Source organism: Chlamydotis macqueenii, chromosome 4 (genome assembly GCF_036417535.1).
Source record: "Chlamydotis macqueenii isolate bChlMac1 chromosome 4, bChlMac1.mat, whole genome shotgun sequence".
NCBI lineage: Eukaryota > Metazoa > Chordata > Aves > Otidiformes > Otididae > Chlamydotis > Chlamydotis macqueenii.
The window spans coordinates 17,062,431-17,206,609 of record NC_141559.1 but is presented as its reverse complement, the minus strand read 5'-3'; the positions used below and the strand labels follow the sequence as shown (position 1 = coordinate 17,206,609).

The window sequence follows — 144,179 nt, the reverse complement described above, 5'->3', positions numbered from 1 at the left end:
GCTGCCTGACTGCAGTTGCCCTTTTTATTGAAGGCTTTTACTGAAGTACTTTTACATGTGTGCCATAATCTATTGGTGTTGCTTGCTCTTAGTAACAGACCATCTTCTCATGAAAACTTAACATATTTTTGTGTTCTAGAATGACTTTTACTCCTGATGTCATTTTTAGTTGCATCTCATCTGTCCTTGGCTATTCTGATTTTGTCCCTGCTTGTTCGTACCTTGTCTCTTACACAGGTTCAGAAAAATATCGTTTATTTTGATCTTTCTGCCTGACTTTTCTGTCACGGGAGAACTTTCAGTTGTTCCAGCTGGTATTTTCTTGTCTGTCATATCCTTCTGCTGCATTGGAGCCGTTTTCACTAGTATCTTTACTACATTTCCTTTGGTTTTCTGTAGACTTAGCTTCCCATGAAATCTTACAGAACAATGTTCTATATATATTGAAACCTGTCTTCCCAAAACACTTCCAGATATTATCTTATTGTCTTTGTTCTTTCCCTTATAAAGCATATTGAACACTCTCATATCTTCACCACTTTCATGTAAGTTCCTTCCACCACCATGCTTTTGATCTGTTTTGCTATATTGGTTATAATCATATCTAGAAGGTCATCTCTAGCTGTTGCTTATATATGAAAAATTGTCACCAAATTGCTTGCTACACACATACTTGTTGTATTCTTTTACCAACAAATGGCTTTGTAGTTGGAATATCCCATTTTCTCCAATCCTCCTTCTTAATGATCCCTCACCCATACCTACCAGGTAGAGGCTGATCAGATTGGTGAATGTCAGTCTATGTCTTCAAAGGTTTCTTTTTTTCACTGCAATTATTTTGTTTTGATGTACTTTCTTGGAAGGGAGGTTTACAGTGGTGAATTTAATTGTCTTAATACTGTTTATGCTTATGAAATGGTTTGTGCTTATAAAATGTTAGACATTTCTGTAGTCAAGGTGAAGATAAAGTTCTTTTCTGCTATTCTTGAACTATATTCATACACTATGAAGAGACTGTTCTATTGCTTTCAAAATATCCACAGATTTGTTCATAATTATTTTTATTTTTTTATTTTGAAAAACAAAAATATCTCTAATTTAGAAATTTTATTTGCTTAATGAAATTAAGACTTAACTGATAAAAGTATTCAGTACTAATGAAATGTGGAGTCTGTATATAACTATTACTACTACTAGTACTAATGTGATCTCTTCTGAGTTATTGCGTTGATCTTCCACACATATGTGAATAAAACAAATTATATTACCTCTTTTATGTTAGCTCATAAAACTAGAAAATGTTACTCTGTATGTATTGCGTTTGCATCACAGGTATTATGGAGGTGCTCTCATTGCATAGTTTTTTATTTTTTAGAGAGTACTATATTCAGGTTTTCTGAAGTGTGTTAGAGAAATGAAATGCTTTTAGTAGCGTAGCTGTGTAGCAGGGCACATGTGTGAATGTGAGCACATGATTTTGTACTTAATAACAATTACTGGATTTAACAGAGATTTAATTGAGAGGATTCACTGAACATTTTTACTGTTGCTAACATGTAAAGTATCTTTGTCAGATACAATTTTTTTAAATATGTAATTTTTTCAATTTATAAAATACGAAATCTCCCAAAGGATTCAAAATGTAATCAGTAGTTTCCTGTCTTGCCGAAGAACAGTCTAGCTACCAGCCAAACTGTTTTTAAAATAAACTGTATTTTGTTTTGTTTTGGTTTTTTTATTGGCTACAATTTCTAAATAAGTATTTGTATACCTGAAAGATTTTTTTTCAGTTAACTTTATTATTAAATTAAAGTTATGGTCTTGCGACTAGAGAAATTGTTTGTTTTAATTGTATTAATAAACATGGCAAAAGATAAAATATCTGTGTTTCAACAGCTACACACGTTTTTCAGTTTGAAAATTTAAACTTTTTATAAGTGGGTGCTCAATAATTAAGTGGATTATGCAAATGATTTAAACTTTGAAAATATGACCTAATGAGCATCTTTGTGTTGGTTGATTAAAGAGTAATATCATAGGTAACAATTTCTTTGTACTCAGACACACAAATCCTGTAAACCTGAATTCTATGAAGATTTGCACACATACTTGCCTCTGTACACTGGGAATAGTCACACTGGTTTCAAGAAGGTCATATGTCTGCTGTTAAGTTAGTAGCAAAAAACCCTCTTCACCTTCTTGCCCTGTCCTTACTCTCATCTTGAATTAACTTACATCTTAGTTCCCAAGTTTCTGCGTGATCTGGAATTTTATTTTGAGTTGCAAAACCAATGATATTAGAGAAGATAAGGTTCCACATTTCTAAAAAATGTTTGTAGCATAAATATTTATTTAGAATTTTAATGTTTATTTCCTTAAAAAAAAAAAGAAAAAAAAAGAAAAAATTGGAAGCAGTTTGTGTAACAGCTACTTAAAAAAATTAATTTGAATGTAGCTGTAAAAATCTAATCTGTCAATGTTCCCTTTTGCATGTATCACGCTAAGTAGCAGGGGTATAAAAATGTCCATAAATCAGTTATCATGTTTGTTAGTAATGGAAATTGTGCTATTATTGTTAGTTTTTGTCAAATGGTGATCAACTGTAATAGGTAAAACCTTGCAGAGCCTCCAAATACTAAGATATGTTTGGAATTGCTGCAGCTGTGAAGGCGGTAGATGCCATTCGCTGTAGGCAGTCTGTTAAGAGAAGAGTGCTGCTCTAGGATGGTTTGGCACTGGGAGTTCAAAACCAGCCTGCATGTGCTCCTTTCAGTGTTCAATAGCACATTTATTTTTTTGCTCCTACAGACATTATGTTATTGTGTGAGTCCTCCTTAAAAAAAAAAAAGACACTAAATAATTCAGTATTATTTTAACAGTGTTTAACTGCAGACATAACAAATATTCTTTGTTTCCCGAAAATGGCTGGGCAGAGCAGCACAGGATTGTACGAAAGCAAGGATCATTCAGCACCATCTGCTGGCATTGAGCTGAAAGCTGATCTTGGGGCTGACTCTCCAAAGCACTGCCTAGTAACATATTTTAAAAATATGTATTTTCACATATTTGATGAAAAAAATATTTCATTCATAGTATAATTTTTATCCTCTTTATTAAAATTCTAATGAGAAAATATAATGTGAATTTAAGGTTAACGTACGAACTGAAACAGAAATAGGTAGAGCAGTGTTTTGTTAAGCGTGACTATAAAAAGAAATTGAATACTTTTTTCTTTTTTACTAGATCTTTAGCAAGTGCAATATTACATTTTTCTACTCCTGTTGTAAGTCAAAATCAGTAAAATTTATGTCATAGAGAAGACCCAAAATGTTTAAAAAAGTATCTGTAACGTGTTTCAAAAAGGGTAGCATCCAATAAATATTATTCTACCTAACATTTATTGCATTATTTGATGTTAGTCTTGAAAGCCTCGTGAAAGCTGAATGGACAGAGGCTCCGATGCTGTAATTGGTCATACAATTCCCTGTGTCTTCAGAGGGCACCATTGTAGCCAGAGCAACAAGTATTAGGACTGTCTGTTTGAGTCTAGAACCGAGCCTTAAATTATACAGCTACAAAAGGCCACTCTCGTTTCTCTTTTAAACTGTAACACATTGATTCCTCAAAGAGGTTGAGGCCTTATTCCTATATTATAAACCAAGGTTGTAGCCTCCAAATATTTAAACTGAAAAAAAGACACGATGGGCAGGTGTATGAATTCTGGTATATCTGGAAATCTGCAATGATGCTGCATAATCTATATAATTTTGTTTTTATATAATGCCAAGAAAGTCGTGTCGTAGATAGATATGAGGACAAGGTCTTCAGTGAAAAGAGATTGCAGTAGCATTCACTGATGGTTTGTAAAGTATTTTAAATAGTCATAGTGATTTGGTACCGATGAGCATGTAAGTTTGTGTGCTATAAATATTGTTTTTTGCTAAAGCTATGTCCTACAGCGTTCAGTGCAGCTTCTCTATCATCCTTGTTTTCAGCTGGCTGAGAGAGATTGCATTTCATGATTTGTCAATGTGAGTAAGTAATTGCAAGTAACATTGTAGACCAAGTTTTGAGGCACAATCCCGTCGCAAGTGAAGGCAGTTTGTATTTTGAAACTGGAAACAGGAAAGACTTTGGATGCTGCTTTTTTGGCAGTATCCAGCTTCAGGTGTCACTAAAATTATATGCAGATTCTCCAGAAGGATAAGGGTATTTAGTGCTTCATGATGTAATGCAGACCTTTGAGTTCCAGGAAAAACAATGCTATATTTACAACTTGTAACTAATAGTTGATGTGGTAAAAGGAATTATATTCATATGGTAAACGAATACAACCTTAATGTGCACCATATGCATAGTGGTGGGATGATGTACTAATATATCACATTTATTTACCTTGTTTGGTTGCTGGGAAAAATAACCATTCAGTTCAAAGTCTATAGCATGTAAGACAGAACAGAGTAAAGCAGAAGGTATAATAATTTATAGTCTAGAATAAAATTACCAACTTAAATCTTGTAAAAATTATTTGGTCAATACAATAATCCTGACTTGGATAGGAAATTATTTTCTAAGTGTTTGTAGATCTAAATTCTATTAACACTAGCATCACTGAGATAAGCACTAGGCTGCTGAGTGCAAGAATGCTATATGTAGTTAGAATTATGGCCTGCTTCATTGAAAAAATACCTATTCTAAAACAGTTACTTTTTAAAAGACAGTTAATTTAGGTGTTCCCTTAACTTGGTATTCCCAGTTACACTAATATGTAAATGTGGTAAGCATCTATCTCGTGCACTACACTACTGGTGCATTGGTTTTAAATTAACTTCACAAAAGCAATCAAATAGCTAAAGCACAGGCTTTTTTTACATGATGTTATGGAACAGTATTATTTTGTAGTGATACATTTTTCTTATTTTAAACTAAAATAAATTATTTTAATATAGTATTTTAATAACAAGAAAAAGAAACCTGCCAAATTGAGCTGAATTCTTGTATGAAACCTCTTATCTCAGATTGTTTTCTGCCGAAGGTATGAAATACTATATAAGTTTCAACTAGTGGTCACTTTCAGCATGTTTAAGATGTCTTTCATCTTACAACAATTCCACAGTAGGTGCTATTTTTGACTGAAATAATTGCTTGATGGTTTTTTTCCTTTTCTGTTGAGTTTTGTTTTTTTTTTTTTTTCTTGGTCTCACTAGGTAATGGAATACTTATAACTATAAACCACAAGAGAGAAATAAGAAGAAAATAGATTTTTTTTTTTTTTAGCATAAACAAAAAATCCCCTTCATAGACCTGTTTTAGGACATTCTCAAACAAAAATGACAGTGTTTTAAAACTTCAAAGCTGATATTTAAGTAGCAGTTTATGAAGTCAGGATGGTGTAATACTAAAATATTAGTGTATACTGACCCTGAATATTCACCTGCAGATACTTTCCAGGGGCTTCAAAAAGTCTGTATTCAGTGGGAGGAGTCCTGCTGAATGACTTCCAGGATTTCCAGCAGATGAATCCCCAGTAAGGGCGAACTTGTTCCAGAAAGCTTCACATTGCACATGGTGTGGGAATTAAGAGGCTGGAGGGTTATTGGCTTTTGAAATCTGGATTATGATATCCAATTCGTGAAGGCCTGTTAAATCTTTTTCTTTACTGTGTTTATTTTGGAAACATAGTGAAGCTGTTCTCTTGACATGATGTGTATGAAAAATCTCATATTAGTACTGAATAAATGTTAGTCACTTATTGCACAGTGTGACAAGGAGTACAGTAAGCCTTTCCTGTGTTGTATTTGCTGAAATGAATTTTGCAAGATAAATGCAATATTTTTTTCTTTACTGGACAAACATAACAGCACTATAGCATCTTCTTTCTTTTATGCTTTTAGATTTTGCTTCATGATAGAATGATATCTTGTTCAAAGATATTGTTCCTTTTTCAGAAAATGTAAGACTGAAGTATTTTTTGCAAAAACAGAACTTGCATCTAGGCATAAGGTTTTACTTTTTGTTGTAAAAAAAATCTGAACAGATAGGAAGTAGTTTAAAGGAATCAGAGGAAATGCTAGTGGAGTGTCATATGAAGAACTGAACAACAATGAAGTTCCTACTTAACATGAAAAGATTTCATTGTTACATAAAAATGCATATTTACAAAGGGAAGATTATTCAAACAGAAGTTTTAGGTATCGCTTTAGTAAGATCTCACATCCATCAAAGAGCCAGCCTTTCTGTGCCAGTGAAATGGATTTTTAACCAGTTGGTTAAAAATGTTATTTAAATGTTCGCTCTGTGAGATCTATAAATAATGTTAATATACAGAATTTATATAATATTTGACAGCCATCACTTTGATGTAATTAAACCCTGAAACTTGATATATAATCAACATAGAAGCCTAGCAGCAAATCAGTTTTCTTGATTTACTTACATTTTGCTGAAAGCACTTTTGTCCAAATGTTGTGTATTCTGTAAGTACGTGTGTATTTCTCAAATTGATTTCAAACCTTTTATTGTTTTCCCCATTTTTAACATATGAAGCAACTTCAAAATTGTAAAATCTGTAAAATTATTTTTAGAACACTTTTCTTAAATAAATAATTTGGGTTGATTGATGTATCCTTCTGAGAAAGTACTCAGTCATTTGTTTTTGCAAGAAGTAGGTAAAAAGATAGATTAACTCATGCTTCATTTAATTCTGATTTTATATTGACATAAAATCACATAACTAATTTGCCATTTAAAAGTGCCCTATAGCCTCTGCAATGATAGAATGATAATTTAGAAATGACTGTTTGGCTGTCTGTGACTTACCATCATTAACTGTCTTTTCAGCATAAAACATAAAAAGGAGCATACTCAAATATTTTATATTTTAATATGTTGCATAATATTATCTCAGTCAGAAATAGTAGGAAGAGTATCTCATATTTCATTGTGAGATAATTTTTTCAGTTGATCTCTAGTTTGATTTCTTTTTAGGGAGATATTTTTCTTTAAATGAGTGAAGTGTTTGGCTCCACTCTTACAGCTTAGTGCTGAAAATATAGAAAGTGGTCATTCCAGGAATTTACTGATGGATTTAAAATGTCATGATCCTGTTTTGTTTTGTAACATCACCAAAGCTGAAAAAATAGCAGAGAAAGACCCAGCAATGCAAACCAATTTCTTGTTATCCAGTTAGGCATATCTTCTTCTGGATGTCATTAAACTAGAAGAAAGTTTTGACTTTGCTATAATCCCGCTGTTCCTTTTTAAACGTATTTTCCAAACGCCTAACATTTTTTCACTGAAGTATCGCCATCAGCTGACATGATATGATGTGATCTTCTTTTATCTTCTGAAACTTGAATTTTATGATTTAAAATGTACTTTAGTCACTTAAGGAAGAGTGATATTTTATGCTATTTTCTGTGGGAAAATAGCTTTGCAGAAATTATTTATTGGAATGTAGGAGAGTTCTTTTGAAATAATTTGGATGGTTACTGTAAAGTGTTCTGACCATTACTGGAAAATAACTTTACATATACCTCCTGTGACTTAAAGAAATCATTGATGACATATGTTGCAATGTGAATGTGGCATTAAGATTCTTACAGCATTCAACTTCAAGTAGCAATCTAGCAATGGTATAGACTAAGGATATTACTATATACTGTGCTGAGAAAAGCACATCTGTAAAACTGTTGTGTCTTGGCTATTACTGCTAGGATTTGAACTATCTTTAATCTCATTTGACTTGTTCATCTTCCTTAAGGATCTCCATAAAGATGCAGTGAGTATTCTTTTCAGTCCTTAGTTAGGGTTTGCATCAGTGGTCGTAAACCTGCTTAGCGGACAAAGACTCTTTTCCCTTTGAAGTCACTTCCCCAGCTTTTCAAAAGGTCTGCAAGCCTGTTCCCCTAAAACAGTTTAGAAAAGTTTGAAGTGGTGCCCCTTAAACCAGCAACAAAATAAAATTTTCTCTTTGCATTATTGAAAACCATGACAATCTTCTGAAGCAATAACAGTTTAAAAGCTTTTAAAGAAATCTGTTCTGCTCTACGACCAGCTTTTAAGTTGACCCCATTATTTGGAGAATCAGAGGCTTGGAAACCCCTAAATACTTTACATTTTATCAAAGGAGTCAGCCTGACTTTTCACAGGGCTCCTCTTTTACAGTATTTGTTCAAGTCCTAATTTCTTTAAAGATACTATTCAGATTTCTTCTGTTTCTTTTTTTTTTTTGCCCTAAAGTGTTTCGTTAGAACAAACATGATTTAGTAAACAGTTGATCTGATTTATGAAACACTGATCCTGCCACCTGTAGATTTATACTCTATTATGTTTGACGTCAAATCCAAATTCTAAAAAGACTGCGAGTGTTACTTACGTAATTTTACTTTTCTGTGGGCTGTGATAAATATATATGCTCAGTTTCTACTTTTTGTTTTAAAAATCTTATCTCCTACATTTTATGTATATAGTTACTGACAACCTAATGTAGGTAAAGGCTACGGTAACGTGGCTATAAGCATGAAGTTTACTATAAGGATTTTGTTTATCTGCACCTCCTAATAATGCATTCAGACATTGCTTCTTGTAAGTCCTTCTAACTCCAACATCTTATATTCATTACCTCCACTACAATGTTGTACATTTAAAACTTCTCTGATTTCAAAAGTTTCATTCACATGTGTAGTATATAATTAGATTAATTCCTTGCTGATCTATGCAAGTATATGTTAAATGCAATTTCTGAAAGCAAAAGAAAGCAAAATAAAGCAATAAAACCAGAATTCTTGGATTTTGCTAATGTAGGCAGCTCATTTAAAAGAAAACAAACTAACAAGAGCTTTAAATGCACAAAGCTGCCTTCTGTTGTATGGTTTGGGGACAATAGGGAGAAAGAATTGGGTCCACAAAATTAAATTGTTACTGGATAATAAGACTGTTATGGTTGCTGTTACATTTTCCCCAAAAACTGCCAATTTCTGGCTTGTCTACGCAATGTTCATTTAGGAATCTTCTAAGGTGCCTGCCCCATGTTTAGATGAGGAAAGTTCAATAGAGCAAACTTTCTCTGAAAGGTTTGTGAGCGTTCGTAGGATCAGCCGCCTGAGAAGTACCTGGAGGTCATTGAGTCTACCCTTATGCTTCTAATTTGTTGGGAGTTTTTCCTTTGCTTCTGAACGGTCTGCCATGCTTCCTGGCTTTGAGTCTATTTTGCCAAACATTATACAAAACAAAAAAAAAATAGCTATTAATGATTATTTATTAATAGATTAGGCACGCTTCAGCAAGTTGCTCTGAAGCATTTTCAGATTTAAAATGCTGATACCATACATGCATATGTGCGTGTGTACATATGACACATCTATATTTAGTGTATATGTATTTATCTAAGAAGAAACAGATTTATTTACTTGTCAAGATTTTATATTGTGGATATAAATTATAGATTACAACAGTAACTGCAGAATAAATCAGATTTTGAAAGGTCAGAATTCTTGATTTGATACTTTGTCATAGATTATGACCTTTTCTAAAAAGCCATTTGAACGTGGCAGCTACATGGACACTCTGGGAAGTGCTGCAAACGGTTTGAGTGAAAATGTAAAACACGGGCAGTAAGCTCAGCTTTTATTTATGCGAGCCCAGATCTATACTTCTAATGACATTAGGCTGGTTTTCTGTTTTGAAAAGTTACAACTCTAAATGTAATTTGAATTATACTAGCTTAGTAACCAAAGGAGTCAGTTGGCTGTATTATTGCTCTGTCTCTTTGCAAAACCACCTCCTCTTTTGGAAGTAAAAAAAGTTTTATTTTACCACTGCTTTGCTGCCTTGTTGGCTTCTCACATATCATCATTTATTGTGAAGTGAAATTATTCCCTGCTGCTTAAAAACTCATTTAATCCTTTTTGAAACTACATGATAACACTGCCCAAGATACATTCCTTAGAGTTTAAATGCTTTGTAAAATGCTGTGAATGAACTAATTGTATGGTTTTACGAAAATAATGTTGTAATTTCCACAAAATGCTGTCACTTTTGAAGAGTGATATAACAGTGAAGTTATAAAAGTAGTTAAAGACCTTTATAGCATTTGCTTACCCTTTGTGTATCTTGACCTGGAGAAAAATTTTTTTTATTCCTTTAAATGGCACGTGCAAATTGTACAATTTATTTGTCTTTGTGGTATCCATATATGTTTGATTCAGAGGAGAATCTCAGAAAAATACAGTTTCATTTGTTCTTGTTGCAGGGAGATGTCTAATAGCAGCAGCGGTAATTAATGTTGGGTTTGGGTGTTTTGATTTTGCTGATTATGGTCCAAGCTCCGTATCTTACAAGGAACTAGACGTCAGGCTGAGGTTTCAACACTGTTACTAAGTTAAAATAAAATCAGTCAATGGATGTTTTACTTCATCTTTGGGCACTGTAGGTATCTCCTCTCAGTACTTGTGTTTACTTATGCCTGTTATAGGAAAAGGTAGTAGTAGACTTAGATCTCTTGCTCCACAAAGGAGAAAAAAAAAAAAAAAAAAAAAAAAGGGAGACAGAGGGAGGGGAAAACGTGAATCTGTGTGCTCCAACTTCTGTTTGGTTTTCTGACGCACTGACTTTTATATTAATGTGTGTTAGTAAATACGCAGGCTGTATTCCAGTAGTATACTGCTGCTGTACTATATAGAGATGAGTACAGAACAACCATATGCAACAGTAGCGTAGAAGTGATTTGTAAGGAACATGAACTCAAAGAGCAAGGAAACCGAAGATGCTTCAGTGATTGAAAGCAGTGATTTTAGAAATAGATTGTAACCAAGGATTGCTTTTATTGTTTTTTCATTGAAGGTGATTTTGCAACTCCTCGAGCTATTTTGACAGGACATGACTATGAGATCACCTGTGCTACCATTTGTGCTGAACTTGGCCTGGTAATAAGTGGTTCCAAAGGTAAGGTAGCTGTTGTCATTTCTTTCTGGTCATGAAGCTATAATCCTGATGCAAAAACTAATATAGTCTTGGGTGGCAGAATTTATTAACTTTATGGTGGTTTTATTTCTAGCCTTTTTTTAGTTGCTATGGAATTTGAAAATTCTTTTTAAACCCCTTAAAACTGAGGACTATTTTGACATGTATGAGAAGAGGCAACCGCATCAGTTTCTCTATTATAGCCTACTGATTACTATTTGTTTTTGTTTGTTTATCCAGAGTGTAATTGCATATAGCATATATGTAAATTGCATATAGCTGGATACAGCTCTTGATTGCTAGGATGGTGAAGAATGTTTGTTACAGATAACTTCTCTGAAAGAGAAGCAAAAATTAGTCTCAGGAGAAAGAGAATGTGCTTTTGTGTTTGTTTAATTAAGGGTATATATAATCTACCAACGAAAATTTATCATAATTCTGTTTAGGCTCTTTGAGCTTAGCTACAAGCCTATACTATGCCCCATTTGTGTTCTCAAAGACCTACTTTTGTCAGGCAAATTATAGAGAATGGTGTTGATTCCATTGATATTCTCATTTTCCTATTTGCCAGTCCACAATTGTTTTTAAACTGGAAATTTCTTAGAATTAGGATCTTTCTGCTTTAGCCTTTCCAACTTTTTCAAAGTTGAGTGTACTCACCATATGCATCTGTGTGCATTTCTGTTTTATGCAAGTGAACACTTGTGGCTTACAAGCAAATCAAGTATTTGTCCAAATATATTAAAAAGCAAATATTTAGTGGCTCATGTGTGGGTTAAATTATTAGTATGAGAATATACCCTTTTAGAGTACCTTTGTATGTAAATTCATTACATTTACTTCTGTGTGTCTCTGTATTTTGGAAAACTCATTTTAAGATTCAGTACATTTATTTTTGTGCTCTCAAAATTAACTACTACCAGTTTTAAAGGAATATCCACAAAATAAAATCTGTTAGGTCTCTAACTAGTTTTGACAGGTGCTCTAAAATACCTTAATACAAAGCTTTTAAGGGATAAGCTGTTCATTTTACTCTCTGGCACCCTTAAAATCATAGACTATCCACTTAAACATGGTAAAAATCATTATAATGTATTATAATAGTGATTACCTAAGTAAAAGTCATTATTTATTATTTGATATGTGATGCTTTTAAATGAGCATGTAAATCAGTAGAGATTTTATTATATCTCATTAGAAGGACCATGTCTCATACATTCTATGAATGGAGATCTACTGAGGACATTAGAAGGTCCTGAAACATTAGAAGGTCCCGAAAACTGCCTGAGACCAAAACTTATTCAAGCTTCAAGAGAAGGCCACTGTGTCATATATTATGAAAACGGCCTCTTCTGTGTATTCAGTGTGAATGGGAGACTTCAAGCCACCATGGAAACAGATGACAAGATAAAGGTGAGTGTACTCAGATGTGTGCTAAGGACTGTCAGTTCCAGTATCAGGAATAGTTATCGATGTTGACATTGTGTGGAGACTCTTTCTATAGGCAGGCCATAGAAATATATGGTACTAGACCATAATAGCGGCATTCTGAAAAAAATTGTAGTTAAGGGAACCATGTGCTGCTAATAGTACTGATTTTAATTTTAAAATAACTGTTCATATAGTAAGGAATACCCTACAGGCATTTCCTTGAACTGCAGAATACAAATTTTACTAATTCCTGACCAGGAGAAGCTGGGCTACTTCTTTACTGTTGAGTCTGGAGGCAGGAGGTTGTTGGACATGCTGTTTTGGATGTTGGCTTTCCCTTTTTTGCCATCTGTGACTACATTCCTTCCTCTTAGCTTTAGATAGCATGTGTTGTGCTGAGCTTCAGGAAGTTTAGAGGCATATGTCTATATTTCAACTCTTTAGCCCGTTGGCATTTGCTGAGCAGGCAGCTAAGTTCCACATCTTTCGCTGCAAGAGACATGGAGCAAGTCCAGAACTATGCAGGAGGCATTTTAAGCTTATGGTTTTATGGAAATTATTTTTGTAATACAAAATGCAGGTCTTTTGTCAGTTCCTATGAAATAGTACCTATGAAGCAGAGCAGAACCTGCCAGCTAGACTGCAGTGAAGCAGAAATGTCAAAAGAATACTTTCCTTGAATTAAAAATATTCCCAGTTTTTCCTTGAATGAGAAGGAAAGGAAAGGGAAAAACTGAACAAGAATTACCCACTCTGCTAGAAAGTTACAGAATGCAACAGAGACATGAAGCGAGATCACATTGCTGGGTCAGCATTCAGGCTACCTGAATTATCTGAAGTTATGGTCTCTCTGTCAGTAGTCATGGTCTGAGAGGCACAGAATCACAGAATGGTTGAGGTTGGAAGGGACCTTTGAAGACTGAGTCCAGCCCCCCTGCTCAAGCAGGGCCACCTAGAGCCAGTTGCCCAGAACTATCTCCAGATGGCTTTTGAATATCTCCAAGGATGGAGATTTTGCAGCCACTCTGGACAACTGCTACCAGTGCTCGGTCATCCTAACAGTAAAAAAGCGTTCCCTGTATAAATACTGTGTAACTGTTTAACATCAGCAAGAGGAGACTTTTGTTGTTATAAGCGTATAGCAGTACTACACCTCAAGGCTGACTTTCCTAATGTAATGGAAGAGCCCAGCAACTCAGCTGCTGGGATTTAAGATGTTCTCTTGAGTTGAAAACTCTCCAAAGTTTTTCCTTTATTTGGACTGGATATTTGAGGAAGAAAATACCTCTTCACCCTCGTCTTCATTTCATAGATTATTTTATATTTGCACCTATTCTTCTCTTGACTCTATTCATATTAATTCTTAAGATGGAAGAGTGTGTCAATACATTTGAAAAAAAATCTTCATTATTTCCATTTTATAACTTACATGGAACAGAGAATGCTCCATTACTACTGAAATCTCCAGTGTAGTTCAGTGTATTCCACTTAAAACCTTCAAACCTTCTAAAACTCTATCCTGTACTATACTCTGTTAGTTCAGCATCCCTATGTTTTTGAAATGTCAGATACATTGGTGGTGGAATTTGCAGAAATAACTCTCTGTGTAGGTGTCTCTTCCGTAGCAACAGTGTTGTCTGTAGGGGTGAGAGGGCTCAATCTTTGGATGCTGTGGCAGCCACAAGTATGGATTTGAGGCTGAGGAAATGAAGCAGGAATGTTTATATTCCTGTCCCAAGCCATTTTCCCAAGTGAATGTAGATTCTTGCTTCAATTTTTAATCTTTCTTCAATTCTCTGAAATTGCACCTTTGGCTGTCCTTGTACAAATGCTTTTGAGATTTTTCAGCCTACCCTTCATCCCAGTTCTTTCCATAAAGCAAGTACATATCACGGTGTTTTCTCTTTTTACAATAATAATGTTGATAATCTGTCACTTTCACTTGTGATTATATTGTCAGCTAGGCCAGCAAATCTGTAAAATATCTAGAAATCCCTTGCTGGCTAAAACAATTTCTGTAGTGTTTCAGTCAGTAGCCACAGCTTTAGGAATGTTGCTACAGGCAATGGAAGTTCCGCTCTCTGTGGGCCAGAATTACATCTGTACAGAGGTTTGGGTTTTATTTTGTTTTGTTTTGTTTTCTTTCTCTCCCAGTGGTCCCAGTTGGGCTTTACGCTTAAACAACCTACAGCATCTCGCCCAGTGCTTCTGCACTCTGTCATGTTAGAAGGCAAGTGGCAACGGCGTGATTAAAGTAGGGGCATTTAAAATGAATAGTACCTACCCATGGGCTGTGCTGACAACACTTTGCATTGGTTTCTGGTCGAGGAGGATAAAAAAGGGAAGGAAAAGGTCATAAGTCTTGAATCTGTAATGTAACATTCTGGTTAGTATTTTCCTATGTGATTATGGACCAGTATTTCAGAATTTTATGGACCAGTATTTCAGAATGTTATTGACAAAACTAGCAGTTTTCAATAGCGATGTTTGGAGCAACGTTCTGATTTTTTTCTTGTATTCTTGTGCTAGAAAACTGCTAGAAAAATTTCAGACGCTCTGGGGAAATTCAAAGTCTAACCAATGCTGTCCACCTGTTTTTGTTTTAAATGCTGTATTGCTCAGCGGAGCTTAGGCGTATCGCAGTACATCTAGCATGTAATGTTTAGATATCTTAATGAATAACTTAACTCTAAATAGTCTGCTTGTTCTGAGAAGTAAAGTTATTTTACCCTAAACAAAGACTGTATGCTGTTTCACCCAGAGGAACCAATTTATTTTTCTTTCCTGAGTCTGTTTTGAAATGTGGAAGTACCCACAAGACTCCTGCTGCTGTAAGCCTGGGCTGTCACAGTGTCAGCTCTGCCTTTTTACAAAGCACTGCCTTTCAAAAATCTGAGATGTTAGAAGGGATTTGTGCAAAGTTTTGAGACTTTCCAAGGAAATACAAGTCAGAAATGCAGCTTTTAGAACATTGCTGAAATTGTGCGCTTTGGGGATTATTTGAGAGTCTGAAGCCCATGTTGTGAGAAAGATTAGTTGCAGAGTTGTTTCAGTTTCATACCTAGCAGACTTGTAGATAAACTACACTGGGGAAAAGCAGAACAATAAAATTGATTCATGTCGTCTTCTATACCAGTTGGAGTACTTGGGAGTAAAAGCATCCTTTCGTTTGTTAAATCTTGAAGGGCCTGTCATGAAACTGAAATGTTGACAGGGTGACCTTTTTCTTCCATTCATTCCTTCACTCATATATATATATATACACACATATATAGGCAAGTGGCTGAGAAATTTATTAATAAACGATAAAAATAAATAAATCAACATCTTGTCTTCATGACAAGGCAATTACTTAGTAAAATTGCATAGGTATTAGTAAGGGTTCAAAGCCTATATTTTGTTTAATCAAAAGATCACAAAAACCACTGCATTTTGCAGGTAGTGGAAGAGTTAAAGATTAATGGCTTTAATTTGCCTTTTAATATAGCATTTCTTCAGTAAAAGCCTCAAGTATAAAATTCAAGTGAACCATGACCGTAAGGTTAATGGATTTTCATCAGCTGAATTTTATAAGTGTAGCAAATAATTATTTGTCATGGTCTTCATTGCAATTTGAAAATACCCTTAGGAGACTGCCATTGCTATAGAGAAGAAAACCACCCCATACTGATTTTTGCTTCTAATGAATAATTTTTTCAATAATTATGTGTGGTATGTTAGATCTCATGATCATCTACTCAGTGCATGCAAGTTCTAGATAATTTTCACAGTCTTATCTCAGTTTGTTTCTACCCCTTTCTTACTGAGTTACTATACTCTCCTAAGAGGCCCTCTAAATGAGTTTTCAAGCTCCTTGGGACTGTGCTTTGGGAGGCACTTAGCATGGTTTTGTAGGCTGGTAGAAACGATCACAGTAGCAATTTATGTTTGGAGCATTTGGGTTTTTTGGGGAGAAGCTTCAGCTCTGAATATTCATCTCTAACCTTGGTTAGTATTTGATTTTTCCTACTTAGATATGGTTTGAAAAAACCTCCACATATTCTGCTTTATTGTGTCTAAATTAAGACGACAACATGTATGTGTTGTCATCTTAATTCAGATCACAGCTGGAATAGGTTTGTCATCTATTCTTTACAGTGTTATAGTATTTTGTTTACAGTATATGTTTCTATTTCAGTTACATTCATTTTAAAGTTATTGTGTGAAATAAAGTTTTAGCAATGTGATTAAATCTGTTTACTTGGGAGTTGTTGCAGTGAGCACTCAAAATTTATAATATAGAAACTCTATCTTAATGTCAGTGTCATGTATCATATGATTCTCAAAAGATATATGGCATCTTAGTAACAGAGTACAGCGATACAAAAAATACAGATGTGCAACATGTCTGACTTCAATTATTCCTGTTCACAAAGCAGTATCTTATGTACACTGTATATTTTGGTTTCTAGGCTTGTCAGCAGTCTGTATAAACACTTTAATGTTGCATGAATGTAACATTCTTGTGTTTTAGATTCTCTCATTTTTGTGGTGCATGCACTATAAATTCTGTGTATTAAAAAACCAACTTCCTCTTCCTGAGGAATTGAAAATCACAGTATGTAACAAGTTTTGCGCATTGAAAAACTGCATAAGCAGAGGTTGCAAGTGCCAAAGTACTTGCAGACTTCGGCAGAGAGAGATAAGTTTGCAAGATCCTGTCTTCAGTTCTTTCTACTGTTTCCTAAATTTAAATCTTGGAACTGAAATTTTGCTGTATACTATCATCTTGAGGCAATTTCCTTGCCTTCCAGTGGCGATGTTTTAGTTCAAGTGGATCAATCTATTTGTAGAACGTATGTGTTCGGAATTTAAAAGCCATTGCTCTGAATATCCTGCATTCTTACATTGTTCTGTTGAAAAGTTTTGTGACTCTCTGCCTTGAGTCAGGGAGCTGAAATTTATCACCAATTAGTCCTGGTGTGAAGGATGTGTATTTTGTTGAAAAGCTGCCCAAGTTTAGATTCACAAATCTCAGGTTAAATGCATTCAGCAGGTAATGGTTAGCATCTGCATTCTGTACTGGACATCTGTAGCCCAGGGATGCAGTTTTCCCTGGCAACCAATCATCCCCAACAGTGAGGTGCACAAAGATGCCATGGCAAGAAATGTGATGAGATGATCCCGAACGAGGAAGGGAAAGGACTGATGGGGAAACAGAGGAGAAAGAAGAACAGAATTGAGGGTAGAACCAAGGACAGAATGAAAAATATTTGCAAGAGCAATGGGAACAGAGGAGTAGAGATAAGAATGTAGAAACTTGTCAGAGACTGGGAGAAGACAAGAAGAGGCAGAAAGAAGTGAAGGAAAAATAGGAATTGGAAGTAAGAGAAATGGAGTGAAGGATTAGGTAGAATCTGCAGTTTAATGCTAGGTAATACTGCTTCATAGTAGCAAAGTTTCTTATTTTCCTTTTGATAACAGCAAATCATCCAGCAAAAAACATCGAAGTTGTTTCTCACCCTTCCATGTGCTCAGATGAAGAGGATGATAGGCTGCTGTGCCAAGTATTGAGTAAAAAAAAAAAAGTTGAGAGCAGAGAAGGGAAAAAACCAGAGTCAAGCTGGGGAGCAAAAGTCAGAAAGAGAACTGGAAAGAGGCATCTGGAAACAGGAGGAGAGCATAGGAAAAGGTTTGGGCTTACAGGAGTTATGAGTAATGGTCCAAACTGTAGTTTTAAGGGTCTTGATCTTGCTGGTAGCTTGTGCTGATGTCATTCCACATGACAGAATTCATTCAACTTTTTGGTTGTTTTTATTTTTTTAAACCCTACAAGCTCTTCAGTTTACCCAGATAAGAGGATGAGGCTATAAAATCCGGGCCTGGTATCCCCTACTACTTAAGTTTCTTTTCTGCATGGCAGCAGGACAGGATCTTCCTTTCAGAAGTAGTTTTGTACTCTTCAGAGGTACTGTAGTAGTAATTGCTAAGACCCATTTTGAAAAGATGTGTAAGATCTTAGTATTGCTGTGAGAAAAGTCAGTAATTGAGTCTTCCAGGGGCTGGTGTTGGGAACTAGTTTTATTCAGTGTTTTCTGAGGTGGGGAATGCAGAGTGATGAAGGCACTGGGTGAGATGAATGCAGAACCTAACAATATGAGACCTGTGGGGTACTCATTGAAGCTAGAAGGATGCAAAATCCGGGTATAAGCCATTGAATTTGTCACAGACAGTTTCAGGATAGATGATGAAAGGAAACACAGTCTCTATTAAGAGGAGTGGATCACTATCTTATTAATCCAGAGCAGGAATCTAAAAATGCTGGTATAAACTAATTCTAGTAATTGGAATAACATTTCAGTTCCCTCTATCATTCAGCCTTCTGCCAGAGAGAAACGGAGGATAGCTTCTGCTAGGCTCATACTAAAGACCCTTAGGGGAATGTCAGGTACTTATTTTAATGTCAGTGCTGTTGGATCTTGTAAATCTAGCTAATGAGAAGAGTACATTTCTTTAGCTGACCTCATATTAGATCTAGATCCATTAGATCTAGATGGAGTAAATGACAGGTGAGGTAAAACTTAACTCATGGCATCTAATGTGTTGAAGAGATTTGTGCATAATAACATTAATTCTATTGCTGAGCAGAAAAACATAACAATAATATTGCTTCCCAAAAGCTTGTATTGATTTTAAGTCTCCCTAGACATTCAACTGTCAATATGAAACTTTTTAATGAAAGTAACAGAGGGTGAGTAAGAGCAACACATATTTATCTGACAAATATCCATGTGATTTCCCCTTAGGCAATTCAGCTGAGCCGAGATGGACAGTATCTGCTCACAGGTGGAGACAATGGAGTTGTCATGGTATGGCAGATGTGGGACCTCAAGCAGCTTTTTGCTTACCCAGGGTGTGATGCTGGAATCCGATCCATGGCCCTGTCGTATGACCAAAGGTTAGAGCAAAGTCTGGTCTTCACAAGAATTTCAGAGAATATATACTTACAATTAAATTGCATTTTTGTTTTTCTTCTGATTTTGATTTTCTGTGTATCATAGGTCCTGGTGATTATACTGAGAATTCTGTGCTTGCATAAGTTTCCTTCTAACATGTCGTATTTAGGGCAGATAATCTTTTTCAGGATTTCAGCTCTTGGGGGAATGAAGAGACATTCAAGAAATCTTACTTTGGCAGACTTTCAAGATAGGTTGAGTTATTGGCCTGTGCCAATGTGCAGGGTGGGTCACATGAAGGTAGAAGGTTACATATGTGCTCCTCATCTTTTTTTCATTCACTTATGATACAAATCACATTCCTAATTCCAGATATTTATGTTAAAAATAGAACAGTTAGAATAGTTGTGCAATAAGATTGCCTCTACACATCCATATTTTGCTAAAGCAAATACTAATTTTCATTTCTAGAAAAGTTATTTTTTCCACATAAAGCATGACTTTCCTTGAAGAGTCTTTCTACTGGAGGCAATCAGTTAATATTTTTGCTGCATTTTTACATTACACTTTCCAATGCAGCTGTACTTAAAAGTCCATCTGAGTTTTTATTATGTTTGTTTATATGATGCATGTTTACCATTTCATTTGTACACTTTTAGCTTGCCATTAGTGTATTTGCTTCATGGAGTTCCTGCGTACTTTTCAAGCAAGTTGCCTCCTAGATCCCTTAGGAATGTCTGCCTTGTGCAGTAAAGCATATTGCACAGACTCTTAATCTTCCACTTACTGAAGTCCATACTGAATGTTTTAACATTTTTACCTGGACTACATTTCTAAAACTTATAGAAAATGAATGTGAAAAATCCAAACCAGCAAAAACTGTGGACTTCAATCAAAGATTCAACAACAACTTCTAAGCATAATTAGAAATTATAGGCATTTTGGACAAAACAGTTTTCCATTAAAAAGCCCCTGCTCTTAAAAATATTTCAAAAGCTGGAGTTACAGCTGTTCAATTTTATACCTCTGAAAAGTATAAAATATTGCATTTAGAGAATCTTTAAACTTTGATTAATGGCAAGTCAACATAATCTTTGCATGCCAACAAACTGAAATTTAATATGGACATCTATAAATTACCCATGTGCTCAAGTTAGGAACCTGTTCACTTTGGGTTTGAAGACACAGAAACTCAGAAGAGATTTACGCAGAGTATTTTACTGAGTAATCACTCAGAAATTACAGATAATTACTCAGAGTAATTTATTTGGTATGCATGAATATATCTGTTTGAGTGACAGTGTGTAAAAAGACATTTTAACCTAATACAAAACCAATCAAGATGGTGGTCCTGAAATGAAATAGTGTGATACTGTCAAAATGCAATGTTTTGATGATTTCATATTTAGTCTTTGTTATGAAGGAAAAAATATAACTTTTTACTCTGAGTATTTTTTTTTTAATTGGCAGGCTTTTTTTTCCTGAAATGCCAGAATTTTGTATGTGCTCATACTTCTGATTTTCAAAAAAACTTTTATATAAGACAGTAGAATAGATGATATAGAAGCTCTTGCAGTTGTGCACTATGTCAGGGTCACGGCTTTTCAAACAGCTCCAAGTGATCTCTAGTAGTAGGCCAAGGGTAAGGAGTTTAGAAAGGAGGAGTGCCGCAGTGGGGAAGCGCAGTGATTGCTTTCAGGAACTTCCAAAACAATCAAAGCCTTCAGATTGCTTCCAAACCCAAACACTAGCATTTTCATCTGGCATCCTCTGCCCACATCCAATTCCTTCGTGTAGATCATGTGCTTAAACGGGGGAGGTGAAACTGAAATGAACACTCCTCCTTGCCTTCCTGCACTTTGCTGCTTCACCAGGGCTTTATCCCACTCCAATATCCCCAAAACCAAGCAAGCCAAGAAATAATCCCAGGAAATCTGAAGTGGCCTTGCAGGACAGTGATGCTGGTAAACAGTTCTGTTGTCGAACTCTCAATATTGGTTTCAGGCTGACCATGCAAACTGTTGCAAGGTGTTTTGTATGTTTTGTGATCCATAAATGTGTCAAAGGTAGTGCAGATGGCAGTTTTATTCAAATCCAGCTTGCTGGAGTCCTTGAAAGGCCAAGACTGGAGCCCCTGAAGCCTGACTTTTCTGATATGTGGAGCACTTTCAGCTCCAGCTGTTTTCGGTAGAAGGTGGTTGTGGCTTCGGGTTCTCATGCCTGTATTGATGTAAGTCTTCGGCGTGTTGACTCATCTATCTGAACGTGCGGTGATTCACTAACGGTCTTGTGCTTTCCTCAGGTGTATAATGACTGGCATGGCATCTGGGAGCATAGTGGTTTTCTACAATGATTTCAATCGTTGGCACCACGAGTATCAAACCAGATACTGACCTTCACAGAGACCAAGATTAGCACTGATGTGGGCAGCTGTTCTCAGAAGGAAACGAAACACAGCGCGCCTCCTTTGGTGTCTTACCACAACATTGGTCCTGATAAATAGCTATATTACGTCTGAATGTAACTTTTGCTGGAAGAAGCAACCTATTTTTTAAAGTTAATTGCTATTTTTGTAGACCTTGCTTGACTTTTTTGGGGAAGGGCAAAGAAGCAGAAAAATGGCTGCTGGGTTCTGTAGTTAAAAATCTATATTTTTAGTCATAACAAGAAGTATATTTTGATCCCTGTATGTAAAAGAAACCTAAAGTAAAGATGGTTAAAACTCCCATTCTAGCTATATTATGAAGAAACAGAAGCTTTATCTATAACCTTGAGGAATATATGATTTAACATAATGGAAATGAGTTACAATGTTTGGGGAATTTTAATCTGTGCTCTCTGTACCACCCTTTGTCTCGTACTTTTCCAAATGATTGTACTACATCAGCACTGACGTTTCTGGGAATCAATGGTAATATTTAAATTATGGTTAATGTAATTTTAAAATCGTTTCCATCAATGTTACTATTCAAGCATGTTTCTAGGCCTAGACAATTAGTTCTTTTTAGTTGTATGTTTTGTCCAGTTAAGAGAGAGAAATCGGGAGTGGAGTCTGTGTTACATCAAGTGTGAATCCTTCTAGTTTCTACCTGGCATCTCCTTCAAAGCACACCAAAATGTGGATTGTTCCTCAGAATCAGAGAGGCTATTTTGAAGACTTTAAGCTCAAATTAGAAACCCACAGAGGCAGGTATTTTTTAACAGATGCAAGTACCAAAGCACACTTCTGCTGCTTGACTGTGAAGGCACTAAAAAGGCAGGTGTTTGCTGCTGCACACACAGCCTCTGTACGGCAGCAGAAGCTCTAGACTTGCAGGTGATTTTCTTTTTTTTCTTTCCCAGAACTGGCCCCTGCAATACTGTAGCACATGCCGTATTCCTTTTCTGCCTAGAGCAACGATATCTTTTATATTTTGCTATCACCAAATCCAGTCAGATCCTGCCCAACCATCCTAAATTACCTCTTTCTTTTAGGAAATGAAAAATAATTTATACTAAGGAACAATAAGTTATTTTGGTGTTGCACCAATCTACTTTTCTACAAGATTGCTGTGCAGAACTCTGTGAAAATATTTGTGAAAAGAACTGTTATTGTTTTGTAAGTCTGTATTGCATAAAAATCTTCTTCGTATGTTGTGATCTATATGAGTTGAAATTTACATTCCATATCTGTATTGATACATACATTTCTCTAGCTGCCTCCTAGAGCAGTTCTTGTTTTTTCTAAGCATTTAACTGCTGTCTCTTTCAGTAAAGATTTGGAATGAGAAAATTCAGTTTGAGTGAAGAAATTGAATAAAATTACATTTGTAATGAGAGCTTTGGTGGAAAACTGGGTTCTTGTGATTGAATGTGCATTCGCAATAGAGGGAATAAGTGCTATGGCTGGTGCATTTAAAGTACTCTGCGTGTTTGTGCAGTGGTGACTAAATTTTCTGTGCTTTCTCCATTTTTATACTGATATGGTTGTGGTGGTATCAGGAGAGTTACATGGTTATGTTTTGTGTAGCTGAAGCACGATCTGATGAAGCGAAGGCTATATTTGTCATGTCCATGGTAAGTGCCCGGTGTACTGAGCAGTAACATTTATTATGCAAAACTCATACTTCTCACTTCTTTAAGTTCAGCAATATTCATAGCCTTGTATCAGAAGATTTTGGGGGGAAACTGGTATGCTCTTGAAGTGCAATTTGCATTTGTCTCAAGCCGGGGGTGGGTTTCCTAGACTAGGTGGAGGGAAAAAACCCCAAACAAACAAAGGTGTATTTTGCCAATTGGAAATCCTGCAAGTCTTCACTTTATGATCTCCTGCTGACTTAGGAAACACTTCATTGTTGGTAGAAGTAATAGTTTCTGATCGTAGAGCCAAAATATTTCAGGGAGAGTCGATTTGGTAGATAGCTTGTTTCAGAAAGTGCTCTGTTGATCGTGAGATGCTTTCCCAAACCGAAAGCACAACTGGATCTGTGCATGCCATCCTGAGTTGCATCCAGCCAGTGCCTGGGGGAGCAGCAGCAGCGGTGCAGCATGGTGGTTTGCACATTACAAGTGCTGCAGCCCTTCTGTGGAAAAGGACATCTTCACCTTCTGCTCCATGAGGAAGCTTGTGAAGACATCTCCCTTTCTGGATGGCTTTGCTGGTGGCTTTGGTGAGTAGGATGTACCCCTCCTTCCGCAGATAAGCAGACGTACCTTGGGCACTGCCCGGGGGGGGCCAGACTTGTACTTGGGATCTCTGCTTTGGCAGAACTAGTCCATGTCATGCTGTTTGTGATGAGGTGGCAAAAAAAAGGTTAAATTTCCAACTCTTCAGGTATTTGTTAGTCTATTCAGCACCTGTGTCAAGTGGATTGCCTGAAACCTGTTTAGTCAGCAGGTGCCAGGCATTAACCTGCAGCTGGGCCTCAGCTACCTGTTATTTGCAGAGTGTTCCTGAAGAGAGGGAGCCGAGTCCTCCATTTCCTCAAAATTCAGAGGGAGCATTTATGAACAGCATTTTTTTTTATGAGACAATTCAGACTTTTTTTCTGTTCTGGTAAGTTCAAATGGACGTGTGTTAGCTGTAGGTTATGGCAGGTGCCGTGGAAAGTAGAGTTTGTCGCTGCTGAGAGCAAGGCTGGGCAGCAGCAGTGCTGCAAGTTTGGTTTGTGGGAGAATAGCACAAGGAGCTTGAAATGCCTTCCATTTTGTGAAAACTGCTGATATAAATGCTGTAGAATCTGGCAAGAGATGATGGTGTGATCAGAGTGGTGGTTTCTCTGAAGGAAGTTTGTGGTGTTACTGCAAGCAAAGGTAAATGAATGCCATAATACTTCTGAGACTGTTTCTTCAGTTCTTGGCCGTGTTGTGCTGTGTGTTACCAAAAAAGCCTCTACACCTGGAAAGCATGCCTCGTGCAAAGTATATATATATTTATTATGTTTCTGGTCCTGATATACTCTTGGTAGTCCTCCACCGTAAGTGCCTGAAAGAGCTAGTCTGGTACCAAGGTAATACAGAGAGTTATCTGTGGATGTTCTGCTGATGGAGGTTGTTACTTCCTAGGAAAGAGAGTTTAGAATCATAGAATCATTTAGGTTGGAAAAGACCCTTAAGATTGTCAGGTTCAGCTGTAAACCTAATGCTGCCAAGTCTACCACTAAACCATGTCCCCAAGTGCCACATCTACACATGCTTTAAATACGTCCAGGGATGATGGCTCAACTACTTCCCTGGGCATCCTGTTCAGTGCAGAAATTTTTCCTTTATCCCATTTAAACCTCCCCTGGTGCAACCTGAGGCTGTTTACTCTCGTCCTATCACTTTTTACTTGGGAGAAGAGACTGACACCTCACTGCAGCTTTCTTTCAGGTAGTTGTAGGAAGCAGTGAGGTCTCCCTTCAGCCTCCTCTTCTCTAGACTAAACAAATCCAGTTCCCTCAGCTGCTCCTCATAGGAGTTGTGCTCCAGACCCTTCGCCAGCTTTGTTGCCCTTCTCTGGACACGCTCCAGCACCTCAATGTCTGTCTTATACTGAGAGGCCCAAAACTGCACACAGTATTTGAAGTGTGGCCTCACCAGTGCCGAGTACAGGGGGACAATCACATCCCCACTCCTGCTGGCCACACAATTTCTGATACAAGCCAGGATGCTGCTGGCCGCCTTGGCCACCTGGGCACACTGCTGGCTCATATGCAGTCAGCTGTTGACCAGCACCCCCAGATCCTTTTCCACCAGGCAGCTTTCCAGCCACTCTTCCCCAAGCCTGGAGCATTGCATGGGCTTGTTGTGACCCAAGTGTAGGACCTGGCACTCAGCCTTATGAACCTCCTACAACTGGCCTTAGCCCATTGATCCAGCCTGTCCAGATCCCTCTGCAGAGCCTTCCTACCCTCGAGCAGATCAACACTCCCACCCAGCTTGGTGTCATCTGCAAACTTACTGAGAGAGCACTCAATCCCCTTGTCCAGATCACTGATAAAGACATTAAACAGAATTGGCCCCAATACTGAGCCCTGGGGAACACCACTTGTGACCGGCTGCCAACTGGATTTAACTCCATCCACCACCACTCTTTGGGCCCGGCCATCCAGACGGTTTTTTACCCAGTGAGGATAACACCTGTCCAGTCCATGAGCAGCCAGTTTTGCCAGGAGAATGCTGTGGGAAAGGGTGTCAGAGGCTTTACTGAAGTCCAGGTAAACAACATCCACAGCCTTTTCCTCATCCCAAGCAGGTCACCTTGTCACAGAAGGATATCAGGTTGGTCAAGCAGGACCTGTGTTTCGTAAACCCCTGCTGACTGGGCCTGCTCACCTGGTTGTCCTGTACATGCCACGTGAAGGCACTCAAGGTGGTCTGCACCATAACCTTCCCTGGCACCAAGGTCAGACTGACAGGCTGAAGTTCCCACATCTGTAGTTCCCCAGATCCTCCTTGTAGATGGTTGTAGATGTTAATACTACTGTGGTACAGTGGTAGATGTTTTCTACAACTGCTGTCAGAAATTGGCATGATTTTGAGGTTCTCATTGTAGTCCTAAAAATATGCAAATTGCATTTCTGTTTAGAGACATTATTGAGAACCTTTTCTCCTGTCATGCTTTTAATGTGTGGAATCTGGCTGGAGATTTTTAAGGAACAGTGGCATTTCTTCAGTTATTCCACATACCTGAACAGCAGCAACAAAAACCCAACACATATTTTTCATACAGAGCTGGTGTACTGAAACAAAAAATCATTTTCATTCCCTTTAGTAGCAAGAGGAAATTAAAAACTGGAAGTTCTGTGGGAAATATGTTTTACTGGAACTTTAGTCAGGATATAATTGCTGTTAGATATATTGAATAAGAATGGCCTAGATACGGTCACTATCTAGCAAGTTTCATATTCACAGAGATTTAAGTGTGCTTGTGTTACAACATCTCTGTTTTGCTTTCTCTTTCTCTTATACTTGGAAGTAATTCAAAAGCAATAAAGATGACTATATTGTTTTTGAGAAACTGTCTGCATCCTAGTTAAGTAAAGCTCCGTTCTGTGCGTGCTCCTCTAAACCAGTGAGACCTTTCCCATGTAGGGTTAGTGGATTTGTGTAAAGCTTGAGATGAGTCACTCGCACGGATTTCACTCATGATAAAGCATTACATGAAATCCAAAATAGTTTACTTTTATGGAGAACCAACCTAAGATCTTCAGTAAACTAACACAGTCAATGCTGCGTGTCTGTGCTTATGGGTCATAATTTAAAGCTGCTCTTTAAAAGCTCTGGATCAAAAACTGTAGGAAATGGTTTCTGATTTTGTTTAGATTTACTGAAATTCAACTACATTTAACCTAAAGCCCCGCAATTCAAATACAGCCAGTCTCATGAGGGGGAAAAATGGGTTAAAACATATGAAACAAAGTTTGAAAGAATCAATTCTAACTTGTATCTGTAAGTAGTTTTCGTTGAGACTATTTATTGTAAAGAAGCATATTATTATAAAGAACATGTAAAATATTTCATAGCTTTTTATAAAATATGGGAAATACAACTACTTTCTTGTAAATGAATTGAGTTAATATCAGAAAGCAGTCTTGAAACCAAAGAGATTTGTGTATTTACTAAAATCTGAAATTACGTACAACTTGGGACTGCATCATACAGTCAACGAATTAAAGACATGTAGATGTGTGCTTTGGAAATTATGTTGTATTGCTTGGGAATAGACAGAAACAGATTTTCAAAGTGTAGTACTTGCTATTTGCTAAATGGATGAAGTTTGAGATAAGATAATTTACTATTTTCTTCAAGTTCTAATTTTTTTTCTTCTCACTGTTACTGTTCACTGTATGTTGTAAAGCCATGAGCTGCAAAATGCTGTAGCACAACTGAGTCTACTTGTCTGTTTAGAATTTGGATGTATCTATCGCTGAATACACCAATAACAGACAGATGACTTCTCAGATTGCGCTCAGATTTTGCTTTTTGTCTTGTTTATTCTGTGTGCTAGGGATCCTTTTTCAAGCAAGCCCCAGTAGCTGCAAAACCAAAATCTGACCATTCTAAACAACAGAGCTAGTGTCTTTTTAAGCAAAGTGTTTAAACTTTAAGGGTTCAGCATTTAAACACTCTTAAACTTCAGTATTTCATATTAATTGGCAAATATTAATTTGGGGAGAAGGTAATAGTTGCTGGTGGTACTTAGTGAAGCTGTGCTTCTCTGAAACCTGCATCTTAACACAACTCTCACTCTGGGCTTTCTGCTTCCAAATGTGACAAAGGCACTTGAAATTCAAATGCTGTTTGAAACAAAATCAGGAACAGAAGCAACAGCCAATGAAAAACTTCTTGGTAGATAGTTGCATAGCAGCTTGCTTCTTCACTCTTTGCCTTGGTATTTTTTTTTTTTTTACAATGCTAAGTTAGGTTAGAAATAAAACAATATCCCTCCCTAGAAAGGATTCTCCTGATGGAAAAGCTCAACAAGATACCTATTTGTATGCATCAGACATTGAAACTGGTTGCAGTAGGAGTGTTTGGTTTGCTTGCCTTTTTTTAATCTTAAAAAACGTCAATGTTACTTAACCAGTATTTTGGTGGTGCATTTCTGTTGCTTTCCAATTGCTGTTTGAATGTAGCTTGGGAGAACGAGTAAATGTGAAATATCATTTCCCATTTTAAAACAGTTAAAAACAATGATAATTGATAAATATGCATATTTATATAAAAGTGAATACGTCAGTAAATTTACTCTATCAGAAAGAAAACCAGGCTTAAATGAAACTTTTAAAATAAAATTTTTCTGCTTACTGCATAAATTTACTGGTTTAGCTGGAGACTATAAAAATAATTTCTGTGAATAAGAATTTGAACCCCTTTTTGGTGAGCGTACAAACAGTCATATAACAAGTTACTGCCTCCTAGCTAACATTTTTTTAAATTTTAAGTAGATCAGGAAAATGAGAGTCTTCTCATACAGGCCAAAGCTGTGATCCCTGTTGGAAATCACATACAGGATCTTGCTTCTGATCTCCTCAACGTACGCCAGGGTTCTGGAGAGTCTTCTGTATCACCAGGGCCCTCCAAGAGGTAACGTGATGTGTCTGGCACCCACTGAAGGATGCCTGCTCACTTGTGTCATGTATTTTGACACCTCTCTTATATGCATTCAGTGTGATCGCTAAGGATCGAGCAAGAAAAATGGCATTGGATGTTACTTGTGGAAGTTACTGTTGTTGCTGTAGTCTTCTCAGCACATACCTAAATTGTAGAACCTCTTTTTTGAGAGAAATACGTACATGTATGTAATTTAGAAAAAAAATACCTTGTAATCTGTTAGTTATTACTTTCTCCTAACTTTTCTTCCTCAAGCATTCAGTTTAGATGGGGGGGGGAACTATGTCTGCATCTAAAACCAAGAGATCTTTGCTTACTAAAGCAGTCCAAAGTAAGATTTACTAACCTACATAAATATTCTTACTGAGTAGCTGTAAGCATGAACCGTTACTTGATAGAAGTAACATGAACATAAAACACCATCTACCTTAATGTATTTTGACAATTATTGTAATTCATTTTATAAGTTCAGGAATGGGAGTGATTGTCTGTAAGGGTAAATTTTGATGGGAATCTCAGTGAATTTAGTGTTATGCTGATTTACAGCAGGGGAGGATTCAGTTCTGGGATTTCATATCTAGAACTGCAGGAACTGGCTCTATTGGGACAGGTGAACAACTACTCATGTTCAAAGGAGATAAAAAGAGGGGGGGCTTTTAAAAAGATTTTTTTTTTTTAATTAATTTTTTTAAGTGTAGGCATGGTAGCACTTGTGCTGTCATTGTTGAGTGTTTAAAAAAAACCCTGGCATTTAATCAGTATCTATCAAAATGGTACATGAATTTCAGCTACTTTTATGAAACAAAAAGGTGAGAGTCCTCTTTGAAAAACGTGTAACTTGAGTTTACAGTTTCTATAGTTGTTTCTTTTCCTTTATAGCAGATAGCACAGTTCTGTTTTACAATTTATTCTCTATTTATTTTTGCCTTCTTCCAACAAGGAAGGAGAGAAGGATTAAATGAAAGTGCAGTAGGTAACAAAGCAAATATAATACTTATGAGCTTTCATTAAGCAGTTTAGTGTTAACCAAAACATCTTTATTGTTATGTTAAACTGTGAGACCCTGAGCAGCGCACACACACCACCTATGTGCTGTGGAAGTAAATTAAGGCATGAAGTAGTGATATAACTTCCCTAAGGTCAGACACAGAGTTAAGAACTTGCCCGGCTATCTCATGTTTTTGTCCAAATATGTTGGCCACATGATCATCTTTTCCAGCTGTCATCACTATTTTTAAATACATATTTTGACACAGTTTATCAACTGCCTCTGCTCTGTGAATCAAAATACTTGTCTAAGAACTCTTAGCTGTTGATCAGTCATGAACTTAGGAACATGAATCCAGGGTACGTATGTCTTTACTTTCTTCTTCCATGAGACAAAGTAATGGTTTGGAACTGGAAGCTCTTGACCAGGCAAGTTATCATCCTTTCTTTTATATATACATGAGGTTTTGTGGAACACAACTTGATAGATATCTCTGCTAATCCATGACAGTTTTTTTTTTTTTTCCTTTGCAAAATAAATATCTAGGCTGTGCACAACTGAATATTCATCCTCTTGGAAAAAACAGAACTCAACCCGGCGTTCATCACGTTGCTGTTGCTCCCCCTCTACTGATCTCCCAATACAGTCACCTGTCACTGTCTTCTCTGGCAGGGGCTCCCTTTCCTTGCTGTAGGTGGCTCGTTAGCCTGATCCAACTGAAATTACACATCCTTTCTTAGCTTAGTCTAAGACTTGTTACAGAATTTATCAACTGTGCACATGGCTAGCTAATGGACCCTCACAGATTTCTGTTCTGAGTGAGGCTGGAGTCTTACCTTCATATTTTTTGCACTGTGTCAAAATATAAGTGTACGTAATTTTACACAAAGGCCATTCCCATACTCTCCAAATATCTTGAACTTACTCCAGTGAACCTGTAATATTAATTCACAATGACTGCTTGTAGCCCAACTTTATCATCATTTAAGACATGTAGTATGTTTTCAAACCTTTACTACCCCTTTTTTTTTGCCAAGATGCTGTACATCTTTCAGCTGTGCCATGACCTTAAATTATCAGTTGTCATTTTTTGATCTTTAATTGCTTTTTCAAAAGGTAAAACACTCATGCTTAGTCATGTATTATGTGTCTTCCATAGGAATCAATGAACATTAAAAGGTTATGGGAATACCTCAGATTAATTTTATGAAATCTTTTTGGTAGGCACCTAACTGTTCAATCTCTCCAGAGAGAATTAAGACGACATTTTCACGGACAAAAATAACTGAGTTCTCAAAGAAATGAATGAGGTTTGGTTTTTTTTTAATGAAGAAAGTTTATTGCAGGTCTGTCTTTTACAATTCTAGTAGAAAGTATCGCTAAGAAAGAAAATGGAACTATGACCGATTCGTAAGAACGAGCAAAGGAAAAGAATAAGCTGAATACGTGCTATACTGAACTAAGCATTATGGTCAAGATAAAACCTCACCTATCTTGTGACTGCAGATTAAGGATAGCTGCTCCCCAATCCTTGTTTCCAGTGCCTGCACCAGGTGAATGGGGGGATAGCACTGACAAATCTCTGATAGCTATTGACGGCAGCTATTGATAGTAGCTCCTCTATCAGCTCACCCTAGAACTAGGAACTGCTCCATTCATCCTAGCTTGGATAACATGCAGCAGGCTTTCTGTTCACAGGTCTAAAGTGATTTTATTTTATCTAATAGGTAGTCTGACCCTGGAGAAAGGCGTGGATGGGACACCTGTGATTAGGATAGAAAATGGCTAGAACAAAAAGGCTTCCTTGACTCCAGTCTTTGTTACAAATAAATGTCCAGTGCTCATGTTTACATCCCAAGTCACTTCATTTAAATTCATATTATCTAAACACTACCCTGCAGCCTGCAAGTCAGGTAACAAACTTGATGCAAAAACAACCATCCTTCCCTCTATCTCCAGTGTTTGTCTCATGATACTTTACAGTTAGTCCACTAAAAAATTTTCTGTGAAAATTTGCCTCTTCAAGTTTCTACTAAACTTGGCCAAAAATAGAGGCATCAGAATAGAAGGTGAATATAAGTTTTCTTCCCTTGTCTTCCTCTCCCACTTTTTTGAGAATCTTCATCAGAAGAACAGAACAAGGCCTGCTTGTAGAGGTGAGGCCAGGTAACTGTTCATTGTCTCACTGCTCATATAAAAATATGGTTAGCTACACCATAAGTTAGTCCATTTAGAGCCCAAGGCCGTGTGAAATGAAGTTAATTAAACTAATGCAGATATAACTTAAAAATCATCTAACATTGCCAGAATCTTTCCCCTACTGCTGTTCTCAAGACATGGGCAAAGAGCACTCAAAACGCACGTTCACTCACTCACTATTAGAAGATCAGTCTCCCATAACAGAGCCTGCCTTGGGCTCACCACGAGAGGGTGCAGGCAAACTGAAAACAAACTGTCATGTGAAATGAAGAGAAATTGTGGTGAGAGTGCAGGGAGCTTCAGTTGGATTTGGTTTCATCAGTCCTACGCACCAGGCTCATCCCCAGCAAACTCGGGAGATACTGAGGCAGGGAGCGTGGGGGATCTGAGTGGCTCAGAAGCAGCAGGGAAGAGGGTCTTGGACCCAGCCACATGAGGATCATCAGCTGCAGCAGCAATTGCAGAAATTTTCTCCATTCCAGCTCTACTAGAGTCCTGACAGCGCTTGCTGCAGAAAATCTGACTCTCTTTATCTAGAGCTGTGTTCTAAAAACAAACAAACAAACAGGAAAAAAAAAAAAGGCAAAATATGAAAAGAGCAGTTAAATCAACGCCTGTCTTAAGGATTAAAACAATCTACAAGACATTAAGTAAGTGCATGCATTAGGGCCAGAAAAAAAAAGGAGAAATAACATTAGAAATCTTAAATATAATTAATTGGAGTGTTTTGTCGTGCTGTCTTTGGAAAACATAAGGAAAACTTATATTCCAAACGTATGTTTTGCCATGATGGTATGTGGGGGTTTTTTTTTTTTTAATTTTTGTCTTGCAAGTCTGATGTGGAAAAAAAGAAAATGCCATTAGTGGTTATGATACGGCAGGAACTCCATACTAACTGTTAGCAAAATTTATGTACCTGTGTTTTTTGCAGACACAAGGAATCACATGATGGTTAGTGAAAACTTCTTACTTAATAAAACATTTTCTGTAACAAACCACATGGTACAAAAGTGTAGCTGTTTGTGAAAAATGACAGAATTATTTTTTCTGTCAGGAAAAGGTTACTTTTCTGCTTATTGTTGCAAGTAGGCAAATGATCTCTCATGAAGCTGACATGGTGGTAAAAATGCATCATTTCCAAATACTCTACTTAAAAATTAGTTTACAGGAGAAGAGAGTAGGAGGTTAGAATGAAAACTGAGCCCTCTGCAGTAGGGGAATTAGCTGAAGTATGTGGTGTGGCTGCTGAAGCTGACAACTTTCATACTCTTTTGAAGGATACTGCAATTTATATTAAACTGCAATGTAATGTTTAATTGCTACTGGAATGTCTAAAAAGTGACCTAGAGGGAAATCTAGTAGTTTCTGTGTCAAACATACATCAAAATTGCTCTCTAAGACTTAAAGGGACAGTGTAATTGGTCTTGTTTCACAATTTGAAAGCTGATACTGATCATTATAAATCCATATACTTATTGGCTTAACTATTTACTTTGTGGAAGATCTTCACGTACCAGTGGTAACACATATTTAAGTTAATACATGTTAAGTCAGCCCTTGTAGTTTATTCAGTTATGTAGAATGGTGCAAGCTACACTTACTGTGGTACCTGCAGCTTGTGCTTTCTACAGTAATCCCCAAATGTGTGACACTTGAACTGAGGAGCAGAGTGAGTACAAATGCATGTTTCACCTTTGTGACACTCCCTGCATGTGAATATGCAAGCATTATATGACACTGTTTTGTGGAATTTCCTATTTTGAGCTGGGATGTGCTAATTGTAAATTAAGGTCAGGTGCTCTGCCTTTTCTTAAGTAATTTCTTTTTTTGATTGACAGCTCAGGAGGACTTTCTTTGCTAATGAGAAAATCACTAACATCACTAAGATATGTAGTTTTAGATACTGAAATATTTTTCTGATACCAGTTAAATTTAGGTTTGTTTTGTTTGTTTGTTTGGTTTTTTTTTTTGCAGATGTGGTTTATTGCATCAAATTCATCAAGGACTGCAGAAGTAAGTACTTAGCCTCTGTTTTTCAGATTGCTCATATATAGCTTGGTAGTGAAAACTTATTTCATTATGGGATACCTGAATTTGCATTTCTCTTTGCCAAGTCATGCAAAAGAGAGCTGGACTACTATCTCTGATTTCTCAAATAGAGGACTTCTATGGATGGTGTGTCATTCCGGAATCAGTCTCACTCAGACTCTCCTGCTGAAAGTATTCCATTTTGTATAATCATGTGGCTGTGTGCTGCGGCAGGGGCAGGAGAGTTAGCAAGCAGCCTCATGATACCCCACCTCCACCCAAGGCCTTCCTGCCAGGCTTTTTCAGACCAAAGCACTGAGTAAAAAAGCTCCTAAAAGAAAAGGTTAAGTATTTTGAATTTGGGGTGTGGTGGGTTTTGTTTTGTTTTGTTTTTTTTTAAATTGAGTTACAACATTCATCTGCATGCATGCAGGTATAAGGAGAAAATTCAACAGTAACTACTGAATTCTCTGCTACTAACAGTCAAATTCATGAATGGAGCATCCAAGGAAATGACTAGCTGCACTGTGTCTAGGCTTTGGAGATTAGCTATCATGTGCAGTAGTTTTTATCATTATCAAAGTAGCTGCTAGGCCAGCAGGATTGCAGTTCTCTCACTTGTTGGAAAAAGTTGTGAATAAAGACAGTTTCTGCTATTTCAGTGGCAGGGTAAGTTATTTACAAGGAAAGAAAATGCTTTCAGTTCATCCTGATGGTGATTTTTCTCCTGTGCTGTCCTCACAGCAGCTTCTGATAGTTGTTGCACCTTGCACATAGCAATACACACCTACGTAATGCAAGTTAGGATTTTTTTTTTTTTTTTAATTTAGGACTCTATACTTTCTGACTAGATCTTTGATACCATAAAGGCTGAAGTGACAATTCAAATTTTTATCATAAGTGGAAACGACGCTTACTTCAGTGGTTTTGGGTTTTTGGTCTTCATAGGATTCCCATCTTTTTCTAATTGCTTTCGGATACTGTAAGATGCACAAAATTATGCCCAGGGGAATAGACCAAGATAAGTCTGAGGAAGTAAAAAAAAAAATAGCTAGTTCTATCAGTATTTGCTTAGACTATTTCAAATATGCACCATTTAATACAGACAACTTTTTTTGTCAGTGTTTAAAACATTTTCCTTTATTGTTTTTGTGTCCCAGTAAAGCTCTTTCCACTTCAGACTGGCTGAGTTATTTCTCCTTTCTTCTTGTTAAAAATGGAGAACGTGTATTTTTTTGTGCAGCAGAACAAAGCATCGCAGTTAGTACGTACCATTGCCTTGGACCTACTCAGAGGAAAGCAATGCAGGCATTGGGAAAGGCAGAAAAAGGAAGGAAGCAAGGGACAGAAACTGGACTTACTTAAGCAGAACTAACACAATTGCAACAAATTTAAATTTACAGAACATTTTTAAATTGACCAAAAAAATCAGTAATGAATTAACAGCAACATGCTTTTAGAGGCAGAAAGAGCCTCCTGTGCAAGAACACTGAGGTAGGGATGTGCAGTTTTACTTATCTGCCACATGATGGTATTATCTGCACTGGCCAGATGACAATATTTGAATGAAGTAATGCTAAAAGGGATTCCGTTAAATATGCAGGTGGACTGATATAGCAATGCACTGCAATACATGAGAATTACGACACTGTGCTTGTCTGAATCTGAATGTTTTTAAGCAATGAGTGCTAGTACAAGTGAAGAACTTCTTAAGATGAAGATAACAAAATTTCAATGCTCTAAATAAACCAGGGCAAGAATAACAAATTGTGAGCTTAACCATCATTGGGTTACGGTGTTCTGAACAAGAAGTTACTTTTCCCTTCAGCAATAACTGGGAGCTGCATTCAGAAATAAATAATTATGCATTTATATCCTTCCATACCTGTTAGAAGGAAATAAGGTGGGAAAAGAGGAAAATGAAAAGTTTTAACAAGGTGTACTCTCCTGGCTGAAGGAATGTCAGTAACTAACAGAATCAGAAAAAAACCCACACCAATAAGAAGCCAGAAGCTACGCTGTGTCAAGAGATCTGAGACAGGTTTAAGTGGCATGCAAGTTGGAGAGGGGCTGAGAGTTAGAATTAAGATTGCTCTTATTACATATAGTGCATTTTATACCAGTTTTCAGCTTCAGGCTTATCCATAGTCTCAACAGTATAAAGAATGAAGCTCTGAAGTCCCTCTCAAACTGTCAAGTCAAACTGTCAAATGAAATGTAGACAACAGCATGAACTTGAAATCAATTTTCTGACTTCTCTGTTTTTTATTTGTATGTTAGCGCTTTTCCTGCATTTAAACTTTGTCCTATTTAATTCACATAAATGTATTTGCATAACCATATATGTATGCAGAAACAGTATTTAAATTTACCTACTTTCAGATGATTAGAACATAAGTGGGCTGGACTTTGAGAGTAATTAATACTAATGGGGAGCGGTGGGGTAACGTAACATAACATAACACTGTGATGTTGCTACCATAGATGGTTTAGTTTTTCTTTTGGTAACTGAAGATACGCTTTGTGCACAGTGTCTGCCTTTGCGTTAGACAAGAATGGACCACAATAAGGATGGAATGGCAGTTCAATCTCTATAGTAGTTGCATATTCTCTGCAAAAGTGACTGGTCAGTTACAAATGCAGTTCTGAGTACTGATAACTCCATTTCTTCTACCATGATTAACACATTGGCTTTCTGGAATTACTGTTGATGTAAGTTCAACTATAGGTCATCAGGGCTCCTTTGTATGTGTTGAAGAAAGCTCCCCATTAGGGAACAGAATAAACATAGAAGGGCTTAAATTGAGACAAAATTTGTGTGGTAAACATTCAATATTACGAACAAAATTTCTGAAATGGAGTCTGGTTTCCCAGCAAGCGTACTGTTGAACAACAGTATGCTCAAGATCAAGCAATACTTGGTTGGGCAGAGGGAAAGAGCCTGCTTAACTGACTGGGTGGTCAGTATGATAAATTACAGTTTTTATATTGAAAGATTTCAAATTGTTAATAAGCTTCATTTCAACATACAACTACTTAGTGTTTACATGTTTGTGTTTGAAAGCTTGTTTTTATAGCTTAGCTAGCACACTGTGATAGACTTGGTTGCTCTCAAGCAACGAGACAACCCACACTCTATATAAAGACTAGAATTAGAGACTATTCTAGCTTTGCTTTTGCTATTCTTGCACCACACATGCTCATAAAGCACTGTTAGGAAAATATGCCAAGTATAATGTCAATATATAAAAATGTTCATTTCTCTTACCATGATAACAGAAACCCCAGCAGATGTGTTATTTTGCTTGGGTAGGGTGTTATTAAAGTGCTGCTTCAGTTTACCTGTTACTTCAGCTTGCATATTATTCTCCTGGGAAGTATCATCCTGTATAAGAATAAACAATATTCAAGTCAGGAAAAAAAGCCAAAAGTATGTTTGAATGTAGCTAAGTAAAAAAGAAGTTTTCTATTAATTATCCCCAGGTACTTTCTGATTTTTAATGTGAAGTAAGCATTCAGACAGGCCGTCCAAAAGTGAACGTACTCTGCTGCATGAGGGTTCAGATGGGTTAAGACAAATTGCAGAGTAAAGGAACGTAGCAACCACTGTTTTATGTATGAACTTCTGTTTCTTAAAATGCCATGATGTGATGCTCTCAGTCCACTGATTTGTCCCCCATGTTAAAAATAACATGCTTGAAATAATGTTAAAAAGAAAAAAAAAACATGTTTGCCATTTGGCTTTCTTTTAAATCAGAATTTTAAATGGTCCATCATGTCCTAAGTGTGGAAACATTATACAGTACATAGATAGTTTGAGAGGAGCTGTTATGCATAGACATACTCGCTATAGTTGTCTTCTCTTGATTGAGGGAACTCCATAGATCTTATTCAGTCCCTCTTTTAAAATGTGTGTGGAAAGAAACATTGACTATGTACATGTAAACTTAGTATTTCTTCATAATGAACAGATTTTTAAATCAATAAGCAATGCACTTCAGCGTTCCCCATTCGTGGTGCACAAAAAAGATGAAGGACCCGGTAGCCATCAGTGTAGTGCTGATTTGCTAATTTTATTTCTCTCATGAAACTTGAAGTGCTTCAAGAAACAGGAGATCATACTTTAAGTAGCACTGCAGCAATTAAGATGCCAACATGCAAAACAGTGCTTCCACATACACACTTTCTGAGATGACCGTTTTCTAGGTTGAATGTGAAATAACAAAAAAAAGATGCCCAAGTCACACATCTGCCTGTCGTGTTAGGTTTAAGCAGGGTTATAGCAACCCCTAGCAGCTTGTAATCGCAGCCAGTGATACCCTCCCTCTATTCTTTCAGAGCACAGAAGCTAACAGTGCTGTCAGACCTGAAGCTAACTTCAATCTCTTGCTGTTCTCTTTCATGCAGAAATTGGACTTATTGAATAAACAGAAATGGGCATAGTAGAAGTGTATTGCTGCTTTTGAAAACTACACTTTAATGTTTAGATTTACAGATTTAATATCAAATTAGAAACAAATAAAATGTAATTTACTCACTGACACCCAGGGATGGCTTAGGATCTGTGCTGCTGTATATCGAGCTTCAGCATTCACATGTAACATCAAGCTAATTAACTCCTTTTAAGAAGAAAAAAAAAAAAAAAGAAAAGAGTTTGAGGAGGGTGGAAAAGGCTATTACAATGGAACATATTGTTGCACCAAGTTCTCAGTGCAATTTTCTTGCTACTTAGGTAAAAAAAAAACAGCTTACACTGCCCTTTAGGTTTAAAAGTATGCTGGACAGCATATTTTGTATCAACTTCCTTATTGTATTCATGTTTCACAGAGTCTTTTGAAACCAGATGAAAAGGAAATGTTAAAAAAATAAGCTGTAATGGTCCAGTTAGTTGTCTATGTATTCATGCACATGACCAGAACAAAACCAAACCTGGGACAGATGAAAGAGATCCTCTATGGGCAGTGCACATGCACATAGTAACAGTACATAAAGAGCACAAATCAGAGGCAATTAACTGCATCTGAAATTCAAGGAACTGCTGAAATTATCTGAAAACTATGTTCTCTTCTGTGCTGCTCCAGAAGAATAAATGACATTTAACTTATATCATCAGCTAAAGATCACCTGTTATAGGCAAAAGCAGATAGATGGAGAAAAAAAAGCTTAATTCTACAAACTCTCTGGTTAATCTCAAAACATTTGATGTTGTGGCGTTCATCATATTTTAGAGGCACAGAGCAGATGTCTTTAGCTTTATCAAACATTTCCATGGCCCTTCCATTAATGATGCCTACAGATACAATAAACCTTAAGAGGTCAGAGATACAAAGCAGTCAGTAAAATAAATTTAAAAAACCTCAACAACTAAAACCCAAACCAACTTTCTTCAGTTGTTTATTCATTCAAGTTTCTTCTTATGCAACTAACAACTAGTTTACTGGTGTAATTCCTGGTTCTACAAGCATATTAAGACAAATATGTCCCCCTCCCAAATGAACAACTTACTTATTGTACTTGGAGCTAAATCCCCCCTTAAAAAATCTTTAGCCTCCAAATTGTCAGTCTTCATAGTCTTATCAAGATGATTTCAAGGAGATTGTTCATAATTTCAGTTTTGGGAAATGGCTTCTTCAAGCAGATAGCATACCTAACTGAGAGGTTTCCCAACCAGCCAAGTTATTTAGTCTATGTAAGTCTGAAGTGCAAGATCACCTTTGGTACCAAGACTGAGGGCCCCGCTTGTTCAGAATGCATGTCTGGAAGAGTGTGAGAAGACTGGTGCCTGGGAAATGCTGGCAAATGGATAAACAGGTATTGGGAAATGCAGAAAAAAATGAAATTTCTCATTGACTGGATAACGAATAATCTCCACTTGCTAATTAGAATCCTTAGGTATCATTCAGAGCATGTTAGTGAATAAGCTTGAGAAGTGGGGCTTAAAAGTTGGAACCTTTATCCTACAGACACAATAATTTTAAACACAAATGGCAATGGTAACTCAAGAACTACTAGCAATGGCAAATCAAGCTGGCTGCATGTCTTGAAAAGTTCTAGTAACTGGCTCAGGTAAAATAGGAACAAATTATGTCAATTGCATTCAGTCCACATAGCAATATTTTTTCTTTTTTAAAAGAGCGATAGGAGGGAAAAATTCAGAGAGACACTTATTTTACAGCTGAAGCACTGAACCTGCTATAATAGCCCATCATTAAGTAAATTGAATAGCATGTGATGTTCACTGAATGCAACTGATTCTGCTACACTGACTCAGACAATAACATGATGGCCTGCAAAACCTCAGCTTTCATCAAGCACTGTGAAGCTAACCGACTAAAAAGGCGCAGCAGCTGGAAGAGTGGGTAAGAGTCTTTCTGAATCCTCTATTCTGCCTTTCCAACACAGCACAGTCTTTTCAGTATCTTGTCAGAAGCACTACTTCAGGTTGGAAAACATGAGTACCTTTGCTGAATCAGTGATGTTATCCCAGTAGGGAGAAGGAAATTCCAGCTTCCCAACAAGTATCTGATCAAAGAGGTCTTCCTGAAGGTTGTTTTCACTGTAGAACAGCAGTAATGAAAAAAATCATGAGAGAAGTCCATTTGTCATGCAAAATTTTTAATATGATTTGGGGATGGAACAGAAATGATGTTATATCAAATACTATAAATGCATAATTTGCAAGTTTATATAGTGGCAGCACTTCTCAGGTGTTTGCCATAGTTATGCTGTCAGGAGTGATAAGAACAGAAAAACTGATTTATTGAGGTGAAAAATATATAATGAGGTGAAAGGCTTTTCACTGGAATAGAGACTGTGTACCTAACATACAGGAACAGGAAAGATGATTAAAAAATAAGGCACTTGCCAGCCTAGTTCTAAAGCACCTGCTACAACTTCACTACAGAAGTGTAGTGAAATGAGCCTCTTCTGTTAAACTATCACAACAGGAGAATTTTCAAAATCCAAAGAGGAGATGTGGAAAACACATGATACATTTAGTATTGGTAGGCTACTGCTATTGAAAGGATAAGTACTTCTGTATCAAAACCATGGTATCATGAATATTAGGGATCAATGGCAGCGAGTTTTCTGGTTTTTAACCCGTGTTGGCCCTAGCCACTGTGAACATCCACCCAACCTATTTCTTTAATCAACAATTTATGTCTTGGGTTGGTTTTGCAATACATATTTATTAAGCTTGGTTAAGACCTGATTCTAATAGCACAGTATGGGCATTCTCCATGCCCAACCCCCAAGCTCTATTCAAAGCAATTGCTATTTGTTTGTATATCTTTCAAAACCTGTTTTCAGTTTTAAACATGAACTAACCACATGGAAAAAAAACAAATATGTAAATGAAATTATAATTTTTCCATTGATAGTTGTTTATATTGTATTCTTTGCAAAATATCCTTATTCAGTCTGGTGATTTTTAGTTAAAAACTAAGTACTTTGCTGTAAAAAAAAAAAATGGACAGACTCTGCACAAAAAACTTACAAGTTAAGAGAAGAAATCCCTATTAAAATGTGCCAATTCCTTCTCATTCCCTGGCAAAAAAATTGCTGAGGCACAAAGCATATCCATTTGGTTTTTAGTAGCACTCATACATATTGTGCCATTGAGTAGCAAAAATCACGTTTGCAAACTCCATCACTCATATGACATTTATCAAAAAGATTGACAAGGTTAAGAATGCAACATAAGCAAATTCTTCCCCCTTCTCAGTTTACCATTAACCTTCACCCTCAACACACACTACAAACCAGTACGCTGCTGTGTCCAAACAGAAACACTAGAGGGCAAAGCATACACGTTCATGGAACTCGGCTACACAGCAGACAAAAGGAAGACACTGTGCCTTCACACCACCGTATTCCTGCACACAGCAATAAACCAGTTGCTCCCTTGGAAAAACAAGTAAATAAAATTGATCCCAAAGCCTGACAAGAGTGACAAGTGAAAACAATTTTTTTAAAAAAAAAAAAAAAAGAACAAAAAGGCAAAGAAAATGTGTCAATCTAATACATTTTTATTTCCCCAGGATGCCTTCTTCAGGGAGATAGGTAGGACTTGCTCACGATGGTTCTTTACTATTTTTTTCCCTTTGAAAGACAGGGACACTCACCTGCGAAAAGGTGGAAATCCACATAGCAGTATGTATGTGATCACACCTGCAGCCCAAATATCCACCTTTAAGCCATATCTGAGAAAACAAGATTGTGTTACTTGTGCTGGCTTTAAAAAAAAAAAAAAAAAAAAAAAAAGGCATTCCAATCAAACAATTGATTAAATTTACATGACTACATATTGAGAATCTGTTCTGTTACTTGCTGATGATGTGGAAATGTAGTTTGTACCTAAGCATCATTTTACTTAGCATCCTTCACTGTATTTAGGAAACCATGATAACATCATTTTTCATTGAATTTTTTTTTTTTCTTCTCATTTTTCATAAGCCTCAAGGGTCTCCAGGGTCTTGTAAATATACTCCAATTCAATTCAGTATCAAGGTTCCCCAATCCAGAATCACTAATGACAAAAGACAAGGATGTGCTTTCTCAGTCCCATATTGGAGTAACTATCTCTAAGGTTATCTGTGTTGCTAAGCAACAAGAAAGACACCAATTCTCCATTCTCTTGAATGAGTAACACGGGAAAAAAAAAAAAGAATTGCACTTTTCTTTTAAAGCACAGAAATGAATACGCTAGAGGCCAAAAAGAGGTCTTTTCTCATGTTCTTTTCTACCTGGTAGATTCAGTCTGTCAAAATCTAAAACGGGCAGATGAAGTGCCCTTTGCCATTTAAGCTCACTGCAGCTGTGAAATGTTTCTCGATATGACAAATGCACTGAACAATGCTTGAAACAATACAACAAACCTCCCTCCATTAGGAAGACCAAATTCAGAATGGTCACAGTTACAGCAAGCATGGAATGGAGGTCTAAAAGGAAAAACGACTTATGAAATTCTACCGTTTTACAAAATTACTCTGTATTTATGCAAATACCTGTTAAATACAGAAAAATTTGCTTAATTAAACCAACAGTTATCAAATAGCAAGCGTCACTCAAAGAAAGTCACTTCAATCAACATGATCTAAAATTAGACATGCTCTGAAAACAGGTTTAGACTAGGTGACCTCTGGAGTTTCTTCCAATATAAATTACTCCGTCTCCCAGCATGAACACTGTGCTTTGCTTGCCTGTTTTTCTCCAAGCAGCTGGTATAACCAGCTCTGAACGGTGAGGTGAGGCAGGGAACACAAACCTATAAACGCTACTGCACCAGAGCTGACCCTAGGGAGATGGTAAGGTGACAAAGGTGAATTCTGGGAGCACAGCAAGCGAGGAAACTGGCCTCTTCAAGGAACTGAATGATGCCTAACCACCCATTTTCTCACAGGTGGTTTGGTTAGAAAAATATTAGAGCATTCTAGTTCTTACAACAGTTGGGAGCCACCTGCCAAAAATAACTGGTTACAAGTCATCCTCACCCCGTCTCTGCAATGATTTCTGGAGCCACATAGGTAGGTGTACCACAGACAGTATATAAAGGTCCTTCAACCACAGTCGCCAGTCCAAAGTCTCCTAGCTTTAAAGACTTGGTTCCATCTGAATATTCACATACCTAGAACCAGCAAAATAAAAACAGAATGAGGAGAACATCTGCATTTTTTAAATCCTTTAATTTTTTTTTTTTTTTAATAGTAATCATCACATGGAGAAGACAGGAAAAAAGAGGTAACTTCCACAGCCCTCTAGGGAAAGAAGAGAAAAACGGTATGACCGCTGATTGCCACAGTGCAGCTGCAGCTAGTGTTCAATGCCAGCTCTGTATGTCAGACCATGAAATAGCCTCAAGCAACTAAAAGGGGGAAAAAAAAAAAACCCAATCCTAGAACGTGTAGAAGTTTTAAATATGTTAAGAAAACTAGAATACTATACTTCCATTTGATTGCAACCTAGAGTTTAAAATGGGATTGGCAGCTACAATCAGACTTGTTTAACATCTCTCACTAACTTAGCATAAATCTAGTCAGTTAGCATACTGGATGTTTCATAGGCAGGTGTCTTCCTTAAACTTAGTCTAGGCAAGTCTAGCCTGGGGAGACCTTACAGCGACCTTCCAGTAACTAAAGGGGGCTTATAAGAAAGACAGGGAGAAACTTTTTATAACTCAATATAACACCTTCATATGTGCTATTACTCTTAGAGTTTGTATTTTTAAGTGTATGACTAATAAAGAGAATGTAATTCAGGCAGCTGGATGACCCAGTGCAAAAGAACTAACTACTTGCAATTATAGGTAGCAATTGATGAGAATTATTTGCATTTACATTCAATACTGGTACATTATCTTAACATTCTGCCACTGTCAATCACAGTGAATAAGATTTGCATCTGTTGAGTAATCTCTTTAGGCTTTCTAGACAGAAAGGACATTTGTGCCTATTTATAACTGATTCAATCACTAATGAGAGCTTAAAATTTCTTTGTACTGGCTGGGTGTGAAGATGCACTGGTAATAAGTGAGACTTCCACCTTCATTTTCTTTCTGTTAAGTGCCATGGTGCTGTGACTACATGTTCCAGAAGTGCCCCCCGCTTCCTTTTGCTAAACAATGTAATTTATTTGAGGGCTTATTTAAATTTCTAGCACTGTCAGTGGAATTAGGAAAGAATTAACTATTAATTGGAAAATATTGTCAGCTTATACCCCTATCCTTGTAATAGTTCAAAACCTGGTCTGGGATAAGCCACTACACCTATTCTAGATGCAACCTCATTAGACAGGACTGACAAACGCCACAGAAGGCTTTAGGAAATGCCTACCAAGTGTTGATGAAAGCTACTAGCATTCCTGATACCAGTGGCTCAAGCACGGGAGATTATAGCCCTATTTGTTCAGTGCATGACACGTAATATCTAATACCCAGTACGTAATAAGCAAGTATAACTTCTGTATATAAGCCAGATAGCACGCTGTTTCCATTCTGTGAACTGTAGTCTAAGCAGTTCCCAAAGCAGACTTCACAGTAATTCTTGTCAACACAGTTATTTTATGTCTATCAAAAACAAAAGTAGTCAGTCCCATAGGACAAAATAAATGTACGTAACAGAGTTAATTCATGGCTAGAATACTGGTAAATCATCAGAAAGATGTTCCTACTATGATGATAAAAGAAAAAAAAATAAAATTGCTTGACGTAACCATGATTGTTCAAAGAAATGGCACTCAGCCCATCTTTTCTCTCACTTGCAAACTATAATAAATAATTCATCAACATGGCTTTAAAATTCATTATTTGGTGAGACAATATTCCTGCTTTTCCAGATGACAGCCAATCAAAATGTAAATAAAGATAGGTCTAAGGACAGGTTTCAGCACAGCTCACTTGGGTTATCGTGATTGCTATCTCATGGCAGAAGATTTATTTAATACATACTTATTCTAAATTAATATTCCTGCTGTTCTCTGCTCAGCTGCTTGACATTTATTACAAGCATTTGCATTAATGAGTAAAGTAAGAGAAAATATTAGAAAATAAGTGGGACATACCAGGAGATTTTCCGGCTTGATGTCTCTGTGCACAATGTTGAGACTATGAAGGTATTTGAGTGCACTGGCTAGGTTGTAGACCATTGCACTCCCATCTCGCTCTGTGTATTTTGTAGAAGAAGTGATAGCATCGAATAGATCTCCTCCCTGAAGTAACAGAAAGATAATAAATCACCAAAAGAAAAATAGTTAAGAAGATGATATTTCTTTAAAAAGTCGCATAAAATCTTCCTTTACAAAAGGCATGCTCAAATGTTAAATGGTAAATTAAAAAAAAAAAAACAAACAAAAAAACTGTTTTGTGGAAAGATGATCTTGTTACCAAGATACTAGACTGAGACTTGGGTCATCTACATTAGATCCTCAACTGTACTCCAGGCTTCTGGTATCTGAGTTTGGACAAATCACTGCTCTTCTCTGCCTTGATTTCATTCTATTGATCTTCCTACCTTTGATCATTCACTTATATTACCTACAGGTACAGGCATACAGTTTCCCTTTTCTTCATCTTCTCAATGTAACACCTTTACATAGCCAAAAATAGCTATCATTTTGAGTAAAGCCTGAAGTAATATAAATTAGCCCAACAATAAAAAGCCTAACCTAATAAATAGTCAGCAATCATAATGAACTTCAAGTTGGAATATCTGTAGGTATTGCAGAAATATAAAATAAATATAGCTGAAGAGGACAAACAACGTAAGAGTGATCTTTTCCAACCTGAATTATTATTTGATTCTATGACACACCAAAGTACAGAACCTACAGGTGATTTCTAAATGGGCTGTCTCTGATTATGGATGCCCTATTCCTCTTGGAATACATGACAACATGTAAGCGATTTACTGATGCAGCATTTCCAGTCATTGCAACAAATTTTACGTGGGTGTCTCTATGATGGTTACCCTGGATACATCTGTAGGAGTGATCTGTCTGAGCTGTGGGTGGCATTCCAAGCATTTCAATAGACATGGAAGAGAAGTAGCAATTCACGAAATACAGGCCAAGATGGTGGTGTATTCAAATATTAAGAAAAAAAAAATACTGTCTTAAAACCAAAAAGCTTCTACTATATAAAAATAACTTCTAGAAAGGAAAAGAAATGAGTAGGCCACAGAAATTATGAATTCAACAACTACAGACTTCCTTTAGTGGTTTCGCAGGCTGGCAACCATTCTAGAGCGGACTCTTGAATGTAACACTGTTTCCAACATAAATAAAAAGTGATGCTGATGATTTGTATTATTTGTATCTGACATGCTGATCAAGCTGATGTGCAGTGTTGCTATGTATGTACAGAACACAGGCAAGAAAGTGCATGACTAAAACTTGTGTATTTGGTTCACAAGGTGAAAGATTTTTATTTTCTCTGTACATGTATGAAAGCAGCATCTATTTTCTGATGAATTAGAAATAAGGTGAGTGACTGTTTGATATAAGCAAAACAGGTGAGATTTTTTTAATTTTGGACCATAATCACTTGAGTTTAAACTATTAGTTGTACCTACTGTCTACTAAGACAAATTCATTTAAAAGTTTGTTTCTTTAAAGCAAACTACTAAATAAAGATATTAGTGAAATATACAGGCGTTTTGTCAGTAAATGCATGTCGCTATTACCCCTGCATATTGTAAACACCACTATCCATTTCCCTCTAGACTGCGCACATTGCAAAATTACCTCAAATTGTGTAAACAGTCTAATTACAACTGAAGAGACAAATGCCATTAACATAACTGATTGACAAGAGTATTTGCATAATTAAAAATGCAGGTTGTCACTGAAATCTTATCTGATTATGTCTCCCATGGTCTTCATGTTTCTAGATACTTCTCAGATTTCACACCAACACAGAGAATTTAAATTTAAAAAAGTCTCTTTAATCTTACCTTGACCAGCTCCATCACTAGGTAGAGTTCTGTTGGGGTGTCCATTTCTTCTATAAGCATAATAATATTTGGATGCTTCACTCGACGCAGAATAGAAACTTCATTTTCAATCAGGTGTTCCTGTTCAGAAAAGAGGAAGGAAGTTCATCTGACTAGACATTAAATTGCCAATTCACTTTTCCTTTGATCAGATGGCCACTGATCACTTGGTCAGCGAGAACTCTTTGCTGTTTAATTTATATAGTAGAGGGTTATTGTCAGATGCTGGATTTTAACTTGTACGTTAGCCCAACTGTACTTCATAATTGATCAAATTTAATTTAAAATACCATATTTCACACACATAACCAATGGGATATCTCTGAAAAGAGACCCCAGAACATGACAACAATTCAGGAAATGCAGATTATATTCTTATGTGGGTATTATGCGGTGAAATTAAGTTCAGAACCTCCCCTGCCCCCAAGCTGGATCACTGTAACCTGCCACCCCTCATCAATAGTTAACATGTTCTTGATCCTCTCTAGCCTTCACCTCTCATTTAGCACAGGTTACTCAAGGACAGATTACCTAGGATTTATTTTCAAGGACTTTATATACAGGAAAAATATTGTAACTGCTTTGGTTATGGATTTCAGTTCATTTTATATGTATGTTCAGATTTACAATCTGCAAAATACGTAATAACTCAGTTAAGTCGTTGTGACTCCAACAGTTTAACAGCACAGAGATTAACTTCCCCTTCCCTATGCTTCTTAGGAAGTAATGGGTTTCAAGAACAAATTAGTTTCAGAATGTTTTGTTTTCTAGAACATCTTAGCACTTAGTTAACACTGGAGAGTGAAGAAAATTACATGCCCCTTCACGTGAAGAATTATTTGCATTTTCCTTTATAAATACCGAGAAATAGATACTGTATTTAGGTTCACTGCAAAATAAGTAACAATGCTTGCATAAAACACTAATTTCCTTACACCCTGGCAGATAAAAAAAATCACGTCACCGGACCTGGAACTTATTCATGTTTAATGCACTGATTAGTAGCATGCACTTCATGCATTTGTGAGCAGAGCACTAGAAGTAGATGTGATCCACTGTGCATAGGCAGTGATTTAAGACCTTATGCTACTTCAACTTCTATTTCCAGGGGTATTTATGGATGCACTGTGTTTTTGCCAAAGCTTTATGAGGCTATGTAACTTAGAAACCACATGCCATGTGTGCATCTCATTTTGTGAGAGTATGGTGCGGCATACACGGGTTAAACAGTCACACCTTTGAAATTCAGTTTGAAAGAGCATCAATTGTCATTCTGAACAAACATATGTCTGCTCCAAGCAAAGTGCTCTGGAGAAAAAACACAAACAAACATGAAGCAATTTTGTTAAACACAATGCTGAATCTCATCAACAGACAAAAGTGAACAGCCACAATATACTAAGCCTGTAAATACGGAAGCCTGTAAATTCAAAACTAGCACTAAGAGTAAAAAAAAAAATCCTATAATCTTATCATAGCTTTTTCTACCTAAAGAACAGATAACATTAAATATATCACATCCATTAATTACGACTAAGGCACAATAGCGTTACCTGTGCTTTCTTTGTTTTATTTGACTAAATTGTTAATTTAAGTAAGTAATGTTTATTTAAAATAAACAATAATATTTTTTAAAAGGCTCCAAAATGTTGTTGAGCTACTGTTTTAATACCTGCCCTGAAAATTTTGACTAATATGTACTCTGTTATTTTCAACCACCCCACTTTTTTTTTATTTTCTCATGTACAAAAATAATCCTTAAACTTATTATAATATTCTCCTGTCTATTTACAGATAGATTATTGAATAATTAACATTTAAGCTGATTGTGGAAAATACATTAGTCAACTGAATTCAAGTTTTAGGACATCCAAAATAAAGTGCTAGAGAGCAGTGAGAAACATACAAGTCATGCCTGCCTTAAAACACCTTGCCAGAGGGCTGTTTTTAAGGCAGGGCTTATGTTGGCATGTGAAAAGTAGTGAGGAAGGAATAAGCTGTAGCAAAATTTAATTTTAATTTTAATTTTTCTTTGCTGTAATTCTTCCTGCACAGTTCCGCCACTGCCCTAACAGATATAAACATCTTCCTAACAACAGCCCTCTGCTTGTACATATACATACATCTGTACGTAGCTATAGACAGAGGTCCTTTCAAAATAGACAAGTATGCATCCATGGTGTTTATTTTTTTAATTTGTTTTAAAGTAGTGACAAAGTTATATAGAAAATACATCTCAACTCTGCTGTATAAAATGGATTATGTCTCTCTAGACCATTCCAGTTTATGGTACCTAAACAGCTGACTCAGACAAGTAATAAAAAAAACCCTCTAAAGTTGCAAGCTGTATACATCACCCGAAAGTTTTCTTTTGCAGTAAAACACACTGGGTCACGCTTCCCACAGCCAAAGAAATGGCAACATTTTAATCTCAAAAAGACAATTCTACCACTTTTTCTTGTAGTTACACATTTGTAAAATTCCTTTCTAAATTTTCCCCTAAATAAACCTAGAGAATACAAGATAAAGTGATGGAGAGGCGGAAACACTCATCTCCTAGCACTTAATATACAATTTAAAATCTGCATAGATAAAACACTTCTATTTGAGGACCTCTACTTAAAGCAAGTCATCACAGCAGGTAATGCATTAGTGTATAATAATATACAGCTGCTTACCATACAAAGAATGTCATACAGTCTTGCTACATCTTTCTACAAGGCCACATTCAGCATTTGGAGCTCTGAATTACACTTCAGAGCAGTTACTCCATGTAATTGACAAAAAGGCTACCTTTGAATTAAAACTCTGACTTGATTGCAAGGCTACCTCCAGATCATTTCAGTGCCATCATTTACATAAAAAAAATGAGGTGTTTGCATCAAAAAGTCCATCTCTTCATTCCTGAGAGAATGGCGTATTTCCTACTCTCAAAGAGATTTTAATCCAGAATTTGATTGCTAATCAATACCGTGCCCTCAGTGTTTTAGCTAACACTAAACTATAATCCATTTGATTCATAAGCTCCTCAAAAGCACTTTGGTTTTAAGGTACTGCAAAGCATTGAAAACAGAAGTATTTTGTTATCTATTCCAACACTACATTCTTGGCTGTAGGGTTTGTTTTTTTTTTTCCTTCCTTGTTTAAAATCTCTGTATTTGGGAGGAAGGTGAAGAAGAGGTCTGACACTCCCAGATATTTGCTTCAATTATGTAACATGCTGTTCTGCTGGAGAAACAATTTTGGGTGCTTTTTTCGAGCTTGAATTAAAAAGAAAGTTTAAGGAACTCTTTCGTTAAGAGATCTTTGTTATACAGGATGGCAAAATTAGATAAACAGAAACAAAGTGTTGTGAAAAACTTCTTTCCAAATCCATGTTCTGCATATAAAAGGATCACGTAGAGTCACAAAAAGATAAAAAGAGGCAGACATGGATGGGAATGATATAAATACACATATAGCTGCAAGTTTTCTCCCTCATATTTCACAGATCAAAATCTTTCTAATATATTTTGGACACCTATTAGCATTTTCTTTGTTAGTCCAATAAAATAGATTACAATTATTTTGTTGTTTTTTTTTTTAATCTAGCAGACTAACACTCACTACTTTTATTATTTGCTTCTTGGATACATTATCATCCTGCCAAACAGATATTCTGAAAAAAGTCAGGAAACCGAAACACACCCAACCCTTTATGACTAATGACCGGCTGCTAGTGCTCTTTCTGCTATATTTGCCTTACTGTGGCGTTTCAGCACTTAAAGAGGGCCTATGAGAAAGACGGGGACAAACATTTTAGCAGCGCCTGTTCTGATAGGACAAACGGCAATGGTTTTAAACAGAAAGAGGGCAGATTCAGACTAGATATAAGGAATACAGTTTTTACAATGAGGGTGGTCAAACACTGGAACAGGTTGCCCAGAGGTGGTAGATGGTAGATGGTGGTAGATGTCCCATCCCTGGAAACATTCAAGGCCAGGTTGGATGAGGCTCTGAGCAACCTGATCTGCTTGGAGTCATCCCAGCTTATTGCAGGGTGGTTGGACTAGATGACCTTTAAAGGTCCCTTCCAACCCAATTCTATGATCCCTTACACATGCAAATTGTTGTACGCTACCTTTCCACAGCATTTAGCTTTGTCTATGATCTTCAGTGCAAACTCCTTTCCTGTGGATCTAGAAAGAAAAATATGAGAACCATTAATTAGAAACTAATCAACAAACTGTGGCATTATCTGAAAGAATATACATCATTGTAACAGAATGCCTTGACCCATGGAGGTTGCTGACAGAAAATTCACAGAAGAGACTTGATTTTGTTTTTTGTTTTCTCAGTAGCATTTGCGCCTGCTGTTTCCGTGACTACCACAACCCTGCTCACTGTGTATTAATCCCAGGCTCCAGCTGCAATTCATTTTTCTGTGACCTGGTACAACTCTCTGTCACTTCTTTAATGTAACACACAAAATTTGTCTTGAGCCTTCCACTTAGTTTTTGTTTCACCTGGTAGGCTTCAAAGATAAAATCATACACATTTATGTGTATGTGAGTAGAAGAAAGATTGACACCCCATTGAAAAAAATCAACAGGATTCAGCAGAGCTAAAAACTCATAGCTCATTACAGACTAGCCTCAACTCTCACAGAATTTATTAGGCACTAATTTTGACCTGTTGTATTAATTCTTTCTTTGTTTTTTAAACAAAATAAAGAATTATGGAATTCTATAGCAGTGATCTAAAGTTCTATGATATTTAAGAGGGTGGTTATATACAAAGTAAAAAGTATTACTGTTTTCAGTAAATACTCTCACAGAAAGGAGCTCTTGTTTCCCTTTTCTCCCTTTAAGCAATAAAAATCATCTCAATTTCTCCAGAAGGGAAGAAAATGAAAGAAAAACGTAACACAAATGAATTACCTCTTTTTTTTTTAAACAAAGAAGACATTACTATAAAGATGAATTAAAAAAATCACAATAAAATGCTGTAATACCCTATTGCTACTATTTTGTGTTGTGTCAGTACTTACAGACTCCAGTGTGCATCAGAACATCACTAGCACGTACGGTAAAAAACACTGGAGGCAATTACAAAAATGAGTCAGGCATGTTTTTAAACTAGCAGCTTAATTTTCATTATACTTTTGGTATTAGATACAACTAGTCACAATTAGTACCTTACAAAAAAAGGAACTGAATTAATGGCTCACATTCAATTTATCCATTATTGAAAAAATGCAGTAGAGGATCTCTGCTCTGAAAGTGCAGCTGTATCTGCGAGGTTGTCATAGTTACAACCCAATCTGCTCTTTAGATAGAAGTGTTATCTAAATGGTATCTGTGAAATGCCATCCTCTTATAAACCTGATGTAAAATCTACTGTGAATACAGTGTGTAATTCAGAATCACAATTTATGCATTATACTAAATTAAGTGCATTATCTGAAAGCCTGCAAACAACTGATCAGCAAAACCCACTTTATGTCATGTTTTATACAACACTTATGCTGTGTAGAAAGAGTTAACATTCACAAAGCCAATTCATCAACCAACTTGAAATCCCTCTTGCAAATGTCCTTTACTATAGCACCTAAGAAAAAAACCCTGGATATCATCCACATATTGTGTGCTGATACCACTGCCTATCATACACCAGCACTGTCTGACAGGTTTCTGCTATTCTTCTGTGTAGCTGTCAGTGTCCATCTGTTGACTCATGTTTTTATATACAGACATATAGGCACCCTTTACAAAAGAGACTATGTTATTCTTTTTGTTAGAACAACTGATATAATAGGATTCTGGCTCCACAGCTACGACTTCTAAGCACAATGCTATTAGAAATCAAGTAAAATAATTAATAGAAATTAGAAGACAAGCATTTATAGTTGGAATTTCCTTTCTCATTGTTATCAACTACTGCTATTTATTTTATATAAAATTAATAATACTTCACTAAATATAAAGATTGGATCACATAGGAAATTAGATTTTTAATTTTAATTTTTTCTTTAAGAAAATAAATAAATAAATAGAAGGTTGTTTGTCTAGTCTATTCCCCTCATTCCAAAAACCACACATGACCTTTTGACACCCAAGTGACTTAGCAGCCCTTGTCCCATTTTCAATGAAACTTAAGTGATTTTCAAAATGCACAGTTGATATTCCTGAAAATAATAAATTATGTTATCTCATGCTTTTAACATATTATCTTTCATGAATGTTGTTCACACTACAGATAACAAAGGATGTGTGGCCAGTTTCAGGGTGCATGGGAAAACACTGTGAAGTATCATTCATTTAGTTGCACTGAAGCTTCTCGCAAAATGAAATGGACAGAAATTCAGTTGCAACAGAGCTGGCTATATTGCCTTCTCACAGTTTTTACAGCAGACCTGCAGTGTTTAAAGCAGTAGGGACATGATCACACACTGATGTGGTAATGCTTGTCAGGAGCCACAGTTTGTTGGTAGAAACCTTTCAAAAAGAAAAAAAAAATCAAGACCTTGGTCTCTAGATATTAACAGTGATCAGAAGCATTACCTTAAACCTGCACATGCAACAGGAATTTTTTTTGGAGCGGTAACTGTAGCATATTCAAATCACACTTAGCCATTTTTTTCTTGATCAGCACTGTACTCAGCTAGCATCTCTAGGAGCTGCCACCTCAGTCTTTATTCCTTACTCCATAAACCTTGCATGCTTGTACATCACCTTCTCAAAGTATTAAAAGCAATACTTGTGATTTCTGCTATAAGCCAGAAAGGTGTATTAGACATTGTGTTACATACCACCTGTCAATATTATTCTCAGTAATGGAGAGAAATAATCCAGATACAGTATCAGGAAACAATTCTCTTAAGAAAAAACAATAATGGCTGCAGAAAGTTATGGATTGTAAGATCCATTCACCTACATTTCAGTAGAGAAGGCCCCAGGTTCAGCCTCAGTACCCAACCTTTCTGGCCTGTTTGGATGGCTCAGCAAAAGTATCAGTCTGTGCATCTATGATCTGCTAAGACTGAAATGAAATGTTTCCATTCATAATTATCTTTAAAGAAAACCAGCAGATGAAGATCAAATAATAGAAACTGTTTCTGTAACTTTCATGGTTTTTACAGACATTTGCTGAATTTGTCCAGTATTTGCATACAAATTGGAGATCCCTCATAATATTTAAGAGGCTGACATGACTCTCAGATTGCTGAAGATAGCAGAAGGTGGTTCTAAAAAATACACTGAGAAAGTAACAGTCAAATCATCTGTTATGTTTGCACTAGCAGCAAAGTGTGACACAAAGCTTGCAGAGGAAGAGCAGTAACACGGCACAGGTCTGTAAAGGTATCCTGTCTACCCCATGGGAAATTAGGCATGAGAATATTTCAGTCTGGAATACTGAAGGGCTGATTTGAAAAGTCTCTGGCTACTCACAGCACTATCTCACAGAAGAAGCAAGCACAAGGGAGACAGTAGTACAGGCTAATTGCCACCAACTGCATGCCTTTAAGAACACTTTCCCCACAGCACACTGAAAGCTGTGAAAAATTATTTAAGCAGCAGGCAGTAGGGATACTGCAGCAGCAGAACTGCTGAGGCAGAAGGGGGATCTCTGAAAGACTCTTTAGATGCCACATACAATTTCTAGCCATCCACAACAGTGTGTTGTGTAAGGGGATCTCTTCAAGATTTGTGGGTTTTTCTAATGGACACCTCCATTAGAAGGTGACACCTCCTTTTGTTTTTATGAGAAAAATCCATGTTCCTCTGCTGTTTTCACATCCCTTTGGTGGAATAATACGTAGGAAGTTCTGTGTGTTTTGCTATGCCTAGTCCTCCCGAAGTGTAGGCATATCTTGGCAACTGCTCTTTGCTTTCATCTCATGACATTTTCTATCAAATTATGCTAATGCACAGGGCTTTATCCAGTAAAATAAACAGCAGTACTGCTTGCTCACCGTTCTACGCACTCCTTTACAACAGCAAAATTGCCATCACCAATCACCTTCCCCACTTTATACTTTTCAAGAATGGTAGACGACCCTGAGCACTTGTTTCCATTCACACCTGCAAAAAAAGCAAGGTCAATAACACAAGCTGCAAAGAAATGTCAGCAGGATGTAATATATTCCCAGTGGGTTCCACAGATACAGAACAGCCACAAATGCAAAATAAAACTTAAAAGTAAGCTGTTTCCTTCACAGTTTATTCCCTTGTTTTTATCTCAAACATTAGAAAGAACAAGATAAGACTAAATCAGAGTTGTCTGACCTTTTAAAACAAAAATCAAGTATTACTAATTTTTTTTTGTGTGTGTGGACATACTCTAAAAGTAATGAATGTAGTTACAAGTCCTTAGTCTAAAAATGTTCTGAAGTCAAAATACTTTTGTTGAAGTATCCGCTCGCATACTCAAAGCAAAAATGCAAATAAGATTCATCTACAATGCATGTAAAAGAACTAAATGTTTTAGCTGATTAATTCCTTCAAGTTCCCTTAGCTACTGCTGAAACATCCAAATAAGTTTGTTAGCTGCTTATTTCAGTATTTTTAAATATAAAAATTGGCTCTAAATGGAATTTAAAATAATAATTAAAAATAACATTGCTTTAAAGAGATAAGGAATGAAAGGTTAAGTTTAGCTAAAGGTCAGTTGATGAGCCTAGGGGTTCTCCCTGAACCAGTATGTGCTGTTTTGAGGAGGGCTCCAGCCACAAACACATTTCTGGTGATACTCTCTCTGCAGATCATGTTCAAAATCACTCTAATTCCTAATAGTGAGTACGGAAGAGCAGGGTCCAATAGTATGTTTCCACTTGACAAAAAAAAAAAAAAGAAAAAAAAAAGGAAAAAAAAGTATTTCCTAGTTTTACTGCCTTGATGTAGAAAATGTAGTAACAATTTTTCCAAGATAAGGTTGTTGATAAAGTATCAAACATCTCAGAATAAATTATATGGAGTCATCAGAAACCTCCTAAAACTGCTAACCCAACAGACACTTACAACAAAATTTTTGCAAGGATTGTTAGCAATTACTGGCATCCTACCTTCGGGACTCTGGCAACAGAGTGATTCAGGTACACCATTCACATTGGAAGAAGATCCACCATGTGGAGGAATCTGTGGAAGCACATAAGAACTTGTTATTTCTGATGGTAAAGTAGTCACAAGAAGGAGCCAGACAAAAAAAAAAAAAAACAGCAAAGTTAAAAAAAACCACAAAAACATGTTAAAAACACCTATACATTTACTTTTCTACTCCCATCTTATTTTTATTCTTGCCTTCTCACAGTTCATTGTCATTATAATAGATCATTCTCACTTGCACCAATTTAAGATCCAGCCCTGATATTCCTATTTAGATAAGCAGTTGAACAGAATTCAGTAAACCACAAAGAAAATTTCCTCTAGCTGTACCAAGTCCTATCTAAACAGTATAGAGCCAGTGTGTGTGCAGGCAACGCTCCCTCCTCATTCCATGCAACAAGATCATTACAATACATTCTGCATACATTTTCACATAAGCCAGAGATACTTATCTCCAGAAAACTATTCCAGTGGCCTGTGCAACAAGCACGTCTTCTCGTGCTGTAGTCTAACACATCTCTTCATAGCTAGCACTGTCTGAGGTTTCTCTACCTGAACTCTGTCAAGATGTGCTCTCTTTAGATTAGCACAGAAGCATGCTAGGAAGGTAATGTATAAATTCTCCCATGGCCTTACTAGTTTTCATTTTCAAAACAGAATTTTGGCATAGGTGGCCTGGCACATCTATGACAGTCAAATTTGCTTGGTAATCTAGTGGTCTATATTATAGGTTATTACAGATGTGAAGATTTATGACATCTACAAGCATTTCAGGTTAGATATCTGATATGTATCCATACACAGACCCAGTTTCAGTAACTATGACACTGTGTAAAAACCAAATATCTAAATGATTCTGAAGGATAAAGGCTGAAGAAAATTACTTTTGCTGCACTAACAACTTAATTGGTACTTGATCGGAATCTTCAAAATTCTACTTAAAATCATCCTGGCATACTGCCCAGGGACATACACAACACTTAATTTTTATTTTAAAAAGGGGTGGAGGCATAGGAACGAATGCCATAAATAGTAAAATGTACAGGATGTGTTCTGTGCACCACTGTTTTATAAGCTATCCCATTACAGTCAAGTATAGGGATGTTCTATGAAATTAAAATATATTTTAGATCATTCCTTCTCCTCTAAGTAACATTTCTTGCTGTTCTGTGAAGTTCCATATCTTGTTTTCTTCATGGGCTATTATAGTAGTTCTCACCACATAAAGGATTAAAAGGCTTCTCTGCCTTAAGCTCAGTGTCTATTGAAATGGCTTTGCATGACACCAGGAATGCAAATACAGCATTTTCCATTTTAGCTGACATTGTCTGGTTACACTGCTGAATATTTTAAATCATTAACACTATTGTCAATGAAAGAACTGAACTGACAGATAGGGATATTGTCTAAAGGCTCATGAAATGCTAATGAATGTTTAAGTTTCTATTTGCAGCTCAGCTGCCAAATCAGCTAAAGGTACAGTAACTAGAAGCTGTACAACTTAGTTTTGCAGAGCCTTTAAAACAATTATGTTTACTAACATTTGGCATAGAAGTGGCATCAAGCAGCAACTAGTCAGCTACTGCTCAGCTCCTCGGTAATGACTTAAAACCAGGCTATGTTAATGCTGCTGTCTGAGTTATAGATTTATTTAGCAAGGATGAGGAACAAGGACATTTGGGTTAAATTAAATTTGTGCAAAATTATGAGTCAGTCTCTTCACCAGTCAGTCACATTTTCTTCAAGCATGAAGCAGAGATAACAGAACAGATCACTGCAAAGTATTAGTCATCTAAGTATTGCAAAGTATTAGCAATCTATTTTGGGTTTTCAGTGACTGACAATACATGGGAATATCTAGCCCACACTTCCAGCTTCCCTCATCCTTGTAATCAGGTCAAAGCATGACTGGGCACATTCCTTCTTACCACAGTATTTACAAGAAGGAAGCAAAACAGCAACAGGAAAAAAAGCTAAAAGGAATACAAAGGGGAAAAAAAAATCTAATGCTGCAGTTGTGGCTGAGGTGCTAAATCAGAATCTGAAATGGCAGGTTTAACCTTAGCTCTGCCACTGATTTCCCTCATGGCTGTAGACATGTGGTCGAACTCACTCTACAACAGAGATTGTGTGTCATTTGTTTGCTGTAGGTCTGAGTCTCAGTTCCTGAGCAGCAAAATCAGTCTAGTTTTTCCCTACTGTGTCAGAGGACACTAGAAATGAACTCTTAAGATGTTTGCAAGGTGCCTGACTAGTCAGAAAAGTTGGGGGAGATAGGAATTGACAATAAGTGACAGACAATGAAGTGATTTTTATTATTAAAGTAATTTTCTAATCATTTAACTACCCAGTGACACGTACTATTTAGATGATTTTGTATTGTTGGCATCCCAACAGCTGCAGGTATTTTGAAGGTGAAGTAAAGATTTTGGATGTGCAAGCAGACTTGTTCACTAGCCATTCCTGAAGTAGCGAGAAGAGAAACAGATGCATGTTACTCTGATACCACACTAGTGAATAGGGATGATATCTACAATCACACTACAGATTAGGTTTCGCAAAAATTCCTCCTCCTGTATTCTACTCCACACAGCACTACTGCTCACTTCCAGTACTGTTGCCCTTAGATATGATAAATTCAGAGTGGCCAGGTCTTGTGTATGTATGTGAGAGGATGCATTCAAGTCTTAGAAAACTCAGACCTGAGGCAGAATTTGATTCTTTGTTTTTAAAAGCTCACAGACCTTAAATACTATCCAATACAGAATATAACACTTACTGCTTTTACTTCCCTCAAGTTATCTCCCCATAAGTAATTTGTGTTTCAACAGCACATCCAGAACCAAATGCACAATGCAACATAGTTGTTAGAGATATCGAGAATGAACTCACAGTTCTCAAAGCTCATTGCATATAATTTTATAGACTGTTATAAATGAGTTAAGTCCCAAAACAGGATTCCAATTATAGTTTCCAATTTATTGAATAGAAACAAGCAAACAGCGCTGGGTGCGCCAGGAGTCTTCGCTCCACCAAGACGCACACCCCTTTGTTTACAATTACAGTATTTATAACCTCTCCCGGTCCCCCCATCGTGCCTGTCTCCTTTTTGGGAGCTCACAATCTACACTCCATTGGTTACTCACACCGTTCGTGGCAGGTACTGATTGGCCAAGAGCTTATCACTAGCCGCTATACAGGTGTTAATAGGCTAAAAGAACAGAGGCGGCTGGTCCCATCTTTGGGGTTTACGTGCCCGTGGTCATCAGTGCCCAGCCCGCTTTTCCCGCCTTTCGTTCACTCCATTGTCAAGTAAGTGTCCTTCTTATGCAAACAGCGCTGTTAAGCAGGTAAAATCCTTAATTATGTCAAACTGCTAAGGCAGGAGTGAATCCTGCCAAACACATTTTTAATAACTGAAATAAACCTCCCAAATACGTTTATAACTTTAAACAAAACTTATAGAACTATGTACACATCTTCCTGTTTCCCCTAAGCCTGTGGCTATATAAGAACAAACAGGATAATTAAAGATTCCATATACAAAGAGGGTCACATTTCACCACGCAACCCTAGTATTGCTTCACATTAACACAAATCAGGTGAACATATCTCACACAGACTAATTAAAGATGCTGTAAAAAGTAACAAAAGTTACTGAGTTGAAAAAAAACCTGCCCAGTTTTTTTCACATGCAGAACTACCTTCTGTGATATAATAATTTTTCCAGGTTCATAAAAATATCTAAACACATTTCTCTACATTTTATGTTATTTTATACAGACTAACTGTAACTTAAGTCACCAGGTTTATCAACATGACACACGGTTTTGTGAGAAAAACTCACAGTAGATTTGTCACATCCATAAGCTTAACACACCTACTTTAGTACCCAACGTGCTTATTATACTTAGACATAATAACTAAGGAACGGGTATTTGGCATTCTTCCTCTCACCACTAATAATATCCAACCCATTAAAAACTCTATTTTATACTTTGCGCTGTAGGATTTTATTTTATTTTTTATTATCTGAAATACCCAGTGTATAATGTGCCAAGCAGGTGCATCCTGCCAGATAAAAGTAGAAAACCTGATAAGTAAGTTAATGATAAGAAATTGAAAGCACAAAAAAAAAAAAATCCAACAAACGTAACATAAACAAAAAACATAAAAAACTTTAAACCATCACAGGGTCCAAGAGCACGAACTGAAATGGGTACTCAAAGATAAGGTGATGTATGAGTAGCAGGCAGGGACTAGCCCAAGATTCCCTTAAAATCTGGATCAGAGTGTAAGTCAGTGATTTGGGAATGAAAAAGCAGCAGCTTGACAGTCATTGTAATCAAGTTACATCTACTGGTCCATTAACAAAGATTTTTAATAAATCTATTGAGTCAAAATGCTACCATATACCTGAAAAAATGTAAACATAGTGCTTATATTTAAAACCGAAATGTAGAGAAACATAAGAAAGTAATCTCAAATAACTACACATCTGGTGGGATTTTATTTTTTGTCTCATGAGTATGTGAGGAAGGATCCACAGATATAAATCCATATTCTCTTGAAATGGACTGATACCTTAATTGACAAACCTTTGCACTCAGGATTAGATTAGTTGCCCATGACACAAATTTTTGTGGAAACATTTTGGGCTGTTTTTCGTACTGAAGGAAATACCTAACTTCTTGACAGCTACAGGGGATGATGCCTTCTAGAGCACCCTCCTAAAGGTTTCCTGTCCCTGTCCTTCTTGCCTGTCTGGATAGAAATGAAGGATTTTTGCCATCAGGTTGCTGGGCATACAAAGATCCTGTGTACATTGTCCTGAATGCATATGTGCAAGTGCTTCTTTGATGCCCGTCAGATCTCCTATCGTTGCTCAACACCTTCACAGTATGTCCAAGATGCATGAAATGTGCTGCCCTTGTCCTGCAGCACATTCATAATGTGCTGAAGAGACTCTGAACTGAATGGTACACACGTACATGTATGGACACACCCCCACATCCTTGTACCTGGAAAATTCCAACAGAAATATGGGACCCCTACACAAATATTAATGTTACTATTTTGATCCTGTAATATCATCAAAGCACATAAATACACAAGTATGCCTAATATTGTTAACTTTTCCTTGAGTTCTGATCTGGCGTTGCTGTGGCAACCTGTCATCCGAAGGCTAGGAAGAGAATGTGAGCTCTCCTATCTTCAGGAAAACTTCTTGATATCCTCAAAGAAGCTTTCTGTTTCTTTATGAAAACATTCAAATTACTGACAAATCAGCTATAAACTGAATATTTAAGTGAAATTGTGAATTAACTGTTTGCAGAAGTAGTCTCTGAAATCTGGGGGCACTTTTGCAGTGTCACTGTAATTCATCCTGAAAGGCTACAGTAAGAAAGGGCTAAAAGATATTTGAAATATAAATGTAATGTTATTTATATAATCAGTCTTTCCAGTGAGATATTGCTGGTATTTATTATTGTAATACTTAATACTAGCATAATCTGTAAGATAGAAACTTTGTATTTTTTAAGCGATACTTAAACAGTTAGTTACTCAACTATACTGAGGAGCTACTTGTAATGACAGCCAGTTAGAATGTAGTGATTTTGCTAGCACTAATTTGAGCATACGTGCTACGGCATACGTATAATGTTACGCATTTTGTTGCACTGCTTTGGAAACACTGAAGAACCACATAAAGATTTACCCTTTTTCTAAGGAGATTTTGAGTTCCATCACATTATGTAAACCTTTTAGCAAACTGAAGACAATGCTGAATGGCCTTAACACTAAGTGTAATACCTCAGTATCCCTACCAGCATATATTAGTTAACTCTTTTATCTACAGTATGAGCAAGAAAGATACTGAATTTTAAATTCAACAAAGGCAGCTGTTAAAGAATTCCTCTAAGAACTGCTACTGCACTTGTGTCACTAGGTTGGATAATTGCATGCAAATATTCTTAACATGTAACTGCTAACAGAAGCACATGTGTACAGAACTGAAGAGATTAAAACCTTGATGAAGATAGGCACTAATCCTTCAAATCACTTAAGCACATGTTTAACTTTAAGTACATTAACTTCCTCATTGGAGTAAAAGGGACTACTTAATAGCTTAAAGTTAAGCAAGTGCTTAAGTTATTTGTTGGATCAGGTTTTAATGCCCTTTCACTTTGGTCATTTGGTCAATCAATTGAAAAAGTAATACTTAGACAAATTCAAACACAATGCTATTTAGCATAATTGGGACTCTAACAAAAGCCTCAACAGTAAAGCTTCTTTATTTGTGCCATTTAATTTTCTTTTCAAAAAGATGACAAGACTTTGTAGTACTTAATTTCCAGAAGGGACAATAAACCACATGTAAGTAAGCATAGGGAAGTTACGACAACACTTTTCAAAATCTTGTATTTATTCTAGTCTCTGGATGATTTCTATGGTACACAGTGTGCTTAGTAAAAGATGTACTGGAAGAGCTAAGAGTCAAAGCATCCCTAACAGCATTGCCTATCTGGTTATCTATAAGTGCTCACTTAGAACCAAAGAAAAAGGTTAAACCTTTCAATTGCCACCTGCCTACAAAACAGCAAAAAGACTTCTCTCAGTCAGTTGTCCTGTGCCACCTAATGCACTATTACCGTTACTTCTTAATCCATGCACTAGTTTTAATCTCTATGGAAAAGTTAATAGAAAAATAAGAAACTCTGCATATTTGCTCAAAAAAGAATATCATACAAAGTGTTTTACTTTGTGCCCATATGTCATAACTTTTATATGTAAATCTTTACCTTGAAACAAACTCTCTGCAAAGTGAAATACTTAGTAACGAGCTAAAATTGTGATGTTAAAAATAAAAACAACTTTAAAAAAATACATAGTTGCATGCAATTGTGTGTATGGTATACATATTTGTCACTTACTGGAATAAAGGCATTTATGTGTGGCTGTGGCAAAATTCTGTCATGTTTACTATTCTTGAGCCACAGCATAAATTCCTTACTTCAATATAATCTCAGACTCCAGTACAATTTATTTTTTTTTTTTAAACACTTCTGCAAGACTGGCATGTTGGGACAGCACAGTGGCTTACTGTATGTACTGAACAGTTAATAGCATAAGGGCATTCAGCCTGGAAGACCTAAAAAGGAAGGAGGAAAGCCCTTCTCTTTAAAGATAAGCTGGAGTGTTTCCTGCAAGGAGTTTTCTGTGTCTGAGCATACCACTTCTGCCTATAAAGTGTTGCGAAGCAGAAGGAATCCTTGGGAACTGAAGAGAGCTCACTTTAAAGGAAAACTGGCATTCAGAGAACATGATGTAAGACTCAATGTGTGAGACGGAGAAAAAAATTGCTGTTGCAATCAGTATATTTTGCAAGTTTACTGCCTTGATGACTAGCATTATCACTTAAGCTCTGTGTTGATTGTTAAACTTCAAAAAGCTTAGCCAGGTTCTAATCTATAGTCAAATATTTTATTTTGCTCTGGTTTTCCAAACAACACAGTTTTTAAAGCATAGTTCATGCACAGCTGCTCCCATGGTCTGCTCTTTACAGGAGACAGAAACATCAACCCTGATTTGTTCCCTTCTTCTGCTGCCCCAAGCTCATATACGAACATTACTAAGTGTTGCTGTTTCAATACTCTACAAAAATAAACATGTATAATTTCTACACAACAAATCAGCCAAAGCCAAAAACTCAGAAATATACTTTATTCTTTCACTGTCTGACATAGTATTTATATCTACAATTTCATTCAGCTGTATTCATGGCACCTTCTTTATACAGGTGCAGGAAGCCAGACTACTTGTCTGCAGAGTGATGCAGTTTTAGCAACAAGGAATTATTTAACAGTAGGGAAAAGTAGTAATCTCAAAATAATAAAATTGGTGCCTGCTTTCCCTCTGTTTTCCTCACCAGACTGGCCAAGATCGATCCTACAAAAATAATGGATTTCTTAAAAGAATCTGGTTTTGCATAAAACCATGCCTCTCTGTTACTTGTCTTATGCTGATACTTCACCAGAACAGTCCCTACTACTAGAACATAATCAAGAAACAAGAGTCACTGCACAGTGCACTTGATCCTTTTGGAATTTATCCTGAAATTCACCAGATAACTTTCCCTATTGCTAGTCTCAGTAGCACACCTGGGGGATCCTCCTACTGAACAGATGCATCCTAATGGGATAAAACAAGAGGTACTCACTACTTCAGTAACACGTCAGCTCTGAGATAATTAATTTGTTTTTGCTGTTTTCTTTGGTCATGTTGGAATGAATTATTTGACATAAAAGCCCATTAGTATCCAGCATCAATTAAATTCCAAAATGAAAAAGTACAACAGTTGACTTCAGTGAAATTGACAGTGAAGGGGAAAGAGGACACATCCACTTTACTGAAAATTGCTTGTTACTATCAGAATTATCTCCATGTTAATGGAGATAATTCGGCTAAAAAGACAAGACAGCGTGGGAAAAAAAATGAACCAAATGATCTAGTTTCTAAACTTGTAATTTCATTAAAGAAAGACAAAAGAGCATTTCTTAAATATAACGCAGACCAGCTGAGAGCCTCAAGCCTAGTGATTTTGGTGTCCTCTACTGTAAGTTCCATGGTAGATCTGTCCAGAAAAAATGTTAAGATACATAGTTCTAATTTTCAATGTCAGAGCTATTACTGCCCTTGAAAATGCTTTATAGGGCAAAGGTCAATCTATGTTGCTTTGGACAAAGAGAAGCCATGAGATGGTACAGCTCAACAACATAAAGGCAGAGATCAACACTAAATTGCCTCAATGAACCAAACAACTAAAAATATATTAAACAAATAAATAAAAATCTTTCTTCAGAATTATCACAGAAGTGTGGCAGAAATCAATGCCATACTCCTTGCAAAACAGACGAAGACTTGGTAACAATTAACATGTCAAAACCCAAATCTAAATAATATGCAAATCATGTCCTTTAGCCAGTCTCTTGAGAAAACAGTTTTCCACAGAATCATGCAGCCTCTTCACAACTGCTGTGTTTACTGATGGGAGCTATTACTTGATCAGAATAATCAGTGCAGCACACCCAGTGTGCTTTCAGAAAGGCTACAACTGATGATTTCATAAGAAAATTCTCCTTGAAAGGACAGCTGCATAAACGCAGCAGTAAGATGCTCAACTGTGCTCCAGACTGTTCCTTTTATTTTACCAAGTGAAATGCACAGAGCAGCCCCTAAGAACGGTAAATGCTACCAATTTTTAAGTGGGAAAGGAAGAGAATTCTCTTGGTTTAACACAAAGAAAAATCTGCCAGACATCAGGCTGATCTCAAAGGAACCTCTCATATGCTTTCAGGTAGGAAACTGCATTAAGGGTTGAAACTGTGTGCCACAGATGGAGAATGGTTCTTCATGTGAAATTTTGGGCAATGCTACAAGACTATAAGGTATCCAAAAGAGGATACTACATTTGTATAGGTTGAGGGAATATAAATGACCTGCAGTCCAGGAAATAATGGAAAAATTGGAGGGCAAATTGGTATATTGAAGTAACCTTCACCTTGCCTAAGCTGAGAGTTCCATCCTGCCTCCCAAGGACAAAGTACAAAAATCTTACTTCAGACCTCTTCTCCAATTCAACTAAAAATAAAATCGTACTAGAAACACTACCTTATAGAATTATAACCCCTTTTATTTTTTTCCCCTCTTTTCTTCTTCAGCATCACTGTAATGCATCATTCAATGCATAATGGAATTTAGGTTTTCTTATGGTTCTTGCACTTACCTTGAGTCCACGAAAGCTGCCTGGGCTTGTTGGTGAAGAACTGGAGGACTTTGTAGATTTTGGGGTGGATAACTGACTGCTTGGGGTTCCATTAACTGGCCAAAGCAATAAAAACAAACACATGAAAGAAAAGAAGAATAAAAGTCAAAAACCCTAACTTGCTTTTACACACAACATACCTTTGACAAGTTATCACTCAAGTCTGCACACAAAGACCAAACCAGCCCCCTCAGCATTTAGGAATAAATCATATGCTTGAATGGCACACAACTGCACTCCCAGAACTCATGTGGCTGGATATGGGACCAAGATGACACAAAAATATTGCATTGTCTTTCTAGAGATTAAAAAGGCCTAATCTGTCCTTTGCTAGTGCAAGAGCTGTGCACAAATAATAGTCATAGCCTTTTAAAATTATATTGTTTATTGTGATATCACACAATAAAATATGGGAGAGAAAGTGTTCATAAAGATATTTGACCCTCCATCTCTCCTTTTTCCATCAATGCCATACTTTCTAGGTAGAATGTTTCACAGAACACAAATTGTTTTGTGTGGTTTTTTTTCCAAGAAAAACAAACAAACAAACAAACAAGAAGTATGAGCTGTTTGGATGATCAAGAACTTGAGCAGTAGTTCAGAAAAATATGGATTTAGGGGAAAAAAATCCCAACAAGGTAAAAGCTAGTAGGTTATTTCTGAACTCCCAAGAAGTTCAAGTGTCTGTGACAACATACAATATCGTCCCTCTTGATTGCAAGGGTTCATTCATTTTAAGTCCATTTTTTCCAAAGTAGCCTGATAAAACATCCATTATGTCTGACTTATGTCAGAGCTTGTATTTTTCTGAAAAAAAAAAAAACAACCAACCAACCAACAAACAAAAAAACCCAAACTGATGAATAGCAAAGTATTCATCATACATAAACATGATGCAACATTGTAAGATGCAATGTTATTTCCTCTCTAGCTGAATCACATTTTTCCTGGGAGAGGAACACACTAGGCAGAAATTTAAGAGCTAAAAAGGTTTCATAGTTGATTCCTGCTGAAGAATTTTTTTTTTTTTCAGAAAGAAAAAGCAACCCTGGGAAAAAGAAACTTCGCTTCAAAGTAAATATAGTTACACCTGCACATATCCTTTCGACGTTCAGAGTTCTGTCATGGGTTAAGCGTCACTTCTTAACCAGTGCTATTGGATTTATTTTAGAAGTGTCTATTAACCTAGTACCCGAACATTCTCTGAGTGCTGAAGATGCCTTCCAAGTACTATATTTACAACGTGAGCAGTCCATTTGCCAGTAGGTCAGGCTGACTGCACTGCAACTTCCACAAATGCCTGTTTTTCACAAAAATCTCTCCCTGACGTGTGATGTTAAGATACTACAACTAATTAGCATTTAGCTACAGAATAAGTCTGTCTTGAAGTCTGATAACTTGGATTTACATTTCCAGATCTGTTACAGGACAAAGAGCTTAGTCTTTTCTACAAAAAGTATTCAGTATGTTTAGGATATTTTTATCTCGAGGGTTGCCTGTAAGAAGAGTAGAAAATTATTTAAGTGCTTTTTAAGACAAAAATAAGATAAGATAAAAGCATTTAGGAGTATACGTCCCTCCTGCAGAGACTTCTTTTCATCACTTTGTTTTAGATAACCTTGTTGAAACCTGACATATCAATGCATCCTTGTTTTATAAAGAATTTGCAATATGATGATGAAAAGGGCTAGTGAATGCTATCTTACAGTTTTCTGCTTCTGGTGTACACAATTTGGTCTAGCCATTAGAAAAAAATACTACGCTGTAAAGTTCGTGACCAAAAATGAGATATTTCAGTAGAAGAATTTGCTTCCAAATGAACAACTATTACTACAGAAGGAAAAAAAAAATGTTTATTCACAAATTTTTTTCATTCAGCTCACAGAAAGGTCACTATTTCCTGAAAATTGCTATCGAGGCCTACACTATAAGACATACTTATCTATCTCTAAGTCATTACCATCCTTTCAAGCATCCACAGAACCACTAAGCTGTACCTGTGAAATTGGCTGGTTAACATAATCTTCTTCCCTCTCAGAACTGTCTGAGGAAGAACAGCCCAGCCCTACACTGACAGTACTCTAGCTCTTTGCTAACATCTTAGATATGCTTGGTGGCCAAGGGTGGTGTTCTGAGTCATAGGAGTGACCAGACAACGTCCAGAGGTCCTTTCCAACTTTTGTCCTTTTATGATTCTACAACGCATGATACATTCTGCTGAGGATCCTATTTAAAAGAGCTGCCTATAGATACAGCTTGCCCAGTGTCTTCTGAGATCCCCTGCATGTGAGTTGGTACACAACTGCAACAACAGTAAAAGTCGGAATTGGCCACGTGTAGATGTAAAAATTTTGCATCTATAAGGAGTCAGCACTGTTTGTGCTAGTTTTGGCTGGGATAGGTTTGTGCTGAAAACAGTGCTGATAATACAGAGATGCTTTTGTTATTGCTGAGCAGTGCTTACACAGAGTCAAGGCCTTTTCTGTCCCTCACATGGCCCCACCAGCAAGTAGGCTGAGGGTGCACACAAAGCTGGGAGGAGACACAGCCAGGACAGTTGACCCCAACTGACTAAAGGGATATTCCATACCATATGACATCATGCTCAGCAATAAAACCGGGGGAAAGTTGGAGGGGGAGCTGCTACTCGGGGACTGGCTGGCCATCGGTTGGTTGGTGGTGAGCAATTGTGTTCATTTGCATCACTTGTCTTTCTCGGATTTTATTTCTCTCTCTGTTCTTTTCCTCTCCATTGTAACTTATTAATCATTACCATTATTATTTTATTTCCATTATTAAACTGTTCTTATCTCAACCCATGAGTTTTCTCATTTTTTCCCCTTCCAAGTATCTTCCCCCATTCCACTGGGGTGTGCAGAGTGAGCAAGCGGCTGTGTGGTACTTAGTTGTCAGCTGGGGTTAAACCACAAGACTTCTATTTCAGATATTAGTACTTTTTTTTTTTTTTTAACCAAAAAACATACAAGCAATCTGTATTCATTTTTGGCACAAGCTTGTCCGCTGCTATTGATTTTCTGATTATTTCATGTTTATGCAAAACTTATCTTTCTTATCTGTTTTCTAACTATAAGTTCTTTTGAGGTTTCTTACATGTATAGCAGTCCGAATATATAGAAAAAAAAATCCTCACTGTCATTCTTTAAGTAGTAAGTATTAGGCTAAAATTCTTTAGCATATTGGCATGTTGAAAACTGAAACACCTATGAATATATTTTAAATTGTTCTCTTGGTCCAAAGTCTTAACTTATTTGTTTAACTGCAAATAAAATGAAGAACTATGACACGTGGTTTTGCACTGCTTTTTTTCAGCAACTCTTAGCACTGTCTTTTTGCACTGGCTGAAATTTTCTATAATAATCTGCTTTAGAATATATATGCACCTCTACTTGTAGTCAAATTATACCTTTACAAAATTAACTTTGACACCATTAGCAGATGTCCAACAACTATAAAGCATCATTCATATTATTTCACGCAAAGAAGCTACTTCAAAAAAGATCCTACACTCATTATGCCTCTGGTTCACCGAATGCAAAATGTGTGTTTCAAGCTTGAAAATATCCACAAATACAGATAAAAGAATACAGGTAAATGGAGAGGGAGGAGACACACTAGTGAAACATGGCCATAATAGTAATGGCTCACCTGGGGATTTTGCGGAAGAATAAGCACTGGAGTAGTGGCCACCCCTCTTTACTGTACTCATATATTTGACACAAAGGAAAAAGACATTAAGGAAAGAAGTTATTAAACAGCTCTGAACATGCATGAAAGGAAGAAGGGTAAATAAAGAGAAGTAAAGACTACATGAGAAAAAAAAGGCAAGTAAATAGAAGGAAAAATACCAGATATTTTGCATAATTTTTTCAAAAATTAACCTAACCAAAGGAATGTCCAAGTAGAAATACGTAAGGAAATGACAGCACTGATTTCTAAATACTTTGCATAAAATTCACTGATGATAGATATTCCATGTGATCTCACTGGAGTTTAAAGGACTGCATGAAATGTAGATCAGTTGTGAAACTTGCCCTTCATGCTACATTTTTCTTTGTTGTTACTATGATGCTTCTTTGAAGCTTTTCAGTTAAATATTCAACCTTTATAAACAGATGATAAATATTCCACTTTGAAAGAAACCAAAGACATAAAATTACTCTAATCTGCATCGATTAAGAAAAACAAATATTAATATGGAAATGATAATATGGAACATGTTGCAGTTTTGAATATACACACAGGAGCTTACATGTACAGTTACACTCAGAACATTGTATATTTACATATTCAATTTATTTCAGGCTTACTTCTGCAGGTCTGAGGGAAAAAACTAATTAAGTTTTATTGTATTGAGAAATTAAATGCAGAGATAAAAAAAAGGAAAAGACCAAGTTTCTTCCTTCTATTTAGTTGCATAAAAGACTAAATGGTTGGAACACATGGTGTTCAGCCAAACTGCTGGCAAAAACACAATGTGAACCTTTCTTTGAAATTACAGGAAGCACAAGAAGAAAAAATTCTCTGTTAATGGGCAATAACATTGCAGAATATGTCCTAAAATTACTTGAAACAGAAAAATCCTGTATTTCTGACATTATTTGGCTTATACAGGAAAAATCTTTCAATTTCAAAACACTTAAGGGTGTACTGTAGTTCAATGAAAACAAATTTAACCACATAACCCTGTAGTCAACAGTCTTTAAGAAAATCAAATGCCATGCTGAAAACATATCCCAAGCGTACAATTAGCACAAATTATTCCAATATTCATAAACTGAAAGTTTTTGTGCCTCTTGATTAAAAAACAGAAACCACATTTCTTCTCAGGATGAAAAAATAAATGCAAAGTTTATTACGAATTAGTATTAAATCTATGAGACAAACTGAAAAAACATTTCTTTCCCCTCAGGAAATGAAGCATAGTGCTCATATTTCAGATAGAGCCAACAGTTTTTTCTCCCCATTAAACAAATTCTAACTTTCCTATATTTCATGTGTTCAGCTCTTTCCTAGAAGTAGTACCTGAGGCAGGTGATTTGCTTCGACGTGAAGGTCCTGGACTTTTGGACCCAGTATGTCTCATGCCAGATGATCGGGAATAAGAGGACTTCATAACACGGCATTCTACAAAGCAAGTAGATAGAATTTTAACAGGCTTCCTCCAAACACTACTGTTGCTGTTTATTATCCAGGAAATTAACATCAGCATTTTACAAACATGCTTGCCCAATTGAATTAAACAAATTTATAAGAGCATCTCAGAACTTTAACCTGCACACCATACAAACATATCTGAGCTACTTAAACGATGTATGTAACATTCTGTATGTAAAATTTCTTCCTGTCTCGAAGCTGGATTATTACTGTAATTGAAGTTTGTACCTATACACAGCTGAAAGAGTAAAGAAATCAGCTGATGCCAAAGTTCTTCCGACAATTCAGTAAATCCTGCATGCTGTAACAGCAGCTTCATATAGGGCAACTGCACAGGAAACACCATTTACCTTCTTTTGCAAGAAACTGATGTTGTGACCAATTTTTAAAGAGGTGAAAAATGTCGACTGTTTACAAAAGGCTGAGACAATAGATTACTGTCATTTACCATCAGCTATGTATCACTGTAAAAAGAACAACCTAAATGGGAAGGAATCAATAGGCATACATGCATTGACATTTGGGAAGTATTTTAATACCTACAGTTAGCACCCATTGCAAATCACTCCCAATGGGATCATATAGATTTCCCTCCTAATTTTGTCCGTTATTCACCACCACGATGTCGATGCCATCATTATGATACCACATCACCATCAAAAATAGCCAAGTAATGTTCCACTCTGTACCTAACCTGCTTTTCTCCATTAAGACCTCCAGAGTTATTAGAGGAACCAGGGACCACCAAAACTGAAGAGATACAAGGGAGGGGAAAAACCCCTCCATTACTGGGTTCTCAGAAAGGAAATGAGCCAAATTAGTCTGTGCATGGTGTAATGGGAAAAGAAACTTAAAATCTGCAAGGGAAATTATGATTTTGACCAGACTGGGATTTGCAGTGTGATTTAATAAAACTATGCTTTTCTATTCCTGCAAAAGAATAAAAATCATATCTTAGCTAGTCTAAAATGATGTTAAAAAAATACCCTTCTTGTCACCTCCACACTAGCTGAATCAACATAAGGCAGTTCTGGAAAAGTCGCATGTTCGCAATAACAATAGAATGGGAGCCAGCTGAATCCTCCATCCATCCAAATGTATGGATCAGTGGTTAGACATATACCTATACTTCTTGATGTAACTGAAGATTTTGTAATGAAATTAGGGAGTTTGTGAAAATCAGATAAACAGGAGGTGCTTTTGCTTTAGAGGAAAGCAAAAAAAGAACCTCTCACTGACAACCTGAAGCTCTCCTCAAATAATCTGGTGATTCTTGCCACGGTAAGATTTCTTTACCATAGATTAATTTTTTCATAAAAGAAAATCAGAGTGATTCTACAGCTGAATCAATATTGACATAAAAAGCATGTCTAGTAGGGCCTGTAATGACAGGACAAGGGGTAATGGTTTTAAACTAAAAAAGGGTAGATTCAGACTAGATATAAGGAAGAAATTTTTTATGATGAGGGTGGTCAAACACTGGAACAGGTTGCCCAGAGAGGTGGTAGGTGTCCCGTCCCTGGAAACATTCAAGGCCAGGTTGGATGAGGCTCTGAGCAACCTGATCTGGTTGGAGATGTCCCTGCTCCTTGCAGGGGGGCTGGACTAGATGGCTTTTAAAGGTCCCTTCCCACCCAAACCATTCTATGATTCTATGAATGTGTTTTTTCATGATTCTATGAAAAAAACAACATATATATGATTTGATATTCCAAGTCAATTCCAAAACTCCTCAGTAGAGAAGAGAGGTTTTTCCTTGAGCTTACATTATAATTTTCTCTTTACAGAAAAATAACTTTTGTAAACAAGTTAAATTCATGATCTGTCAATGGCAGACAGCACAGGCACAAAGTCCTTGTTGGTCTCACCTCCTTCCCTACCCACACTCCCTGTAACCTCACAATATAAACAGGCTCAAGACTTTGCCTCCAGGAGACAAGACTGGAATTGTGTGAATTTGTAGCATGACAATTTAAGATTTGAAATGAGCATGGACACATATATGATTTTTCAAAAATCTCATGAAGACAGCAATATGGAAATCATCTTATAGTCACAGATTGTAAAAGTGAACACTTTAAACAGATTTTAGATCCATTAGATCCATGACCAAATCTTTTAAAATTCAGTTTTGTTTCCCATGCAACTTTAGGGACAGTATTTTTTTTCCAAGAAAACATCAGATTTGTTAGTGCATTTTAACAGACTTACAGGATCCAGATGAAGACTTGGAAAAACTTTCTAATCCATAGGAAAATAAATTCCCATGTATATTTTTCTAAATCATTCACCTCTTGAGTACATAACAGGATAGTGGGGGGTGGAGAGGAGGGAGGAAGAATTCTCAATGAAGTTGACTACTGCAGTGGGTTTAGGATGTACAGTCTTACCACTGTGATCCAATACAAAGTCATCCTGAGCATATCGGTATTTCTCAGGTCCACATGCAATGAAGACGTCATCATCACCAAAGAAGTCCTGCAAGCATGTCACCTTGACAGCAAAACAAAGCAAAATAAACAAATGTAGACTTTCAAATACTAAATCTTCAGTTAGTCAGCAACAATTAATAAGTTTGTGCTTTTGTGTTCACAGTGACACATCATGTTCTATTATGATGACAGAAACACCCCAGTTCTCAAGTCCTTCAGCTCTCCCAGTAGTGCAGGAAGCCCCAAAGTAAAGAATGTAAAATATGACTGCCCCTCACCTCCAAAAGCACCCGCTCTTACATTTAACAACTGTATTTTTGCCTATAACTATACATTCAGGCTGATGACTTTGACAAGACCAGCTATAAACACTACTCAAATATCAAACCTTCTTGTATTCTTACATTAATTGCTTCTTGGAAAATCTGTGGAGTTAAAATGATTGCATCTAGAAATTTATTTTTTATTCTCTGAGGCATTTAATTTCCCTGTTTTAATATCCTGTTGAAAAAAATCAATTTTCTCTTTATTAAAAGGTATTTCATACAAAAAAAAAATATATATACATAGAGTCCCTTCCATGTCCTTTGCAGTCCTGTCTGTTCTTAATTGTCCCAGTAATTATGTTACAATGTATTTCAAGATGGATGGGAAGATCAGAAAGAAAAATGTTTTAGACATTCCTTAAAAACATAAAACGCAAGACCTTGAAAAAAACTTCACTTTTCAAAAATCAATAAAAGCCAGCTTGTGAAGGAGCAAGTGTCTGCTTTAAAAACAATTAAAACCAAAAACACCACAAGAAATCCCATCAAACTCATTCTAACTCCACTGTAAGAAAAAAAAAAAAAAAAAAAAAAAAAAAAAAGGTGTTTGCAGGTAGTAAGCTATTTTTTAAATGTAAATGGAAAAAAATTTTACTGTATAATTGTTTCCCTGTTCTTTTTAACATTGCACACCCAAATGAGATCTGGGAATAAAAGCTATGTAGATGCTAAGAAAGTTAGAACCATTTGGTAAATCCACGTAATTAAAGATGTAAAACAAAAAAACTGCTTTTAGGGAAACTAGCTTTTTTGCTTCCCAGATACCCGTCACCATTTGCGTATTTTACCTACTGTGATAATAGTAAACATTGGCAGAACTACAGGAAGGAGTCTCCATGCCTGCAGTATTCTGAGAAACATTCAGAATATCAATGACCCTCAGCTCTCTGCAAGAACACCCACCCAGGGCATTCACCAGCAGCGCAGCTGTCACAGCAGCTAACCCAGGAATAACAGCCGGTGCTCTTACAGCAAAATCCTCACTACAGTGACACATGCAGTACCCAGCATCTGTGCCACTGTGTTATGCAGCCAAAGGACTCCAGCCATCACCAAAATCCTTTTATTGCCTTCTTACCATTGCGATGACAATCTGCTCTCATTAATGAGAGACGCTTTCAGCTGTACTTGAAACTATTTCTAGTTAACTGAAGCGGCAGTAATAATTGGATTCAAAAGGCCATACAAATTTAAGAGACGTTTTGCTAACATGAGATTTATTCCTCTCTACTAGTAAGAGGACTCATCATCATTTTCCACTGATTTCAGGAATCCAACAACCAACCCAAATCCACCACTACAGGAAAAGCTGTGAGATTTTCAGAACCCTTAACCCGATAGCACTGCTGGACATGGGCAGAGATGGGCAGAGGTACAAGTTCACACCCAAAGCCCCCTAAATGAGTGCGATTTCCACAAGTTCTGCCTACCCAGCACTGCTCTACTCATGCCCCCAATGCCCTTGCAGTGCTGTTTCGAGCAGGTTAGAGTTAAATTCTGTGGTTTAGCAGAGCCTAAAATTAATCTTTCTGTTCTGATTCAAAGCCTCCTCCTCACCTCTTAACCCATTCAGTCTAACATCTGAGCTGAGAGAATGACAGGTCTTACATCAGACTCTGGGAAACACACAGGGATATAACTGCATGCAGCATCATATTCTGTCATCTGCAGAGCAATTCTACAAAGGAAGGGTCAGATCTGTGTACAAAAGATGACAGGATGTCGTAGTTTAGCCCCACTCAGGACCAGACTATGCAGTCTGTCTCTCACTCCCTCCGCCCTCCAAGAGAAGAGGGAGAGATAATATAAGAAAAAAGGCTCGAAGTTTGAGATCAGGACAAGGAGAGATCCTTAAAGTTACTATTATGGGTAAAACAGACTCGACGTGGGGAAAACTATTTGTTTATTATTAAAATCAAAGCAGGATAATGAGAACAAGATAACTTCCCCCCACTCCTCCTTCTTCCCGGACTTAACTTTATATTCGATTATCCCCCTCCTTCCCCACCCCGAAGCAGCACGGGGCGGGGGATAGGGAATGGGGATTATGGTCAGTTCATCACATGTCACTTTACACCACTTCTCCTCCTCAGGAGAAGAACTCCTCACGTTCCTCCCCTGCTTCATCATGGGGTCCCTCCCATGGGCTACAGTCCTTTGTGAACTCCTCCAGCATGGGTCCTTTTTCCACGGGGTGCAGTCCCTCCAGAACAGCTGCCCCAGCGGGCCCTCCATGGGCCACAGCCTCCTTCAGGCATCCGCCTGCCCCGGCGTGGGGTCCTCCACGGGCTGCAGGGGCACAGCCTGCCTCACCATAGTCTTCACCACAGGCTGCAGGGGAGTCTTGGCCAGGAGCAGCATTACTCCTTCCCCTCCTTGTTCACTGACCTTGGTATCTGCAGCTGTTCCTCTCACAAGAAATTCTTCACAATCAGCTCAGGCAGACACCTCTCAGGATCTCTTCTCATCTCCTCTCCACTTCTTGCAGCTGGGCTGGGCTGAGTCCAGCCCAGTCGGCCACCTGGTGGGAGGCCAGAGGGTGAGGCCTACAAGGCCCACAAGGCTCGTGCCTCCCCCTCTCTGCCCCCGCTTCAGCTTCTTCACATCATCTTCCTTTTCTTTTTTTTTTTTTTTTCTTTTTTTTTTTTTTTTTTAATTTTCCCCCTTCTTAAATACATTATCGCAGAGGCATTATCAGGGAACATTCTGCTACCAATTGGCTCAGTCCTGGCCAGCAGCAGGTCCGCCCTAGGCCCAGCCGAGTCCACTGGATAAAGGGGAAACTTCTAAGCAGCGTCTTACAGAAGGTGCCACCGTAGCCCCCCTTGCTAGATAAAACCAACATACAGGAGTACCCTTAGAAACGCACCTTTATGTCTTTTGTAAATGGCTACTAGGGAGGGGAATAAAGAAATTTAAGAAAGGTATTAATTTCCATAGGTGCTTTCCCACATGTTCACATATATACAGTTTCCCCAGGCAAGGATACACGGTCATGAGTACCAGCGATCGGATAAACTATTGGAGGTGGAGCAATGGCACCTCCATCTTGGAGCTCAGGCTAATGCCAGCGCCTCTGCCTGCTCCCACACTGCGTACCTGACCTGTGTGACTTCCACCTGTCAGGCACAGACCAAGACAGACTTTAGCTTACTATAAAAGATACTAAATTACACAGATAGAACTGGAAGCCAGCTAAATGCAAGTACGAGAAAGATTTACACAGATGCTTGCTATATTCCAGCAGCGAATACTGGAAGTCCTCCTTCTTCCTACAAATAGTCTGGATTGGCTACACAGAATACATACATGAAGAAAAAAATATTGAAAAACTGTATTCAATATGGAATAAAGATCCGTTAGAACTTACCAATCCCAAGTAACTACACATTATGAAGTGAGGGAAGTATTTCCAAAACCAAGTTCATGGAAATCTCCTGTTTTCCTAAAAGTATAATCTAACGGTTATTTTTCCAGGCCTTTATTGCAATAAAGTCAAAGGAGCAACTCCCAAGGTGCAAATAGATGCTAAAATAAGCAGTCTTCATTTCCTATGGAATTAAAGTTACTGTATATTTTGCAATTAACAATAACAGTTTTTTGCTCAGGTAGCGTGCAAAAAAACATTATGGGAAAGCTGAAATGAATAAATCATTTGCATGGGGTTTTGAATGCTGCAGGTCCACTGTGGTCTAACTTGCAAATTACACAATTCCACTCCAAATAATATCCATACATAGAGCAAATTTTTATACCTCTGAGCAGGATTCAATCCGTTTAGAAATTTACAAATTAAAAAAAAAATTCAAACCTTAATGTTGTTTTTTTTTTTAGAGTATCATTAGCAGTAGAACTTGTACATATGAAGAGCATGTCAGTCATTGCAGCAAGTTAGGAATCAAAACTTGGTTTGTCAAGTATACGACAAATGCTGCTCCTCTTTCCACTAAATGTCTATACTCTGTCTTACCCATTTTTTGTTTTGCTGCACTTGGTGCTAAAAGAACTGTTCAGTCCTTAAAAATATTTCCTAAAATACCTTTCAAAGGAAGATGGTATTAGTAAAGCTGCATGTAAGTGTATCATAGCAAAAACAGTCAAATACGTAGTAATTAATTCAAGTAACAACTCTCTTGCTAGTCCTGATGCTGTGAGCTTCTATGTATGAAGCTGAAAACGTGTAAAACTTCAGACACCTTGAAGAGGTTAAGCACCAAAATGAGATCTGATTTTCAACAGTGTTGAGAGCTTTTTTAAAATTACAGTCATTAGGTCATTTCTGAAATTCACATCTGGCCTAGTTTACATCCACTATACAAGTACTTTGAATGCATGCTTTCCATCTGTGGCCTTGCAATAAAGCTCAATCAGAACGTCTCTCCTGTTTGTGGCTTTAATTACCACAAATAATGCTATTTTAAAAGAACAAGATGAACGTGATTTGTTTGTTCACAGGGAAAAAAAAAAATCTATTTTTTAATGGAAGGCACAAGGAAGTTTTTTAGGATTTATCATTATAGCCAACACTACAAAGGCTTACACCAAAGGAGTTTCACACTTCCTCAAATTATTTTTTTTTTCCCCACATAGAAAAGTGACATTTATTTTGAAAAACTGTTTTAGGAACACTTTAGAAAAATGTTACCTTGTTAACTCCAGATTCTTCAATTATCATGTTTAAAATGTGTTAGATCCTATTTATTTCTAAACACAATACCCTTTCCGAGCCAAACATTGCCTATATTCTGCTGGTAATTCCACTGCCTTCCCTTCACTTAGAACAAAAAGTGACTTACTGGTGCTCCTCTGACAACTCAGAGTGCTATCAGGTTGTCTTGTTGCACTACTTTTGTTCAAAATATGTCACTATATACAGCAGAGTAGTGCATATTTGGACAGGATTGGACTTGTCCTCAGTCCTTTAAAAGTACTTCTAATGGCCTAGAATTACAAGCGGGAATACAAGAGAATAGGGAAAAGCAAAAATGTTGTGTGAGAAGTCTCAGAATAAATATAACTAGAAGTCAACACTACATTTTCTTTTTTTAGTAGGGTCAACCTCAGCATTATTTTGTGTCTGTTTCAACAGAATTCCTTCACTTGCATGCTCACCATAGCTTTCTGAGATGATGTGCAAATGACTCTGGGCATCACTGCTTCCTGATCGGCTCAAAAAGGCTATGCTCACCCTTACACTAAAGATCAGAGGACAACATAATTCAAGCAGAAGAATCAGGAGAATTAAACTGTAATTGACGTCAACTGCAAGAAACCCAAACAAGTATGCAAGAGGCTCAATAATTCAATGAGTCAAAACTTGAATTTCTTGTTACCAAAAAAGCAATCTTTTCTCATAAATCTCCCCCTTCCCTCAGTTGAGGAAATCTTGGGGACATTGAATGGATTAAGTTTTTTGAAAAGAACAAAGACCTTTCTAACCAGAGGTACATATTACTAGATATGCATTACATTACAGAAGTGGCATGACTAACAGTAGTTTGCAAGACCATTAATGGTAAAAGCACTTCCAAATCACACAGCTGAAAGCATAAAAATGTGGTTTACAAGAAGAAAAACATGAAACAAACTCACAGGAATAGCTAAAGATGCAAGCCAGAATGTGAAAACAGGGTGTTGAAAGAGAAGAGAGAGAAACACATTTCTTTGAAAAAATCAGTTCCTGATCCTCTGCTGTCTATTAGCACAGTGTTTTGATGTCACATACACCCATAATATTTACCTTTTAAAATAGGTCTATATTTCAGACAAATGCTTACAACCAAAGAAGTTTGCTCTTTCCAAAGAAATACTTCAGTCAGATCAAGCTAGTGGACTAGACTATACAAATTGTGATCCATACAGAAATCCCTTTCCCATTACCATTGCACAGGCCTAGAAATGTAATTTACACCAATCCCTGCTCCCACCTCTGAGATACATATTCCCACCAGAAGAAACATGAATAATGATCGATCTTCTATAGACAGAATTCAACATTTAATTTGAATTAAATGGTATTTAATAACTGTCCTTTATGGTGAAGTTACAATTTTAAAAATTGAATTATATAAATGAACCTTTATCCACAAGATATTTGTCTTCCAACCTCCAGAGGGAAAAAAAATACTAAAAAGTATTTAAGAGACTGACACCATGGAGTTTTACAAACATTTGAAAAATTACTAAAGAATTAATTTCCTCTCAAATCTTTAGCACTAAAGAAAGTTCTGCAACCATATATCAACACTCTCCAGCCAGAAGCTCACTGGATAAATTGTATTTATTCCAGCACTACAAATATGCTTCATTCTAAATGTAGAAGAAAGAGCTGTAAAGAGAAATAGTTTGGCTGAATTTAGTACAGCTGATCCAGTTTAAGTAAGCAGCAACAGGACTGTACAGTTTGAGTCTGAAAAGCCACACCCTGTGTCTGGGGAAAGCTGCTCTGGATGACAAATTCTCTACATTACCTGAAAATTGAACTAAAACATCCAAACTGGAAAAGTTATGCAAGATTATTTCTATTTGTCTTAACAGTGGAAGAAATATTTATATCTACTGACTTAAAGAAAACAGGATATGGTATAAATATTTTAAAAAGGAAGCACATAACATATGAGGCAAAAGGAAATGTAGGAAAACTGGCATGCACAGTAACAGCTGGATTTGTGTATGTGTTTTCAGCTCAGCAGTAATGACAGGCATTTAAGGCTGAAACTCTTAAAAGAAATGCAGTGGAATGTTTTCCATGAATTGCTGAAAAAAAATGTGAATAATTTGTTAAATGTCAGCATGACAAATCTAGATACAACCTCCCCTGCCTTCAGTGTGAGGGGTCTCCACGTTTCTGCTGGAAAATGCTACTCCTCCTTCACTGGGACAGATTACAGCTATGCTGTCTTCTCAGTTTTGCCCTTTGCCCCTTGCACCAACCTTTATTTCTGAGTAAGCAAAAGTCAAGTATTTGTCTGTTTTGCCATTCAGGCAATATTTGTAATCATCATTTTTGTTTCCCCTTTTTGAATAAAGTTAGTGCTGCCACTTCCTCTTCACTGCCACACGAGCAGTCTCATTAAAGTTCTTGCAGTATTTTTGAAGCTGTCAGGCTTACAGTTCAAGGGTTTATGCATGTCCTAAAGTACACAATGCAAGAAACCTGTTTCCTGCAGAAACAGGTCAGTTGTCTGTTTTCTATTTCAGTTCCATCCCCAATAGGAGCAGATTTAACTTTCAAAAGGAAGAGTTTCCTCTGGGCAGCCTCAGGAACTCAAAAAGGAAGGGGAAAAGGGCATTCCCACCCTTTCCCACTGGGTACTGTGATTTTAACATAGATTTTCTTACCTTGGAACTTCCTCTTGGTCTCTGCATTTTCACAGAAAAACTTGACCAAGGGAAAGAGGGTGTATGTGTTTCACCAACATTCTTAAGTATTTACTAAGCTATCAATATCCTTCACGACCAAAACGAAGATCGGCACAAAAAAGGTTCAGTATTTAAGGCAGCTATTTGCCTGGTTATACTGAGTCACATTTCCTGACATGTCTTCAGTAAACAGCAAGAGAATAGCCAGATGAGTAGCAGGAATATACCCAGGAAGTAAAAATACAAAGAAAACTCAAACCAACGAGCCCCTGGCACACCCTTTAAAAAAATACTGTAATTGCCAGCATTCTTTTTTATTAACAACCTAGTCATTTGGTAGAAATGACAAAGTGTCAAAGGCAACTATGCTAAGTGATTTGCAAGCAGGCAAAAAAGAAACTGCTTAAGAGCCAGCTAAGTATGGAAATCCACATTGTACACAAGAACAGCAACAAAAAACACTGCTATATCAGAACGTAGTAAATCTGGAAAATCAGGTCAAGTGATAAGATTCCTGCTAGTATAGAGAAGAAGCACTTGACACTTGAAAAAACTTCTGTTCCTCACCAGCTTATGTTCTGTGACAGCTTTACTACAGAATCTCTCTGGGAATTCCCAAATTAAACAAAATTATGCAACACCGAAAGAAGGGTAAGCAAGCTACTAACCTCTGATGCAAAGCCTGGAAGAGCTCAAATGCTACTAAGACTGGGCACATCTGCCTGAAACAGCTACAGGGCAGGCTGAGGAGTCCTAAAGCTTGAGGAGATATAACTATGAGCTTGATAGACTCTAGACACCTTTCCTACTGGCTGTAGCTATGCGGACTATGCAATTCATCGTAGTAACTTCCCCACGTAAGGTCATTAGCAGACCAGGACAAAAAAACCATCTCCTTTGTTCTCTAAAAATAATTGGAATTAGGTCAAATACCTCTTAATTTCTGAGGCTCAAATGCACAATTATTTTGTCTGCAACTAAAACATGAAATACAGTAACGGAGATCAGATCATGCAGAAAGAATGCAAAAGTATCAACTGTGTAACAACATCAAAACGTTCATTACCTGATCTTCTATGACCCTGAATCTTGACCAGCAAATTTACTTCAGATTGTAAAGACTGTGATTTTCCTTTATATTAATCTCCTATATTTCTTAACAAAATAAACTTTTTAGAAGTGGGTTTTTGCTTGTAATTTACTCAGAAGTTCCAAGACCTTTCTAACAGTACCAAATGAATCTGTTTGTGAAAACATGCTTATGGTCCTTTATAGCTAATTCAAGTAGTTCACCTTTTTTTTTTTTTGTCTCACTCTATAAACTCCCTTTCTGACCCATGCATTTGGTTAGCTTTAGGCTTGAGAGCAGTTCTGCTGCAGCCAAAAGAATTATTCACATTCATGAAGCTATGCACAATCACAGCCTGTGAAAGATCTGAGGGCCTCTCCAGCTCTGCTGGACACTGCAGTAAAACTATATAATAAATCTGATTTCTAGGTCAGAACTTCCACAAGACATTGTCTGATTTACCACTTGAGGTTTGGCATCTGGCACCCTTTTGTCTTTTTTACTTTTAAATTCAATAAACAGTGAGATCAGAAAACTAAGTTTTCTGATTTTAAAATTTTGTAAATGTTGAATTTGCCTGCCTTGGATAAAGGAAGCTTGTTAATCTAGTTAGGAAAAAAGAAAAAAAAAAAGAATATTGAAACAAAGACCATAATGAGAATAATTCTTCTGGCCAGCTTCCTAAATGACTGTTTAATCAATGGCTGTGTCACATTATTGCAGTTATCATTAGAAAATGAACCTCCTTTCACTGAAACTCCGTGATGAGGAACAGCAGTGAAAAAGGAGGAGACAAACCCTTCTGTCCCACAGGGAATCTAAAGAGTAAGAAAGAAAACAGAAATGTTAAATCTTTGCCTGGTCCCTTGCAAACAGAAGAAGTCTGGCACTAAGCCCAGGAAATGCCTAATACAGTATGACAATGCAGAAAGACTGCATAAACAGACTGGTGAGGTCACCACAGCTCTTACTGCCATACAGCTATTGGGAACAGATGACAGAATAGAGCACATACCACATTTTAGTGTTATTTCAATTTTAAACAGATTTTTGCATACATTTTTTTAACATCTCCAAGTTTAATTCAGAAAATGAACACGTGGAAATGGAAGACCGCATTTGGGTGCGATTCAAATAGATCATCCTCACTGCAATGGAAATGGCAGTAAGAAAAATAAGCTGTAAGAAGTAGACACAAGTTAAAGTGAGTTCCTACACGTATCTACTTCTTAAAGCCTTCCAATACTGTAGGATGTTCTGGCAAGATTAATCCACCAGTTTTTGCAAAGTGCAAAACTGATCTCTTTGTGCAAAATCATATTTCAAGTATTGCACTGATTACATGCAGCTATCTAGATATCAGAGAATTACAGCTGAAAAGGGCTAAAATTCTGGAAATTTTGAATCATTTTGAATCATACTTGTACAACTCATCCATGTCTGTAACACAAAACACCCCAGAGCAACCCTTCCCGCAGTATTATCCACTATTTCAACAAGTCAATCATTTCAGTATATTAAACAGTGAAATTTAATGTCATGCTTCTCAATTTCAAGAGCTACACAAAGAAACAATAGCCTTACTAAACATGCAGCAAGTGGAAATTGGAAACAGATAATTAATAAAAGCGACCCACGATATGACCATAGTACAGTTTGTCTGAAGATAAAACAAAACAACAGTATTTTCAGTTACAAGACAAGGATTATATCTTATATTAATGCATATAGATGCATTAATCAGGCAGCTTAAAAGTCAACATAACAGGTTCTTTCCTTAAGTGGCATAACTGGAAAGCCTAATACAGAACCAAAAATAGCACCTGACTTCACACAGCTAACCTTCCATCTTACCACCGAGTAGCTAGTCTAAAAATAAAAGCTACTTGTATTATGAAAGAACATTAAAAGAAAGTGTACATATAAGGGCAGACAGCTGGCTCATCCAATTCAGTAAAATCTTATGTATTAAAAGACAATACAAATGCAGTGAAAATATAAGTTATACTTTTTTTCCCCATAAAATTATGCCTCTTGCACTATTATAGAAACCAGTGTCCGTAGGTAACCACCCTACTTGAAAAACATGGCATTTGCATACTACAGAGAACTTGAAAAAATGAAATTATAAAGCCAAACTTTCAATGTACTTTAATTTCTCTGGTTCTTTAGATCAGAAGAGTTGCTGTGGCACACAGCAGTAATCTGCTGCAATCCAAGGTTTCCACTGCTCATGGGCAGACATTGTTTCCTGGAGAGGTTACAGAAGTAGCAGTTCTTTAAATGAAAATTATTTTTCCACAGACAAACACGAAATTCAAACTCAGTGTTTGTGGCCAGTGCAGAAAGAATAAAAGAAAAGGTACAAATCTGGAAAGGTCCTTTGATTAAGGGTACAAACAGATTTTCATGACTCTCTAAGCAATTCAAAATTGAAGTTTTAGTTGGAGCAGGTTGCCCAGAGAACTGGTAGATACCCCATCCCTGGAAACATTCAAGGTCAGGTTGGACGGGGCTCTGAGCAACTTGATCTGGTTGGAGATGTCCCTGGTCCTTGCAGGGGGCTTGGACTAGATGACCTTTAAAGGTCGCTTCCAACCCAAATCATTCCATGATTCTTTGGTTTTCCTTGAATTGTTCATGTAGTAGCTGCTATAGTCAGGTTTCTGTTCAAATTCCACTAAAAAAAATAAAATTAAGTAACTCTAAGATTCAAAATATTAGTTGAAATATATTACTCATTGCAATTAATGTTGTTATGCAGAGATATAAAAATCTATTGTTTTCTGAGTTCCTGTGTTAGGGTTTCAATCTTGTACTCATTCAAAGCTTTTTCTCACAGCACTGCAATAGGAGGGGAGAAAGTTTAGGTACCTTGTAAATTCAGGTCTCTCTCTCAGTTTTGTCCTCTTCATATATACCACTTCACCTAACAAGAAGCCTTGCTAAAATTCATTGAACTCCTTACAGACTAGAAGGATGCTTTTCACATGTATTTTAAGTTTTGGCCAATTAACATTTTTAACTCTTAAGCTGGTTCATTTAATCAGCATTCTATCTGTTTCAGTACAACAACAACTGCACTTCCAAGTAACCATGCAGTTCTATTTTTGCAATATTAGCTTATGGGTTTTGCAATGCTAATTGCTTGCCATGCATTCAAACAGCATGCAGACCTTTCAAAGGCATTTGATTCTTGAAGTATTCTCCCCACTTAATTGCAAACTGGAAATACAGAAAAAAAATGAAGCTTATGTATGTTCTCTATTCATCATTTCAAACAAGACATTTCACAGATGAAATAATAGAAATTGAGTGTAAAAAATACTATCATATATATTGTGAAGATATTTGGGGCTCAGCAAATTAGCTTATGTGCTTACCCTGCTTCACCTGTCATGAGCTATTGAGGTCTGTTGAACTTGCATGCAACATCCGGGGCAGTTATGCTGGGCTAGGGGCACCACGTAAAAACAATGAGGATATAACTGATTAATTGAAAGACTGAATGTGAGAAAAATTACAGTAATACAGGAAACAGAAACTGTACTTTGTACTGGCTGTCAGAGATCCAATTACAATTCCATTAGCTCCCAACTTCGACCAACTTTATTTCTAGGTCTGTTGCTGCTGCTGCTTCTGAATTGCTTTACTAAGCAGATAAACAGATGTTAAACACATTTGAAGATGTAGAAACATCTTTGATTTCATGTTCAGATAACAAATGGATTAGAAAGACAGTGGAGAAGCAACATTTTTAGGCACTGACAAAAGAACAGATGCATCAGTACTGTTGCATCAGAAAGCCCAGCCAGAAAAAAAAAGGTGTCTCCATCAGTTTCTCCTTAAAAACAAAACCTAAAAAAATCTCGCAAGTGTTTTTTTTCCTTCATGTCTGAAGATCTCAGTTTGTCCTTTGAACAAACATCCACAAGTTTCAGAAAAAAAACCAAAATGGACACCTAGCCAGAAGCACAGAATAAAACCAACCCAGCCCTCCAAAATTCTCCAGACCATGTAACAGTAGAGAAAAGAAGTCACTTGGCTTTTGTGGCATCTGCTGTAAGGCTTGGGTGAAGTGTTTTAGATATCCTGTTTTAAAATTACACTGTATTACACATTTATTGCTATACTGCTATTAGCAGCTTGGAACTCTATCCTTTGGCGAGTTAGGCAGCGGATTTAGGTGACTCAATATATATATATTTTTTTTAATTAAAGGCTGACTCAGTCTGTTGGATTCTTTTTAGGTAAATTTGAGTAAATTGTAAGGCAAAAAAGATGCATACAGGGTCATAATTCAGGAATAAAAAAAACTACTAAATATTTAAAAATCATAAAATAGTCTGGATGACTGTTTCTACTGAGGCAGAACATCAGAGACACTGCTGAACGCTGGAAGCATCTAGTAACATCTTGTTTTGTGGAGCTCTATATCAATTATAGTATCAATTATAGTGCTTTTGAAATGCATGAGAAAGATCATCCTGTTCTGAATTAATTAGTTCAGAATTCATTACTGGTATCTGGAAACAAATTTTCAGAGAGCAGAAACAATAGATTGTTACTGAGGATCCATTTCCAAACCACTGAATATTTTTTTTTTAAGTAACTTTAAAAATACATTCCAGGTCTCCTGTGTAAGATGTTGAACTATGAAGTCTAAAAAGGAGCAAACAATCTTCAAACCATAACACCAACCACAGTGAAACTCAACACTGAAGGCCAACCACTGAAGGCTCTGCTATCCTCAGAAAATAATGCTGGCACTTTAAAAGAATTTTTCACTTTCTTTCACTTACATTTCGCAATACTTGAATCAGTACTTTCTTCCAAACTCCTACCACTCATTAAAGAGCAAATAAAACCCACATTTATTCCTGTAATACAAACCTCTTCTGACTTTAGAATTACATAAATCTAATTTACATAATAGAAGGCCCAGTGTGAAATTTATATTTGTACAATCTTCAGATTTTGGCTGACCAAATATCTTCAGTGGTTTGGCTTAGTCTATTTTTCCAAGTTGTTGGTACTACATTTTTTTTTTTAAATCACCAGTTTATCAAGCATTTCATCGTACTTCACGATGCTGAAGAATTCATGCATCATACCTCATTATGTTCACTGCATTGATCACTTTTTTCATATACAGAAGAACAGTAAATGCAGCTGTAGAATCCCTTCACGTTCTGTCATACTGTGTACAAAGCTAGCCAGTCTGGAAACCACTAATCCCCTATTTCTGGTTAAACAAACACACAAACAACAAGCAAAACTCCATCTGCTTCAAGCTAAAACCAAGACCAGGCTCAGGAACTGGAAGCAAGAGTTATATATGGCGAGATCATCATTTTCTTCTCATCAATCACACATCAACAAGATCAATTATGAGATAGTTTGTGCCTGCTAGTGCCACTGTGTGATACAAATCACAAACTGCTTCACCATTCTCTGGGTTTGTTTTTTTTTTTCCATTTTTTAAAACAGCAAATATAGACAAAAATGTAAACTATGTTACCATTTACAACAAAACTGGGAACAGATGAGGGTTCCCAGCTGTAATACATGCACAGCTAGTGACATGGAGATCACCCCCAACGATACAGAGGATGCTCCCTCTGTTCCTGACCCTAAGCTAGTCTGAGGCAGCTAAGAATAGCAAATGCAGCCCCAACAGGTGAATTGCCACATTATTCTGCACAGAACTGGAAGCTACTGTAGCTGCAACACCTCTCTGGTATCTTTTATGATGTTCCCAAGGTCCAGCTCAGTCTGACCGAATCTAAGCTGCAGCACTGATGCCTTTGCTCTGTTTTCCAGTTTATTCCAGTTTAAAGAGAATGGTATTAGGAAGTTGAACATGTCTCAAAATGTACCTATTGTTGCAGGTCATGGAAATGTATATGCAAATAATTCACGAATCCTTGGATTACAGATTTTTTCATTACCATTATCAGAACTAATTTGCAAAAGAGAAAAAACTTCCAAATTCCCTCCTCCTCTTCTTCCTAAAAAACAAACCAATGTCCTCAACAAAACTAAGCAGATTTAATATCATGGCACAAAGAGATGAAAGTGTATTTACAATAGGTTTTTAATGTATCTGTAATAAGACAAAAATAACGTTGAGGTTGGAGATTATAGTATCTGCATACAAGTTCTAAACTAGATTCTGCAAATATGAACTCCATCTTGTACAGACAAATCCAGGGTAGCTTCAATCTAGCCGTGTTCAATACTAACAGTAGCACTGCTCCTTTGCAAAAGGCTGTCTGGTATCCCGGGTACCAATACCAGAGCTGAGGCCTGGGCTGCTGCCAGTTCACTGCTGTTTGTATCCGAGCCAACTTAAAGCCACATTGCAATTGCACCTATGCACTGTCAAGTGATCCTTCTGGAACTGAAACCTACTGTGAACTCACCCCTGCTCCATGTAGAAGGGAGGTCTGCAGTACAGACAGCTTCACAGCCTGCATCTGGGTACGCAACTGCACAGAAAGGCACACTGTACACTACAGTCTGCTTGCAACACAATAGAATAAAAGGAGTATGGACAAAGATCACAAACACACCTTGCAACCAGCAGCAGCACGAGGGAGTGCTGTTTAGTAGCACATCAGGAGGAGATGCTGGATCTGCTCAGAATTACATAGGGTTCGAAGCAAACACTGCAGCAGGTTGTCATTGTCACACACTTCTGATTACACATACAACATGGCAGCAACTCTATTGCTCCAGTTTACTGCAGTCAGGTCAAGACTGTATTTGTTCCATCTCTAAAACGTATACAATATCTGGAGAAGCATCCTACTTTAAGCAGCACATAGTGGGGATTTGTCTTTTTCCTCCCTACTAACTTCCATTACACGTATGGCTTAAAATATACTGTTAGAAGTCTGATCCTGAACAAGTAGATAAAAAAATACATATTTCTCATTTGACTAATATTTTGTAGGTACCTTGTGTCAGACACAGAAACACCTGAATTTTTGTCATTCCTTTCCTCCTTAGACCACATGAATCTTATTCTCTCCAAGAGCAGAAAATGCATCCTCAGGCATGATTTCTGACATTCTCTTCTAATGCTGAAATATCACCACAGTCTTGAGATATAGACCATAAAAGGGTAAAGCAGGCACTTAAACAAAAATGTGTCAGGATATCATCACTGAATCTCACATATCAGTTATACTAACAGATTCACTTTACACCTCCCGCTCTAGCAATTCCTCCCATTGAGAGAATTTTTGTTCATACTGGAAGTCCTGGTCAGAATTTCAATTGCTCCTATACTTGTTTACAGCAGTACTAGCCTTAATCCATTTAGTCACTACTGTTAAAGCAGGAGTATAGTTCTGGTGATTACTCCTTCATTATAACTACATACATTATGAAGTTATTGGTGTCCTTATTTCTATTCTCAAGGTCTAAGGCTTTTGCAGTATTCCCCAGTGCTTAAAGAGCTTCCTAAGCAGCTTCTGGGAACATATGTTGTTTTTACTAGCTCTGGGTAGAGTTTCATTATGTGTGCCAAGCAGACCTCCATGGGGCCCTGTCAGTGATCAACTGATTTAGTGTTCAAAATTAGAACCCAAGCCCAGCTACTTTTGGCAGATTCACTGCAAGAGTCTTAATTCTTATCTGCTTTCAGCATATCCAGTCATAGTTACTTGATTTTACTTACCCTGACATTTTCTCTACTGGTACATTAAAATGGACTGGCAGTACAGTACACTCTGTACAGTGCATAAGAACTGGCTGGCAGATACCTGTCTGATTCGCAAAGCCTTCCCCAAACAAGAAGCTCTCTTAGAAGCTGCCTTAAAGAAAATGCCTAGAGATATGATTTGTATTGATACAGACAGTTTATTCAATATTAACAATACTCTTTTTTAATTCAGTTGCAAGTGGAAAGTCTGAGAGATAATAGGAAACATGGCTCATTTATTCCCAAAATAAAGGCAAAATGCTAAAAGATTTTCTAGAAAGCATATACTGGATCAGTGGAAAAAAATTTTTTTTTCCTTCTTCTGAACCTCCCCAGAAATATTTCTAGTGGAGATGCAGATCCCGGAGAAGGGAATTTAAAATTATCAGCTATTACTTTACTATTCCTAATTAGCTTTTACAAACCATCTGTTTTCTATGAACACCATGTTGAAACTGTGGCTTAAGATATCATATGGAAAAGTTAACTGCAACTCCAGGAATCCATGGTTCACGCTAAGTATTCCATAGATGTTTCCCCGAGAGTCTTTTCTTTTGTGGAAAGGGGACTATAGCAATATTTTTTGTTATAAAACTCTTTGCTCACTAGTTTAAAAAAAAATCCTTTGAAATTGTTATACAAATATTTACATTCAATACAGAGCAGTTACATAATGGTGCCTTTAAAGGAGTGAGAACTTTTAATAAACACAGAGGAACTCAGACATCCTGAAATCTGTTTACATGCAAGGACTGAACACAGCTTTCTGGAGCTGTATTAAAGTCTAAAACTCATTTTTATGAAGTATGAAGTGCCTGTAGTACAAAAACCAAGTTCAGTGAAACTTCTTAGTCCTCCTGGTAAGATTCCGTTCTCCAATTTGGTTGACTTATTTGTAGTACTTAGGATAAGTCTAAGAATAGCAGGGTTAAAAAAAAAAAACAAACCGTAAAAATTTTACAGCAGAAATGCAAGCTCCTCACACACAGTTTCTCTTAATATGGTTCATGTTTAATTAAATACTGTCAACCCAAATAGAAGTTTACATACAGGCCCTAAAAATGTTCAAGCATTGCCCTCCGCATCAGCAAGTTACTACTGCGAGAAGTATATGCAGGGAAGTAAAAAGCAGTGAGACTCAGCAAGAATCGAAAAGCAGCAAAATTTAAGAATTTAAGTTATGAAAATAACACTCTAGAACACGTACATGTTTCATCTCCCTTCAAGCTTATATCAGAGACAGGAAGGCAAAAGTTTAAAACATTTTTATAAGAAGATGAGATATTTTATGGCTTTTTAGCAAGTACAGAAGTTAGAAAAGTAAATCATATTAATTTTAATGGTGCATAGGCTATATGCAACTCTATCTACTCTCAGTCTCTAACTGTGCCACCCTCTTGACCATGCACTTCACAAGTTATTCCAGTCATTTGCCAATTCAGAGATTTCACAGTAAATATTGACTTTTTTTTTGTAAAAATTTGCAAATTTCATAGACATTTTTGCTTTTAAAATAAAGACTTTCGCTTCAGCTTACCTCAGTCAAGTAGACTGAAGTAAAAGCCACGCTTATTGTGTGTCATTGTAAACTCTTTATATCCATGGCAAATGAATGCAGAAATCCTCTACGTGGATCTATTTTCTGACTATATGAAGTGGCAGATGCTGCATCAGCTTTTTCTAAATCAGTCAGGTGACATTCTTTTAAAGAAACATTGCAAAAGTGCATTTCATTTAGTTCATGATAGCCCCTCCAATCTCCACAATTCCTGGGAAACACTATTACTCATTCTTTAAAAAGATTAAGCTTGTGACAAAGTCAGCCAAAGGAAAGCAAAACTTAAAGCCCCTGAATTGAGTTTGATTAAAAAAAAACCAGTCTTCATATGACAGAATTCCTAAAAAAAAAAGACTCTTCATTTGACAGAATTCCCTTTGGGTGTAGTGAGATCATATTTACCTAATTTGAGTGTTTTCAAGCTTCAGTATTTCATCAATTAAAAACTAAGAAATATTTTTCATCAAGTTGCAAGATTACTTGTTCTTTCCATACAGTGTTTCAAGTAACTTTTATTACATCCACAGCCAAAATTTCATAGTGGTTTTCTGACACATTTGCCATCAAAAGACTTTATAATTACTCAATTCTTTTTTATAAAAACAACAATAGAAAAACCAGGCAAACAAAACACTCCTATTGATATCACTAGGTTACAATGTCAATTTTACTAAAATCTATTCCATATCTGAGGAAAGATTGCAAGAGAGGGAGGAGAAAAAGCAAGTGAAAATTCACAATCAAGTAATTTTGTTGTTAATTACTAAAAGCCCATATTATCACTCTGAATAAGGTCATGACACTGTTATAATAGAGCGTCAGCATTTATGGCTACATTGATGCAATTTCAGAATTACTGAAATGTTACACCAGTCCATCAGTAGAAACTGTATATTATCACTAGGAGCTAAACAAAGAATATTCCTTAAGTAAAGCATTTACACCAAATATACAAAAAAAAAAAGTAAAAGCCATGGAGACTCTCAATCCTTTTAAGTTAGCAAGATGGCAAAGAGAGAGAGTGTGTAAGTAGGTAAGTTTATCCTTCAACTTGTATATACGATTTTGTAAAACTAACACCTTGCCCAAAGATGCATTCATTTACCTGCTTTCCCTAGCATATGCCAACATTACTGATGGTGTGGTGGGTGGTGGGGGGAAGAGGGAGCAAAAAACGCGTGCCATATTTATACCGAAATCACTTGAGAGATTTCCAAGGCTATCTTAATACAACACAATAGTAGAAGCAAGACAAGTGTAAATCAAATCCCATCAGAGAACTGATGGAGAAGGGTCACAGGAAATCAGAGGAAGACACACATCAAGTTTCTGCTAAAGAAATAATGCAGAACAAGTAATGTGCAAACAGCAATTTTATAATCACAGTTTTAGAAATTAATAGCTTGTCAAGTGCTACAAACTTCAAGCCTACCTATGCACTAGTGAAAACAGGCAGGTATTTTTGAAAATCAATTTCTCAATACTCAGATCATCAAAGAATCCAGCTTAGCAGAATATTAAAAGTGAACAACCTGTTTAAATTCTACTTTCTATTAAAAAAAAAAAAAGATTAGATTTGCTATTGTTTTGAGGATACAAATTTGGAAAACAATTTATGTATTTTACAAAATAGACAAACTCAAGCATTTATATGGTAAAGAATGCTACTGATAAGTCACTTTTCTCACTGAAACCTGGTAATATGCTATTAGAATAAGAGTTCCCTTGTTAATACTCCATTTCACAGAAAACCTGCACTATAGCAAATGACAAATAAAAAAGAACTTTATAGACTATGACAAAATTATAATTTGTTCCCTGCCAACTGAGGACACTTTACAGAGAAGGTCCTCTCACAAACATTCAGGTGTCATACACACAGTATCTAGCCCTTAGCTAAAAATAAATTTTTTGGGTACGCTAGTCAGACTAAAACTGACTCACAGTATGAGGGAGGATGAATAATCTAAAACACTTTGAGATTAATTATATATGGATATATAAAACACCGACAAAAAAAAAAATAAGGTCACCAAGACTTCAGTCTCATCCCTAACAAAGTCAATTTAAACAAGAGGTATTAGTATTTATTTCTCACATCAAAAGTGACAAAGCTTTTTTAGTTCAGTCCCAAGTCACTTTTGACCTTCACATAACCCCTTTTTTTTTCCCCACCATACAAAAGAGGAAGTGTTGGAATTCTTTCTTAGTGCACCAGTGTACTAACAAGGATTCATAGATGGGTCTGCATGTGATAATATTGGATCCTAGCTTTCCTCATCTGTCCTTCCCCAATATTGACAATAACAAAGCATTTTTGTTAAGAGCAATGAGAATTTCAGCAATATATCCTGTTGCCAGGATCTGTACCAATTCCCACTAGCTTTGGAGAGAAGGAGGAAACACAGAGTTTATAATTTTATAAAAATTTTGGAAAAAGGAAAATATTCAATTTAAAAGACAGATCAACTTCTAACAGGCAAACAAGCCAGATGACAGGCATATTTTTCCTCTAATACACATGTGATTTCAAGAGCATTTCACCAATAAACTGCCACAGATGAAAGTGAAAAAAAGGAAACACAAACCACACTAAAAGATTTGGAAGTAATTTCAAATATATAGAATCATAGAATAGTTTGGGTTGGATGGAACCTTTAAAGGTCACCTAGTCCAACCCCCCGACATGCTGCAAACTTGACAGCAGTGAAACGCTGGATAGTGATATACAGCAAAAATATCCAAAGCCCCATTCTCACAGTTTTTCCATTGTCCAAAAAATATACCTCAATGTATATTGAGCATTTATGTCCAAACACTTGAGAATAGCTAGAGCAGGTACACATCTAATTTTCCTTAGCTTACAAGTTGACTTTTTTTTATTATAACTTATCTTTTGTAACCAGAAGAGTAAGCAGAAAACAGTTTGTACATGTCAGCAACATTCTCAATAGGACATTACCATGGACTATCCTGTTTCCACTCTTAAGGGTGGCTTTTGACAAACAGACAATGCCCTCCACTCCCAACCCTCAAGTGAAGATCCTCATGACAGGGCTAGCACAATTAAAGCTGCTTTTATTACTTAACAATCCTTATTCAAGCAAGATGGATAAACTGAAGTTTTCAGTTTCAGATAAGCATTTAGGCACCACCAGGCTTGCATCTACCTCCCAAGAGATGAACAAAGAAGGTCTAGGATGCAACACAAAGATTGTCCCCACTACGGGAGCATGGAGGCCTGCCTCTTAATAGGTTTGGAGTGCCTCTCCATTCTGGAAGCCCACTAGGTTGTGAGTTGATAAAAATCCCTGCAGAATTCTTTGCCACTAATATGTGAGGAGTGGAGTAGGTCAGCATACCTTGAACTTAGCAATACTTATACAAGGAATGCATTAGGCTAAGGAGGATTAAGGAGAACTAGTGTAAACAAAGAAGTGTAGCTGGATGGCACTGTGCTCTGGCTTCTCTCTCTCTCTCCAATCGGAGGTAGCTCAGTAAAAGTCCAAATAGCTGTGAGGCTATCCTTTATTTCTGTAATGACTATACGAGTAAAGAATGAAAAAACCCTCACCCTACAAGTTCAGATGTTCAACACAATTTCAAAATGCCTTTATCCCCTCACACAGAGATACAACTGAGCAATGAGTTCATAAAGTAGATCCCTGTTCTACTTGTTCTTACTGGAAAACTGCATTCATGAAATTAGGTCATCAGCAACTGATGGTTTTAAGTGTTGTGATCTCACCTTATAGACTCTATTTGGCTAATAATATTTTAATAGCTTTAAAACTAGAGGCGTTTTTCTTAAACAGCAATCAGGCTGAGTTTTCAGACAGACCTTTCCCCCATACTTGATAACTTATACTAGTGCTTACCTCCAAAAACTCCATATAAATCTTATTTCTTTCTAAGGACTTGGCAGAGATTTCTTGAGATCCTCAGATAAGACTGAGAAAGGTCCTAAACTCCTAATCATTTTTAGAGGTACATGTCTCAGTGCTTCTGATAATTTTCTGTTCATGTCTTTTGATTTGTATTGGAACAAACAAAATGATACATGGTAAGTCTTTTTTATTTCCATTAATATATGTGTAGTGTCAATCATACATAGCTCTTAAATAAAGATTAAAAACTTCCCTAAAAAAGAAGATAAAAATGTTCATCCATCTGCACTTCTCTACGTGCAGTTTTTGGGAAGAAAATTGTTACACACTGTTACACAGTGAACACTGCTAATATTAGCATTTATTTTATATCTCCTATATATTAAGACACATATATATTGAAGATGCGAGTTACCATGATGGTAAATAAAGTTACAAAGTAGAAATTCAAGGAATATAAACTTTTACCTCACACTGATTATTGCCAAAATACGGGAGTAAGTCGTGATAGTTATGTTGGAAATTCCAGTCAAGTGTCTGCAATTCATAAGTAGTAGTATCAAACACCTTCATTCACCCACTTACTTTAATACTGTTCCAAATTTTGTATATTTAGTGACATATATATGGGGGAAAAAAAGAAGTTGTTCAAATATAAGTATCATAAATACATTTTTTTGAAGTCATGTATTTGAAAAGTAGAAGACAGGAAAAAAATTATGTACAAAAGATGAAGTGCACTGAAAGAAATAAAAAGGTATTCATGTGTCAAAACCAAGCAAATCTATACAAGAGTATTTGAAGCCCTCTCAGATCCTAAAAACTCCTCAACAAACACCTTTGAATCTTGGACTGCACCTTCTCTCATGGGTTTCTCAATAATGTGTGACAGAAAACAATGATGAGGTTATCACACGTCCAATTAGGTACATCAGTTCAAAAGCAAGAACAAATCCCTTTCAGTAAAGGAGGATTAGCGTGTGAACTAGAAGTGTGTTCTTAAGCAGGCATCAGACTTCAAGGTCTGCAGGTAACAACAAATCCATTGTCTATACAAACAGCCACTCTGATACTGCAGGAAATCGTATTGTTTGTGTATGAAAAAGGAGGACAAAATACAGAATTTTGTGAATAAGATGCCAGCATTTGTTCATCTTCTTCCTCTTAGAATTCACAAGCTTACAATACTGATTTTACTGTACTTATGATTTAAGTAAAAATATATAAAATATTCTATAATATAAAATTTACAAGTATGTATTAAAATAAATATTACAAATATGCTCTAATACATAAGTTTTTACACACTAATCTGTATCAGAGCTTGCACGGGTACCTGCAGAAGACAGATAGATTTCCCTGCTTAACCTCTCAGCTCCAGGAAATCCGGATAGTATTTCTCCCTTTGAGGCAAAAAAAAAATAAATCAGCTGCAATGAGAACTGGTCAGAACACTTAAGTCTAACCAGGAACCTTCACTGTGCCATGTTTCCTCTGATGCTCATACAAAGCCAGTGGTGCTATATGGATTTTGTGTGCAGAGATGTTTTCCTGAGTCAGATGTCAGGTACACCAGTGTGTTCTCTTTGCTCGGAAAGCCAGAACACTGTTTGCAATAGCCCATCTAAAATTACTTGGCAGTGTATGGGCTGAGGGTATAAAGAACATTTTTCATTTCTCCCACTCTTTCTCTGTAATACACAAATATCAAAGTCCTGAAGTTTCATGGATTAGCAATCTTCGGTTTGTTACAGGTCCTGGGATTTGTCTAGCAGTGTACAGGAGAAGGACACATTGGACATTCTTGTGAACTATTCTGAACACAAAGTATATGAGATTGCCAATGCCAGTATAGGCGATTGGATATTCTCAACCATGCTGTCCCTTGCAGTCCTATATCTCAAAGGGCTGTTTACTTCTGCTATTCCTAAAGTGATTATATGAAGGACGCTAGTTAATATATACCTTTAAATACACCTTAGCTGGATTACTATCCCCAGTTGTAACATGACTGCAGGAAAGAAGAATTTGGATCTAAATGCATCTAAGAACTGCCCCAGGTTCTAGGAAAATCCAGTAACCCAGCACTAAGAATACTTTTGTTTGTAGCACAGTATATGCTAGAAACATAATACATATTAGAAATATACAGAAAGAGAATGTTAGAAATATGTTAGTACAGCTAATCAAGTGAAGCCATGATGTCTCAGTGTCAAAATGAGTAGTACCCCAACTGCTCAATCAAACGTCCTTCAAAGTCACTCTTCATTTCTGCAGGAAAAGAAGAAACAAAAATCTGAAACCTGGTAATAAAACAAATATGCCAGAGGGAAAAATAGTAATTTTACAAGAGTGTAGTTTTCTTGGGGTTTTTTTGTTTGTTTGGTTGGGGGTTTTTTTGGTTTTTTTTTTTTTTACTGTCTGACACATGGGAAGGAGTGCCTGTAAGAAGAGAAAGAATAGGAAAATCAATTGCCTCTCTACTACTCTCATAGAAGTCTGGTAAGAAAACTATCACTAAGTGCAGACATACTCTGATTCTCTTCATCATAGAAACACTACTTCCTACCTTAAAAACCATTATATACTTGACTAGGTGAGAATATATCTACCCACTTGATAGCAACTAGATACAATATCACTCAGTCTGCAGCCTGACCAGACATAGTCCACTTCCAGGGCCATAGATTATACAGATCAAAGTTAACTGGTGTCAGATGTCTGCCTGTACAATCATCTACATATATTTTAAGTGTCTGTATTATCAAGTCCCTTGCAAAATATAGGGAGAATATGGCAAATACTCTTTAAGTAGGATCAAACTCCACATTTATTTCTGCTTGAATCATTCTTGTTCAATTGTATTCAGATTTAAATGAACCAGAACCTTAATTTCTTTAAAAGAGAAGCTGCAAGTTTTCCACATGCAAGAAAATGGCACCTTCAGAAAGCTCTTAAATGGGATTCTGGCTGTCTAGTACTCAACCATCTTTATTTTTCTTAACTAACTGGCCTATTTTCCAATAATTTTATCCAGATTGGAACTCCCTAACTAAACACTAGTTGAGTTAGAGCTTAGAAACAAGAAGGGCAACGCTAAGAAATTGCAAACCTACTAGCCCAAAATTCTAACTTGCCATTTTGTTTACAAGTCTTTTTGTTTTCTTCTGAAATATTTTAGTTTCTTCAAAAAGCCTTCTACAACTGCAAAGATATGGTGTCACCTATCAATAAATAAAACGCCAAATAAATATGAAAAAAATAAATATTTAAGAACATAGTAGAGATTGCATATTTACACAACAGAAGAAAATTATTGTTGACTGTTTACACAAGAAAAGTGCTACACTGAATTTCACTGCCTACAGTGAAAACACTGAGTATTACTCCTTCCTATGCAAGGCTTACTAACTTCAAGCCACAAACAGGATCATTGTTCCATTTAAGTGCTGGGAAGCTCTTTGCTTTTAAAAGTTGGCTTGTGTTGCTGTTACTTCAACATTACTTACCCTTCAGAGTCTTCAGAGTACTGTGTTTAAAGGTTCATTGCAAATTAATCTGCTAGCAATACTTTAAATATTAAAGATGAATATTCCCTTTCCTTCTCTCTGGCAAACTGTTTTCATATTTCCTGTCATTAATTTATCATGGAAGAGAATGCCATGCTTCTTAATAACTGGAATAAATTTAGAAGAAAAGTTAATATTTTAAGATTTCAGTATTTTTGCTTCAATAAACTTAAGAAGCACTGACAATCTGATTACAGCCAACAAGTAGCTACATCAGATCCATCAATTTGACAACCTGAAAGACAAATATTAAAACTAGAAAGTCTGCTTATAGACTGTGTTATGAGTAGGAATGGAGAAAATTCAACCTTGAAACCCTTTCATATGTGGTTTGTAAACAGCTTTACACTGTAAGGTGTAGCAAGCTTCTTAAAGAAAAATTTGCATGCTTAAATATAATAATGCAAGTAACACAGGGTAATTTAATTACAGGAAAAAAAAATTTCCAAGATCTCAAAGTAATGAGGAACCTGTGACACAAATCCTAATCTGGCATATGACAGCTGCAGAAAGAATTCAAAAGATTTTTACCAGACTAATTATCTGTTAATGGCCAGGCTCAGCGGGACACAACAAATTCCCAAGGTTTAGTTTCCAAGTCATGTGATTCGATCTTTAGCATGGCAGATGGCAGACAATGACTGCATACCGCTCTTTTATTCCAAGAGCTACATACACCCCATTTCTGTAACCCAGCACTGAAATTACTGTAATCATACATCAACAAAGATACGACGTTACCACTGGTGACACCACTGGTTTCGCAGTGATTGTTTCCCACACTGTGCAGCATGTCATTTTTATTAAGTGCTGTCAGCTCTTGGTGTGCACAGACAAAAACTGAAAACCCAGTAGGATTTATCCTCTCTATAGATCCACAAAGACTCCAGCAAGTTGGATGTCACTTTTAACAGGACACACATGCTTGCTTTTAGCTAAAATATCAGCAATTTTTTTTTCAGTTGCCTTGCTCTAATTTAAAAGCGCTTCCTCCGAATCAGGGTCTGATCTTGTGTTCATTTTGATAAATACTCGGTTATTTTAACATCCCACTTCACCAACCTGTTAGTTTGATGGTAGTGGGTATTATTAACTACATATCTAAACCAGCCTCACTGAACAAGATTCAGTTTACCCCCAGTGGACCCCAGCCTCACTCTCAGTAACATTACACCACATCCCCAAAGCTGGAATTATGTATCTTCATGGAGAAGAGAGAGATATATGTTCTCTGTTTTTTTTCTGTACTATATTTTGGATTATTGATCTCCAGAAAGTAAGAAAAACATACAGGGGGTCCCTTGTCCCCACCTCATCCTCAACAAATTCTAAAAGACCTCTATTCCAGTCAGCCAAGTTTTCCAATGCTAGACTATGGCCATTTCACATGACGTGACCTTTATTTTTTGCATATGCCACAAAGCTGAAGAGCTTCCTCAGCATTATCGTTCACTGCCAGTTTAAGACACTCTTCTGAGATTATTCACTAGATGTTCAAAGTTCCGCTTCTTTTTAAAATATTTTTTTCTGTAGCACCTTAAGCATAATAATTTTGTTACTTTTAAACAAAATTCTTACCATTATGCTTTTTCTTTTTTCCTCAAAATGGTAATTGGACTGTTAATATGATCCTCTGACAACTGTGATAAGAACTGTAAATACTTCCTACATATTATCTGCCTGTGGCCTTTGTACCAATGCATGCAATGAAAATGCTTTAGAAAGAGTTCCATGACAAGATTTGTGGCTGGAAAAAGATCTCTGTATTTTCATATTTAGGCTATTTTTCAGATCCCTGTATCTATGACAGGGCACAATTAATTTCAGGTTAGTTTCAGATAACACTTCCTTTCAGAAATAACTACAGATGGGAACATTTCTGTGTCCATGGACAAAGGCCAAAATTATCTCCTCTGCTTGAGTACACTATTTCCTCCTTGCCTCTAGCAATAAATAACCACAGCTTCCAGTTCTGAGCATACCGATTAAAAGTCTGAACAAAAATATCATGTAGTGGTGTCCATGGATGAATTAATTTCCTGTCATGCAGACTTTCTCAAGATTAGGGCCACTTTAATTCTTTTGTTTTCCTCAGACTTGCAAGATTTGTATCCCACACTGACTAGACAGACAGCTCTCCACAATTGTTCTCTGAAACAATTCTAGCCTCCAGTACAAGCCCAACTTCCCCTAAATCATGTTTCACGTCCAATATTAGAAGAAGTTTGCTAGCACTGGGATAAAACTTACTCTGTACACCATGCTGTATGAAGTCCCTGTGGGATGCAGGTGTGCATACATGCACTTTTCATGCACTGGCATTCAGATTATTGTTATTTTATGTCTAGCTCAACAGCTCTTCCAAAGTTGCTGATGGCCTTTAGTTACAGAAAACACTCAAAAACAAACAAACAAAAAAGTTTTCAGAAACCTCAGAGACTGTTATACCTCATTTATCTGCTCCAACAAAAATAACTTCTTCATTAATCTTAATTTTACAGTGACTAGGTACAACTGAGTTCTACTAGATTTGATTAACTCTAAGCCTATTATTTCTTTTCCTATACACAGTGGAGACACAGAAGCCATTTCCTTTTTCTTTGCTGATAGCTTTTTTTTGTTCATCCCCTGCAAACTTGATGATCTTTCTCTAGTCTACGCAATCCAATTTCCTTCAATCTTTCTTCACAGAACATGTTTTCTTAATTCTTTTTACTCTTCTCTGGGTTTTCCATAACAAAGATGTCTCTTATTGCTATCCTTGCATTGAGTGACACAGAGCAGAATGGCCACTTGACATATAGATCAGAAACAAGATGACTGACCATACCTTCTGTAGGGATGTTGGCTTTCCTCTCCTACACACAGCCATTGACACCATTAATTCATCTTCAGCTGTGATCTTTTACCACTTCAACCAGAACTACTTGCCATTTCCTACCTTCATTGTTAATAACCAGTGAGTCTAAGATTATTCAACCTGCCTTATCCTAAACTGTTACAGTTTGTCAAGATTATTCTAGTTCTCTGTTGTCCAGGTTTCCTATAGCTCATCTGTTTGGTGTGTTCTCTGTATTTATTAGGCATATCCTCTATTTCATCTTCAAGGTCATTTACAGTGACTAGTACAGACACACATTCATTGACTGCTACTCAATACAAATTCCAGTTTGGCAGTGAATCATCAATAATCATTCAGAACAACAGTATTCCAACTGTGCAGCCAGTAAGCACTGCCCTTTGTTCTAGACCAGGCTTCCCTAGCTGACTGATGTGAAAAGGCTGTGTCAAAAAGCTTACTTCAGATACAAGGAAGTAGTCCACTGTTTTCTTCCCCTTATCTCTCTCCCCAGTCAAGTAACTGTTACATAATTCTTGTTAAAAAAATCAACAACAAAAAAAACCCAACACCTCCCTGCCCCACAAACCCCACATCATACACTCTGTTGAAGCATTTTGTGTCCTGAGCTCATCCCAAAACAGCAGGCTCCCTGAACAGACTGGTGCTATGACAGAGCCCTTCTAGCCTATAACACACAAAGTTGACTGTACTAAATAATGTGGAACTTTTCAACTTTCAGGTGATAGAGGTGTTCCAGAGCTATATATTTACTTGTAAAAGGGGAAGAGGATCCAGCCAATCATCAGGAAGTGAGTCACAGTATTGCTTCCTCAATTCCCGCGCCCTCCCCCCCCCCAACAAGTCTCAGATTAAAGATTTAGCTTAACCTTAGAGACACTCATCTTACTCAATGAACATCAGCTTTAGGACAATTAGACTCTTCCAGGACTCCTCTATACTCTTTTTCAGGGTTTTCCTATGCCTTGGAAAACAATCTTCAGCTCTTCCACATTGGTTTTGTCTCATGTCCACACACTGAATGAGAAACATCACTCTTCACAATATCTAGTATGAGCTTTTATTTTTCTCTGTACTGTGAAAAGTGTGTATATTTTCCAATTTAATTTCCTAGGCAACTTAGTTCCTATTCTCTTGGAAAGTTTCTCTGGGAAGTTCTATTCTCTCTCTTTTAAAGGCAATCTAAATACTACTTCTGGTTGCATCTCCATCAATATGTTTTACTGCTGCTTATACAATAATACTTTGTGGACTCATGTTAGCTAAAAAAACAAACAAACAAAAACAAAACAAAAACCCCAACATAACAAATCAACAACAAATATGTCTCTTGCACATTGGTATTCCACTCTTATGTTGCAGTGCTATCCACTGCTGCATCAAAAGGTCTCAGAGATAATGGTCCTGCTCCCATTCTCTCATACAATGATGCACATACTCTGCTGATATTTAGAGTCCTATAAACCAAAGACTGCAGTGATTTTTTTTCACCACCACAGAGTAGACATAACCCTAATTTGTGTAATTTACCACATAACAAGCAGATTAATATGCTTTTTCTTGTTGACATCAGCAACAAATTCTGAAAAGCCTTTCTATCCAATATATCTACTCTTTTAGTTATATTGTCAATCATATCCATATTGTCAAATCACCAAATAGTCTGCTGCAGTTTGGCAAATTTCAAATTGCTTTCTAAAAGTTGACTCTACCTCTTCTGATCCTCAGCCTTTAAGAAGCATGCAGGTACTATCATTACCGTTCAAACTTTTGAAGCTAGGTGAGGAAAGACTCCTTTCCCACAAATGCCAAGCTTCTGAGGCATCTGCAATGCAGAGAATCACTCCCTTTGCAGCTGCCACTGACATTCCTCTATAACAACATATAAACCCTTTTAAGAGTTGCAAGGAATGAAAGAGCTTAAGGGTTTTGTCCCCTCATACTTGCAGGTTAATGCAACATTTCAGCTTAAAGCGCTGTTTTAAATTTCAGCAGAACTAATACTGCACAAGAGTCAGAGCTTTCTAGGTTCTTGCAAAATTACCTGTAGCAGAAATTGAAGTCTCTGCTATTTCCAACACATTTGTGAAAGTGCCTAAATGAGGTTAGAGCCTGAGACCTAAGATAAAGACATCTTTCGGTTTCAATAGCTTTTTACTACACATAATGCCTGGTAACATGGAAGCAAGTTTTTTTAGAGTTGTTTCTTAGCCTGCAATGAGATATCAGACAGCGATGTAACAATACAATTAAAATTACACTTAAAAAAAAAAAGAGTGCACCTAACTCCTAGTGCCTCGACCCTTAAAAAAAAAAAAAGTCTATTGCTGATGAATGAGATGAAAACCAAGTAACCTGTCCACTGTCATTACATAGGAGAGAACTGAACTAAACAAATATTTGCTAAAGCTATTCAGTTAACTACAATAAAACTATTTTAAAAAAAAACTAATCCAAGTATGATTTCACACTCAAAACTATAAAACTGAGAAAAACAAAATTCGTATATTCCAAAACTTGTCTCAGTACTAAATAGTCAGCTCTCACAGAGATCAAGATGCTAGTAAAAACAGTACATTAATGGAGATTTTCAAATCTGAATGACAGAAGCCCATGTGTCAAAAGAACTAAAACAAGAATATGGCAAATATTGGTTGTACTAATAAATGAGATCTCTCCTGCTCATCCCTTGTTTTGGTTTCCGCCCTCTCTAATGGCTGTGTTAATAGCTCCAGTTGGTCTCCTTACTATTTCTACTACAAAGCAAATACAAAATTCAGTTTACAGAAGCTATCATCTCTACTAAGAATTTTCAAATCTGTCACTGGAAAGTAGAAAATTATTGAGGATATCATGACGAGTCTGATTAATATTTCCAAACATAATATCTGTTTTCTTCAGTTGCCCATTTACCTTTAATGGATACCTCATGAAAAACTTCATTAACAGAAAATCAGGGAGCTTTTGGTTTCAGAGATAGTCACCAACATACATGTGGCCTATCAAAAAAAAAGACCAAGTGAATTAGGTCCTCCACAGATAGACAGGAGCAGCCTCAGAGTCACAAGCCCTGGTCCTCAAGGGAGACTTCAACCACCCTGATATCTGTTGGAGTGACAACACAGCAGGGCATAAGCAATTCAGGAGGTTCTTGGAATGTGTTCAAGATAACTTCCTTTTCCCAGTAACAGAGAAGCCAATGAGGAGATGGGCTATGCTGGACCTTGTTCTCGTTGGGAATGAGAGGCCACTGGGGAATGTGAAGCTCAAGAGCAGCTCTGGCTGCAGTGACCGTGAAATGGTGGAGTTCAACCTCCTTAGGGCAGTGAGGAGGATGCACAGCAAGCTCACTACTGTGGACTTCAAGAGAGCAGACTGTGGCCTCCTCAGGGATCTGATTAGCACAGTACCATGGGATAAAGCCCTGAAGGGAAGAGGGGCCCAAGAAAGCTGGTTAATATTCAAGGATCTCCTCCAAGCTCAGGAATGATGCATCTCAACAAAGAGGAAGTGTGGCAAAAATGCCAGGAAGCCTGCATGGATGAACGGGCCAGGAGGCCTGCTCCTGGACAAATTCAGAAACAAAAAGGAAGCCTACAGAGGGTGGAAACAAGGACAGGTAGCCTGAGAGGAACACAGAGAAATTCTCCGAGCAGCCAGGGACCAGGTACGGAAAGCTTAAGCCCTGATAGAATTAAATCCGTCCAGGAATATCAAGGGCAACAAGAAAACCACCTATAGGTACACTGAGGATAAAAGGAAGACTAGAGGAAATGTGGGAAGTTTATCGACGACACTAAGCCGTGTGGTGCCATCGACACGCTGGAGGGAACGGATGCCATCTAGAGGGACCTTGACAGGCTGGAGAGGTGGGCCTGTGCAAACCTCAAAGTTCAACAAGGCCAAGTGTGAGGCCCTGCATATGGGTCGGGGCAATCCCAAGTACAAATACAGGCTGAGCAGAGACTGGAACGAGAGCAGCCCTGAGAAGGACTTGGGAATGCTGGTGGACAAGAAGCTCAACATGACCCAGCAATGTGCGCTTGCAACTCAGAAAGTCAGCTGTATCCTGGCTGCATCAAAAGAAGCATGGCCAGCAGGTTGAGGGAGGCAATTCTGTCGCTCTACTCAGCTCTTTTGAGACCCCGCCTGGAGTACTGCGTCCAGCTGTGGAGCCCCTAACATAAGGAGGACATGGATCTGCTGGAGCAAGTCCAGAGGAGGGCCACGAAGATGATCAGAGGGCTGAAGCCCTCTGTGAAGAGAGGTTGAGAGAGTTGGGGTTGTTCAGTGTGGCAAAGAAAAGGCTCCAGGGAGACCTTATAGCAGCCTTCCAGTACCTAAAGAGGGCCTACAAGAAAAATTGGGAGAGACTTTTGACAAGGGCATGCAGTGACAGGACAAGGGGTAATGGCTTTAAACTGAAAAAGGGTAGATTTATATTAGACAAGTAGATTTAGATTAGGGAAGAAATTCTTCACTGTGACAGTGGTGAGGCACTAGAACAGGTTGCCAAGAGAAGCTGTGGATGCCCCATTCCTGGCTGGATGGGGCTTTGAGCAACCTCGTCTAGTGGAAGGTGTCCCTGCCCATGGCAGAGAGGTTGGAACTAGATCTTTAAGGTCCCTTCCCACCCAAACTATTCTATGATTCTATGAAAAAAGACCTTTAAAATACAGCTTATCTGTAGTATGTCCTCACTATTTTGGGAATGGAGTATAGAAGAGGTGGCTCACCTACCTTCTCAGTCTTGTTATGGATATTAATCCATGAAGCTGCAACAAAACACAAGCTTTAAAAGTTACTGTGTTCCTGCAGTGAAGATTTAATTTTGTGTGTCAAATAATGTATGCTTCAAGAGTTCTATATGGCTTTTTCTGAGTTTCTCACAGGAAATTCCCCACACATCCCACTCATACTTTATATTCTTTCAAACAACTAGTGTACATAATTTACTGTTAAGTTGCTACCCTACACTTCACAATGACTGAAGCTTTAGCAACATAGAAACACTCCATTCTCTTCTGAGACAACAAAGGGTTAACTTCCCAACCGGAGAAGTTTCAGTCTGACTGTCCTTGCTTCACAGTAGGATAGTGACAAATTCCAACAAAGAATAGAAAGGAAAAATGCAGCCAAGTAAGGAAAACACTTTGGTCAAGCAAATATATTAGGCAAAACCCAATGTCGGAAGCGCAAACACTGGAATAGCAGGAGTCTGCACTGCAGAGTTAAAGCCTAGTTACTTTTACAGGAATATCTTTCCTCACATAGAAACCATCACAAAAGTCTTGGGAGGTAAAAAAAGTTGGTTGCTCAAGAGTTTAAAAGAACAGCTTAAAAGTGAAAAATCAGCCTTGAATCAATGTAGTTTAAAAAAAAATCTGTACTTGAGGCTACAAACCACTGATATTCTAAGTTACTGCATTCATATTGAAACTGAAGATTAAAAAAAAATCTTGTAAATGTTATAAAGTCTTACAATTAATAGATAGATAATTGACTGTCTTCATACACAACAATCAGGGAAAATATCCAACATGGATGTTATTCTCTGTGTTACTATTATCATCAAGATGTTGCTACAGTCAAGATTAATGAAGTCAGAAGAGTAAATAACTATTCTGAGGACATCCTTTCTGTCATACTGCTCAAAATAAAAAGATTTCTTCATAGATCACTGGTTTCATGATCATTTCTTACTACACATGTTAAATAGTTCCACAGGAAAACAAAATCGCCCAGTAAATAGAACAACACATTCCCTAATAAAAGGATACAAATTTTATATATGCATGTTTTAAACACTTGATTTTGAGTTTCAATTCCATATTAGAGAATACAACCTAAACCTATTTGCTCTCAAAAACTGCAGAAATTATGTATTTCCTCAGAGATAAAAATATGAAGGAGTAGGCAAAAGAAAAAAAAAAAAAACAACCCTGAGAAACACAAGAGCTACATTTATAGGAATACAGCCATTTACAAGATGCCACTTTTTTTTTTTGTAATGCTTGCCTTTCAAGCTGTGCCAACACTACAACGAGCATAAAAGATCTGCCTCCCTAGCAGATTTAGAAGAATAAGCAATTACTACATTAGAGAAAATAGGCTCAGAAATTTCCACCAATTGGTAATTGGCAGCAAAGCAACTCTTTTTGCCAAACCCCACACAAAGCCCTTGGGCACCAACCTCTGCATACACCAGCAATGAACAAACAAAGAAATCCCTATTGCCTAAAACTGGGATCAGCCCTTCACTTTGGAGAAAAAGAAACAAACAAAAAAACCCCAGAAGTTTCTATCCTCCTAGATAAGCAGAAGGAGGCTTTTATTATCAGAGGGTTTAAAGCCATAGGTCTTCTATCTGGGACACTGTATCCCATGACCACTTAAATCATGATTACAATATGGTTATGGAAGCAAAGGTTCATAAAAAAAAAAAAAAAAAAAAAAAAAGAAAAAAGCGCCCAGCTTTCAAATGAAAGGGAAGTCTCCACAGTTATGTACTACTGCTGCTGAAACAGTGTACACAAAGAGGCAGTTGTAAGGAGCAGCTATTTGCAGGCTGTTAGCAGCGAGAACTAGGGATTTCCCAATCCTGCTTGAGATCATCTCTATCTGCAGTTCAAGTTTGATTATTGCCTTTATCACAGAGGAGCAGGAGAAGCTACCGCAGCAATTAGAAATCTTACACTTATTTTGTAGCATTACCAAAGATTGGTCACTCCCACTGTGGATTGAAGACAGCCATCATCCACCATGGATGACTGTAATGTGCAAGGAACATATGTGAGCTTTAATGTTAATTAATTTTATTGATCCCTGATGCAGTACTGCATCTTCCACATCAATGCAGACCAGTGAGTTTCTACTGTAGTAACAAGGCGATAGAAGAGGTGAATCTGAAATGAGAATTCTAGTTTTTGAAGTTTCCTTCCCTGACTCTATTTACTTGTTTGAGAAGATTAAAATCATCTTATCTGAGAAAGCAAGAGAAGACTTAATGGGCAGAAGAGACTAATTACTGTATAATAAATATCCTCAAAGCTATTTTATTATGAATTAACTTAAACATGACTAAATCACATTTCAGATGTTCCTAGAAAGGATTCTCTCAAAAAATCTCATTAACAAATCTCATTAAAAATCAAACCTATTAGAAGAACTAAAGAGCAATTATAGTGCCACCAAACACTGAAAACGGAGTCTTAGTGATGCATTTGCCTCGCTATATTTAATACCAAAGAACAGAAGTTATTTTCAAGTACTTACAGTGTATCCACAGCACACAGAACATAACCTCATATCGAGCCAATCTGAGTAAGTGCACTTGCTCTGCAATACACTTGTTAGCAACTTTCAACACAGAAAGGTCCTTTTTAAGTACCCTATGAGATTACAACCATCATAAATAATCTTGACAATTGTCGTAGTTCAGCCCCGATCGGGACCAGACTACGCAGTCTCTCTCTCGCTCCCCCCACCCTCCGAGAGAATAGGAGGAGATGATATAGGAAAAACGGCTTAAGGTTTGAGATCAGGAACTGAACTACGCTCAACTACGACAACAATAAAAATTTCCCACTTCTGTTTGAACATAGTTGAAACTTTTACAAGCAGTTCATGCAAATATATAGGTGTGCCAGTGTGCAAAAATACCTGTTGAATGAGCAAGACCCTAATATTTAGTCAACAATACAACAGTCCAGGTACCTGATACCGAATGTGATCGACTTTGCAGTCCGTGTTGCTCTGTATCACTAAAGTCAAAATACTATCAAAGTTTCACATAAGCATTAAACAAAAGTATCAAGTACCAAAGTTCTGTTCCATGAAAGGCTGTATTCGGTTTATATGGCCAAGTTTTGGTAGCAAGGAAGCCACAGGGGTGGCTTCTGTGAGAAGCTGCTAAAAGCTTCCCCAACATCTGATGAAGTCAATGTCAGTGTCTCCAAGACGGACTCACCGCTGGCCAAGGCCAAGCCCATTAGTGATGCTGGTAGTGCCTCTGGGATAACACAGTTAAGGGAGGAAAAAAACTGGGCAACCACAACTGCAGCCTCAGAAAAGAGGGGAAATATAGAGAGGATCATCCCTGCAAAGACCAAAGTCAGCAAAGAAGGAAGGGGAGGAGGTGCTCCAGGCATCGGAGTTTCCCCTGTAGCCTGTTGTGCAGACTATGGTGAAGCACGCTGTCCCTCTGCAGCCCATGGAGGTGCAGATCCACCTGCAGCCCGTGGAGGACTCCACCTCGAAGGAGGCTGCAACCACGTGGGAAGCTGCACTTGAGCAGGCTCCTGGCAGGACCTGTGACCTCATGGAGAGAGGAGACTACGCTAGAGTAGGTTTGCTGGCAGGACTTGTGACCCCATGAGGGACCCACACTGGAGCAGTCTGAAAGAGCACACCCCATGGAAGGGACCCACACTGGAGCAGTTCATGAAAAACTGTAAACCGTGGGAGGAACTCAGGCTGCGAGTTCATGGAGGACTGACTCGCATGCGAGAGATCTCACATTGGAGCAAGGGAAGAGTGCGAGGAATCCTCCCTCTGAGGAAGAAGGAGCAGCAGAGACAATGTGTGATGAACTCACCACAACTCCCATTCCCCACCCCCCTGCACTGTTCAGCAGGAGGAGGTAGAGAAACCAGGAGTAAAGTTGAGCCCGGGAAAAAGGGAGGGGTGGAGGGAACGTGTTTTTGTTTAACGTATTTATTTTTTCATTATTCTACTCTATTTTGATGGGTAAACAATTAAATTAATTTTACCCAAGTCGAGCCTGTTTTGCCTATGATGGTAATGGGTGAGTGATCTCTCCCTGTCCTTATCTCGACCCATGAGTATTCTGTTATATTTTCTCTCCCTGGTCCAGCTGAGGAGGGGGAGTGAGAGAGCAGCTTTGGTGGGCACCTGGCATCCAGCCAGGGTCAAATCACCACAAGGGCTCAGTCATTAACCTGACTGATAACAGTAAATGTATTCCTGACACTTTTACCTGGTGCAGCAGAACATCCTGTGGGCCACTCCTTTGTATTTCTGAGCACAAATAAAAGACCTACCACATCATTAATCCTGGCAGTATGTTTTTGCAGTGGTAAAACTAAAAGCAGAAGTAAGTTGTAGAGATGTGACCAACCCCCCGTCCAGAATTATTCATTCAAGATAGAATTCTTGACCTTAAATCATGTCGGTTACTACCTACAAAAAGACATTTCAGTACTTTTGCTACTTAAATAGCAATCTGTGGAAGTGAAATGAATGAATACCACTCAGCATTATGTAGTAATCTGAAAATACAACTCTGCTTCTGAAAACACACATGTATTTTAGCAAGTTTGCTTTCAAATATTTCAAGTAAATTTTATTACTTAATTAACAGGCACTTTTTTTAGTAATGCAACAGTTAGTACACAAAAAAGTGTTTGTTTGGTTTTTTTTTTACTATTTAGAATGTAAACTGGTCAACTTCTTTTGCATTATATACAATTTGATTCTGTTTTTTAGATATTAATATTTTAATACAAATTTTTTAAGTTGCCATTTATTAAATTGTCCTTATTCGAAGCAGGTTAAAGCATATACAGTAACAAGAATTCTAGTTATGAAAACAAAAAAGACTGGATTAACTCATAATTATTAGGTAGTCACAGCAATTTATTCTCCTACCTGTTTTCCATCCAGCGTACAAAGTCTCTTGACTACACCCGAATCTAACTTAATGGCTTCTGTGATGTCAGTCAAGACCTGTTCGAAGGAGTGAGCGGTCTTCTTATTCAGCAGAATTCTCACAGCTTTCCGTGGTTTTACTCCACTCCTAATAACAGTCACTAATTTGGGTTTAATGAAATCTTTACTCTCCTTCACTTCACTCTTTGTGGATGTCAAAGATGTCAAGGATCGAGTAGACCCAGTCCTTATGTTCACACACCAGTTTGGATTGACATTCTTGGTGTAATCAACTTTGCGATATGGTTCATTGGATGCACATACATAACTTTCACCTGAAAAGAAGATGACATTTTCATAATTTAAGCAGGGGTGCAGCTATTTTTTGTCAATTTAAAAAAAACAAAAACAAAACCAACAAAACAAAGAAAAAAAAAAAAACCCCATGATAACTTTTTCAGGAGTGACTTTCCTGCACTTCAACTGCCGGCCATTTTAAATGGAGGACTGTAAATTATTAGAGTTTTCCACCCAAACAATACTCTCATAAAGTAGTTTCAATAGGTTTCAAAAGACCTCTGGTTAAGAAACTAAAAATAATAAAAAAAAAAATACAGTAAAGGGTAATAAGGAGATTGAAGATATTTCCCGTTTCTTTTGGATCAAAAGTTCTGACTGCAGTCACTTTGCAAGTGCTTAAATTACTTGAGCTCACAATACATTACATTAATAGCACTTTCCTACAGCAAACATCCATGTTCTTCCCTATATATTCCTCAAATATATACTTCAAGATGTACATACCTATATTTAATAATGAATTATTTTAAAAGAAGTAAGTTTTAATAGAATAAAATTCAAGCATCTCAAGATCCTTGCCCTGAAGGGCACATTCATTTGCCAGGAGTTATTGCCTTTCTACCAAGGATAGACTGTTGAAATGTATTCACTTCAACAATTTTTAGACCAACAAACATCTGTTGAGGCCACAAATAAGACTTTAAGACTACAGGAATATGCAAGGACATCTACACTTCCCCATTTTCATTTCTTTCCTAATTCAAAGCATACACTGCTGATAGGTCCTGAAGTCATGAAAGGGAGGTCAGAGGACAAAAACTGTTATTACAGGCTAGTAATACACACCGTTACATCAAATTATTTAAAGTAGCACCAGCCATGATGCAGACCTAAGGAATTTGTTACTTTTCTCCATTCCTTGACTTAATGCAAGGCTGGAGAATAACTCTTTTTTTTTTAGAAGAGGACGGTTTTCTCTTCAAACTACTGTTTGTTGTTTGTCACAACTCTTTTAATGTCTGACAGCAATATTCAAGATGTAGACCATGACAAAGGACATCTTTACCTCTGGGTTATTTCTGTAACCCACATCCTTGGGGTCTCACAAAATGAAATCCAAAGTCTTTCTTGAAGAGGTAGAGTATTGCCAGAAGGATGAAAGAATGAATGTGATTCCCACAGCTGCATGCACACTAGCACTAATCTACAGGTAGGGGAAAAAAAAAAAAAAAAAAAAAGCAAAAAAAAAAAAAAAAGCAGCTCAGGAAGAACTGTGGTGGCCTGGAAGCTTATGCTGCCAGAAAACTACATGCTAAGTTCAACATATCTCCAAGCAATCCAATTTAATCAGACCTGCTTTGAGCAAAACATCAGACAAGGTGACCTCAGAAGGTCTCTTCCAAACTACATTATCCTATGATTCTAAATAGGTAGACAGTTTTCTTTCAACAGCTGTTTTAAGAAACCTCTTCCTCATCTATCCTGTTATTGTGAAGTAGCATGAGAGATTCAAGTTTTATTACAGCAGCTCAGCTGCAACAGAAAGCAAAGGCTTCCCCTCTAATACTAAATTCAAAGGACTACGCTCATTTTTCGAACAACTTCTAACAAGCCATGAAGCTGTCTATCTCTAAACACAGTGCTGCCAAATAAGAAGCATCTCAAAGCAGCTGGTAGCTCTAATTTATACCAACAGACTTACTAACTTTATAACTGCTCATGATTTTGTTATTCTCCCCTCTATAGCTAGTTTACCGTGTGACATAGAACATAGAACCCTGGTGTGATGTAAGCAACCACCAACCAAGCACCACACAGCCACTCGTTCACTCCCCCTCAGTGGGATGGGGGAAAGAGAAAATCAGAAGGGTAAAAGTGAGAAAACGCGTGGATTGAAACGAAAAGTTTAATAGGTAAAGCAAAAATCATGCACGTCAACAAAGCAAAACAAGGAATTCATTCACACCTCCCATCCGCAAGCAGGTGTTCAGCCATCTCCAGGAAAGCAGGGATCCATCATGTGTAACAGCTACTTGGGAAGACAAAAGTCACCACTCTGAATATTCCCCACTTCCTCCTCCTTCCCCCAGCTTTATATTGCTAAGCATGATGTCACATGGTATGCAATATCCCTTTGGTCAGCTGGGATCAGGTGTCCCAATTCTGTCCCCTCCCAGTTTCTTGTGCAGTCCCAGCCTATTCGCTGATGGGGTGGTGTGAGGAGCAGAAAAGGCCTTGACTCTGTGTAAACACTGCTCAGCTATAATTAAAACATCCTTGTATTATCAACATTGTTTTCAGCACAAATCCAAAATGTACCCCAGTACTAGCTACTATGAAGAAAATTAACTCCATCCCAGCCAAAACCAGTACAAACACTTAGGACAATTTTTTCCACAATTACATGCTAAACTCTTTATGGATGTACCTAACAAGTGACTTTGTTGTTTGTGTGTAAATGTTAGTTAAGAGAGCTAACTATTATTTCTTACTACAAAAAAAAAAAAAATGAACAGAAGATAATGCAGTCATTATTCTGAGTGCATAATGTTCGACATTCAATTTTGGAAAGTCCCTGACCACTTGCTTTCACGTTTCTTGATCTGCATAAGACTGGTAATATTTAATCATCCTCTGATAATAATTTATATACAAATAAAACTGACAGCATTCTATGCATGAGAATAGCTTCCTAAACATACTGAGTCCCCCTAGCATCCTAAAGATTTTACATAAGCTTCAGTACATGAATTCACCTATCACTTCAGAGTAAGCTCTTCAGTATAGTCTGTCCAGTTGTTTGAGGAAGAGTTGTTCAGAATTGTCTTTTCAAACTCAAAAAGAATGGACTTCCTAGACCATTAAAAAAAAAATCCAACAAATGCACACAAGACAATTCAAAGTTAAACCTCAGGGCTGAAGCTTAAATAAACAAAGTTTTAAAAAAATAATCAAACAAACAAACCACAAAACCCCTCAAAATTAAAGCTACTCAGAAAGAGGCTCTCCAACCTGAAATAAATTATTTGCTTTACATAAAGAAGTACAGGCAGAGAACAAAAGGTCCCTTTGCTAGAGGATTTACCGTAGAAGGGTCTCAATATGGTATGCTAGCTTTTTCTTCTATGGACACATATCATAACAGAGTATCGTCTTTATGCTATCATGGGATATGATCTACTATCTGTCACAGCTGTACTACAACACCTTTTAGGACAGCAAAAACTGTCCTGTTACAAAATTTTCAGTCAGTATTAATCCAAAAGGATCTTTATTTCTTTAAAATAGCAGTGTAAAACTTTGCCTTCTACTAGTTCCCTTGCTTGATGCATGAATAAAATAATTTCTTTATTATCTGCATAGGTTGTAATACCTGTTTACTACAGATTTCTTATTATTATTTCTTTTCCTTTAAGCACAGGCCTTAGTTTTCTTTTTCTAACCAAAAAAAAAAAAAAAAAAACCTAGGAAGTGCTTTCAACTTAAAACAACATAATACCTTAAAAGAACAAATCTCAAATAATTTGTTTCAACTGCATTTATCCAAGCCTTAAGTTGAAGCACAAACTATTTTAGCTTTTTTTAAAAAAAAGTAATATCTGGAAAAAACTGATTGCAAAATTTCCTACAATTGGCAGATACAGGAATGACTACTTATTTGAGAACTGTAGTATATTACAGATCATTTAATAAACGTTTTAAATTCCATGCCTGCTTTCTTATACCAGTCGTAAGACTAAAGTTAGTAACACAGGTTTTACACGGAGAACAGATTTTACTACTACACCTGCAAGGCTGGCACACATGGCAGGATTTGAGCAAGGACTGTAAGTGAGAAAACACATGTGTTGAGTGACTTGCTTGGTTCATTAATTAAAGGATGAAGTTTTTACTCTATTGAAATTACTACTTAAACTTCTAATGGTTTCACCACAGCCAGGACTTCACCTTCAGTTTCCAAGTTCTATTGAGAACCTTGCAAAATACAAAAAAAAACCAAGCCAGAAACAATATAATTAGAAAACCAATTGCTTCTTTCTGCATAAAGAATGATTTTCCAGGAATGAGTTAAACACTGATATGTTTGGTTTAACAGGGATATAGAACTGATTATTCAAAAGAATAAAATATTTAAGGAAGAAAAAAAAATGGCAGGTTTAAGTTAAATCACACCTACAAAAGGAAACTCTTCTACAGAACAGTGTATTCAAAAAGCATGCCTAAAAAAACTCTACCCCTTGATGAGTAGGCGTTATGGTTTGAACACTGTGCTATTGTTTAAATTCTTATTTTAGCCATCCTCCAAAGTAGAAAATGCATTTATATATGTCTATTTGGAAGAAACATCAAGTCATTTGTAAGAGTATTATCTCTCTTTTACGTTATATTTCGTAAGTAAAAACGTGAAAGTGTAATATTTTATATATAATATTTGTTCACAGCTTTAACATATGACCTGATTTTAAATCTGCTTGGGATTAATTTATGTATAAGTACATACTTCTGATAATCTCCACACTCTCCCAGAAAACCACCATTTGTAAAATGTAACATACAGCACTTCATTTTTGGGAGCTTTAAACCAAACTGATTTCAAACACTGTTAAAAGAGTAACGGATAACTTCACAGTTAAAATCACACAAATAAGTAAGTTTGGCTGTTTCACTAATTGGCTTGAATGAGACTTTTAATGTGTCTAACCTAAATACGTATCATCTCAATTACTAAGAAAATATTTTCTGAGACTTCAGTGGCATTTTGATCAAGCTGCAGCTTTTTTTTTTTTTGTCATTTGTACACCTACCAGCTCTAGAAAGTTGACACAACTTCACAAATAGGCATAAACAATACTTCAAATATTTACATTGCTGACTTAGATATGTTCAATTTTATGATTTGAAAGTCCACTTCCCATTTATAGCCTTGAAAGATCTTAAAGCTAATGCCCACTAGCCTTAACTGGCACATAGTCACAGTAGTTACATTACTGGAAATAAATACCATGTCTTTAGCTTACAATATTAGCATTAACATCAGCTCCCTAGTTTTCAGACCAGATTGTTAAGTTAATCACTAATATCACGCTGAGACTTCCAGGGACAGAAGTAAGCTATAGACTAATGAAGCAGAAAGATATGTCAAGCAATACCTTCTTCTTCTTCTTCTTTTTTTTTTTTTTAATATAGAAAGAAATGTAAGAACTACAGACATAGGTTACAGCTGGGACTCTGAACCCAGCCAAACTATTCTACAGCAGAAAGCTTAACAAAGCAGCAGAGCAGTCTTGGCAGAAGTATGAAATCTCCTTATAAGTTGGCATTATAATTTCAGCAGAGCATATGTGCCATCCATCCGACACTTCACGACAGTACCCAGAGCAATCTAAAAGTGTCAATTCTTCCACAAAGAAATCCTGCTACCACCAGAAATTCCTCAAATTGGGCATATGTTCACTTAAAAGAAGTAACATCTGCTGATATTTTGGGTCACAATATAATCAACAAACGGAGTAAGTTTACTTCTGATTCTCTACATCTTATTAGCAATAGAAAAACAACTACAAGACATGAAACATTGCCTATTAATAAGGAAAGATTACCATTACCTGCCTCTAAATAATTTACCTGTACTGCATTAACAACCAGACGCACTATCCATGAAGCAAGACCTGTGTGTGTGTGCAGTGCGTATACGATTTAAGCACACTATAAAAGGATTCCAGTTTCAGAGAGCTAACAGTCTAAACATAATACTTGCCATTCCCTCACAGCAGTAAAACACAGAGAATGGGTAACAGAAAACAAGACTACATTGGTGTATCTGACTGATAAATTGCCATAAACCAGCAGTTGCCTAAATACTGTGTTGCTTACTTAAAAATTCATCCACAAAGGTTTTCTTTTACCATCTGTTTCTTCAATACTGTTATTCACAGCATATGTGCCTAGCTCACCTTTCAAGACATAAAGGCAGGTATAAAGAGTAGGGTGTACGTGAACTCTCCAAAATTCAGCCATGCAGTTTTAGGTACTGATAGCAAAAGAAGGCCGTATCTTGTCTTTTTGTATCACAAATGTACATCACTTGCAACTACGTGCAGTTTTGAGGAAAGACAGTTGCCTGACAACTTGGGGTTCTTTACAGCACAAGTTTCGTGAGTTGAAGCCCACTGACAGGCATTAAACAAATAGCCTAAAATATTTAAGGACTTTTTGTCCTTAAAAACAGAGGTTACTAAAGAAAAACTTGTAGATATTTCATTTTCCTTAGCATTAGGTTAAACAACAAACTGCAGATACACCATGCAGTGGGTAAGGTACAGAAGAAATTAAGAAATTCATTAACCCTGAGTTGGGATATTTGAAATAAAAGTTTCTGAACAAGGTTTTCTGGCTTGCTTTTTGCAAGGTGTTAACAAGCACTACTATCTGCTGAGAGTCACATAAAGCATCGTGTTTTTAAATGACACACTGCATGACAGAGAATGATATAGCTGACACAGGTAAAAACATCCCTACAGAAAGAAAACCCTTAGTCTCTGTATTTTTTAAACGTGTATTCCCCTGTGAAGTAAGGGACAGGGCAGGTTTCTAAGCATAGAAAATTCCATCCATCTCACGTTCCTCAGCTTCTTTTGGCGGAACGCATTAGTTTCAAGGGTGCCAATAGCTGCTTATTCAGTATAGCACAGTAGTTACTAGGGCTACTAACCTTCTAACTTTAGGAATCACAGGAGAGTACTCTTTCTGTGTTCTGTAACACAAAGCCCAGCAGATTTCCAGAACAGTATATTTACAGCATGTATACAAGGATGGATCTAAAAATAAAACAACTCCTTTTATGAAGGATTAAGTTATTTAGATCTTTCTTTCCTTCCTTGCTTTTACAGAACTTCCTTCCTCATCCTTCCTTACGGTTCCTTCACTTTCACATCACCTCCAATAACCCTGTTTAAGTCATGATCTTTCTCCTCTACAGCAGTTAAGTTCGCCATGCACTTTTTAAAACCTGGGATGACAACCAGGATTTTAGCAAATGACTAATTGCTCCTAGTTCTCTTTTGACTTTATTTAGTCAGAGGGTTCAGATGACAGCTTCCTACAAGCTTTCACAGAACGGTTGAGGTTGGAAAGGACCTCTGGAGGTCATCTGGTCCAAAGCCCTGCTCAGGGTAAAAGCTTTCAGGCAACAGTTAAGGCCATCTGGTATCAAGCCTGCCTAATACCATGTGCCTCCTCCACAGTAAGTAAATAACTTTTCAGGTAAATTACATTTCTCACGTCCCTGAAAGCAGGAGATGCACAGTGGTGGATGAGAAGTTAACTAACAACTACATTCGTTATCACATCCACACCCCATTGCTCCCAGACTGTGTAACTACAGTGATTGGAACATATATTTTGAAGCACATACTTTTAATGTTTTTTAAACTTTCTTTTACCCTTCCTTTTCACCCTTTGTTAAACCTACCACATTTGCCTCTTTTTAAAGCATTACAGCTTTTGGCTTTAGCACAGGAAGGTAATCATACCTTTTGGAAGAAGCAAAAATACAAACTGCCTATTTGGTGTTACCATCTGTTGTCCTGACAAGAGAAAAGATATTCTTGACCTAACATAACAGTGCACATTGACTAGAATCACAGGTGCTTAAGCAGGATTAAAATGTAATATGCAGTAACAGTAACAATGATCTAAGGAAGAAAATTCTTGGACTGTTCAATACCTCATTTGAAAAACATTATTTTAATCTGTATTAGTGTGGCAGACCTCATTTCTTTAAAGCAGACATTGTCCTGTGCTACATGCCCTACATAAGGACTGCCCTCCTCAGAACCTTTCCATCTCGTGCCCAAAGACTTCCCTACAGGTGCCTGGTTGATTGTCTGCACAACTTTGCAGACCGAACTGTGGAGATGTTAAAGGACTGTAGTAATTAAGCATTGTAAACAAAAGAACAAAGACTCTTAGCAATCTTTCTCACCTAGGGAACTAGAAAAATTCCCTGTCACATGCCAAATCAACATAACTGTTCTTGCTAGAAATAGAGTCTACACTTGTTTTCTTCTCTCAAAATCCTACCATGTCTCTTAACTTCGCAGCAGACCTAAATGATCAAGATTCTCCATGTCTTTCACTACCAAGACAATGAAAGCACAGGATAGCAGGACAGAGCATGACTGACATCAATGTGAAACACAAACCTCAGCACTAACGAACTGCACAGTATTTACTATTACCATTGTGTCACTTAGGAAGCTTAACTTTTTTAAGAAAACTGACGGATTTAGAGAAACACTTCGGTAAAGAATAAAAATGAAACTATTATTCCATTATTGTTATTGAAGGGCCAATATAAAATCACAGATGAAATATCATATTCAAAAGTTAAAAGTAGTGTGTCATAGTTTTGTTAGTGAGTTAGTGTCTGATACTAAAGTTGAAAGAAAGAAAACTGTAAGTCATAATATTCTCCATCCCCTCTCTGGATCCTTCTGCTCAAACAAGATCAGAACCAGACAATGAAATTCTTCACTCCTCCCATTCTAAGAAAGCAATGAAAACTGTCAAATTCATAAGCCATAATGCTCCCTAACCTACAGGGGCTGGGAATACAAATTATATTTGCCTAAGGCTGGTCCAGCAGAGCATGCTTTTCTGACTGTCACATCCAGTTAAGAAAAGCAATACGTTTAAAATAGAGCTTGTCAATTTTTGACTAATAAACATGGTCAAACTTTTAACTGACTCAATCTATAACAATAATATTTGAAATCTACAGTATATCTGTGCATTAACTATTTTCCTCTTAGAATGATAAATGGTAAAATAGATTGCCAAAACCAGCCAAATACCAAAAAGTATTCATCAGTGACTCAATTCAGCTAGTTTGGACTATTATGATACAGAATTTGATACTGGCCAGCTTTTATAGCCCAGATAGATACTAACCTAATAAATGGCAAACAGGCCTTAAAGAGCTTGCCTGCACTGGGGCACATCAATGTCCAAGAGCTACACACACAGGCTCGAGTTCAGGGAGGTTTAATGCAGATCTTGCTGGCTTGGCAAGGGTGGCTGAGCACTCACCTTCTGCTCACTTCATAGAGCTGCCACTACTGAACCTGAACTGCTGCAATTCCATGTTCAACACCACCAACAACATGCAAACAGACTTGTCAACTAGGTATAGCATGAAGTAGCCGTGTTCAGTCTGGTATTCAGCCTGTAGCTGGCATGCACAACAGCACTTTAATTCTATTTTCCTTTCTGAAAATTAAAAAGCAATACAGCAAAACACCATTTAAAAGTACTTCTGGTGCTACTGCAGTGCAAGCTTTAGGATATCACCAATGTTCAAGTATTTATTTTAGAGCAGAAATTCAAGCTTCCTGTGCTGGAACTACAAGAAATAAAGAAAATAAAAACAAATCTGATTCTCTTCCAGCATCTCAAGAACAAAATGGCTGGCAAAGACCTGAAATAATTTCAAGGAATGAGGGATTTACTACTTCCTGCTCCTGTATATGCTTTCTTTTCTCTATATGGTGATTAGACTTACACTGGTACAGTTTCTGGCACGTTAACAGGAAAACATACTAATCCAATTATGATCCTACAGGACTTTCCTGAGATTCCTGAGACTTGTATTGGTCATCAATAGATGACTAAGTAATTGGGACTCTTTTTCCTATTTTATTTTACTGAGAAAGCATGGAAGTGGCATTTCAATTTTGAAATTTGTTTTGCTGTATTCTTCCAATGAAGAGAAATTACAAAGGTAACTTTTTCAATAAGTATTTGAAGAGACAGGAAGTTTTTGCTTTCAGTTATTAACTAAAACAGAGTTGTAAGAGTATACATCGCATTTATACCGTTGTCCATCAAGTCATTTTGTCTTTGCTTTGTTTTAAGCCATAAAAGCTTAAGATCATTCCTTCTGCAACATTTCAAAAGTCACCCCAAGTTATCATTAGTTTATCCAGTTTTTACTTCATCTCCTTTCCCTACCATACCCACTCCAGTATTTCCTCTTTTTTTTTTTTTAGCTATCTCTAAATTAATCACCAAACCATGTAAAAGTTTTTGGTTTATTTCATATTTATTTTATTACCAGAAAGTCAGCATTTCACTCTGCAACCATTTCACATTTTCTCTTGTTTGACTGTGGAACAGCCTTACGGTAGATCACATGACGGGTAAAGTCCTCAGGCACTATGTTTCTATTATAAAGTGTACTTTCATGCATCTCTTTTTTGAGTGAGACCTCCTTGATGCAGCAAATGCTATAGCCTCTCCTTTCCTCTTACATGCTCCAGAGTGACTCGTCCCTAGCTCCCAGTGCCTTTACTGGTAGATTATATAAAGGTCTTCAGGTTCCCTTTCTCATCAAATTCTCCAGGTGTGATTCAGCATTGCTTTGAAAAGGGAAGTTTCCAAATCCAAGTTTAAAGGATACACAGCTGAAAGCCTAAAAAGAAGGAGGCATTAAAAGACCTACAAATAAGACTACTTCATTAATGCAAATCAGCTACACCTGGCATACAGAGTCACTGGGTGGAAGACTGCAGTGGCTGATGTATTGGGTACCCGAGGAGAAGCATCAAGTGCAAATTGATTATGAACCTCACAGTGTGCACAATATAACCAGGTTATTTGAAAGTCTAATTCATAAACTGCATTTTAAGACAATAGGAGACAACACTGGGTAAGTCTACTCCTTGTTCTGGTAACTACCACTGTCTACAAACAAGAGAGATATGCTTCATTCAGAAAAAAAAAAAAAAAAAAAAGTACTTCTGGCTCTATTTTGAGTAGTCAAGCGCTGCTCTGTTCAGATTTGCAAGGTCTACACAACCTTAGCAGGTAAGTCCCACTATCAAAAGCTACTTAGGGACAATTCTGAAAAGCATTTGATTCTATAAAATGTTTTTGGAAGATGGACAAGGTAGATGACTCCCTCTACGAATATGGACTCTTGATCACATTTGAAAATGGGACTTCATACCAGTTTTGTTTTAATAAGTGGTAGAGTATAAATATCTCTTTTCACAGCACAGGGGCTTTCTGTTGGAAAGCTTAAGCCACTGTGAGGCATCAATGACAGCGCAGTAACTGTTAGAGAATTAAATTATAGCATTTCCCTCTCTTACCAACACTGATGCCTGAAAGGTAGCCACAAACTTTACTATGGTTCTTGTAGGTGAAGAGTATCTGCTGCTTAACTACCATTAGTCAGCCTCCACGCATGCAGATGGCACTCATCTGGGCAATGGGAGAACTGGACAGTCCACACTGGGAAGATGAGACCTGTCCCACCTCACGGGAGCAGGCAACCCCGGCCCACTTGCCCTCTGCGGCTCCACGGCTACCGATTTTCAGCAAGGCGACCTCTCTCAGCTTTGATCAGGATAGTGAGAGGAAGGCCCATCCCAGGGACAGCCTGCAGCCCTCCACCAGGCCCCACACCACCTCTTACCAGACCCCAACCCCCCTGGGTTTTCCACTTCCACGGCTCCGCACCCTGCTCACCCCCGGCCCACTGGAGCCCCCCTCACCTTCCACCAGCTCGTCCAGGCTGGTGAGCTTCTTGCTGCCATCGATGGTGTAGATGGTACGGACACCCTGGGGCAGGTTGACGTTGTCCGACAGGGAGCGGGTGAGCTCGACGAGGAGGGCATCGAAGGAGCGGAAGCGGTCGGTGGAGATGGCATACACCAAGCCTTTGAAGTACCTGTCCCCGTTGCGGTAGAAGCGGGCTTTCCGCGCTTTCTTCTCAGAGCTGAGCGCCTGCAGGGTCCGTGTCCGGTAGAGGCTGCAGTGGGCGCTGTGGGCCGGGCTGGGGATCAGCCCGTTGCCCCGCGGCCCCGCGCCGCCGCCGCCGCTGGAGCCGGTGCCGCCGCGGCGCGGCCCGGAGCGCTGCTGCCTCTTGTCCCGCTCTTCGAAGTGTTCCAGCTCGATGCTCCGGTTGCTCGCCATTCCAGCTCCGTTAGGACTCAGGCCGGCTACGGACTGCGAAGCCTGCTGCACCCACGCGCTCGCAAGGGCTCCGGCCGCCTAATTCAGCATCGCGCCCGACCTCCCTGGCCGGGAGGGTTGCGGGTGACGACGGCGGCGCCCGACCTGCCCCGCAACTGCGGCCCCCGCTGCCGCGAGCTCCGCCGTTACCCGCTGCTCCGCCCGCAGCCACACACAAAAGCATCCCTCATGCCTTAGCTCGGCGGCGACAGGCGATGCCGGGGAGGGAGCGAGAGGCTCGGGGGAGCCCCACGGCCGCGCCCCCGCGCCGTGCCCATGCAGACTCGCACAATGCGGAGGATGCTGTCCGCGCAGGTCCCCTCCTCAGTCTCTGCTGACTCCGCCGGAGAGAGGGGGGTGGGGACGGAGCGCCTATTCCGCCAGCTCCCGGCTGGCTTCGGTTCTGGTTCTGGTCCCGGCGTGGGGGGCACCAGGAGCCCAGTGGGGCCAAGGGCCGCCAGGCAGCGCGGGTCGCGGCGCAACCCCCAGGTCCTCGGCGAGCAAGGGCGCTCTAGCGCCCGCCTCGGAGGGTGGGAATAAAAAACAAAACCAAAAAAACCCCAAACAACCGCAGCGGATCCAGCAGGAGGAGCGAGCTTCAGCCCGGCCGCCGGCGGCAAAGCGGGAGGTGGGCGGGGCTACGGCCAGGCCCTGGAGGTGGGCGGGCGGCGCAGGGGCGGCGGCGGCGCCATCGCTGTAACGGCGCGGGCGGGCGCTGAGCGGGAGGAGGGTCGTGGGCTGCTGCAGTGGCGGGGCTCAGGTGAGAGGGCGAGAAGGGAAAGGGGTTCTCCTAGGAAAGGGGAATGATTTTGGGGGAGCAGCTCTGTCCTTCTGATGGCGGCTGCATCGAACCCCCGCAGAGAGGCTGTCTGCTAGCCCTCTCCTGGACTTGCTGTGATTCCCTTACTAGGTTAAAACACTAAAAATGCCTCTAGGCCGCCTTCCTATATGGCCTTCTCCCTAAAATACATCTCCCAGGACAGAAAACCACACATCTCTGTGATTTTTGTTTTTCATTTGTGAAGGCCACCACCACTGAGTTTCCCTCCCTCTCTGAGGAACCCAGTAAGCCCAACTCCCGTTCCCACCATCTTCACCTCCTAAATGTGCTTTAGCCCGCGGTTCAGGGCTTCCTCAGGCAGCTTCTCAATGCTCCTAGGTTGCTCAAGTCAAATTCACTTCTGGTAGACATGGCCAACGGATGCATCAAAATGGATGCAATTTCAACATTTTTCCAACTTATTTTCAACTACTACAGAATATGTTTTTTTCTTTTCTTGACACGAGTACATTAAAAATCTAAAAGGCATTTACAACTAGATGCAAGTTTTCACTTTTTTTTTTTTCCAGGTCTCTTGCTTTGAGAGATTCCAGTTGTGTTACATCATTATGGGTGGTCACAGTTTTTGCTCTTTTTGTCCTGGGCGCCTAAGAACCTTCATCCATCCTTTTCCACACCACTTACTCATTTGGTGTCAGGAGGTGGCACTCGGGTTGATCCTCTGCATTGTAACTGCTGCAGGTGGAGCTTCTCTATATGAAAATTGAAGTAGTAACTGAAAGGAGTCTACAGGAGAGGATAGGTTTTTGAAAGGCCTTTTCACACTTAGGACAGAACTCCGATCAGTAAAGATGTTCTACAAAGCTTAGGTTATATGTTTTCTATTTATTTGTACATACTGGGAAATGGAAGATATTTTGGCTAAGAAGATTTCAGCAGTTTTTGAAAATATTGTTTGCCACACTTTCTATGGATTTCTTATTTTTCACTTTTTATATTTTGAAATACCGATAAAGTCAAGCACTATATCACCATTATTGCTGGGTTTGTTACAGAGTAGATTAAACATCCAGCTACAATATTCCTAAAGACAATACATTGAAAACATCAGTGAATTTCAGTCTTTCTTGAAGTGTCAACTTCTGTGATGCCTGGAAGCCTCGACAAGCAAATGGAAGTGATAAAAGATGGAGCTAGATTATCTCCTCTGGTAGCAAAATCAACAGAAGGAACTGAACGAGGGGCATGAATACATCTATTAAGATTAGACATGCAGGTCTTGCCTAGGAACCAGGACCTAGAAGCCACAAAACAGTAGGGAACAACTTTCTAGACCTGTTCTGATGTGCAGTTTCTAGTCCCGTTTACAGTTCTAACTCACCTGTGTAACTTTGCTCCAAAATGGGTTGGTGAAGCTATATTTTTTTTTTCCAAATGGTACCATATTGTGTGGGCGTGTCTAGTTTTTGCAGAACAAGTCAAATGACTTAGTTTAAACCTCAGCTGAAGGTTATTTGGACTAACCTTTTTCACTTTGCTCAGAAGCAGAGGAGAAAAGCTCAGGGAAGTTTAATCTCCCCCTCATACACACCTTCTGCTTCCCAGCTGTTAACTATCCATAGCACAGTGCTCAACTATGCATAGAGGACTCATGCAGACTACATGTAAAATGTATATGAATTTAATATATTAACTGCATCTATGACTGAATTTAGGTTGGAGAATTCAGTGTCAGAGTAGACATTTTACTGGTTTCAAGTTGTTTTCTGGGTGGCGGGATATGTCACATGCAGGACTTGCTCTGACTTCTGAACTCTCTATCTAGAGATGGGATGAGGGAAAAGGAATTTTATACAACTCCTACGGTAAAGTAAAACTAAAAGGGAATTCTTACACTTTTGACCAGGTAAATTCTCTCTCCTCCTGAAAGGGAATCCGCACTAGAGAGAGTTCTTAAAGTCTGTGCAGCCAGTGTTTTATAGAGCATATAAACATGAAATTTACTTCTGGCCTGTAAAACTAAACTACTTCTATATTAACAGGCTATTTACAGAGAGATTGTGATTAGATCTGCATGTGTAACTGCAAAGGAAATTCCTGGTGACACTTCAAACATATTCCTACAACTTGTGCTCTTCCTTTTTTGGTTCTTTTCAGATGTTGTCTGTATTTCTAATAAGCTCTGTAAGCTCCCATTGGGAATGGTTCACAGTGCTTGTATTTGTATGTATGCTTTGCCTTTTCCTTGCCACCTTATTTCCTCTAGAGAGTTATCTGTAGTCAAACAGAGACGTTTTAAAGGACTTTCAAAGATGAGAAACAGAACCTCAAAACAATGCCATATGCAGCTGAACTACATTTACACATGAGAAAATTAGTGTGCTTAATATGCAGTTCTGTATGGAACTGAGCTATGCGATCCCATTATCTTCTTCCCACTTTATCTTTACAAATAGCGTTGATAAATTAGGAGTTCACTTAACAGCAAAGTGTTACATGTATAAATGATATTTTGCATATTAACCTAAATCTCCTGACACCATAAAAATATGGTTATCATTAATGCTTGGGATATTCTTATTCTATAAATATACTTTCATATTTGAAAACAAAAGAGCTTCCAGTTTTCATGTCCATCTAATTAATCAGTTCTCCCTCCTATCTTTGCTTTGTTTTTTTCTTCTGCTTTATCATGGTAGGCATGATGAATTCTTGGCTTAAATCTCTTCCTGCATTGAGAAGACCTTCTATGTGTTTTGTTCTTTGGTTTTGTTTTGGTACATTGGTTTTGGGTTGTTTTTTTTTCTTTTTTTTTTTTTTGTAACAAGCAACCCCTCTAAGAAAATTCTAAAAGGAAACCAAGAAAACTTTACCATCAGACACAATGTCTCTTCTTCTTCTGTTACCTAAGCTTCTTACCTTCCTGATTGGAATCTGTGGGATTCAAGTTATTAAGCACATTTAGTGGGTTGATAGGCAAAATTCAGTTCAGGATCAGAGTTTACAGTGGATAGTTTTAGAACATTTATGTATCTGACCTTTGCATTTAGCTCATTTATTTCACCTTGAAAATGATAATACATAATGCTGCTAAAGAAGGGAAAAAACCACCATAAACTTGGGGTCTATTGACTCAAGATTTATTATATGAAAAACATTCTTTGAATAATTCAGTAACAAAATGTTTACTTGTAGCACAAAACATAAAATTTGAGTATTCAAGCGTTTATTCGTAATGATTTGTTTTCAACTAAGTATGTTAAAGTGCTTTAAAAATATTTGTATAGTAAAACCTCTCAGCATCCCTGTGAGATGCTGTGCCCTACTTCATAAATACATAAAATGGAAACTCAGAAATTTAAGCAGCTTGCTGGAGTAGCAGAGAAGTCAGGCTGGAACCGATATCCTTCCTTTCATCTACTCAACAGTTTTTCCCTAAATTCCATGTAGAATATAGTATTGCTTTTAAAATAGCAGATGTGAATATAGACAACTATACAGAAACAAAACATACAAAGAAATACATCAGCATAGGTGGCATAAGAAAGATGCTTTAGCCCTCAGTCAGGTATAATCTTGTTCTGGTCACATTAACACTTGTTGATTAGTGGGAGTGTGAGTCTGAGGCTCACTGCATATTGAATTATCTTAGTACATCTTAATGTATCATAGTTAGAGATTTGTCTGTATCTAGTATCTGCAATTAGCTGCTGTAAATGTGTATTCAAAAGACTTCAGAATTATTCACCTGTTTCAACAGAGTAGATGAAAATGCCATACAGAGGCTCAGTTGCTTGTTAAACAATTTTGTACACTTCCCAAATGATTCCTTTGTCCTTCAATCTGTCTTTAAGAGTATTGTAGGAACATCCATTTAAGAGTTCTGAAAGTAGTAAAAATCATATGAAAAAAAGACTTATAAAACCAAGGTTGAACCTGAAACACAAAAATGTAGAGATAGCAAGATCCTCACAGTATGTTCTACTTCAGTTTTTTTTACCAAGCAAGACTCAGATGTACCAAAACCATTCCCAGCAAGGTCTGGTTTTAAAGCCTCTTCATGGGTGAGATTTCATATGAGCCAGTAGTTTGCTCAAAGGAATATTTTTCTTAATATCCAGGTTATTTTTTTTCTTCCAGATTAGCATCTTCCTGCAGAACTTCTCTATGACTTTGCTGTTACTCAACAGAATCACTTTTGCCCTATTTTGCTATCCCTGATGTGGGAATGGGTGAGAGGAGCGGGATGCTACCTCCATCTAGAGCAGCATGAATGAAGTTGTAAAATATTTTCAAAAGAAGTAAATACTTCACATAAACCTGATTTTTGTGATATAACGAACGTCTTGGAAGAGGTAGGATACCCTCCCAATAGGCTCCTCCTGAAGCCAACTGGGATTTCAGTCTTTTTGCACTCCAGTAAAAATCAGTTCCTGATTATCACCGATTGCTCAATGACATGAGGTTATGAGCCTCACTCATTTAAATTTGAACAGAGATTGCCACATTAAATAAATTGAGTATGTGTGTCGATGATGTAAATAAATGCTTCTCTCCCAGTACCTTTATTGGTAGATTATATAAAGATCTTCAGATTCCCTTTCTCATCCCCTCTCTCATTCAGGTGTGATTCAGCATCGCTTTGAGAAGGGAAGTTTAATTTCTATTTGTAAATTATTGTATTGCACTTACCAATCTAACAATCAGGTTCTATAATTCAGAAAAATATAAAAGACATTTTGCATATCGGAGTCAACAAGGCTGCTTCATAAATTTAATATTAATTAACCACATGTTATATATTCTAAGATTAGGACCTCAGCATAATTTTATCTGTAAAAAACCAAGCAAATGAATAATTTGAAGAAGAAAAAGGCATGATTTACAGACAAATAAATGCCTCTTTTACTCATTTTTTTTTTCTAGCCCATTTAGAAAGAAGTCATTGGAGTTTTAAAAATATATCTATTACCTTTTCACTGTTAAGCCTCTAATAATTTTTGTATAATAATTAATAATTTTAATTCCATCTGTTACTGTTTCAGTGCAAGATATCAAAATTCTGTATTTTCAATAGAAATGGCAGTCTGGATAGTTGTTATAAGTCTGGTTGAATAATCCTTGATGCAGGAATAAATGGATAATTTCATCTGCTGTTATACATAAAAGTATGATTAGTCGCACAACCTTAAAAATAGGAAAAGTGTAGGATCTTAAAAAAACCTGAAGAATTGTGTTATTTCAGAGGTTAAATAATTAATAAGGAGAAGATTAAAATAAGTCTTTCAAAGATAACTGGCAACAGTTATTTATTATAGTGAATTACCAATATATTTAAAAATGAAAAATTAGTTGTTCTTTGTGAGACAGGTACTTCAGTGAAGAGGTCTAAAGTTCACGGATGACCTACACCTAATGAAATATGGAAACCAGAGATGAAAACAATGAAACAATATGTATTTTGAAACAAATAAACTGCTCAAGGAAATTTTTTAAAATGTAGTTTTATAATGTGGTGGCTACTGAAACAAAGCCAACTGCACAGAATTCTTTCATCTACCCTCTTGTTTCTAGATTTTTTTTTTCCACATGACTGGGGTTGCTGCCCTTATTTGTGCTGGTACAAGTATCTCTGCAAATTTCATCTGGGGAGTGATCTTGGTTGAATATTAACTCTTACCTCCAAAAATGGGATAGGGTAGGAAGGTAGGATGGCATGTTTAGCTAGCTTTGAGAACAAAGCCATTGGTACAGTGTAGCTATATGCCAAGAGCATCAACTTTTTAGACCTATGAGGAAGCAGGCAATAGAACAACTGCAGAGAATGAAACAAGTAATCATTTGCGCAGTTGCTTTCTTGTCACAATTGACTTCACTGGCTTCAGAGGCATTTTCATCCAAGGAATATTTTTTCTGTAAAAAAAGGCAGAGTGCACAAATAACATCTTTTGAGAATGTCACCGAGCTGCCAGAAAAGGCGGGGTAAGACCTTGCATCAGAGCAGTTAATACAGCTGTTAGAAAAAGGACAAGCTTTTAAGCACACAAACCTCTTCCACATCCAAAAAAAGACCCAATATATTTAGTACCATTTGCAAATAATTTTGCCTTAAGCAAAATTAGTTAATTAATTATGTTAATAACATCTGAGATCAGAGTGACATATTAGCAAGAGAAAAGGTAGCAATTTTACTAGCCTTGTGATACAGAGTAACATAGGTGATTATTGCCTGTGGGAGATACAGGCATAACAAGGAGCTGCCTAAAGAAAAACATTATGTGTAAAAAACCAACCAAACAAAAAAAAAAAAAAAACCCCAAACCACAAACAAACAAAAAAATGCCTCTCAACCTTTATTCAATCTATGAATTTTAAAACCCAGTAGAAATAGGAGTTTTACTTCTTAGGTTTACTTTCTGGAGGAATCTTGTAACTCTCTTGAGGATTTTGAAAAGTATAGTTAATGCAGCAGAAAATTATGATTCTTTACAGAAATACTTTGAAGACTGGAGAAGTGGGATGAAATGTAGAAGTGAAAGTGTGAAGTCATGTATTTAGGGATTAATTTCTACTCCAAGGTGGAGACTCACCACTTGGAAACAACAGAAGGAAGGAAAGAAGGGAATGAACTGTTGAGCTGAAGTTTTCTCTAAGCTGCAAGAAAGGCAAATGTAGAGTTTCACCTGAAAACTGTCAAGTGCCGTATTTAATGAAAAAAAATGGTGCAGGGAGCCTCTTTCTGAATGAGCAATGTCTGAATGTAACATATATTCTTATACAGAAGAATTACATTTTAATTCTTTGCAGAGAGGAAGCAAGCTATTATTGCTGGTATGTGTACTATCTCTATGATGAGCAAGGTCATGCCTGTGGGTGCGTATCTTGCTTTGCAAGCCTGTGTATGGGCCTTGCCCTTGTTGCTATTTGTTTGTGGAAGTCCTGGGTCATGGTGCTATTCCCAGTAATAGACTTTATAAAGTGTCAGAGCCTTTTGTTGTTTTGTACAGTACTAATACAGTGATAGACAGGATCAAGAAGGGTTGCAGAAATTGCTGATGATAACTTCATAGCATTATTTAAAGGTCTGTCACCTAGCCAGCTACTGAGGGAGACTAAGTTGTATCTCCTTACAGTGATGCCACCCTTTTTGTGCTAATGTATGCTCTGTGCACATCACTGGAGACTAATTTCAGCTTAGAGCTTCAGTAACTTTTGTTAGAGAATTCTTGCATCTGAAGATAACTGTTGCTTTGGAGCTGGGGGACTAAATCCAATCCTGGTTTTCTAGGTTTGTGTGACTGCTCTAGTAATTATGGTGTGAATATTTTGGTGTGTGTTGTCAGATTTACTGGAGAATAGCATGCTGCTGTTTTGTTCCTAACTACAAGCAAAGGCTTTAGTTACCTTTAGCAAAATTACTGTGTCTGTTCATAGGCACAATACAAGAAGAAGTTTAGTCAATGGGGTCAGCTCCTGTACAGAAAAGACAAAGCAGTCATTTGGCTTTCATTTGATAAGAATCTCACTTTAGCTTTTTAAAGGAAATCAGATACAGTTTTGTGAAATGTTCCTTTAATCTTTACATGCTCTTTCTGTATCAGTCATACTTTAGCTTGCATCTTTCAGTACTGTTTGTATCTTTGACAAAAAAAATCTATAAATTTGACTGCTTGCTGCCAGCAAAACCATTTACATTAGCAGCAGAATGATGTCTTTCAACTACTATGGCCAGCATGGTTGAAGCTTGTGCTGGAACTTTGCCAAATTGAACTTTTGGCCTTAATAAAACAAAGTGCTGCTTTGGGGCTTAATTATTGGCAGTAACATTGTGAATATCACATTTCTTCTCTACAGATGACTTAGATTGAGATTATTGCTACCTCATGACTTCTTATTTTACTGTTTCTGTTAGGATCACTCATCCTGACAGGTCTAGGAGGAGGACAAAAATCTGATTTATCAATAAATAAAGAAATCATGAGGTAAGTGGAGGAAATCTGGTAAGTTTCTCAGGTCCTGGTAGTGTGTATGGACTACAAAGTGAAAGATTTGCTGCAAAACCAGTCATGTTTCTTCCAGAAGGGGTAGTGGTCTGTGCTGCTTTGCAAAGAGCTGGAAATATATTGAATTAAAGTATTTGCATAGAGATCATTGAGTGCAGCCAACTATTATTCTTGAGAAGGCAAAACCTTAAGCTAAATAATTTCAAGGTCAGTTGTGAATCAATTAGGAATAACGCTCAGTCACACTTCTAGCTGAAGGGCACAGGAGATCGTGAGAAGCTAGCTGCAGACAAAAGAACAAGTAAGGCTATAGGCACAAAGTAATCTTGGGCTCTCCCAGAATTTTCAGTATGTTTGCTGAGACCTGAGTTTGGAATGGAAGTAATAATTCTGATTCTTTTTTTTTTCCTGTAGAAAAGTGAAATGCTAGGGGTTAATTCTAAATCAAGCATTCTGTCGTGGTTTTGTTAGTGAGGGAGGGCCTAAGGTGGTAGCTTCTGTAGGACACTGCTAGAAGTCGCTCCCCTTTGTTCAGTGGACTCGGCCGGTCCTAGGGCGGACCTGCTGCTGGCCAAGGCCGAGCCGATTGGTAGCAGAATGTCCCGTGATAACGCCTCTGCGATAACGTATTTAAGAAGGGGAAAACAGGAAAAAAAAAAAAAGAGAGAAGAGAAGATGTGAAGAAGCTGAGCGGGGGCAGAGGCGCAGAGGGGGAGGCGCAGGCCTCATGGGCCTTGCAGGCCTCACCCTCTGGCCTCTCGCCAGGCAGTCGACTGGACCCGGCTCGGTGACCCGACTCGGTCCAGCCCTGCTGCAAGAACTGGAAAGGAGATGAGAAGTGAATAAGATGTAAAAAAAGATCCTGAGAGACATCTACCAGCCTGTTGTGAGGAACGGCTGCAGACGCCAAGGTCAGTTCAGAAGGAGGGGGAGGAGTAATGCGGCTCCTGGCCAAGATTCCCCTGCAGCCTGTGGTGACAACCATGGTGGAGCAGGTTGTCCCCCTGCAGCCCATGGAGGTCCACAGAGGAGCAGAGATCCACTTGGAGCCCGTGAAGGACCCCGTACCGCGGGAGGTGGATGCCTGAAGGCAGCTGTGGCCCGTGGAGGGCCTGCTGGGGCAGCTGTTCTAGAGGGACTGAACTCCGTGGAAGAGATGACCCATGCCGGAGCAGTTCCACAAAGAGGTGGGACCCCACAACGGAGCAGGGGAGGAATGTGAGGAGTTCTTCCCCCAACCATGAAGCAGCGGCGTGAAACAACATGTGATGAACTGACTGCAACCCCCATTCCCTCTTCCCCCCTGTGCCGCTCAGGGAGGGGAAGGTAGTAGAGATAATGTTAAGCTTGGGAAGAGGGAGGGGTGGAGGGAGGTTATCTTGTTCTCTGTCTCATTATCCTGCTGTTTGTAGTAATAAATGAATAGTTTTCCCCAAGTCGAGTCTGTTTTGCCCGTGACGGTAACTTTAAGGATTTCTCCCTGTCCTTGTCTCAAACCTCGAGCCGTTTTTCCTTATATTTTCTCTCCCTGTTCTCTTGGAAGGTGGGGGGAGTGAGAGAGAGACTGCGTAGTCTGGTCCTGATCAGGGCTGAACTACGACACATTCTCAGATAACTCAAGGAGTTTGAATCCTATTTTCATAATTAATTTCCTCATATCTTGGAGATAGGGGATTTTAAATGCAATACAATCCTTTGGTTCTGTACAAGTAAGGAGAAGTGCCTGAAGTACTGTTTTATCCCTTCTTTATTTGTCCTTTCCATAATGACAACAGGCTAAGTGCCACATGTTCACTGAAAGGCCTTAATCCTAAACTCATAGGGGTTACAGTCCAAAGTTCTTATCTTGAAAGTGTGTGCATGCAAATGGTAATTCATTGACTTCAAAAACTGTTCCATGTGTCTGCAGAACAGGAAAAAAAATACAACCGACAAACACGAGTCACAATCAAGTGTCCTGGAGAGGGTTTTCTCCTTACCATTAGATGTTTGATTTTTTTTTTCTAAAATTAGAGAGTTCTTTAGTCACTCCCATGTTCCCCTCCTGCCATATACAGAAAATATCACATGACTGGAGTACAGGGAAAACAAAAACCATAAGGAAATTTAAAAAAAAAATAATTCATTGCTACTCAGTTTTTTTTTTCTATTACATGCACACAGGTGCTCTATGTCTCTTCTTTCCCTCAGTGGTCTAAAAGTCATATGTCTAGGCTATTTTGTACAAGTTAGTGGTGAATTTTAAAGGTGTGCAAAATCTATGGAACAAACCTTTCTAGGAACTTCTACTCTCTTCTAGTAGGAAATATGATCCCTCTTACAGGTTTTTATAAAAAAAAATGAATGCTTTTTGGATATATGTATGTATATATTTAGTTTCAGCATGTGTACTACTTTATAAAACAGAAAACTGTAGCACCTGGAAACTAGTAGTTAGCCAGAGCAGATAACAGGGAATTAGGTTATTAATCTGCTTAACAGGGACATATGCCAAAGTAGTTTAAATTGTGCTAGTTTATAATTCTGTTCTTATATAACAGGCATTCAAATCTAGCAAGACATGCAGAGGTAAAAAAGAGTATAAACATACTAGTTCGTTTAAAGTCCAAATACAAGTGCGGTAACTGTCCTATTTCTGTGTTTCAGCCATGAATATAGAGGCTTATAGAGGTGCGTTTAGACCAGCTGGGATGATATATACTTGATTTGTGTGCAAACTTACGTATTTCAACAGATATTCCATTTGGTTTTCTGTTCTGTTGTCTGATCTTGTACTGGCAAATTAGTCATGAGAGTCTGCTGTTATCATACTATGAAAATACTTCTACTTTGAATTTTAAATTTTCTTTTTTTTTTTTTTTTAAGTTAGGCACTTGTGTTGCCCTGTTTTGAATAGCAGGAAAACAGCTGTCCCATGGACATGCTAGAACTTTTGTCTCTCTGCTGCTTATTTACTGTGGAGCAGGAGATTCTCAGAAACTTAGCAACCTCTGCAATTGTACATCAATGTTGTTTAGCCTTGCAACATCTATAGCAAGACTATGTTGTGGATTAAACTAGGGGATTAATATTTAGTTTGTAAAGTATTTCTTACGTGAAAAAAATTGCAGATAGAAGGTCATAATCTTGTTCTTACTGGACTGTTACTTGATTTCCCCCCACCAAGAGAAGATTTTTAAATCGGGGCAAAAAAAGGTAGCACCAACTTTGCATTAAACTGAAGATATGTATATAGGTAATGAAAGAGAAGCAGAGTGGTGATAGTTTCACAATAGCAGAAGTATTCTCTATGTTTTATTCTTTTGTGTAAAACAATGATAATTCCTTGCTTTTCAGATAAAACATTATTTAATCTGGACAGCAAAAATCTGTGCAGCTAAGTGAAAATATAAGTTTAATATTGTTAGCATGAGTAACAATAGCAAGGTGAATGAAAACTAAGGGTGGGTGAGGAGTTTATACTACAGTTTATACTACTGACACATGCTGGTTTGTGTTCACTGCAACAGCTATATCAAACTAGTACACACATTGTAACACATGCCCAATGATGCCTTTATTTTGCTGCATAGGAATACACAGGATGGTATTTGATTATTATGATTTGTCACCAGTCTGAACTAAGCTGTTGAGTGCATCTTCAATAGCTAGCCAGCTGGCTGGAGGGGATAAACCAAACAGTTTAGCACCCCTTGCATTACTCTTTGCATTAAGATGAAGCCTATAATTATTATTATTATTTAGAAGATTTGGCGGCTAGTACAGTCATGTAATGATAATCTTCTCTAATTTGGCTGTCGGTTGTTAGCCTGTAAAATTCATTATAAAAGCATGTTAATTACGGCTCAGACAGTTGCTGAATGGTGAGGGTTTTGTCTGGATATGGATTAAAAAACCATTTTCTGAATGCTTCATATGTAGTCAGGGAAAGACAGGCTGAACTGATAATCGCTTTGGCCAGATTATTCTCTATGATGGAAGCACTGCCATCTTGTGGATAATTCGAGCATGTGGAAATTTTTTTCTAATTTATTTTAGATCTATAAGTTTTATATATGTATAGGTTAATATTTGCAGGAAGAAAATTTCGATATTGCTATAAGCAGGGAAAAAATGTGAAAATAACATAATTTCCAAATGCATGTTGGTTCTTTAGCTAATCATATTTTTATCCTATTACACAGCTTAGTTGTTTCTTTTTTTTCATTGCTTTTCTTAAGTTAAGGAACATATTTGCTACCTATGGCATTTAACAGTAACCAAAAAGGAAACTTAAATCTCATTTTCTGGGTACAATTATTTTCTATTAGAAAAAAACAAGCAAACAAACTCTCCAGAAACACAGAACAAACACCACCCTCCCCCCCTGCTATTATCTTAAATATTCCTTTTAGAACAGATTGCTTGACCATTGTGTCTTTGTCACTAAGGAGTACTGTGTGACCTATTGCTGTGATACTCTTCTTCAGTCCTGTTGTAGATTAGGCTATTTCACAAGAAATTGTCAGACGTTCCTTAACTGAGAGCTAGGAAGGGTTGCAAGAAGAGATTATACACCACCGTAGAAATCCCTAGCTCACAAATTGGATCTAGCTAGCCTTGTCTCAGGCTGTGTGCTGTTATGTACTGAAAATAAATAGGTGTTTTGTGTCTCTGATGGTCCAAAAAAAAAAAAAAAAAAAAGCATGGGGAAAGGCTATTTGGGAATGTAGACATCAACATAACTCATTAAACTTGATTAATCTAAACCTATTTCTCTGTGCAACTCATAAAAATAACATTTGGAAGATGTCAGGAAACTTCTTGTTGTCTTATTGCTATTGCACAAGTATGCTGGCTCTAGCTCCGTGTCATGAGCTGTAAGAGGTGCTCTCCAAACCTAGAACAGAATCATAGAATAGTTTGAGTTGGAATGGATCTTTAAAGGTCATCTAGTCCAACCCCCCCCCTGCAATAAGCAGCGACATGGTCAAGTAGATCAGGTGTATATATATATATATATATATGTATGTATGTATAAAGTAGTATAGCACCTGAAGAGTTTACCTTTAGAGCAGGCTAGCCAGAAGAAGGGAGAAAGAAAGGGCATCTTCCCTTTAGAAAAAGGAATTAGTACAGCAATATCATGTGGTAAGACTCCTCGAGATAGAACTCATGTCTTCTTTTTCCTAGAGCGCTTTCATTGTCACAATTTTACATACTGTGAACTATTTACAATGGCAGCAGACCAACAGGAAAATAAAACAAGTGAGTTGGTTCTTATGTAGAAATCATATCACTGTTGTGGTTTAACCCCAGTTAGCAAATAAGTACCATACTGCCACTGGCTCACCCTGGGGGAGAGAATTAAAAGAGTAAAAGTAAAAAAACTCATGGGTTGCGATCAGAACAGTTTAATGATTGAAATAAAATAAAATAAAAGTTAAAAATTGTAATGAAAAGGAAAACAACAAAAAGAGAGAGAAACAAAACCCAAGAAAAACAAGGGATGCAACCACTCATCACCGGCTGACCAACGCCCAGCCAGTTGCTGAGCAGTGATCGCCCCCCTGGCCAACTCCTTCCAGTTTATATGCTGAGCATGGCGTCATATGGTATTGAATATCCCTTTGGTGAGTTTGGGTCAGCTGTCCTGGCTGTGCCCCACCTCCCAGCTTCTTGTGCACCTCCAGCCTTCTCGCTTGCAGGGCATGAGAAGCTGAAAAGTCCTTGACTTAATGTAAGCACTGCTCAGCAACAACTGAAACATCAGTGTGTTATCAACATCATTCTCATCCTAAATCCAGAACACACCACTATACCAGATACTAGATAAAAAAAAATAACTCTATCCCAGCCAAAACTAGGACAAGAACACATGGCAAGTTAAGTGAACAACTGAATGGATATAGTCATTAAGCATTGCTAGGAAAAAAAAAGTTAGTGATTTGCACCATTGTGTCAAGATGAAGCTCTCCATGAGAGGACTGAGAAGTGGCACGAAGTTATTAGAGTACAGCTATTTTATGGGTTGAAGCTGAAGAATGTGTTGATGGTTTTATGGTATTTTGTGAATACTGTTTGCCCAAATATAACAACAAGTATTTTGAGACTGTACAATGTGAAGAATGGAAACAATAAACTTTGTTAAACGTCCTAAGTACTAATACTTTACTGTGGGTCTCAAGTACCTCAGTGTGTTTCTGTTGAACATATCAGAGTGCTTTGTTGGAACCCAGACAGAATAACAGAACAAAATGCTTGGGGTGAACTAAAGGAGAGTCCTGAAAAGCAGAAAACAATAAGGTAGAAATGGGGAGAGAGTATATCCTAGCGCCCAGAATTTGAAATACCTGGAATTAAATAAGGCTGTAAGTAAAACACATGAGCATAAATCTTTCATTCAATTGAAAACAGTTTTGCCTTGGTTATGATTTGTTCCTGCTGTTTCTAATGAAATGTGACCCTCTTTTGGAAAGAAAAGCCAAACCTCCTCCCCCCTCCAAAAAAATCCAACAGCCCCCTCCCCCTCCAAAAAAAAAAAAACCCTAAAAAAAAAATAAAATTCCACCCTAGCATGAACCACTGCATTCAGTTTTGTTCACAATTCTTGCAGGGAAAACTTGCAGCCCAGCCCAGTGCAGTCACTGAAGTCAGCCCAGTTGGAAGAACTGCAGTAGATGTTCTGGGAATGTCCTATGTCCAGTCCCTGTGCCCAGTCTTTACAGAGCTGCTGGTTCAGGGAAGGATGCCCTTGTTTGCTATGAGTATCCACAGAGAGAGATTTCAATAGCTACTACAGACAACTTGTTTCCACAGTATTTTTTCCTGTTCATTTGCCCATGTGGATGAACTCTGAGAATAAAATATTGAAAATTAAAAATAAAAATCGAAAGCTATTATTAGGAAGGGTAAATAGCAGCTCTGAAGTTCAGTTAAAAGAAAAATAGCCCAAACCTTTCTCTGACAGCTGAAGCGAGCAAACATGCAGCCTCACCCTCGCAGACTATTGCTCCTTGGACTGCTTGTTTTCTAATGGAAAGCAGAGGGCAAGTAACTATGAAACAACAAAAAAAAAAAGAAAGCACAAAAGATATTAATAGTTTCTCTTGAATGAGACCCAAGAGGCAGTGGCACAAAGTAGCATTTTCTGCAAAGGAACCAGAGGTATGTTGCCAGAGAAGCATCCCTGTCTGCCTTATTGCTCTTCTCAAAGGAAACAGAGCTTGTGTGTGTTTATAAAATCATACAAAGGCTCTGACAGACAGGTTCTGTCAGTTTTACTTCTGGTGCTTTAAGCTGCTACTTCCCCATCTGTCTTTGTCTCTGAAGGTTACTTTTCCTGTCAGCTCTTCAGCTCCCTCTGTTCCCTACCTAAGGTACTAGCTGTGGCATTGTGTTTCTTGGCGAATTAATCAACTACTGCAGACTCTGAACTATGACATTTAAGTAGTTTTACAGGTTTGCTTTTCTTCATTGTTACAGGAGAATAGCTTTTCATAGAAGGGAAGTCTGTAGGTGATGGTAACTGTTTAAACAAGTGCACTCAAGTTCAAAAGATCGTATGTTAAAAGACATGATGACCTGTAACTGATTTTTAGCTGTAAATGAGGCAGTACTCCACAGATCCCAAACTTCCTTTTCATCTCATCAAAAGTAGGTTTTGTGGTTTGGTTTTGTGGTTAAATAGTTTGTTGAACTTCTGAGAGAAAATACACCTGGAAGAAACATGCAGTACTGAAGTAGAAGATTAAAAAAAACAAAAGAACTAAATAAATTACTATCAGCTTCTTAGGTAATGGTGCTGTAGTTATCAAACAGAATGACAATTTACATTAATTTTTCTAAAAATGCATTTGGGAGAAGGTTAAAATTAAAATAATTAAAATAACCTTAAAATGTTGTAGTTGCAAGGATTTAAGAATCTTTTGCAAATGTTGCAGAGAAAGCAGCAACAGAACAAGAACGTTGATGCTGAAGCATGGTCAGCAAATCCCCTGGCATTAGACAAATCAGAACATGTGTTGTCCTTGCTAAAAGGCAAATGAGATAATTATGAAAACACAGCTACATCAACAAAATCAGAAGACTTGCAAGGTAACTGGTCAGAGTTTGTTTTTTAATAGAAGTCATAATTTTACAGAGCTGGAGTAGAAACTCAGAGCCATGTGATATCAAAAGGGCACTGGTATCAGCCACCCTTTACTGCTTTGTAAAGTATTATTTGAATTAAAAGTAATATTATTTTTTAATTTTTATGCTGGTTGCCTAACAGAGTATTCAGCTCTTTTTTTCAGCTCTTTCAGTGAAGCTACCTACTACAAGGTCATCTGCCTCTTTGCTTTAAAATATATCCATTCTATCCTGCTTCTCAACTAATATTTTCTATGCTTTTAAGTTGTTTTCCTAGAGGAGAGAAAACAAACCACTTTATGACAGAATCCTGGCAGACATCCAAACAAAACTGCAGCACATGGGAGATCTTCCCCTTTCAGTACTAATGGAAAACTTTAGAATTCTTTTTATGAAATTGATAAATTGAAACTAGATTTGTGTTCTTTGTTGCTGAACATATGTTGTTGCTTACAAATAAGATACCTTTATTTACATTTAGTGAAGTCAAGGGGTGCTTTCTTCTAATTGAGAACAGCTGGATGTTCTGTGCTGTAGAGGACAACGATGTGCTAGCACTTATTTTTAAACTTGTAATGATATTCAATTGTCATTCCACAGACACTATGATGCTTAAATGCTCAGGAGCAGATTTTGCTATTTAAAATTCTGTGTCCTTCTAGGTTCCTGATTAAGCACTGACTTTGCACAGAGCCTAGCAATACGTTGTATCTGGGTTTTCAAGTGTGCATCGTGATTTGTGTGTTCAGGCTGGAAAGCTGAAAGATATGAAGCAAATTAGAATCATAGAATACTACTAGATTGGAAGAGATGTCTGGAGGTCATTTTGTTAACCTTCCATTCAAAGCAGGGCCAGCTTCAAAGTTAGATCCTACTTTGTCAAGACCATGCAGCAGAGAATTACACAGCTAGAATTAGAGTTCTGACAGTCCTTTGATGTAAAGCTGCTAAACAAGTCTCCAGAATCTGTTTCATATACTCCATCTGTGAAGCAGAGATAATTCTTGCATAAATACCTGTAAAGTATTTTGATCTGTCTGGGTAAAATAAAAGCTCTGGACAGTAATGATTCACTTCAGTACTAGGGTAAAATTATTTTATTTCTCCTGTTCTTGAAGATGTGAAGGAAGTGAAAAAGAAATCTTACATTTCCTGTCAGTAGCAATGAGGATTACAAGTACTGCTAATATCCTTTTCATTGAGTAAATAGGTCAGATTTGCCTTTTCTAGCATTCTTGCTGTTCAGAGGTTGAATTGCCCTTTTTACTGTTTCGCCACTTAGGTGAGATGCTGTGCAGTCACTTTTGTGACTGCAAAAGTTCTGAAAGCTTCTATTTCTGTTCAGTTCATGAAACTGTTCACATCGGGGAGAGCAGACATATGATCTCATGACATTATTTATATGAACCGAAACAAAAAGGTCATACTCTTAACTCTCCTGATTTTAGTCTTCTCCCTGAACACTGATGAATAAATAAGGAGACTTGAGTAGTGCATCCTAGTGGCAATGGTTGAACAGGCAGCTAAATCCAAACAAGAATCCCAGTGCTGAAAGCAGAGTTGCATGAACTCACTGGGCAAAAGGTTACAGTTCTCTGGGTTAATATAGTTCTGCTAACACAAGGTTTCCATCTTCTGTATGTAGCAATTAATTCTTAAAACACTATCTGAAAGCTCTTCTTGTTTTACTAGCCCTCAGTCCCATTGCAAAGGTGAGGAAATCCACAGAATGTGATTTGATTAAGATCATAACATCAGTCAATGACAAGAACAGCGAAATATTGTTATACCCTCTGCCTTGTTCTAACTCCCATTTCATCCTTCAAGAGTAGATTGGCAGGGCAAGACCAGGGCAGGCATATCAATTGGCACATAATATGGGTGCTAGGTATGAATTACAGGGATTGTGGCAGGTGTGGAGGATTTTGAATAGCAGAGTCAGTGCAAAGGATGCCAGGATTGATGAGGGAACATCTTTAATATCTGCTGCTCACATTTTTAGTTTTCTCAGCAAGAATTTTGCTATAATTTGGCCATGACAAATCTGAGTTCTGAAAGATAGTTGAAACTTCCTTTCAAGATTTTTCAGTTTCTTCCTCTTGCCCCTGAGCTATTTATCTTCTGCTTCACTGTTTTGGTTTTTTTTTTCTGGTATTTGCAATATTTCCTAATTTATTTTCTTCTAGTAATTGTAATTGTTGTGCTGTTTTACATCCCTGCCAATTCATTAATGGCAAGACATGTAGAATATGTTACATTTGTCAGGAATAAGTCATGTTTTTACTTCCTATCATTAGGTAAATATTTAAGTGTAGATACAATGCCGGCACTTCCTGATACACCTCCTCAGCTCAATAAACAGAAGTTTAATCAATATTCTTTATTGGCTTTCCATTGATTGACTTTACAAAGGTGAAACAGTTCAGGCAAATACCTAATGAATATGGCCATTAGGATTTTTCTTTCCCTTGTCTGGATTTTTGTTTTCTCGTGACTTAAGACAACATCATGCACACGTGAATTGAAACCCCAAAATATTCTATTAAATAATTTTCAAAAATTCCATTTCCTATTGCCCTTCCTTTTTTTTTAAAGATATGTTTAAAATTATGATTGGCTACAATTTATAACCTATGATGTTTCTAGATCACAGCTCACTTACCTCCTGCAGAGGAAATGGTTTAGTTCCATTATTTGGACAGTAACTGGAGCTGAGTTTACTGACAATAATCACATGATTTTTTTTTTTTGTTAAAATGGTACCATGTTTGCCTTTTTCTCCTATAGGATTGGTATCTCTCAAGGCATGCATGTTGTGAAAAACAAATACAT

General features: G+C 37.4%; 2 protein-coding genes across 7 annotated transcripts in view; one reads left to right on the top strand and one right to left on the bottom strand.

Annotated features, from left to right (window-relative positions):
- Positions 1–23,146, top strand: part of LRBA (LPS responsive beige-like anchor protein) — a 423,660-nt gene extending 400,514 nt beyond the window's left edge. For both annotated transcript variants that reach the window (XM_086746251.1, XM_086746250.1), the window contains exons 54-57: positions 10,843–10,944; positions 12,161–12,375; positions 19,179–19,330; positions 21,631–23,146. In XM_086746251.1, the coding sequence (XP_086602377.1) occupies positions 10,843–10,944; positions 12,161–12,375; positions 19,179–19,330; positions 21,631–21,721 (560 nt within the window). In that variant the 3' untranslated portion in view covers positions 21,722–23,146. The remainder of the gene's footprint in view (positions 1–10,842; positions 10,945–12,160; positions 12,376–19,178; positions 19,331–21,630) is intronic.
- Positions 23,147–31,972: 8,826 nt separating this feature from the next.
- On the bottom strand, positions 31,973–125,029 carry DCLK2 (doublecortin like kinase 2). 5 transcript variants are annotated; one of them, XR_015258429.1, is made up of 18 exons: positions 123,992–125,029; positions 112,134–112,468; positions 74,081–74,183; positions 71,559–71,660; positions 70,182–70,232; positions 66,477–66,571; positions 56,650–56,722; positions 55,561–55,669; positions 51,727–51,784; positions 47,568–47,687; positions 45,679–45,825; positions 43,614–43,747; positions 42,246–42,323; positions 40,579–40,675; positions 38,658–38,738; positions 37,388–37,504; positions 36,240–36,322; positions 32,507–32,637 (listed from the first exon to the last, which is right to left on the bottom strand). XR_015258429.1 is itself a non-coding variant. In XM_086746806.1 (17 exons), exons 1-17 carry the CDS (start codon positions 124,410–124,412, stop codon positions 32,416–32,418), a joined length of 2,343 nt encoding a protein of 780 aa, XP_086602932.1. In that variant the 5' UTR covers positions 124,413–125,028; the 3' UTR covers positions 31,973–32,415. The 5 variants fall into 5 exon arrangements, 3 of the variants coding, with proteins under 3 accessions (XP_086602932.1, XP_086602933.1, XP_086602935.1); XM_086746806.1 differs by lacking the exon at positions 36,240–36,322 and having other exon boundaries at positions 31,973–32,637; positions 123,992–125,028; XR_015258430.1 differs by lacking the exon at positions 70,182–70,232.
- Between the last annotated feature and the right edge of the window lie 19,150 nt (positions 125,030–144,179).

Bases quoted from the DNA above. Each gene is read 5' to 3' on its own strand.
- DCLK2 (XM_086746806.1), bottom strand. From the start codon at position 124,412: ATGGCGAGCAACCGGAGCATCGAGCTGGAACACTTCGAAGAGCGGGAC. The intron at 112,469-123,991 runs GTGAGGGGGGCT...TCTTCTTTTCAG, and splicing joins CCTGGACGAGCTGGTGGAAG to GTGAAAGTTATGTATGTGCA. The intron at 71,661-74,080 runs GTAAGACTGTAC...CTTGCTTTGTAG, and splicing joins CTTTGTATTGGATCACAGTG to AATGCCGTGTTATGAAGTCC.